This window comes from Dipodomys merriami, unplaced genomic scaffold, assembly GCF_024711535.1.
Source record: "Dipodomys merriami isolate MVZ:Mamm:240054 unplaced genomic scaffold, mDipMer1.0.p SCAF_3, whole genome shotgun sequence".
In the NCBI taxonomy this organism is placed as follows: Eukaryota; Metazoa; Chordata; class Mammalia; order Rodentia; family Heteromyidae; genus Dipodomys; species Dipodomys merriami.
The window spans coordinates 71338237-71482415 of NW_027204492.1; the positions used below are offsets into that span (position 1 = coordinate 71338237).

At 41.9% G+C, this 144179-nt stretch overlaps 1 protein-coding gene across 1 annotated transcript; it reads left to right on the top strand.

The window, feature by feature from the left end:
* Positions 1-72205: 72205 nt before the first annotated feature.
* Nalf2 (NALCN channel auxiliary factor 2) lies at positions 72206-98585 on the top strand. The gene is made up of 3 exons (XM_070040246.1): positions 72206-73213; positions 95228-95399; positions 95787-98585. The coding sequence occupies exons 1-3, from the start codon at positions 72356-72358 to the stop codon at positions 96170-96172; spliced, it is 1416 nt and encodes a 471-aa protein (XP_069896347.1). The 5' UTR covers positions 72206-72355; the 3' UTR covers positions 96173-98585.
* The last annotated feature ends 45594 nt before the right edge of the window (positions 98586-144179 follow it).

Consider the following 144179-nt stretch of genomic DNA (forward strand, 5'->3'; position numbering starts at 1 on the left):
CAAGAAAGTTTTTTAAAATAGGTTTTTCTTTATTGTGAAAATACTGTACAGAGGAGTTACAATCACAAGAGCAAGGTAATGAGTACATTTCTTATCAAGCATTGTTGCCTCCTCCTTTGTTTTTCCCCTACCATCCCTTTACTCCCATCTCTAAAACTGCATCTACATTCCCCCACACACACACCTAAATTGTAATGTTCATTTTTCAACATAGTGTCTTGTACATCTCATTGTTGCAATAGGTCAACCTGCATCCCTATTTAAACAATCTGTTTTTTCCCTTCTGCTCCCGAAATTATACCAACATCAAATACAGTGAAAAAAGAGGTTATACCATGGGGGAGGGACATCCAAAGCAACCAAAAAATCTCGTAGTACCTTATAAATACGTTAGAAACAATATCAAGAAAGAAAAAAAAACACTTGTGTCCTTATCTTGGGGTTCATTTCGCTTAACATCATCTTATTTGACCTTTTCTGCTTGGCTCAGATATATACTAGTTATTGCAAATAAGGGAAACCATGGACCTATGTTTCTTTGGGCCAAGCTTACTTCACTTAATATATTTTTTCCCAAGTCTTTCCATTTCCTAACAAATGGGGCAATGCCATTCTTTCTGATGGAGGCATAGAATTCCATTGTGTATATATACCACATTTTTTATCCATTCATCTAGTGAGGGGCATCTGGGTTGGTTCCATATCTTAGCTACAGCAAATAATGTTGCAATAAACATAGTAGTGCTGGTAGCTTTAGTATGCCCTTGCTTGTGATTATTTGGGTAAATGCCCAAAAGTGGGATTGCTGGGTCATAGGGGAGCTCTATGTGGAGTCTTTTGAAGAACCTCCACACTATTTTCCAAAGCGGTTAAACAAGTTTACACTCCTACCAACAATGCAGTAGGGTTCCCTTCTGTCCACATCCCCTCTAGCATAGAGTTCGTGATTATAGCCATTCTAACTGGGGTGAGGTGACATCTCAATGTTGTGATTTGCATTTCTTTTATGGCTAGAGAGGTTGAGCATGTGTCTATTGGCCATTCTTATTTCATCTTCAGAGAAGTTTCTCTTTAATCTTTAGTCCACTTATTTATTGGGCAGTTGTTCCCTTGAGGATTTGTTGTTGGGGGATTTAATTTTTTAAGTTCCAGGTATATTTTAGATATGAGACCTTTGTCTGTTGTATAGCTAGTGAAGTTCTTCTCAATCCGTGGGCTTTCTATTGATCTTGCTAGCTGTGTCCTCTGCCATGCAGAAGCTCTGTAGTTTCATGCAATCCCATTTGTCCAACCTTTCTTTGATTTCTTGTGTTTCTGGGTCTCTATTAAGAAAATTTCAGCCTGTGCCAAGGAGACCTAGGGTTTCTCCTATTCCTTCCAGTAATGTTTGCAGTGTGTCTGCTTTGACTCTGAGGTCTTTGATCCATTTGGAGTTGATTCTGGTGCAGGGTGATATATAAGGATCTAACTTTAGTTTTCTACAAGTGATTAACCAATTTTGCCAGCACCGTTTACTGAAGAGGCTTTCTTCCATTCTATTTTTTTAGGTTCCTTATAGAAGATTAGGTGGCTATAGGTCTGCGGGCTCATTTCTGGGTTTTCAATTCTATCCCATTGGTCCTGAGGTCTCTTCTTGTGCCAGTACCAACCTGGTTTGATTACTATGGCTTTGTAGTCGAGTTTGAAATTTGGTATTGATATTCCTCCAGCACTGGTCTTTCTGTTAAGGATCCTTTTTTCTATTCAGGATCTTTCATTGTTCCATATGAGTTTTTGGATTGCCTCTTCTATTTCCTTGAAGAATGAGGTTGGAATATTGATAGGCATCGCAATGAATTTGTAGATAGCCTTGGGAAGTATTGCCATTTTCAAGATGTTGTTCCTTCCAATATAGGAGCATGGGAGGTTTTTCCACTTTCTAAGTTCTGTTTTGATTTCCTTTTTCAAGTTTTTAAAGTTTTCATCATAGAAGTCCTTCACTTATTTGGTTAATTCCTAGGCATTTTATTTTCTGTGGGGCTATTACAAATGGAGTTGCTTTCCTGATTTCAGCCACGTTTTTCTCATTGTTGTCATACATAAAGGCCATTGACTTTTGAAGGTTAATTTTATACCCTGCTACATTACCAAAGTTTTGAATCACCTTGAGTAATTTGGGATTCTTTAAATACAAAATCATGTCATCTGCAAAGAGGGAGAGTTTTACTTCATCTTTCCCTATTTGGATCCCCTTTATGTTTGCATCTTGTCTTATTGCTGTAGCTAGGCATTCTAATGCTGAATTGAAGAGAAGTGGAGAAGTGGACATCCTTGTCTTGTCCCTGAGTTTAGCAGAAATGGCTTTAGTTTTTCACCGTTAAGTATAATGCTGGCTGTCAATTTGTCATCTACAGCCTTTATTGTATTGAGGAATGTTCCATGGATTCCTAATTTTTCCAGAACCTTCATCATAAAGGAGTGTTGGATCTTGTCAAATGCTTTTTCTGAATCTATTGAGATAACCATGTGGCTATTATCCTTGCTCTTGTTGATGTGATGAATTATATTAATTGATTTGCATATATTGAACCAGCTTTGCATCCCTGAAATGAATCCTGTTTGATGGTGGTGTATGATTTTTTGGATGAATTGTTGAAGTCGATTGGGCAAAATTTTGTTGAGAAGTTTTGCATCGATGTTCATCAAAGAAATGGGTCTATAGTTCTCTTTCTTTGATGAGTCCTTGCCTGGTTTTGGGATGAGGGTTATGATGGCTTCATAGAAAGAGTTCGGTAGTGAACTTTCTTTCAATTTCATTGAAGAGTTGAAGGAGGTATTGGTGTGAGTACTGCTTTGAAGGCCTTGTAGAATTCCACTGTAAATCCATCCCGTCTTGGGCTTTTCTAAGATAGGAGGTCTCTTATTGCTGTTTCTATTTCAATGCTTGATATAGGCCTGTTGTTAAGTTGGTTTAACTCATCTTGGTTTAGTTTTGGCATGTCGATATTTGCTAAGAAATTGTTCATTTCTTCCAGGTTCTCAAACTTATTAGCATAAAGGTTTGAGAAGTATTCCCTTATAATGTTCTGAATCTTGGTTGTTTCTGTGGTGATGTTTCCATTCTCATCTCTGAATTTGTTATTTGGGTGTGTTCTCTTCTTTTTCTGATAAGATTTGCTAAGGGTCTGTCAATTTTGTTAATTTTTTGAAGAACCAACTATTTGTTTTGTTGATTCTTTCTATGATTTTTTTGGATTCTAATTTGTCTAATTATGATTTAATTTTAATTATTTGTTTCTGTCTACTGGATTGGGATTTAGTTTGCTGCTCTTTTTCAAGGAGGTTCAGGTTGTTGGTTTCAGATTTTTCCAATTTGTTGATGTAGGAACTCAGAACTATAAACTTGCCTCTGAGTACTGCCTTTGCTGTGTCCCAGAGGAGCTGGTAATTTGTGTGTTCATTTTTCTTGAATATCATAAACATTTGAATTTCCTTTCTAGTCTCTTCCATGACCCACTGGTGATTCAACATGTGTTATTCAATCTCCATGTGTTACAGTGCTTTCTTTGGTGGCTTTTGGTGTTGAGTTCTAATTTTATTCCCTTGTGGTCTGAGAGAATGCAGGGCATAACTTCAATGTTTCTAAATTTGGACAAGTTTGCTTTGTGACCTAAAATGCGGTCTATTTTGGAAAATGTTCCTTGTGTTGCTGAGAAAAATTTGTATTCTGATGCTGCTGGGTGAAATATTCAGTAGATGTCTGTTAAATCTAGATGATTTATGCAGTTGTTTAGATCTGTGGTTTCTCTGTTGAGTTTTTGCCTGGTTGATCTATCTAGTGGGGATAGTGGTGTGTTAAAGTCCCCAATAATTAATGTCTTTGAATCTATGTGAGATTTAAGGAAAAGTAGTGTTTCCTGGATGAATTTGGGTGCTCTGTTGTTTGGTGAATAGATATTTAGAATTATAATATCTTATTGAAGGAGAGATCCCTTAATTAGTATGTAGTGACCTTCTTTATCTCTTTTACTAATTTTAATTTGAAGCCTATTTTATCTGATATTAGGATTGCAACACCTGCCTGTTTACGGGGGCCATTTGTTTGGTAGATTTTATTCCAGCCTTTCTCTTTCAGAATGTTTGTTTTTATCAACAAGGTGTAATTCTTGAAGGCAGCAGATAGAAGGATCTTGCTTTTTAATCCAACTAGACAGTCTATGTAGCTTAATTGGAGAGTTTATTCTATTAATGTTGAGAGTTAAGACTGAGAGGTGTTTGGTAGTTCCTGCCATGTTACCCACCTTCTTGGGGGCTGCGACAGCTGGGTTCTTCCTATGGTTATTGGATTCTCAGCTTGGGTGTGGTTTCTTGGCCTTTATTGTAGTCTTGTTGGTTTTCTATGTGTAGGACATCTTTAAGTATCTTTTGTAGGGCTGGTTTGGTGGAGATATATTGTTTCAGTTTTTCTTTGCTGTGGAAGGTTTCTATTTGACCTTTGTTTATGAAGGAGAGTTTACTGGGTACAGTATTCTTAGTTGATAGTTCTTTGTCTTTAGGGCATGGCATACATCATTCCAGGCTCTTCTTGCTTTGTCTCTGCTGAGAAATCTGAGGTGATTCTAACTGGTTTTCCTTTATAGGTAATTGATTTTTTTTCCTCCTAGACAGCTTTAAGGATCCTCTCCTTGGCCTGAATTGATCCTGTATGGATTATAATGTGATGGTGGGATGTCTTGTTCTGGTCTGAGCTATTTGGGGTTCTAAAAGCTTCTTGTATCTGAATAGGCTTATCTTTTAGAATGTTTGGAAAGTTCTCTGCTATGATCCTGTTAAATAAATTTCCTAGACCATTAACTTCTTTCTCTAGGTGCTCTTCTACACACATTATCCTCAGATTAGGCCTTCTGATGGTGTCTTCCAAATATTTCTTGGATTTCTCTTGGATAATTATATGTTATTTCTCTATAATATCTATGCTGTCTTCAATCCCCGAGTTTTGATCTTCTGCATGGTCTAACTCACTGCCAAGACTTTCTACTTTGTTTTTTATTTCCTTTCCTTCTAATTGGTCGGCTTTGATGGCTTCAAATGCTTTGTTGGAGCTTTGTTTTAGATTTCATATGAACTTCTTTACTTCCTTAATTTGGTATTCAGTGTTTACTCTCAAATCACTTGGTTGATTAGTTATGGTTTCCTTGGACTCCCTTTCCTTCTGACGGGCTCCATTCAGCATTCCCTTTGTGGTGTCCTTGGATTCCTTCAGCTGTCTGTTTATAGATTCCATGAATGCCTCTATTGATCTTTTTCTATTCTCATCCCACTCATGCAATTCCTGTATTACTCTTTGATTAGCTTCCTCATGCTCCTGCAATTCCTGTATTTCTCTTGACTGTTCTCAGCCTGCTCACACAATTCCTGTATTCATCTTTGAGTAGCTTCCTCATGCTCACAAGATTCCTGTAGTAATTTTTAGTTACCCTCAACATGCTCATGAAGTTCCTGTATTAATCTTTGGTTTGCCTCATCTTGCTCCCTATCACGCTCGCACTGAGTCCTTTGCAGGTTTTCAATCTTTTCATTCACCATGTTTACCAGTAGTGTTTTTAGAGCTTTCTGGAAACTCTCCTCTGGATTTTTCATTAACTGTTCTGTCACCTGATTATCCTGAGTGGGAGCTAGATACCCAGACTTGTCATTTTTCTTGTGTTTCTCCAGCTTGTTCTGCCCATTTAGTATGAAAGTAACACCAATTATGTGCTAGAACACTATATTAAGGCAAGCATCAACCAGAGTCCTGTAGCTGTACAGTCAAAATGACTGCAGATACAATCTAGTTCAACAGGTACTATCTATTCAACATCAAACAGCTATAGATTAATGGGCTAAGAACATCCAAGAGGGATTCAGAAAACCAGAAATTATTAGGTTTAGGGAGAATTGTGGGGGAAAATAGGATTAGAGGGATGTGGAGAGGTAAAAGGAGAGTGAATTTAACCAAGGCCTAATCTCACAGAGGGATAGGAGAGAATTATAGGAGAGAGATTAAAAAAAACAAGAAAAAATGGAAAAACAAAATTTAAATTTAAAAAATAAAACACTTAAAAATTTTTATGTAAGTATAAAGAAATGGTATTGAGAGAAAAAAAGGATAGGATGAGAGGAGGGGAGAGATAAAAAGGAAAAATGAAAAAAAATCTTAAAATTGGAATACTTGAAATTTATATAGGTATAAAGAAATAATACTACAATTAAAGAATTAAGCCTAAAAGGTTGTGAATTGAGTAATAAGTTTCTGGATTAAGTATGTACACAATGAGGGATAAGCTCTAATAATCAATAACAGGTATATAATGGGGATGAGCAGAACAGCAATTAAGTCAGGCAAAACAGAAAGAGAAAAGAAAAAAAAGAAAAAGAAAAAGGACCAAAAAGTCAAAAGATATTTTTAAAAAAGCACACACACACATACATTCCTAAAAGAAAAATTATGAAAGAAAAAAAGAAAAAATAGAAAACAATTTTAAAAAATAATAAACAGGTAGAAAAGAGAGTTCTTTGATTTTTTTTAGTGGGGGGGGGAGGAAGATCTTGTATCTCTCCTGTTTCTGTAACCAGTCTCTTGGTGGAATCTCTGGTCTGCTTGTGGTGTTTGGTTTTCCCGTGGCTTGATTGGTTTCTTAAGTCAGTTTGTTTGAGCAGGCAGACAGCTCTGCCTTACCCAGGACTTTGTAATCCTCCTCCCAGGCTAGTTCAGTGGAAGGGAGATCTGCTTTGAGTATCACAAAAGAGGGAGATGGCTGTTTCCTCTAGTTTGGAGATGCTGTGATGAGGCTAGGTTCTGGGTAGGGTTGAGGCCTTTCAGCAAACAGTAGCTTTTCCCTGAGGGGCTAGCTCCTGAGACACTCACAGAACCCATCCTGGAGCTATTCTCAGGGTTTATGTTTACTGAGTTTCAATAGTTTGTCTAGGCTGCCGTAGGGAGGGGTAGCCTCTGGCTCTGTTTACCCAGTGAAGAAAGGCACTGCTCCAGGGTCGGAGCTTGCTCTGCCTGGCTGGGGTGACTTTCTCCTCAGTGGAGCTGAGCATGGCATGTCAGGTCAGGTTTCTGTGACCTGCTAATGGCTCTAATTGTATAGTTCCAAGGCCTGGGTTGGAGCTAGCTGCTCGGCCCAGCCTTTGTCAGTATCAAAGATGCAGATCTTCTCAGGTGGTGTGGGAAGAGCTGCCTTCCCACTGCGGCTCTGTGAGAAGGAGTGAGGATGTTAGGGTTCTACTCACATCAGACTCTTGGTTCCTGGGCCATCCCTGGTCTGTGATCAGCAGGATGAAGATTTCTGCTCCTTGTCAGTTCTTGCTGGTAGTGAGTAGAATCTGCTAGCATGCCACTTCTGGTGCCTTTGTCCCAGACTTGCTCTGTTGTTATGCCAGCTGTGGCTGCCACTGCAGCCATGGCTACTGGCAAGTGCTCAGATCTGTCTCTTTGACTAAGCTTCCTGGATTTTTCCTCTCTGGCCAAACTCTCTGTACTATGATGGCACACTTGGTATGATTCTCTAGCCTAGGACTGTTCACTGGAACACTAAAACTGCTTTCTATGTGAGAGCTTGTTTAGCCTCCATCTTCTCCTACACCATCTTCCTCCAGTCTCCCTCAAGAAAGTTTTATCCCAGGAATGGAAGACTACTTCAATATATCAATCAATGTAGTCCACCCTATCAACAGTTTAGAATAAACTATTCAAAGAAGCCGGAAGTGGCACTGTGGCTCAAAGAGTCTCAGGGACAATGACCAGGCCCTGAGTTCAACTAAAAATAACAACAACATCAAAAAATCCCCACAGAAATTATTTCCTCTAAAAGTAAAGGAGAAATATTTTCTAAGATAATAAAAAAGCTGCTTTAAACAAAATGTTAAAAGAAGTTCTTTAGAGAGACATTAAATACATAGATCAGAAACTAATATCCACAATAGAATAAATGTTGGAGAAGGAATGAGTGAAAATGAAATATATTTCACGTTTCTTATTAGTTGATCATAGATAACTATTTCTTCAAGATAACAGAAACCAGTGTGTTAAATAACCATGGTTTTTAGATCATTTAGATGAATGAATTCTTTATAAGGGATGGGAATGATCAATGAGGAACCTTTACTGCTTATGAAGTGGTATAATGGTATTTGAAAGTGACTTAGATTAGTCATAAATGTATATTTCAACCTCTAGAGTAAATACAATTTTTAAAAAGGATGATTTATTTGCTGAAAGTAGAGAAAATGGATTCTCATAAATTAATCAATTAAAAATCTGAGAAAAGAAGCTGGGTGCTGGTGGCTCATTCTGGAATCTTAGCTACTCAGGAGAGTAAGATCTGAGGATCATGGTTGGAAGCCAGCCCAGTACCAAAATAATAATAATACTAATTCTAAAAAAAAAAGGCCAGGAATGATGTCCCATACCTGTAATCCTAGGGAGGATCATGGTTCAAAGACACTCCAGTTAAAAATTTATCAAGACATTATCTCAACAAACAAACTTGGTATGGTGGTTCACATCTGTAATTCCAGCTACACAGGAATCATATATAGGAGGACCTTGGTCCAAGGTCAGCTGTAGGAGAGAAAAGTGTGAGACTCTCTATGAAAAATAACCTAAAGTTAAAAGAGATGGAGATGGGGCTTAAGTGGTAGAGTAATTGACACTCAAGCACAAGGTTCTGAATTCAAATCTCAATAGCACACAAAAAGAAAACGAACAAAGATGATGAAAAATAAAGAAAAAGTGAACAAGTAAAAGCTACATAAGCCAGGTTCAGAGGACAAACGTCATGTGTTTTCTCTCATATATGGAATCTAGACTTAAAGCATGTTTCTATGTATATAATATATCAAAATAAATTGGGTCTATGTATACAGATAGCATAAAGAACCCTAATTAGAGAGACAGGGAAAGGGAAACACAAGGGTTTAATGTACTCCAAGTACAATATTTGCATGTGTGAAATACCATAATGAAATTCCATTGTACTGTTAATATACACTAATAAAAAAGATACAGTTACAAACATGGTATGTATTAATTCAATTATATCACTAATAGCTTTAAATGTAAATAGTTTAAATACATTAACAAAAAGAATTGGTGCTAAAATGGCAGATGGGTGACACTGGCACACAACTGTAATCCTAGCTATTCAGGAGTCTGAAATCTAGAGAGTAGAGAGAAAAGTTCAAGAGATTCCATCTTCATGTACAAGACACTATGTTGAAAACAAACTTTACAACTTTGCTGGGGGAGGGTGGAGGGAGGAATTGGGGAGGTGGGGAGGGAAGGGATGGTAGGGGAAAAACAAAGGCGGGGGTAACAATGCTCAATAGGAAAAGAACTCATTACCTTGCTCATGTAACTGTGACCCCTCTGTATAGTATCTTTACAACAAAAAATATATATATTTTAAAAAAAGAGATCCCATCTCTAAATTAACCAGCAAAAAGCAAGGCTGGAAGCACAGATTTCTAGAATGCTAGTTATGAGCAAGCAAGCCGAACAAGTGAAAAGCCTGTTCAAGCTTCTGTACTAACATACACACCACACACACACACACACACACACACACACACACACACACACACACACACACACACACACAAACTATATTTTTTCCACAAAATTCTATTTAAATATAAAGATATAGATAGTTGAAATATATATAGATATAGAAATTTGAAAAGAAAAAGACACAGCATATTAACTAAATGCAAGAAAACTGGAGTAGCTTATTTACTTCAGTCAAAGCAGTCTTTAGATCAAGAAGTCATCAGAGATAAATAAAGAAGTAACAATAATGCACATCAAACATACGTTAGAAAAGAGAAAAGAGCTAAGAAAAGAGGAAAGAAAGATCTGAAGTCCATAATCCAAACTTCTGCTTTGCCAGTTGATGTTAGTTAAGCAAAGATGTTAGTCGATACTATGAATAAAGTATCCTTTTAACAAATAGTGCTGGCATACTTTTATATTAACATGCAAAAAACAAAACAGTGAAAACCCTTAACCTGAGTCTTATATCTTATGGAAAAATTAATCCAAAATGGATTATAGATCTAAACGTAAATTTTTTAAATCAGTTGTGGGGCTTGAAATCTGAGCCTGGGTGCTGTTCCTGAGCTCTTTAGCTCAAGGCCAGTTCTTTACCACTTGAACCACGGTGCCACTTCCAGTTTTCTGGTGGTTTATTAGAGATAAGTATCACGGACTTTCCTGCCCAAGATGGCTTTCAACTACAATCCTCAGATCTCAGCCTCCTGAATAGCTAGGATTACAGGGTGAGCCACCAGCGCCTGGCTCCTAAACGTAATTTTTAAATATATATATATATTTTTTTATTGTAAAGATACTATACAGAGGGGTTACAGTTACATAAGTAAGGTAATGAGTACATTTCCTATCAAGCATTTTTACCTTGTTTTTTCTTTACCATCCCTTTCCTCCTCACCTCTCCAACTCCTCCCTCCCCCCACCAAGCTGTAAAGTTCGTAAACATAAATTTTAAGCCATAAAACTGTTGGAAGAAAACATAAGGGCAAAATGTTTACAAACTGAGGTTAAGCAGAGAACTCTTTAGATATTTGACTAAATTATAAACTTTTATGGAAAATAAACTGGTAAAACCTATGAAAATTAAAAACGGTTGCTCTGCAAAATAATGAAAAATTAGCTGGAGGCCTGTAATCTTAGATACTCAAGAGGCTGAGACATGAAGATCTTGGTTTGAAGCCAGTCTAGGCAAGAAAGTCTGTGAGACTCTTAACAACAAAAAGCCAGAAATGTAACTGTGACTCAAGTGGTAGAACACAAGCCTTGAACACAAAAGCTCTGAGACAACACCCAGATCCAGAGTTCAAGCCCCAGGACAGGCAAAAACAAAAGGTAAAGTACAAGCTAGAAAGATACCCATAAGCAGCACAGCTAATAAGGTCATTATATTTAGAATATATAGGTACAAAATGAAAAATTAACCGAATCAAAAGCAAAGTGAGGGGCATTAGTTAAGTGTTAGGCCCTGAATTTAAACTCCCACACTACCAAAAATATAAAAATAAAAAACTTAAGTCTTCTCCAAATAGATTATATGAAAGGCAAATAAATGTATAATAGCATCTTTAGTGAATCAGAAATTAAGATTACAGTGAGAAACTACTGTTTGAGTGGCTAAGATTTTTTAAAATATGATAATATTAAGTACAGACAAGTATGCAGTTTGTATAAAAGTATTTTTAAATCCTTTTGGTGCAAGACTTTTTCTTCATCTTTGATTTTCTGAAGTTTGAACATATATACCTACATGTAGGCTTTTGACATTTACCTTGCTTGATGTTGGCTGAAATTCTTGAATCAATAGTTTTATGTCTGACATCAATTTATAGAAATTCGAAGTCATTTTTGCTGCATGCTTTTCTTTTGTCCTTTTTGTTTTGATTTTCCTTCTGGTATTCTCATTTTGAATATATTGCTGTTTTTGTACTCTCACAGTTTTTTGCTTACATTCATTTTTTGCTAACATTGGTTTCCCCCCCATCTTTGTTCTTCAGTTTGGGAAATTTCTGTTGTCTTATCTTCAAGTTCAAAGATTCTTCAGCCATGTCATTTCCATTCTACTAATGAGTCCATCCAAACCATTCATTTTACCAGGTGCTGGTGGCTCATACCTGTAATTCTAGCTACTCATGATGCTGAGCTCTGAGGATTGTTGTTCAAAGTTAGTCTGGCCAATAAAGTCCTCCTGAGACTTTTATCTCTAATTAGCCACAAAAAATCTGGAAATGATGCTGTGTCTCAAAGTGGTAGAGAGCTAGCCTTGAGCAAAAGAGATCAGGGACAGTACCCAGGCCCTCAGTTCAAACCCCACAGCTAACAAAACACACCCCCCCCAAAAAAAACCATTAACTTCTTTTCTGGTGTATCATTTTTATCTCCATTTTTTAAAATTATCACTTGGAGTTCTAATCTGTCTGTGTGTATTAGCCTTCAGGTCTTACATATGATCTGCTTTGTCTATTGGATCCTTTGATTCATGGATTTTTAAAATTCTTGGTCTCATCATCCAACATTTCAACCATATTGACTAATTTTTTAAATTTAATTTTATTTTATTTGAGAACATACTGTTGACTAATTTTGAAGCTTTTTCAGTCTTTTCAAACTGTTTTGCCTTTTAAGTATGTCTTGAAGTTTTTTGGTTTGTTTGTTTTGTCATCATGGGGCTTGAACTCTGGGCCTGGGTGTTCTACCACTTGAGCCACAGTACCACTTCAGTTTTCTAGTGGTTAATTGGAGACAAGAGTCTCGCAGACTTTCCTGCCCTGGCTGGCTTCAAACCTAGATCCTCAGATCTCAGTCTCCTGAATAACTAGGATTACAGGCGTGAGTCACTGGCACCCAACGAAACAAAAAAAACTGCCTGGGCACTGTCCCTGAAGCTCTTTGTACTCAAGGTTAGTGCTCTACCACTTGAGCCACAGTGCCACTTTTTAAAAAATGGACATGTTGTGCTACTGCAAGTCACTTTTGTGAACAAGCCTTCAGCAAAATAGTGGTAAAGAGGGGTGGGGGCACCTTATACAGACCCATGATTAATATTCAGTATTTTTTTGTTTATATGTTACCAAGGAATTGAACCCTGGGACTCATGCATGCTAGATAATTACTCTACCACTAAGCCACATTCCCAGCCTCCAGTCTTTTTGCAAGCCGGTGCCCCTTGTCACCTGCATTAATGTGTCTTGTTTCTCCTGGCCTGAAGTAGATCAGGATAGCCAGAGTGGAGTAGAGTTGAGTATTACCTTTTCCCATGATTGGTAAGGCTTTGGTAAAATCTCAGCAAGCCAGACTCTGGTAAAATAGCTCTTCCTCAGGGCAGGCCTTGTTATGAACAGGGTGCTCTGCTATATTACAAAATGATAAATTTTCCCCACCCCCTGCTGGGAGCATGAGGGGACTTTTCTCTGAGAATCTGGTAGAGCTCCTGGAGCTGAAATTCCCTGGAGTTTTTAATTCTTACTTTTCCATTCTTACTCTCTAGCAATTCAACAATTACAATGCCTGTTTTCCTATCTTGGCACTGGTTTCTGTAGAGGTTTTAGATGGTGGGTTTCTTTTCTGCCATTGTGATTCTCTGTATATGACTGTCTGGCTGTCTGTTTGTTGAGGCAGTGGTTTGTCCTATGACCTCACTTTATGAATCTAAGACTAGTTGTTGATTTTTCCTTTGTTCACCTTTTGCTTTGTGAAGATACACTGACAATTTCTGAATTCTATACATACTAGGTTAGAACATCAATTTGTTCATTTAAAAGATTAAAAAATTTGAAATGTTTGAAGGCATGGCTAGGTTGATAGAGACCTGGCCAATGAACAAAAGCATCAGGTACCAAGTTCAAGTTCCCCCTAAAAAATAAAAGAAAGAAAGGGACAAGGAAAGAATTAAAGAAAACTCAGATGCAAACATAGCCCAGAAAATGTCTCACTGCTTCTTGAAAATGCTAGTGAGCATTCACTTGGGCTTAATATTTAGGTTATATACTTGCTGTGAAAGTACAAGTCTTAACCTCATTTGTATGTCCTTGAACTCTTAGGGGATTCTCTTTCATGTACTCAGAACACATGGGTTCAATCAATGTTTGCCAAAAGTCAAGGTATCAGAACCATTTTGAAAAAAAAATAATTCAAACCTCATCTGCAGAATTTCTGATTTACAAGATCTCAGTGAAGAACGATGATTTGTTGATTTTTAAAATAGTTTATTTTATTTGAAACTATATGTGTGTATGCATACACACGCATGTGTTATCTTAGGTGTGCTGGTCCTTGGCCTTGAACTCAGAGCCTGGGTTCTTTCCCTGAGGTCCTTTTGCTTAAAGCTAGCTCTCTACCACTTGAGCTATAGCTTTACTTCTGTTTTTTTGCTGGTTAATTGAAGGTAAGAGTCTCAAGGACTTTTCCTTCCTGGGCTGGTTTTGAATTGGGATTCTCAGAACTCAGCCTCCTGAGTAGCTAGAATTACAGGCTTGAGCCACTTGCACTGGCTTTTCTGGAGGAGGTTATTTGTTCTTTTATTCTGAGCCGTTCTGATGTCTAGGAAGGTTTAGAAACGACTGGTCTAGATCTCTGAATCAGAAAATTCAAATTTCAAGCTGTCAATATGCATTTATTTGGTTTGACCTGCAGGTGGTGGTGTTGTAGTATTTCAATACAACTCAGGAAAACTAGGGTAAGGAAAAAGGCTTTGGGTTCGACCAGAATAAAATGTCTCATACATGACATAACAGAAAAATAAAGATAAATTCATACACAAAAAGAGTCATTTGCTCCTTACTCCAAAATGGATCTGAATGAAATGCCATGTCCTTTCCTTCTAACTCAAAAACTCTCTCAAAACCATTGCCATTAACTATTGGAGATCTGCCATTACTAGAAACTCTCTCATTCCTTTTACAAAAAGAGTGAGATCCCAAGTAGAAGAACTGAAGACTTCACGAACCTCTGCCTTGGACTTCATATTTGTGCTAGGTACTAGAGCTTGAACTCTGGGCCTCACACTCTCACTCAGCTTTTTTGCTCAAGACTCATGCTGTATCACTTGATCCACACTTCCATTTCCAATAGGCTTCATATTTCAAGTCCTAGATACTGAACAGTGCATGTACTTCTTTCAAGAGTGAGTATCCTAAGTATATGATCCAAGTATCAACTGCAAGTCTGAAACAGGACTAGAATTTTTATCTTCTGTTCTGAAAACACCTTTGGACTAAATGACAATTTACTTGGCAAAGTGGATAACTTGGCCACAAGTCTGGCTTAAAGATTATGTTGGAAGCATTTATCATAGGTGAAATTCAGGGTCTCAGTTGCTCCAGGAAGATACTTTTCTAGGTCTTAAGATATATATGTCTAAGTTCAAACAGGCACATAACCAAGTTGATTTACTTAGTATTGATCCCCAAGGCACCCTCAGAAGCAAATACCCTTCAGTAAAGCAGAGCTTTTCAACCTCTCTGGATCAGTTTCAGGTGTCTGGGATTTCTTTTTTTCTTTTTAAGGTGATGGGGGTGGGAATCTAGGGTCTTGCACATGATAGGCATTGAAGTACAGCCCTAACCACCACATTGTTTTCATCCCTGGAGATTGAACTGATGGTTTGTTCATAAGCCAATAAGTTCAACAAATTCTTCCAGGACTAGGACAAGCCTAGGCCATGGAGCTTTATTCCTCAATACTCTTAAAGAGCAGGAATATATTTGTTTGGGGTTCCACACCTCCTCTTTAGATTTTCTGATAGTCAGGATACCATGTAACTCACTATGAGTGAGGCTTTAGGAAAATGAGGGTCATGGCTGAACCTGACTCCTTTTCTTGTCAGTAGTAGCTAAAATGTGATCTAGTTACAGACTCAGGCCATGCTGCATAATCTCTTTCAGAAATCTCATCCGTTGGCTTCTCCTTAATCTGTGTGGTCTACACTGGTCCCCATATCAGTGTGGCTGAGAGACAAAGAAAAATGACCAATCTATTCTTGAGTCCAAGATATCTGACTTTGGCTGGTTCAATGGTCTAGGCTCTTTTGTCTCAGAATAAAGACTTCATCTTGGATATATTACTCAGAGTACAAATGTTCCTCTGTAGACATGGGTTAGTAGTATGTGATCAAATGAGGACTCACTGACCTTTACCAATACCACAGGCAGGAAGGGTGATATTGGTCTCTTCTATCAGGATGGATTAAAATGAGGCTAGAAATCTCATTGAGTCTTTTCTGAAGGGGCCTATCAGGACACATATAAGAAATAAGAAACAAACTGTCTTTCTGCTACCTATTTGGCCCCCATTTAAGATAGAAGATACAGAGAAATGCCACCAGACTAAAACAAAATGCATCCAAAACAAAATCAACATAGAAAACAACCTGGTATTAGAAGCCCCCTCAAATATTAGCCTGAGCCTACTCTCTCTCTCTCTCTCTCTCTCTCTCTCTCTCTCTCTCTCTCTCTCTCTCTCTCTCTCTCTCTCTCTCTCTCTCTCTCTCTCTCTTCTATTCAGCAACTATTATAGATCTATAGTATCTACTTATCACCTATGTATCATCTATCATCACCTATCATCTATAATATCTATATAATATCTCTCATGTAGTAATATATACATATAATATAATATATATATAACTTTATATGAATAATTTTTACAGGGATTTTTGGAACTGTGAGCATAAGATGAGCAGCTCTGCCTTGGACTCTGCCAGTTGGTTCTTGAAACAAATATAACTTCCCTTCATCATTCTGAATCTTCAATATAGTCTGAAATGCTCATCCTGCATTGTATTAAATACAGGAACAAGATGTCAAAGGAAATATATCCCATCCCTCTTCTCTTACTTGCTGAGGCTTGGACAGAGGCAGCTGTAGCAGAACAGAAGATTAAAGTTCAGGGCTTATAAGTGGTTACCAGTGGGAAGCCAGGGGGTATAGCAAGGATGAATATGGGGAACAGAAGAGCAGTGCTTAGCACACAAATGTTACCATTATCAATTTGTCATCACTCCCAGAAAAAAAAAACCCATGCCCATTAGCAATAAGTCCTCATTCCTCCCCTGCCTCAGCTTCTGGCTACCATTAATCAATTTTCTGTTTTATCTTTATGGACTTACTGCATAGGACACTTTACATAAATGGAAGCATACACTGTATGCCCCCTTGTGTCTGGCTTCTTTCACTTAACATACTTTCAGGGTTCACCCCATTACAGCACACATCATACTTCATTACTTTTGAATAATACTCTGTTGTCTGCATAGACCAGTTTTGGTTTACCCTTTCATCTGTTGATGGACCTTTGTGTTGCTTCCACTTTTTAGCTGATATACATTATGTTGTTGTAAATATTAATGTGCAAATCTTTGTGTGGACAAGATTTTATTTCTCTTGAATAGATAACTAAGAGTGGAATCATTATATTATATAACATTTCTATTGAACTTTTAAAGAAACCACCAGACTATTACATTCTTATTTCCCACACTTTCTGTTATGAATAGCTACTGTTTTATAAGAACAAAAAGAAATAATTTGCAATAGACAAAAGAAACCACAAAAGTTTTTGTAGCCTACCATGTACTAGGTGACTCAGAGACTCACTCCAGGCTCAGCCTGCCAACTTGTTATTTCCATATTTCCCTTTGTCTGCTCCCTTAGTTTCTGCTCCACTGGTATTGCAACTAAATGAAGGCCATGATGGCTGGAGCAAGATGGTGGCAGAGGCTCCCAGGAGAAAGTGTGTCAACTGAACTCAGAAACAAAAACAAGTTAGCCAGTGTGTCTGAAGAAGACCAATCAAGAGAAAAAAAGAGTGGTAGATACAGTCTAATAGGAAATGGTTTTAGGGAAGATTTTTGTTCTGATGAGGCAGTATTTGAAGAGATATCTGGACCAAAGCATTACAGATAAATGGAAGAACCAGTTCAAAGGCCCTGTGGTGAGGGCATGCTTGGTTTATATGAAAAATAACCAAGGCAACTAGCATGGTTGAAACAGAGTAACAAGAGCAAGAGTGATCACAAGAGGGCAGAGATATCAGGAAGGCAGATATGTAGCACCTTTACTATGGCTTTAATGTGTCCCTCCAAATTCATGTGATGAAAACTTATACTCCCATGTAACAATGTTAAGAGATGGACCTTTGAGAAATAATTAGGTCATAAGGACTCTGCCTCCCTAAATGGGTTATCTCAGTACTTTTGTAGAGGGTCACTTATCACAGAAGTAAATTCCTGACTAAAGGATGAGTTTGTGTTCTCCCCACCTTGCTCTCTATATTCATGTATTGTCTTCTGCAATGTAATGAAACAATAAGGAATCCCTGATTGCAAATAGCTTCACAATATTCAATTTCCCACCTCCAGAATTATCAGCCAAATAACCTATTGTTTATGAATTACACAGTCTGCTGTGTTCTGTTCTAGCAGAAGAAAATGGATAAAAGCCCCTTGAATGCCATTGAGAGGGTATTTATGGGGAAAGGAAGGCCCATGGGGTTTGTTGGGGGGGACATGATTGAACTCCAGTTTTAGAAGAATCCCACTGACTGTTGGGTGAAGTCCAGCTGCAGAAGTGAACATCGGCCCTCTAACTGTCCTTGACCTTTCATCGGAGATAACATCAAATATTCCTGATTTTCACACCTTAAATGCAAGTTATGTGCAGTTGCATCAGCCAAAGGGATTTTCATACTAATTTAGGATCCCCTGATTAATACCATCCAGTGGTTTTCCATCATGTTTGGTAAACTCCAATGTCTTATCTGTAAGATCAGTGCCTAGCTGTCTTACCATCACATCCCACTGTCCCCCCTTCCTTACTGTGCTCCAGCCACAGGATTCTGGCTTTCTGGTTGCCTTCTCATCCACATGCACCAGACTTGTTCTGGTCTCATGTCCTTTGCATGTTTCTCCTCCTAAAACAGTCTTCTCCATATTCTTCACATATTCTGTGTATGTGTGTGTGTGTGTGTGTGTGTGTGTATGTGTGTGTTTGTGTGTGTGTGTGTGTGTGTGTGTGTGTGTGTGTGTGTTCTCACTCCAGGACTTGAACTCAGGGCTTGCGCTCTTACTTGGCTTTTTCACTCAGGTTGGTAGCCTGCAATTTGAGCCACTCCATGCTCTGCAGCTCATCATTCAGCTCCCAACAAAAATGTCACCTCCATAGATAGGCCTTACCTCATCAGTCATCACAGACTACTCTTGGAATCCTTACTCCCACAGCACCCATGTCTCCCTTCTCACACTTACCTCTCCAGGTAGTTATCTTCACTACTAATTATGTATAAGTTTCTCCCTAGGTGGTAAACTGCAGAGAACAAAGGCTTTACTTAATCTACTGTTGAATCCCTAAAAGAGGGTTGACACATGGCAGGCACATCATCAATGCTTGCTGAAAAGATGAAAGAAAACCCAGCCGTTCCTCCTCCCTTGCTTTCGCTAGCACTGTAAACAGGCTAGATTTTTGGAAAGAAAATGTGCAAAAGTAAGTGAGACTAAAAGTAAAACAAAGAATGGAAATGAAAAAAGTATATATGCAGAGCTTTCCAACAAAGCAGGGGTCACTGAAAGAGTCAGTGAGCCTGAATCCACACTAAAGCCACAGCTAACCTCATACTTAATGGGGGAAAGCCAGAACACTTTGCAGAGATCAAGCCCAGGATTCAGATGTTCACTCAAACCCTCTCCCTCTAGGCAACAGGCAAGAAAATAGAACAAAAGGCTTCCAGATTAGCAAGAATGATGAAAAATGACCTCTCCTTGCAGAGGACATGATCTGTTATATAGAAAATCTTTAAGAATCCACTTAGAAACATCCCAACCAACAAAGGAGTTTTTCAGTGTTGTGGAGTACTTTCAGGACATCAGAGGCTGGTACATAGGTTTTCCTGCCTGCTCAGAGCATAAGTCCTTGGGTACCATTTCCATGGAATGAAAGAGTCCAGACATACAAAGACTCTTTTTGCCTTTTCTAAGCACTTTCCCCGCCTCATCCTGGTCACCCCTTTGTGAAAAGGTTGAAGGATTATATTCTCATATCCTGTGTGCACTGTGAGCTGTGCCAGCCAAGCCAGTCTGCAGCCAGAATGTAGTTATCTCAGGATAAGGAATCGAGGCTCTGTAATGTATCTTTCCTTAAGCTTTTTGTATTCTGTCTCCCTCTCTCTTTCCCTGTCTCTGGTTTTGTTTTTCACTTGGTATCCTAGCAAATTTCCTTTTGAGAAATTCCAGTATTGTCTCATCTGAACCAAGGGGAATAGGATTTGTCTACATCTCCACCTCGACATTGCAAGCTTGGAGGTCAAGGGTCCCTTGAGGTTAGGTGTGGGGGTGACTGACTGTAGCCAGCACAGCTGGAGATGCAAAGAAGGGTTGAAGCTGTGCAGATTTGTTTTTTGGACGATGGCTTAAGATACTGGAATGATAGGCTTTTGGCTAAGACTCTAGTGCATCTCACTAGGGAAGAATGTGGTTGCCTGGAGACTTGCCGATCTGATCAAGATGACTTTAACTGGGGAAGGAGGGGGAACGAACCATGCCCATATCCAACTGTAATGTTAGATACTATAGAAAGCAGCAAGCATGTCTGCGACAGAAGAATAATAGTGAGAGAGACACCCAGTGATTTGTAGGAGAAAATGACTGAGAAGGAAATTAAGCATGGTGCTTCCGGCCTCAACTGTCAATATGCCAGTGTGAAAGAGTAAGAACAGAAAACAAAGCAAATTGGGATTTAAAAAAATACAAAGAAGTTTAAAAGAATACCACTAAGATGTAGAGGAAAGGGATGCACAATTGAAATACATCCACAGGCACTTCATAACATATGAATCTGCAAGAATGATTTGAGTTACCCACTCCTAAGAAGGTGTCCTTATTTTCTAGCCTATACCAACTGTGTGGCGTTCTGGGGGTCCAATTAGGAAGACAGAATAAGAGTAAAAAAGACAAGGGGAAACGAACACGAACTCTAACAATCATAGAAAGTCTTCATGTGGTGACAGAGAGCTTGACACTCCTGACAGAGCATTGGATAAGTCACGCAAAGTTCCTACTCTCACTGAGTTGAGAGTGAGAACAGACAGACAATAAACATTTGAACAAACTAATGAACAAAAGAACTTCCCATCATGAGATGGGTCACAGAGGAAAGAAAACAAAGAGGAATGAAAGGGAAGAAGGAAGTATTATAGCTTGGGTGGTCTTGGATGACTTATATGCAGAGGTGACTTCTGAGCTGAGCTAAGAACAAAGGGAAGGAGGGAGCCCTGGGACATCTGAGGGAAAAGCATGTAAACATAGGAAATAGAAAAGAAGACATTTATCTGTCTCAGTTTGGGTCTCCTTGATACAAGCTCCAAGACAAGAATATGATTATGGGTAGTTTATCGGAAGGTGAGGAATGTCAGTAAGCAAGTAGGAAAGTCACAAAGGAGAAGAACAGTTTTGTTTTGTTTTGCTTTGTTTTAAACAGGGCTTTGCTATGTAGCCAAGTCTGGCCTGAAACTTATAATTTTCCTACTTCTGCTTCGTTGGTGGTGGGATTACAGGTATCCATCACCACGCTTGGCTAAGGGTATGGTAATGAGTAAGCTATGCTTCGTGTGACAGCCTTAATACCTCAGGGAACCCCTCAGAAATTGGGTAAGATATATGTTTCTGAATTACCCTCTTCTCCCAGAATCATTGACTGATATCTCTGCCTCATGAGCATAGGGATCTTCCAAGTTTCCAGAAAAAGCAGCCAAAGACAGTGAGATAGTCCTGTAATGACAAATCTAAGGGATCTGGGAATGAATTGATATTGTCTTTTGTCATTATAAAGTGAGAAAAGGAATGAGCTGGAAGGTCAAGCAGGAACCAGATTACCTCGGGCTAAGACTACTTGTAAACTACTGGTCAACAGAGATGTCTCATTTATAGGCTGGCTAATGTTTTCTCTTGTTTCTGTTTATTTTGTTTCTGTTTTTAATTAATCATTAGAAATCAGCAGACTTCACCTATTAGTCTAAATTTCTAATTCTCTTGAAAAAAATTGAAATATCTGATAATAGTGGGTCATGATTTGGCAGTGACAATGTAGCAAATGCCTCCATTTAGAAGGGTCACAGGCATCTCAGTTAACTAGTATTCTGTGAGTTTTGGATCAGTGATCTAGGACATTGCAGACAGTGAGAAGGAATGTTGAAGTTAATTAAAATGGAGACCAGGCCTGAAGAATCCTTGAGCAGCCACATCCAGTTAGGCCTCCTCCTAAGTGATCTAAACCTTGCTTGATTTGTACACAGAAGCAAAACTTAACTTGAATTATGTCCTGTAAAGGCCTATATTAGAGAAAACCCAGAACTTTAGCTTAAGCAATCAGAAATAGCCAACAAAAATTTTAAATACATACAAAGAGACTTTCCAATTGGCTAAACCAAATAAGGCAACTATCTATGCATCCGTTGTCAATGAAATTGACTTTGCTTTATCCTGTGTCCTACAAAAGCGTGGGTCTTGCATTCTTAATGGAGCTCCTGAGCCACTTCTGGTTTGGAACTGCTCCATGCTGGCACTCTACCACTTGAGCCACAGCTCCAGTTTGGCTTTTTTTCTGGTTAATTGGAAATAAGAGACTGGTGGACTTTCCCACCTGGGTTGGTTTTGTGCAGTGATCCCAGCCTCTTGAGTAGCAAGGACCTCAACTTACTTTCTAAAAGGTGTTAGGGGCTGGGAGCCAGGGACTCATGCCTGTAATCTTAATCTATGGGACTCTTATCTCCACTTAACCATCAAAAAGCCAGAAGTGGGGCTGTGACTTAGGTGGTAGAGCCTTGAGTGAAAAAGCGAACAGACAATATCCAGCCCTGAGTTCAAGCCCCAGAACTGGCACACAAAAAGTTAGGTTTCTATTGCAGGGATTAATGTGGTCTGTTAATTTTGTGTGCAGAAAATAGAATAGAATAGAAGCAGGTAGACAAGTCATCTGGGAAAGAAATGATGAGAGGGGAGGTAGTCTAATGTGAAGGAATAAAGTACTTGATTTCCACCGAATAGGACAAAGTGTACTGATACAGGAGGTAATGCAAAATGAAGATTACAGTCAAATTCAGGTCTTTAATAGATGTGTAGATAATTCTCTAATTCCTTGGGATAGGGAAGATTGGAGAAGAACTGGTTTGAGGGAAAAATCAAAAGCTCTGTTTTAAACATAATACCTTGGAGATACATGGGATATTTCTTAGATTTCTGCCAGGAACTTAAGGGGTGAGGTCAGCAGGGTAGAGGAAGAGACAGGAATAGAAGAATTATCAGAATATAGAAATGGTACTAAGAACACCTTACATTTCTAGCAATGGTGAATCTGAGCTATCTAGACAATAACTCCTTCCTATAAAACACCTAGAAATACTGGATAAAAAGGTAACAAATAGTCTTTCAAATATTTAACTGAACTCAAAAGGAAGCAAACAAAATCCCCAAGAGCCAAAACAAAGAACTCAGCTTAGAAGAAGAGCCCTAGGCTGATGCTGGTTTATGAATGCCCTGAAGACAACTGCAGATTACTAACCAAGGTGAGTTTATTTTGGACCTTTCAGTTTGCTTTTTGTTTGGCAGGGAAGAATGAAGAAGAGATAAACCACCAAATATCACCTTGATCATAAAAATACACTATTCAGTTTTGACCATCTATAAATTAAGTTAGGACATGATTAGCCATTCAACTTTTCATTATTGAGGTTTAATACCATATACATAATTAATGTACACAATTTGGTGAGTTCGAACATTTGCATAAACTCTTAAAACCATCACCATATTCATCACCTGCAAAACTTTTCTTGTGTCCTACTTTTCTTTGGGTGAAAACAAGATGAGGGCTACTCTCCTGACAAGTGTTTAAGGGCACAAAACAGTATTGTTGACTATAGGCATTATGCTTTATATCAGATCTCTAGAATTAATTTGTCTTTCACGACTGAAACTTTATGGCAGTTAGGCAACTCCCCATTTCTTCTTGCCTCTCAACCCCCAGTTGCTGATAGCCATAGTTCTAGCCTCTGCATCTATTTGATACTTCCTCTAAACAGAATTATGAAACATTCATCCATCTATAACTGGACTATTTCATGCAGTATAATGTTCTCCTGGCTTATTCATGTTGTTGCAAATGACAGGAGTTCTTTTAAAAGGTTGAATTATACTGCATTGTGTATATATGCTACGTTTGCTTTAATCCATTCTTCTATCAGTGGAAACATACATTTTTCTATAACCTGGTTATTATGAATATTGTCTATTCTAAGTACAGAAATTCAGGTGCCTCTTTCAGATCCAGATCCTGATTCATATATATATGGTAGTTCTATTTTTAATTTTTGGAGAAACTTCTATATTTTATTCAATAGCAACTGCACCATTTTACATTTTTACCAACTATGTCAAAGAGTTCCAATTTCTCCGCATCCTTGCCAACACTTATTATCCTTATCCTTTTTGATAATGGACAGTCTAAGTGGTGTGAGGTAATACTTCATTGTGATTTCAATTTACATTTGAGATTAGTGACTTTGAGCATATTTTCAAATATATGGGGGCTGTGTTCAAAGAAATATCTATTCAAATTCTTTGGCCATTTTAAAATTGGATTTTCTTTTCCTTTTTAGCTGTTGAGCTCTTGGAATTCATTATATATTTTGAATATTAACCATCTGTCAGTACTGGCATAAAAACAGAAATAGAAAACAGTAGACATAGCAGAGAGCTCAAAATTAGTTGCACATATATAATTAATTACATTTAACAAGAGTAGCAACAACAAATGGTATGGAAAAAACTAGATATCCACATGCAAAATAATGAAACTGGATCCTTACTATAAACATAATGATAAATTCAAAATGGGTTAAACACAGCCATAAGACCTGAAACTAGAAAGAATGAGGGTTCTGTTTTTTTTTAACTTAGGTCTCATGAAATTTAAAAAAATAACAATGGTGAGACAAAGAACTGATGCAATAGTGATATACACAAGACAATATGTTGGAAATGATCTATACACCTTGGGGGTGGAGAGGGTGGGAGGAGGCAAAGTAACAGAAAAATGAGGTAAGAGGTAACAAGTTTAACAAGAAATGTACTTATTACCTTACTCATGTAACTATAACCACTCTGTACTTATTGCCTTACTCATGTATCTATAACCTCTCTGTACATCACTTTGACAATTTAAAAAAATGTAAAAGAAAAGAAAAATAAACCTAACATAAATTGTAAAAAAAAAAAAAAAACCACACAAACAAATAATTTGTGCTAAAATACCAACGGCCTCTTAGTACTTATTTTTCCATACTGCAACCTGGGCTACAATCCCGTTTTTAAGTAAATTTATTTATATGTGTGTTGCTTAATTTTCATGAGTTTAGAGCTTTGACTATTGTTTTTGTGCTATTTATTTCTAGTTTGATTCCGTTATTGGTTGAGGAATGTTCTATAAGATTTTAATTCTTCAAAAAATTTCAGATTTGTTTTATGGTCCAGAGTATTATCTCTGTTGGTGAATAATCCATGGGAATTAGAGAAAAAATAGGCATTTTACTGTTGTTAGATGGATTGTCAATCTGATCCTGTTGTGTTGTGCTATTGTTCAGTTCTTCTATATGCTTGTTAATTTGGTATTTATTGCCAGTCCTGGGGCTTGAACTCAGGGCCTGGGCACTGTCTCTGAGCCTCTTTTGCTCAAGGCTACCACTTGAGCCACAGCGCCACTTCTGGCTTTTTTTCTTTTTGCTTATGTGGTACTGAGGAATCGAACCCAGGGCTTCATGCATGCTAGGCAAGCACTCTACCACTAAGCCACCTTCCCAGCCCCAAGCCACCTTTCCAGCCCCTAATTTGCTATTCTTAGGTCCTGAGTTTTATCACTTGCTAAGAGTAATGTTAATTTTCCCAATTATGATTGTGGATTTTCTTATTTCTTTCTATCAGCTTGTGTGTGTGTGTGTGTGTGTGTGTGTGTGTGTGTGTGTGTGTGTGTGTGTGTGTGTGTGTGTGTGTGTGTGTGTGTGTGTGTGTGTGTGTGTGTTCTGGAACTTGAGCTGAGGGTCTCATGCTCTTATTTGGCTTTTTCCACTCAAGGCCTGAGCGTCATCATTTGCACCACTACTGACTTGTTGCTAGTTAATTGGAGATATGAACCTTGTGGACTTTCTGCTCAGGCTGGCTTCAAACCTCAACCTTCAGTTCTCAGCCTTCTAAGTAGGGAGAATTACAGATATGAGCCATTTGTGCAATTCTCATTTTACTAGTTTCATATATATGGAATTTCTGGTGGTATGATCTCCCTTGCTGGTGACACTCAGCCACTTCTCTTTTTCTTGGTAGGGAATAGAAGTAACAGGCCTGATGGAAAAGGAGACACTTCTCGTTCTCTTAATGTGAGTGGGTTTTTCCATTTACTTCCTCTTCTGATGCTGCCAGTTTTGCTAGGTGTTGTCATCAGGGTTCCTATATAATCTAGCGGAAGAGTAAGACTACATGGGATGCCTTTTTTTGCTAGTAGGAGGATCAGTGGACAGTAGCTCTCTCTTTCATATATATATATATATATATATATATATATATATATATATATCCTTCTTTTCTTGAGTTGGGTTCATAAAATGTCCTACAAGATTTTCCTCCAATCCTAGAGTTCCTAACTAACTATGTACCTTTTTTCTACATTTCAGAGCTCTCTTTCAATTGAATCTTGTATTATCTCCTAGGTTTATCTTATTTAGACTAAACCATCTAGCCCAAGTCTAACATGTGGCTTATGTCAGGTTGGATTATATTGATGGTTGTTTCTCTTGACATTGAGTCATATTTTTTCTTCATGTCTGTCCCTTCATATATCTTCTAGTTTTTTATCTTTAACTTTGTAGATTTTTCAGTGCAGAAATTAATTTTTTATTCTACTGGGCAAATAAAAAACTGATAACTTTGAATTTACAAGGGCTTGGTTTAATACTTTTTTAAAGGATGCATCTGTTTCAGTAATGTTCCCTTAGTCTTAGAGTAAGTCCTTTCTTCCTTGGACATAATATGATTTGCTCAAAACTACAGGTTTTCTGGGTTTCAGTGGGAAGCCTGCAATATTTACTGAAACGTATTATTTATTTAGCAGTACTCAAACTCTAAATTCTGTCTTCTGTAAAGTTGTCAGCAGCTGAAATCTCTGCTCAGGAAGTTCAACTATCTACCTAATGCTTTGTTTCAGATCCTTGGAGTCTCTCCATACACATGAAATACAAGAGTCAAGTCAGGCATGGGTGGCTCGTGCCTGTAATCCTAGCTACTTAGGAGGTTGAGATATGAGGATCACGGTTCAAAGCCAGCCCAGGTAGGAGAGCCAGTGAAACTGTTAGGTCCACTTAAGCACCAGGAAATCCAGAAGTGGAGCTGTGGCTCAAGTGGTAGAGCATTAGTCTTTAGTACAAAAGAATTCCAGGGACAGCACCCAGTCCCTGAGTTCAAGACCCAGGATTGGCACACATACAAAAATAGAGTCAGCCAAAGAATCTAGGGGCTCTTTTCCTGGTTCTCCTTCTTGTCAACCTCCTTTCCTCAGTTGTTAGCTTCTGTGACACATTCTCAACTCTATTTTCTGGCAATTCAAACAAAAAAAAACCAATATGACTTTTTGATTAAGTTCAAGCCATCCTCTATCACAAGAACTAGGGATTACTTTCAGGAAAAATGGTAACTGTGGATCTCCATCAGCAAGATTGCCTTCTTTGAGGATCAAATATCTTCTGATTTGTACCTGCTTCTGCTCAATCTCGTGTGATAAAAAAATAAGAGAGTTTCTGATAGTATTTAAAAATATTTATCTAGAATTTATAAGTATTATCAGTGAGAAAGACTAATACAATCTATTCTGCCCTTATTGGAACCAGAAATCCTCCTCCATTCCTCATTATCTCCTAGCTAAGCTATTGTAATAGACTTCCTATAATTGTTCCAGTGAGTCACTATCAGAGTGAGGTTTTTTGGAAGATATAAATCTGATCCAGGTATCTTGATTGTAATTTTTCACTGCCTTTCTCTCTTAACATATACAAATGTATTCGTCCAACCCTGTTACTGTTATTGTTACCTGAGGAGGGGGGGAACAACTTAAGGAAGGATCTATTTTGGCTCATGAGCTTCAGCACATAGTTCTTTCTGTTGATTCTGGGCCCATGGTGAGAACTCCATGATGGCAGCAGCATTTAACAGAAGCTACACACCTTGTGGTAGATAAGATGCCTGGGGAGGATGGCTGGGACAAGACATGCCTTAGTAATCTAATTCCTTCAACTAGGACTTACCATCTAAAGTTTCCAGAAGTTTCCAAAATTGTGCCACCAGCACAGGACAAAAACTTCACCAATGAGTCAGCAGGGACACTTCATATTCAAACCAAGAGCAGAGGATAAAGTCAAAGCTTAGTAGCAGGATCAAACTCACCTATACCCCTGCATCTTTGTACTTGGACAGGTGGTAATCCCCATAGACAATTATCCACGTAGCATACTGAATTATTTTCAGGGTATAACAGGCTCTAACTTGTTTGAGGAGCTTTTGCACTCTTTCGTTTGGATACTAAAACAAATATATAAGTGAAGGAAAAGCATTGTGATGATATTGATAATAGGTAATAATTATTGATTATTTGTTTGGAAACCTTTGTGCTTGTTTTTTCTCTGATAAAACAAAAGATCATTGAAAACATTATGCTGTGATTATAATGATAACAGATAACATTTATTGAGTGCATTCGATGATTCAGGGGCTGTAGTAGAAGCTTTCAAATTATTTTCTCATTTTGTCCTCACAACAACTTTGGCACAGTAAGTGCCTTTATAATCCTCACATTACAGATGACAAAATTGTGGCTCAGAGATGTTAAGTGGCAGAGCAGGGCTATTCTAGAACTAGGTTATTCTCTATTGTCTCCCGCTGCAGCAAAATATAGCATATAAGACTTAGAAATGGAAAAAAAGACTAAGATTTTCCTTGAGGATTAAATTGTTGAATTAATGTAAGATGAAGATGAACAAAGACAGAATGGGTCACTTGCCAGCAAGACTTGGCTATAACCTGATGGAAGTCATTGGCATATCTAAAGAAGCGATATATCAAACAGAAGGGAGCTGGTCAGTTATGGACATATACACAGGAAGAAACAGAGACAAATATGAGCAACAGTCTCCAAATACTTTCCAAAGAATATAGAAGCCAGATGTGAGGACTTAACCTTGAAAACCAGTGTATTTATTGTGGAAATGGAGAGGTTTCCTGCCTTATTGGCCCAATATTTTTACATATTTAAACCAACCAACTAGATCCTTTTATTTTTATTTCATACCAATTAAACAAGCTTCTCATTATAATTTTGACTTCTATTACATAGATGGGTTTACCTGTATGTCTTATAACCAGGAAGGAAATCAGCCTTAGAGAGAATTCTGGAGATGGTTTCAGGGGATGGCAAAGAAAAAGATGAGCACATTGTGGGACCAACATGATATTACAGAGGTACTGAATGAAACCATCTAGCTCATTGGTGGCTCACAACTATAATCCTACATACTCAAGAGTCTAAGATCTGAAGATCACAGGGCAGGAAAGTCCATGTGCCTTATTATTTAAGTCAGTTGATTTGGGGTTTCTGTCATAAGCTATCAAAGGCAAACTAGCAGAGTGAAGCAAATTCCAAATTCTTTTGTGATTTATGTGAGGGAGTGTGAATAGGATATTATATTTGTAATACTTATAGACAATAACAGTGATGATATTGTTGATGGCATGACCCTTCTGAGCAAGCTCTTTACACAAAGATTGGAAGTAATAGCCTATGAGGGAAATTAAAGAGCAAAAAGGATACCTATGTCATATCCTTTATATACTTATCGCATGCATGGCATACGCTAAGGAACCATCTAAGGACTAGATGAGTACTTCTTAGTCATCTATGGGAAGAGGTTTCTGGAATGTTTGAAGACGCTGAATGGATTTTGCTGATCATAGAGTCTGAGTTCCAGAGGGCACAGTGGAAAGGTGATCTGGATTCAAAAGGGGAGTTGAAGGTCTAGTCAAGTAGGATGAAATGCAAAGTATTGTAAGGCAAATATCCTGGCAATAATGAATGGTGTGTTGGGCATTGCCTATTTGCTCCATGCTCTTCTTTGGTAAATAATAGTACTCTCAAGTGTCCTTGCCAGATGGCTTTAGCTAATGGAAACACTGGTAAGTGGTAGAGCAGGAAAGGAAGTCTACACTATGGCATTTATTCCCCTCCCTCCAGGGAACAGTTTCTGGTAGCAGCTATACCTTCCTTCATAATCTCATGCCGTCTCCCCACAGTGGACATCTCTGTCGCATCCTCACATTCCACTAGATGGCTTTGGCTTTCTTCTTTCCCTGTGTTCTTCAAGCGCCTGAGATGAGACTAATTTCTGTGTCCCTTTTCCATCTCTGATTTGGCTCCTTAGTTCTTCTATAATCTGTATTACCAATTTTCTATGTTAAATACCCTGTCTTTTAAATATTGAGAGTGGTTTGTCTCCTCTTCTCCCCAACCCTTCCCTGGTTGATAGCAGTGCCTACAGTGAGTGGCTTGACTGTGATAGATGTCTTATCTTTCCAAAATTCATATTTGACTTTGAGTATAGTGTTTAGGCTAAAAACTCATCTCACATGGATTAGTCATGGTCTCAGTTTCACTTTCATGAGGAATATATCATACAGATCAGAATATATTCCTGGGACAAGTTAGTACACAAGGTATTATTTAAAGTATCAGATTTAGAAACCTATTGAAAACCAGGCCTTGGTGGCTCATACCTGAAATGATATTGAGAATGCAAAGATGTCAGTCTGAGATGTCATCTTGGGAAGAAAAGTTCAAGACCCCTTCCCAACCCATAGCTGGTCATGTTAATGTGTATTTGTTATCCTAAGCTATGTGGGAGGAGGAGATTGGTAGTATCATATTTCTAGAGCAGCCTAGGCAGTAAGTCTAGGAAACTTCATTTTAATGGAAGAATGCTAGGCATAGTGGTGTATACTTCTTAGACTAGCTATGACAAGATCACTGTCCAGGTGCACCTAGATAGGAAGCAAGGTCCTATATCAAAAATAACCATCTCAAAAAAGGGCCGGATGCATGGGTCAGTGTTAGATTATCTGCCTAGCAAGCACAAGGCTCTGAGTTCAAAATCCAGGGACTATTCCCTCTTCCAAGTGAAGAAAAGGAAAAAGAAATTTATTGAAAATGATGGCCTCTATGGCAGAAAACTATAGAAGATGCAGTCATTGTCTGAGAATTGTTAAGGGGGGCATCATGGGATTAAAAAGCTGAGAATACTTGATACAAAAAAGAATCAATAGCTCTCTGAAATTCAAATGGGTATTTTGAAATTTATCATATTATACTCTTCAATAAATTTAGTCACATCTGCCTCCATGTCCCACAAAAGTAGGCCTTGTCCCCTCTCCAAACCTTTCACTTTGTTTATCCTGTATTTCTTGATTTCTTTTCCCTAACCACTGATTTCCTTTGTTTGGCCATACCCTTGGCTTCCCTGACTTTTAACTTTCTTTCTTTCTTTCTTTCTTTCTTTCTTTCTTTCTTTCTTTCTTTCTTTCTTTCTTTCTTTCTTTCTTTCTTTCTTTCTTTCTTTCTTTCTTTCTTTCTTTCTTCCTTCCTTCCTTCCTTATTTATTTATTTTTGGTCATGGGGCTTGAACTGTGGGCCTGGGCACTGGCTCTGCGCTCTTGCACTCAAAGTGAGTCCTCCAGTGCTTGAGCCACAGTGCCACTTCTGGTTTTCTGGTGGTTAGTTGGAGATAAGAGTCTCATAGACTTTTCTGCCTGGGCTGGCTTTGAATCTCGATACTCAGATCTCAGCCTCCTGAGTAGCTAGGATTACAGGCATGAGCCACCAACGCCCGGCAACTTTTAACATTTTTATATCTTCATTGGTCCTCTCACTCTGGTGTCCTTTTGTATATGTGCTGGCCTGCTGGGGCTTGAACTCGGCCTGGCTCTGGCTCTGGCTCTGAGCTTTTTTGTTCAAGGCTGGAGCTCTACCACTTGAGAAATAGTTCCACTTCTGGATTTTTGGTGGCTAATTGGCAACAAGAGTATCACAGACCTTCCTGCCTGGGCCGGCTTTGAATCTCGATACTCAGATCTCTCCCTCCTGAATAGCTAAGATTATAGGCATCAGCGATTGATGCCTGGCTTACTCTATGGTGTCCTTTGATGTTTTGGGTAACTTTTAAGTATATACTTTGGCTCCAGCCTTTTTTCAGGTTACTTGGCTATCTTGCCACTAGGTTTTTTTTTCCAAGTTCTAAGAGTGAGATAACAAGTGGTAGGAGAGATGCATCAAGGATACCTGGGGAAAGAGAGTAGTCAACCCTGGCTATAATAATCATATTCTTTTTTAAAAACTAGTATCTCTTTAGAGTATCATCCTTCCCAAGTTCATTAATGAGATTCAAAGAGAAACTATCCCATTTGCTACACTCACAGAATGCTAAAAAAAAAAAAACCCACTATGTTTCCCTAATTAGAATCTTTCTGTTAGACTTTTGTGGTAAATTGTATTGAATACAAGGATAAGACTTCAACAAGGAATGTCCTATACCTTCTCCTACTCACTGAGGCCTGGGCTGAAGCAGTCACAGCCAATCAGGAAACTATAATTCAGAACTTATAGGTGGTATCAATGACAACCCAAGGGAGATAATAGTAAGGGAGAATATTAATTTATTCAAGATGGGTTAAGAAAGTCTGTCCAATGAACTTTCTCCTTGGTATTTGTGCTGGTACTCATAAACTATGTAAGCCTGGAAATGAGAGAGGCCACCTTTATTACCACAAACCAAGCAAAGAAAGAAGTGGAGACAAGAGATGGATACAAGCCACATACTGGTGGCTCATGCCTATAATCCTAGCCACTCCAGAGGCTGAGATATGAGGATTGTGGTTCAAAGGCAGCCTGGGCAGGAAAGGCCATGCGACCCTTATCTCCAATTAACCACCAGAAAACCAGAAGTGGCTCTGTGGCTCAAAGAAATAGAGCACTAGCCTTGAGCAAAAGAGCTCAGGGAGAGCAGCATGCAGGCCTTTAGTTTAAGCACCAAAACTGACCAAAAAAAAAAAAAAGAGAGAGATGGATACACATAGGCGCTTGGTGATTCTGTTTGTGCTATGGTCCCACTGTAACTGAAGCCAGTTTTATTCTTGTTTATGTCCAGCTGGTTTTTGTTGCTTTAAATGTCCTGGATGTAACCCTCAAAGTTGTTCTTTTCATATTTCCCCTTATGAAGATACTGATGCAAACAGGCCATTTATACATATTCATATTAAAATCATGGAATTTATAAAAATATAATTGTGGCAAGTTAAAACGTTATGATGGAGCTGGGAATGTGGCTCAGTAGTAAAGTGCTCACCTAGCATGCATGAAGCCCTGGATTCAATTCCTCAGTACCCCATACACAGAAAAAGCTGGAAGTGGCTCTGTGGCTCAAGTGGTAAGAATGCTAGCCTTGAGCAAAAGAAGCTCAGGGGCAGTGCCTAGGCCCTGAGTTCAAGCCCCAGGACTGGCAAAATAACCCTCAAATATTTATGCCTCTTCTCTGGCCTTCTCCCACAATTCATGCATTTCTGGAAGCCCACATGGAAAACTATAAAGATTAGATATGTTTGTTGCTTTGATATAATCTGGAAAATACTCTTGCTCTCTTTTTCTTTCTCCTGAGTCCTCTAGAGATTTCCTTTGATGAAGATTTGGGCTCCTTGAAAATAGTTAAGGGATCAGGAGTCACACAGTGTGCTTTATCTAAAATTTACCCAAGATATAAAGAGAGCATAGCAACTGCATGAGAAAACAGCCTCATCCATACTATGGTGTCTAAGGTAATCTGGTCCAGTCTTTAGGCCCACTTTCTTTCTCTTTTTTGGTTGTATTTGGGTCTGAACTCAGGGCAGTGTAGTTGCTATTCAGGGACTCTGCCACTTGAACCATATTCCTAGCCCTAATATGCTTTAGTTTATTTTTGTAGCTTTTTTCCCCCAGGGCTGAGGACCAAACCCAGAGCCTTGCGCGAGCTGGGCGGGCGCCCTTCCGCTGGGCTAAACCCCCAGCCCCTGCTTTAGTTTATTTTTGAGATAGGTTCTCACACTTTTGCTTTATGGTTGACAGCCACACTCACAATCCTCCGTGTCCTAGTTAAATGGGATAACAGATGTAAACCTCCATGTCCTGCTTGTTTTTGAGACAGGATCTCACTAATTTCCTCCCCACCCCGCCCCTGCCACCTGGCTGGCCTGAACCTGCTTTCCTCCCATCTCTGCCTCTTGTGTACATGAGATTGTAGGCCTGTGTCACCCTGTATGGTAAGCCCACTTTGGGATCTGAGGGCATTATGAAGTGTAAAAACTCTGAATTTTGTAATCACACAAACTTGTTTTCTAGTTCTACTGTTGTCACTTTCTAGAGTGAGAATATTCTGAAAAAGTTGCTTTATTTCTCTGGATCTTCATTTCTCTCACTATAAAATGAAGAATGTGTCCTTTGAAGTTGTGAGGAGCAAAGAAGATCTCAATGCCTACAAAATAATTGCAATAGCTTTTAATGAACAGATCTACCATATTTGCCTTCTAACATCCATTCCTGACAGAGCAGCCCAGAAAGTAAAAGAAACCCATATACAGCCAGCAAATCAATTCAGTAGTATGATTTGATGACTTTATGGTATAACTTAACAGTGCAGCTTGATAAATATTGAAAGATGAATGAACCTATGAAAACACCACTGTAGGTAATACACGTTGTGCCCGTCGCAGGACCCCCACCAAGAACACCACCAAGAGTCAGACTCTACAGCTCTTTTAAGGTTTTATTTAAATGGGCTGCAACTAAGGCCTCGTCCTATACTCCAACACAGCAGAGCCTAGGAGGAAAGCCCCGAGCTAAAGATTTGCAGGGCTATAAAGTCACACAACCAACCAGGTGTTTGGATTACCACACATGTTGCTCTGCTAGACAGAATTTGCTGATCTTTAGTTTAAAGAAGCAACAAGTGGTCACTGCCTCAAAACTTCAATCCTTCATCTCCCCCCCCCCCTTGACTTATGGTCCTGAGACACAATCTTGTCTCTCTGGCCCAAAACTAAACTCCAACAGCTCTCGATCTTGAATGGGTATAGTCCCTCTCTGACCTTAGCCATACTATTAAACAATAATACCAATAACAATCAGTCCATTTTTCTTTTCTTGAGGCGTATGCGGAGTGGTTGGGTAGGATGCTTGGAAACTTCCCATGTTTCCCCATGGTCATCCAGGGCAAAGAGGTCAGCTGGTCTGGCATGGGAGCAGTGGATCCAAGCAGCAATGCCATCCACCTTAAGGGCAGTAGGTGTAACCAGTAGCACCATGTAAGGTCCCTTCCACCATGGTTCCAGAGATCTCAAGTTGTGCCTTCGAACAAACACCCAGTCCCTGTTTAAATGAATGGGGGGTAGGAATAGAAGCAGAATTATATAATGCTCTAAGCTGGGGCCACATACTCTTATGCACCAGAAATTCAGTATCATCCAAATCAGCAAGCAATTCAGTCTGAAGGCTAGGGATAATGGGTGGAGGGTGTCCATACATTATTTCAAAAGGAGTAAAGGCAAGCTGATAGGGTGAATTTCTTACTCTAAACAGGGCAAAAGGAAGGAGCGATACCCAATCTGCGCCAGTCTCCAAGGCCAATTTAGTTAAGGTCTCTTTTAGAGTCTGATTAATTCTTTCTACCAGCCCTGAACTCTGGGTCAATAAGCACAGTTCAATTTCCAATCCATCCCCAGTGCCATGGCTATTCCCTGACTTACTTTTGAGACAAAGGCCGGTCCATTGTCTGACCCTATGGTGGATGGGAAGCCATACCTGGGTAGGATTTCTTCCAGAATCTTCTTAGCCACGATGCACGCGGTCTCATGCTTTGTTAGGTAGGCTTCAACCCATCCTGAAAAGGTGTCTACAAAAACTAGCAAATATTTACATCCATATTTTCCAGATTTAATTTCTGTGAAGTCTACTTCCCAATACACACCTGGCCTATCTCCACAGAGGCGAGCTCCTTTTGTAACCGGTTGATTGGGGGCATTGGTGAGCTGACAGGCTTTACAATTTTTGACAATGTCCTCAATGAGTTGATTTCCTTGCCTAAATTTTACTTCTGAGTGTCGGAGCAAGTCCTGCATTCTTTGGGTTCCCATGTGAGATACCCGATGGATTCTCTTAAGAATCCCCTTGCCCAATCTTTGTGGCAAGATAAGTTTCCCCTCACCAATTTTCCACCAGTCTTTATTTTCTTCTCTGCCCAGGGGCTTATAGGCCATGGGAATTTTTTTAATCCACTCCAAGTCTTCTTGGGAGTACTGAGGCTCAGGGGGCAGAGCTCGTGGCCTTGAGTCTACTAGAGTCAGTACTTCTGCTCTGGGCTGGAGGGCCGCCTCCTTAGCTGCCTGATCAGTCAAGTTATTTCCTTTGGTTATTGAATCAGTTCCCTTTTGATGGCCAGGGCAGTGCATAACGGCAATATTTGCTGGTTCCCATAAGGCCCGGATGAGGCTTAAAATTTCTTGTTTGTTTTTAATAGCCTCAGCTGTCAGCAGCCTCCTCTCTTGGTAAATGGCTCCATGGACATGCACGGTGGCAAAAGCATATCGACTGTCTGTGTGAATGTTTAGTTTCTTCCCTTTTCCCATTTGTAGGGCTTTTGTTAGTGCCACTAGTTCTGCTCTTTGTGCAGACGTTCCCTGGGGGAGTGCTTCTGCCCACACTATCTCAGTGTCCGTGGTGACTGCTGCACCCACGAAACTTTTTCCCTCTCGAATGAAACTGCTGCCGTCAGTGAACCAGGTATGCTCGACATGTGACAGTGGCAAGTCTAACAATTCTGGCCTCTTTTCCTTGGCCCGGTCTCTCTTTTCATGCTCAATTTCATGTTCTCTGTCCTTCCTTTCCTGTCTTTGCTCCTCTGCTCTCTCTTATTGTAAACCTTTCCCGCTGCAGCCACTAGATCCCTAATAGACTTTTCACCAAGTCTGTCTAGAGCCTGCAACTTTCGCTTTATGTCTGGTGCAGCTTGATTTATATAGGCAAACATAATCATTTGAGCTGACTCCTGGGTCTCAAGATCATATGGGGTATATTGATTAAAAGTTTCCAGGAGCCGCTCAAGATATGCTACCGGACTTTCATTTCCTCCCTGTCTAACATCATAAACTTTGGCCATATTAGTAGGTCGGCAAGCCGCCGCCTTGAGACCTGCCAACAGAGTCTGGTGGTAGACGAGGAGTCGTTCCCTACCTTCAATTGTATTGTAGTCCCATGTTGGTCAGATCTCAGGAAAATAGGCAGCGATCAGGGCAAGATCTGTGATGGGCGCTCTTGTGGGGCCAGGGATATGTTTCCCGGCTGACTCTCGGATACGGTCTCTCTCGTCGGTGGTAAAAAGGACCTGTAAAAGCTGACTACAATCATCCCAAGTGGGCTGGTGAGTAAAGAGAATAGTTTCAAGCAAACGAATTAAATCCTGAGGTTTCTCAGAAAAGGGGGCATTTTGGGTGTGCCAATTATATAGAAAATGGCCAATATTGGAGTTGCTGTTGACCATAGGCATCCACAGGACCTACGGTGCATAAGAGAAAAACAGCTGCATTAGAAGGGGGGCTGATCCCACAGCGTCGTCGAGTGACTGGCCCCTCAGAAACTTTAAGGGCAGGTGCCGAGGGTTCGGCTTCTGGTTCTATAGCTCCCTCCTCCTCTTGATCATTCTCAGGTTCTGCAAAAGGAACCTGGGAAAGGGAGTATGGGGGAGGAAACATTTCTTCTTCCAAGTTATCTCCCTGAAAAACCGGGGGGTACCTTTGCTTTTCCTCTTTCTCAGTTTCTTTTTGTAAGTCTAGGGGGCTAGATGGAGTGGTGTCCATGGTTTCCAGTCCCGTCAGTCGTACAGTCCAAAAAACAATAAGCAGTACAAACAAAACACACACAGGCCTGACAGTTACGAAAAAAAAGCTTACGAATTGGAGATCTCCCGAATTGGTCCACTGACTCCTGTCACAGCGGGGTTCCACACCCACGCCCCACAGCAGAAGGACCCACAGTGGGCGAGTTGGGCCTTGGTTAGGAGGCCCTCTTGGTCAGTTCCGGCCCAACACTGAACCAACCCCCGCCCCACAATTCACATGGCGGGGTTCCAAGGACCCCCACTCCACATGAGGATCTGGGACGTCTTCGGGTTCCTCCAAGGTTGTCGTGCAAGCGCATCCACTTCGACAACCCTTTACACAATACAAATCGGAGCAGCTGTCCTTACAAAGGAAAATGAAAGTACAGACAGACAAACGACTGGACAAGACAAATTAACAAAAATAGCGCTGTTTTACCTTTGGAGTCTGAAGTCTCGGGGGTCTTTGGGGGGATCCCGGACAAGCCCCACTAATATGTTGTGCCCAGGTAGCAGGACCCCCACCAAGAAGACCACCAAGAGTCAGACTCTACAGCTCTTTTAAGGTTTTATTTAAATGGGCTGCAGCTCAGGCCTCGTCCTACACTCCAACACAGTGGAGCCTACGAGGAGAGCCCTGAGCTAAAGATTTGCAGGGCTATAAAGTCACACAACCAACCAGGTATTTGGATTATCACCACGTGTTGCTCTGCTAGACAGAATTTGCTGATCTTAGGTTTAGTTTAAAGAAGCAACAAGTGGTCACTGCCTCAAAACTTCAACCCTTCAATGGAACATTCTATCATTCCCCCAAATATTCCTCACAGCTCCTCCATGTCCAGCCTCACATTTTACAACTGGAGTAACTTTGAACATGTAGCTCTGACCATGGTAGTTCTCTGTTTCATGACCTTCAATTACTTTCTACCCTTCAGGAAATTAAGTTTCCATTTATTCTGTGCCTTTCAGTGACCTTTGTGTCCTAAATCTTGCCACCTTGCATCAAGACTCTCAAGGCTCTGTTGTAGACACACAGGCCTCCTCTGTGTTGACAAAACGTGACTGGCCATTTCTTACTTAGACCTTTGTTGTAATTTCCTCTTCTTGGCATCTTTTTTTCCATTTATAATCATATGACTTATCATCTTTCAAATCTCAGCTTAAATGACACTCTTTCAGAGAATTCTTCCTAAGAATCATAAAAATAGACTTCTCTGATGACTCTCTGTTGGGTCTTCGTCCGTCTTTGGACTGACGGGTCCGAGGAGGGGTAACTGTGGCCGCTCGCCCGTTCCCCAGCCTCCCAGGAGACAATCAGACGCAGCGGGGAGTCAAGTCAAGCAGGAACTCGTTTATTAACAGGGAGCATCCCCTTTTTAAAGCAAAAGACTGCGTGGGAGGGGAGGAAATGGAACCAACCAATCACTGAAAGGCCATACCTTATCATGCACCTAAGCTTCCATGAGTTGTTTACACACTGAACCTAAACAAATCCAGCTCTGCCCACTCAACTTCCTCTCAGGGCCATCTTTGCTACTTGTGTTCCCCACAGATTTCCCCACAACTCTCTTTCAGGGTATCCCTAAACACCTTGCTTCATTCCTTCACAGCTCTTATCCTATTAGCTCACATGGAGTGTCTGTTTGTTCTCCAAGCTAGAAAGATCATAGATCTTTTCCCTCCCTTGTTGTATTACAATGTTTAGCATGTATCAGTCACTCAATAAGTATTTATCACAAGGCTTCATGATGCATTAATATACTTAGAAGAGTGCCTGGCATAGAAAAACATGTGCAATAAATATTACTTTCCTTTGCTAACCAATATTCACCTTTCTCCACATGATAAAGTCTGTATATGAAACACTCACATTTAACATCATTTCCATTTCTGAGAGCTTTCTCCTAAAGATCAGGAACAAGACCAAGATGCTTGCTTTCTCCATTTCTAGTCAGCATAATATTGGAAATTCTAGCCAGATCAATTGATAAGTAAAAGAAATAAAAAGGTTGGCTGAGCATCAGTGGCTTATGCCAGTAATCCTAGCTATTCAGGATGCTGAGATCTGAGGATTATGGTTTGAAGCCAGCCTGAGCAGGAAAGTCTCTGAAACTCATAACCACCAAAAAGGTGAAATAGAGCTGTGATTCAAGTGGTAAAGTGCTAGTCTTGAACACAAAAGCTTAGGGATAGCATCTAGGCCCCGAGTTCAAGCCCCAGGACCAGCACACATACAGAGAGAGAGAGAGAGAGAGAGAGAGAGAGAGAGAGAGAGAGAGAGAGAGAGAGAGAGAGAGAGAGAGAGAGAGAGAGAGAGAGAGAGAGAGATCCAAGCTGGTAAGGAAAGAGTAAAAGTATCTCTGGTCACAAATGACATGATTTTATAAGTAGAAAACACTAGAGATTCCAGGAAAAAAAACTTGTTAGTGTTACTAAATACATTCAGCAAATTTTCAGGATGCCAAATCGACATATAAAAATCAATTGCATTTTTTTCAATTGCATTTTTAAACTGATGAACAATTCAGGTGAAAGGTAATGAAGAGACAATTCTATTTGTCATATCATCAGAAGGAATAAAATTATTAAGAAGATTTTAAATGAGGAAGCAAAAGACATGTATGTTGAAACTACAAAACATTTCTGCCAGGTGCCAGTGGCTCATGCCTGTAAACCACCAGAAAACCAGAAGTAGCACTGTGGTTCAAGTGGTAGAGCGCTTGTCTTCAGCTGAAGAGCTGAGGGACAGCACCGAGGCCCAGAGTTCAAGCCCTGCGACTGACTAAAAAACATTTCTAAAAGAAATAAAATTTAAATAAATGGAAAGATGTCCTGTGTTTGTGGACTGCAAGATTGAACTTTAAGATGACAACAATACTCAAAGCTATTTGTAGATTCAATGCAATCCCTATAAAAGCCCCAATCATTTTAATAGAAAAATTTCATTTTAAAATTCATATGAAATCTCAAGGGACTCAGACAATCAAAACCCTTCTGAAAAGAAAGAATCAAGACAAAGAACTCAGCAGGCACTTGTAGCTCATGCCTGTAATCCTAGCTACTCAGGAGGCTGAGATCTGAGGATAATGATTCAATGCCAACCTGGGCTGGACACTCCATGGGACTCATCTCCAATTAACTACCAAAAGGCTGGAAGTGGAGTTGTGGCTCAAGTAATAGAGCTCTGGTCTTGAGCACAAAAGTTTGGGAATAGCCAGCTCCCAGGCCCTTGAGTTCAAGCCCCAGGACTGGCATAAAAAAGATGGAGAACTTCACACTTCTTGATCTCAAAACTTGGTACAAATGTGTGATAGTAAAATTAGTTTAGTGTTAGAATAAGAATAGACAGATTGACCAATATAATAGAAACCCCAGAAATAAAGATTCCCAAATACAATCAACACCTTTTTTTAAAAAAAATAGAGCTAAGCTTTCAGTTATTTACTATTGAATATGAAGTTAGCTATGCCATTTTTCATATATGGCTTTCATCTTGTTGAAAAGGTAGGTAAGGACTAGCAGTAGAAATCAATACTTAGTACATATGTGTTATATGCCAGATACATGTTAAGCACAATGAAAATCATTCAACCAATATTTATTGTATGCCTGCTGTATACTCTAGACACTGTTATATAATAGAGAGCAAAAACTTCACCTTTATTATAACAATAAAAAATTTAAAAATTATAAAATAAAAAAATAAGAAGTAAAAGGTTTATTTAATGAGGAAAAGATAGTCTTTCACTAAATGATGTTGTGAAAGTTGTTTATCCACATTCAAAGAAATGAAGTTTTAACTTTTTGCATAAAATTAACTAAAAATGGACCAAACCTAAGATTTAAAACTATAAATCTTTTAGAAGACATGCAGAGAAATCTTCATCTCACTGGATATAGCAATGATCTCCTAAATATCACAACAAAGGCACAGGTAAGAAATGAACAAACAAATAAGACTTCATCAAACTTAAAAATATTTTGTGGGGGGGTCTGGTCATGGGGCCTGAACTCTGGGCCTGGGCACTGTCCCTCAGCTCTTCAGCTCAAAGCTAGCACTCTACCACTTGAGCCACAGCGCCACTTCCGGCTTTTTTCTTTTTGCTTACGTGGTGCTGAGGAATCGAACCCAGGGCCTCATGCATGCAAGGCAAACACTCTACCACTGAGCCACCTTCCCAGCCCAAATTTAAAAATATTTTTTATAAAGGTGATATTCAGAGGGGTTATGCCAATATAAGTCAGGTAAGGAGTACATTTCTTTTTTAAATATCTTGTTTCATTTTTATGATCTATCTAATGTTTTTGTATTTATGTGGTACTGAGGAACTGAACCTAGGGCCTCATGCATGCTAGGTAAGCACTCTACAACAAAACCACAATCCCAGTCCCACAAATCAAAATATTTTGAGACAAGGTTTCACTATACAATCCAGGCTGGCCTCAAATTATAGCCCTCCTGCCTTTTCCTCTCAAATGCTGGGACTACATGCATGCATCGTCATACCTGCTTAAATTTTTAAACTTTTGTGCATGAAAGAATATGAGCAACAGAAAAAAGGGCTGGAATTGTAGCTCAATAGCAGAGCACTTGCCCATAATGCACAAGGCCCTAAGTTCAATCCTCAGTACAACAAGTAAACAACAGAATGGAAAGACAATGCACAGAATGAGCAAAATTGTTTACAAATCATATATCTTATAAATAAATAATATCCAATATGTAAGAACAAAAGAAACAATCCAATTTGAAAATGTACAAATGAATAAATATTTCCTCAAAGAAGATATATAAATAACCAAAAATCACATGAAAAGATATTAAATGTGTGTTACTAAATTTTAATAAAAATAGAAAATAGTTCCTGTCAATACTTCAGGGGTAAAATCATTCAATAATTTGAATTTTCTAAAAAGAAAATACCAAATGTCATTAGTCATTAAAGGAATGCAAATCAAACCCACAATAAGATACTACTTTTAGCTATTAGTATGACTATTTAATAAATTAAAAAATAAACATCAGGAATAGTTCATGCCTATAATCCTAGCTACTCAGAAGGCTGATACCTGAGGGTCATGTTGTAAAGCCAGCCCAAGCAGAAAAGTTATCTAGACTTTCTCTTCAATTAACCAGCAAAACACCATACTGGAAATGTGGTTCAAGTAGTAGAGTGCCAGCTACGAGTCAAAACAAGTCAAACATGATAGGGTATGAGTTCAAGTCCCGATGCTGTCAAAAACATGCAGAAAATAAGCATTGACAAAGATGTGGACAAATTGGAACCCTCATGCATTACCAAGGGAAATATAAAATTGTAGACACAATGGGAAACAATTTGATGATTTTTGCACATAGAATTTGTATATTATCCAGAAATTCCACTAATAAGTATATCCAAAACAATTGAAATGCCACAGCATGGATAAATGGTGAAATTCTAGTGTTAAGTGAATTAAGCCAGACACAAAAGGACAAATACCTTATGATTCCATTTCTAAGAGACTTATAATGAACAAATCCATAGAGACAGAAAAAAGATTAAAAGCCAGGAAGAGAGAGGAACTGGTGGTTATAGTTTAGTGAGCACGGAGTTTCTGTATGGCACAGTGAAATCATTCTGGGAATGGGTGAGGGTGATGCTTGCTCCATAGTATACTTAATGACACGGTTAAGCTGAGTGCTGGTAGTTCATGCCTGTAATCCTAGCTATTTAGGATACTAAGATCTGAGGATCACGGCTCAAAGCCAACCCAGGCAGGAAAGTCTAAGAGACTCTTATCTCCAAGTAAGCACCCAAAAAGGCTGAAGTGGAGCTGTGGCTCAAGTGATAGAGTGCCAGCCTTGAGTAAAAATGCTCAGGGACAGCGTCCAGGCCCTTAGTTCAAGCCCCATGACTGGTACAAAAAAAGTTGAAATGGCAAATTTTATTTTATGTGTATTGCTATATTAAAGTTCAAATAACAATGATAATATTTAAGATAGAATTGCTTTCTTGGAAAAATATAGGTTTGAAAAGAAGATATACCATGCTGATATTAACCAAAGAAAGCTGTAACATATACAAACATATCCATGTGTATCCATGCATATAGAAAATAAAATGACTTCAGGACAAGGAGTTATCAGATCATCCAAGATGATAAAGGGGTCAAATTTTCACATAACACTCCTTAATGAAAATACTTTAATAGAAGGTTAAAACACCAAGGCAAAAAAAAAGATTTCATAAAGAAATAGACAAATCCACAGTTGTATGTTGCAGGCTTTGACATACTTCTTTTAGGAACTGAGTGGAGAAATCAGTAAGGATATGATGGCACTGAAGAGCACCATCAATAAAATAGATATAATTGACATTTATAGACTACTTCATCCAATAAGAGCAGAATACACATTCTCCTCAAGTTCATATGGTTCATTCACCCATATATATCAAAAGCCATAAAACACCTATTTATTTATTTATTTATTTATTTTTGTAGGTCGTGGGGCCTGAACTCAGCCTGGGCTGTCCCTCAGCTCTTCAGCTCAAGGCTAGCGCTCTACCACTTGAGCCACAGCGCCACTTCTGGCTTTTTCTGCTTATGTGGTGCTGATGAATCAAAGCCAGGGCCTCAAGCATGCAAGGCAAGCGCTCTACCACTGAGCCACCTTCCCAACCCCAAGACACCTATTTTTAAAAATAGAAATCTAACCAAGAATGTTCTAGAGTAGAATTAGACTAAAAACTCTATAAACAGAAAGACACATGGAAAAATTCCAAAAACAATAGAGATTAAATCACATCTCTAAACACATGAGTCAATGAACTCACAGAGAATTTTTTTAAACACTTTGAGCTAAATGAAGACATAACTTGTCAAAGTTTGTGGGATGCAGAGAAATTTATAGCATTAAATGAATATATCAGAAAGGAAAATCTAAAAACAGTAATCTAAACTTCCACCTATGAAACTAGAGAAAACAGCATCTAAACTGAAAGCAAGCAGAAAAAGAGAAATAATAATGAGAGTAGGAAAAAAATCCATGAAATTCTAAAGAGGAAAATAATACATAAAAGTTAGCAAAAGTTGATTTTCTTAAAAGCAAAGTATGAGCTGGGCACAGGTAGCTCACGGCTGTAATCCTAGCTACCCATTAGGCTGAGATATGAGGATCACAGTTCAAAACCAGCAGGAAAAGTCTGTGAGACTATTATTTCCAATAAACCACCAGAAAACCGGAAGTGGTGCTGTGGCTCAAGTGGTAGAACACTGGCCTTGAGCTGAAGAGCTCAGAGACAGTGCCCAGGCCCAGAGTTCAAGCCCCACGACCGACAAAAAAAAAAAAAAAAGTTAAGTATGATGGAAACTCTAATTAGGATGACCAAGAAACAGAAGGAAACTGAAGGAAGCACAAATTCCCAATATGAGATATGAAAGAAGATTCGAAGGATAATAAAGGAATATGAACATCTTTAGGCATACAACTGTGAAACAGATCAATTTCTTGAAGGGCACAAAACTACCAAACTCACACAAGAAGAAAGAGCTAATCTAAATAGGCCTACATCCAATAGAGAAAGAAATTTAATTAGTAGTTAAGAGCATTATAAAAATGAAAATGCTAAGCTCAGATAGTTTCACTAATAAATTCTACCAAACACTTCAAGAAAACATGACAGCACTTCTATACAATATCTTCTAGGAGATAAAGGGACTATTTCCTAATTCATATGAAGCCAGCATTATCTTAATGATAAAGATATTACAAGAAAAGAGACCTACAAACTAATATCTCTCATGAACACAGATGCAAAATTATTCTACAAAATAGTACCAAATCAAACCCAATATTTAAAAAGAATTACACACATGACTAAATGGGATTCATTCCTAGTATGCAAAACTGATTTAGCATTTTAAAATCAATGTAATTCATCACAAGTTTAAAGAAGAAAAGCCATATTATCATATTGACAGACACATAAAAAGCTCTTAAGAAAATCTAATATCCTTTACAATAAATTCTCAGCAAGTTAGGAATTGAAACAATTGTTTCAATTCAATTGTTTCAATTCAATTGTTTGTGCAGGTCCTGGGCTTGAACTCAGGGTCTGGTGCTTTCCCTCAGCATTTTTCCCCCTAAAGGCCAGTACTCTACTACTTTAGCCACAGCTCTACTTCTAGCTTTTCAGTGATTAATTGGAGTTAAGAATTTCAAAGACTTTCCCGCTCAGTCTGGCTTTGAACTGTAATGCTCAGATCTCAGCATCTTGAGTAGATAGGATTACAGGAATGAGTCATCAGCTCCCAGCAAGACATGTATTCAATTTGATAAAGGACATCCACAAAAACCCTACTGTTAACATTACACTTCACTGGATGATTTTGCCATAAGGTCAGTAATAAGGCAATGTTATATCCTCTCACCACTCCTGCTCGACATTTTACTGAGTCCTAGGTAGTACAATAAGAAGAGCATTACATGGAGCTTGCTCTTGGTGGCATATAGACCTACAATGATGATGATGATGATGATGATGGTGATGGATAGAGGGGTGAAGAGAATCCAAGAACATTACAAATATATAAACATTATGTTGTATTCGTATATATATGAAAAATTACACATACATAAATATGAGAACATTATATGTATACATAAATATGTGGTATTCATATATATAATGAATATATAATGAAACTAACAAAATGCTGTTTGCAAAAGAAATGGGAGGAAAGAAAGGAATAAAAATATGGCAAAGAGTGAGTTTGTTCAAAGTTCATTGTGTATATGTATGGAGCTAACACAATGAAACCCGCTCATATTACAAACATATGCTAATTCAAAAAGAAAAGAAAATATACAATTTGGAAAGGAAAGAATAAAGCACCTTTTGATTACAGATGGCATAAAAGTCTCCAAAAATTAAAAAGTCAAGCCTCTTAGAACTAATAAAATGCTTCCTTATATACTAGAAATGAGCAATTGGAATTTGAAATTTAAAATACAGTAACATTTATAATAGCACTTAACCCACAGATAATTAGATGTAACTACCACAATGTGTGCAGGATCTCCATGCAGAAAGTTATAAAAAGATTAAAGAATACTTGAAAAGATCCAAATAAATAGGAAAATGTCCTGTGTTTGTGCATTGTAAGATCTGATGTTAAGGTCTATTCTTGATCTGTACATCCGATGTAATTCTTATTTTTAAAAATCCCAGCCAGTAATTTTGTGGATATTAAAAGGTTCTAAAATTTAGATGGAGAAGCAAAAATCTCAGAATAGGCAACGAATGGAATGACTAGCAGTGCCAAGCCTCAAGACTTGCTACAAAAGTAAAGCAATTGAGTTAGTGTGCTATTTGAAAAAGAATACACAAGTAGAGGATATCAATAAATCAGAATCCACAGTCCAGAAAAGAGATACATGCAAACCTGGTTAATTGATGTTTGATTAAGGAGCAAAAGCTTCTCAATAGAGAAAAAGGATAGTCTTTTCAACAACTTGTGCTGGAAGCAGTAGGTATCTATCTGAAAAAAAAATGTAGACAAAGACTTTGTATCTTTCATAAAAATTGTCTAAAGCTAGAACATAGATTCAAATATAAAGTATAATACTATAAACCTTCTAAATTATGTGCATATGATCATATAAAATGAAATGTACTCATTACCATATTTATGTAACTGTAACCCCTCTGTAAATCACCTTTACAATTTTAAAAGCTAAAAAAAAAACTTCTAGACAACAATGAAAGAAAAAAGTCTATGTGACCTTGGGTTTGGTAATTAATTTTTAGACACAACACCAAATTGCAAGCCATGAAAATGAAAGAATGATATTAGACTTTATTGAAACTCTACATTCCCAATGAAAGACACTGTTTAGAATATCAAAAGCCAAGCCATAGCTGGGTGCCAGTGGTTCACACCTGTAATACTAGCTACTCAGGAGAGAGAGATTGGGAAGATCATGGGTTGAGGCCAGACTTTAGTGATAAAGCCAAGGGAGAGAGTGAGGCCCTGGGTTCAAGCCCCAGTACCAGACAAAAAAAATCCGCCTGAAACACATTAGAACCTTACAGCATGAAGAGTGACTCTTTGAGTCCAGTATGCATTTGGTAAACATTATTTAGGAGGTCGAAGATCCCAGGAAACAATACAGATTGTGTCCTTGTTTCATTCACCGTTTGTTATTCCCCTTCCCCTCCCCAGATTAGACAAATGTATATACAAGACGCAAGGTACCAAAATCAAGCACAGTGCCAACAGGGGATATACCATGGGGAAGAGGGAAGGGATAGTGGGACAACAACAAGGGAAGGGGTAACAACTATCGACAAATAATGTACTCACTGCCTTACTCATGTCACTGTAACCCTTCTGTATAGCATCTTTACAAAAAAATTTAGAACATGAAATAAGTAAAATCAATCATATTAAAAAGAATGTAGATTGTGATAAGAAAATCTCACAGCATCACAAATATATGAAACAACACCACTGAAAGGAATGGGGTCATGGAGTCTGATCTAAATAACTTGGGAAAGGTATGGAGATTGTGACCACTAATAGAAAAAAAACTGTTCATAAGCACTGTAATCTAGTTGATAAAGTCCATTTCTCATGGGACTATATTTTAGCAATTCTGATAACAACTATGCTTGTATATTGAAACTGAACAATTAGTTAAATAGATACCAGATGGTGGGAACTACATTTCTTACTGTTGGCCTGGAAATTTATAGATAAAGAAAAGAAAGAGGCTAGAGCAATCCATGTGGCAACAGATTAGAATCAGAGACATCAGTATGAACTCATGTTTAACTTAATATAGATACAGATAGTTACATGCAGAAGTGTTTGTAGATATACATACTAGTTAATATATGCACCTATATTTTTTTAATCTCTCAGCTGGGAGTATCTAAAAGTAATGACACTGAAGGAGCCAAAAGCATGTCTAGCATCCAGATCTTGATTTTGAATGCCATTCTTCACTAAAATGAATGAGGACTCTAGAGGAATGGATGATTCTAGAATCAGGGCAGGAAAGAAACACATAGGATGAGTCATCTAGATTCCTAAAAGTAAGGAAGTGTTAACACACACACACACACACACACACACACACACAGATTGATGAGGGTATATAAAGAGACATAGGAGTCAACTGAAAGAGCTTCTGACAGTCAAAGCTAGAATAAATTTGAACAACACAAGAAAGTAGTATCAGATTATACTGAAAGTATGAGCCATTCATGCTGATAACTGAATATATTAATAAATGTGGAAAAGAAACAAATCCATGCACAAGATTTAAAATAATTTCTATAGATTAAGGACAGAGTGTAGGCTACCCATAGTTACTTACTTCTAAGGAAGAGTGGGACACTGAAGGGGAACGGTGAGTATAAGTTTACCATAGCAAAATCTAACCATACTAGCTCGGGACGGCCAATATCAATAGGCACAAATCATTTTGATAGTATCTCTCCTCAATATGATGTCATGAAAATGTCACTTCACCACTGTGCTCTTCCTCCCAATGGTCCATAACCCCAGGCCTATCTCTTGTCTGAGAAGAACATCACGCAAATTCCCAAGTAAGGAATTCTGCAAAATAAGTAAATATTATTCCCAAATTATAAAGGAAAGTCTGAGAAATTGTAACAGCCAAGAGGAGTCTAAAGAGACATGGTAACTACCTGTCATATTGTATCTTTCGTGGGATCTGAGAACCAAAGAGATATTAGATAAAAGCTAAGAAAATCTGAATAAAGTATGAGCTTTAGTAATAACAATGTTTCTATACTAGCTCATTAAAGTGGATCTTGCCTATGTAATACAGAGTGCAGAGGAACTTTTAAGAAACTAGGAGGACCTAGCCAGGCACCTGTAGCTCACACCTGTAATCCTTGCTACTCAGAAGGCTGAGATCTGAGGATTAGAGTGTAGAGCAAGGTCTGGCAGGAAAGTCCATGAGACTCTTACCTTCAATTAACCACCAAAGAGCTGGAAGTGGAGCTGTGGCTCAAGTGATAGAAGCTCTCCCCTAGAATGCAAAAACCAAGCAAGAGTTCAAGCCCCAATTATGGCACAAAAGAGAAACCAAGACTATCTTCAAATATTTGATATTTCATAAGCCAAAGACGGTAAAGTCTATCTTATGTGGCTCTTATTTGAATTTGTTTAATTAAAGGTGATATGGCACAAGATTTTTCTGGATTTATTGTGGATGCATATTTCTTTAGTGATTTTCCTATTTGTAACTTTTGTCCATTTTCCCATTTGTAGTATTTGTATTATTGTTAATGCTTTGTGATGAACAAAATTAACCATCATAATGCTCTTTCCACATTTGTGATTTGCCTTTCAGTCTTCCTTTATAAATTTTCTGATGCATAGGAATTTTTATTTTTATATATTCAAATCTGTCAATCTTCCCTTTATGGTTCATGAATTTCATATCATGCTCAAAAGGGCCTCTGTTACCCTCAGAATAGAAAAGTTCACTCATATTTCCTTCTACTGCTTTCATTGGACCCTTTTTTCACATTTTCATATTGTCATACCAAAATTTGTATGGTATAGTGAGACATTAATCCAGCCTTATTTACTTTTGAAGCAGATACCTAGGTCTATCAATAGCATTTATTGAATATTTCTTTTCCCAGCAAGTTGCAGTGATTCTTCTAACAATAAATTCCACCGATAGAGGCTTATTTTTGGGTTTTCTATTCTGATTCTACTGAGTTATCTCTCTATTCTTAGGATAACACTACAGCATTTTAATTATTTTAGCTTTGTAATAAATTCTAATATCCAGCAGGGTAAATCCTCTCTTATTAGTTTTTTCAAAATGTCCTTGCCATTCTTTAATATTTACTCCTCCACATAAACTTTAGAATAATTTAGTAAAGTTTCAAAAACTAAATACAAACACTAAACTCTTGGAATTTTTATTGATTATTTTTACTTATAAGCTAATTATGAGACAAATGGTAAATTTCACAATATTGAATCTTCCTATCTAAGAACAAGGTATATATCATTCCATGTATTAATATCTTATTGTAGGGTCAGGTCTGTAGCAGAATGGTGAGTGACTTACCTAACATGCACAAGGCATGGGTTTGAGCTCCAGCAGCAAAAATAAAAGGAGTCTTAATGTAGGTGCCTAAGTGGAATTTAATACTTTTCCTCACATGAGTTTTCCTCACTTTCCCTCATATACTTTTTTCTGTTAAGTTCATATATCTAGGTGGTATTACTATTGACAATGGAATCCATTTTCACCATTATATTTTTTTTTGTTTTTTTTTTGTTTTTTTTTTGTCAGTCGTGGGGCTTGAACTCTGGGCCTGAGCGCTGTCCCTCAGCTCTTCAGCTCAAGGCGAGCGCTCTACCACTTGAGCTACAGCGCCACTTCCGGTTTTCTGGTGGTTTATTGGAGATAGGAGTCTCACGGTCTCTCCTGCCCGGGCTGGCTTTGAACCGCGATCCTCAGATCTCAGCCTCCTGAGTAGCTAGGATTACAGGCGTGAGCCACCAGCGCCCGGCTTCACCATTATATTTTATAATCTCTTTTGTTAATAAGTTTTTTTATTGTGAAAATACCGTACAGAGGGGTTACAATTACATGAGCAAGGTAATGAGTACATTTTTTATCAAGCATTGTTGCCTCCTCCTTTGTTTCCCCTTATCATCCCTGCCCTCCGATACTGCCCCCCCAAAGTTGTAAAGTTCATTTTTTGACATAGCATCTTGTACATTTCATTGTTGCAATGGGTCCACCTGTATCCCTATTTAAACAATTTGTTTTTTTCCCTTCTCCTCCCCAAATTATACCAACATCAAATACAATGAAACAGGGGCTATACCATGGAGTGAGGGGACAGACAAAGCAACAAAAAAAAATCACCTTATAAATATGTTAGAAACAATAGCAAGAAAGAAAAACCACTTGTGTCCTTATCGAAGACCAAAGTAAGTAAGTTTTCTTAAATATGTATATATGCTCTAATACACAGACTCTATTGAAACTGAGACTTCCAAGAAGAGTTGGACCATTTTATCCTCAGAGGATCCAGATTTTCTTTCTCTCCCCTTAAGTATATTTCTCCAGCTGGGGGAAGTTATCGCAAGTAGGAAAGGGAACAATTAACAATGTAGATTAGGGCTGGGAAGGTGGCTCAGTGGTAGAGCGTTTGCCTTGCATGCTTGAAGCCCTGGGCTCGATTCCTCAGCACCACATAAGCAAAAAGAAAAAAACTCGGAAGTGGTGCTGTGGCTCAAGTGGTAGAGCGCTAGCCTTGAGCTGAAGAGCTGAGGCACAGCGCCCAGGCTCAGAGTTCGGGCCCACGACTGGACCCCCAAAAAAACAACAACAACAATAATGGAGATTACCAGTGCAGTAGTTGAAAGGGCTCCCAGGTTAGACTGCCTGGGATCACATTCAATATTTTCCAAATGTGTGACATTGGACAAATAATGTGTTGTCTCAATACAACAGATATATACAGTTCCCTCATATGAAAAATGGAGTGTTAATAAAAGCACACACTTCATGAAACTGTTGCAAATATTTTATAAGTTAATATCAGACAAAACATTCAGAACTGTGCCTTGGGGCCAAGTATTCATTCAGACCTGTAATCCTAACACTCAGGAGGCTGAGGCAGGGGGATCCTAAGTTCAAGGACATCCTGAATTACATAGTGAAATCTTTGTCTCAAAAAATAAAACCAGGGCTGGAAAGGTGGCTCAGTGGTAGAGCGCTTGCCTTGCATGCCTGAGGCCCTGGGTTCAATTCCTCAGCACCACATAAGCAAAAAGAAAAAAAGCCAGAAGTGGCGCTGTGGCTCAAGTGGTAGAGTGCTAGCCTTGAGCTGAAGAGCTGAGGGACAGCGCCCAGGCCCAGAGTTCAGGCGCCACGACTGGACCAAAAACAAAAAACAAAAACAAAAAAATAAAACCAGACAGTATCTTGTAATAGTAAAGATCATCTATTACTGGAATTAGTCTTCTCAATTCATTCACACTATATAACATATATTATATAACATCATTGTTTTTCCTTTTTGCTTAATTTGACATGCATAAAGTTTCTATATCCAGTCAGTGCATGTTGTAATAATCAATATTAAAAGTCAGTTTTTGTGTGTGTGTGTATGTGTCTTGGTATTGTGGTTTGAACTCAGGGACTCATGGTCTTATTCAACTTGCTTTCTCACAGCTGGAGCTCTACCACTTGAGCCACACATCTGTTCAGCATTTTTCTGGTTAATTGGAGAGGGTGTCTAGTGGAGTTTTGTGCTCAGATTGGCCTCAAACTTTGATCCTCCAGTTCTCAGCCTCTGAGAAGTTCCAGGCATGGGTTACTAGTGCCCAGCTTAAAGTCAGCTTCATATAAAATATTAGTCGGCTATGCAGCCATTATTTCTGACTTATGAATTGTCTTTGATTTTTGCAAAAAATATCAAGTGTGAGCAAATATATATTATTATTTCCTTCAAAGAGTATAAAAATAAATAAATTGAAAGATTTTTTTATTCTCTAGGAGATATGTCAGATTATATTTATCTGTTTATTGAATATTGATAGAAATCACTTGTAAAATCATTTGGGTTGTAGAATTTGGAGTGGAAGGGGTAGAGTTGTAACTATTTGCCTCAGCTTTTAAAGTTTATAGATCAATTCAGATTTTATACTCCTTTCTGAGCCATTTTAAGTTATATTAGTTCAGCTTGTTGTCCAGTTTGTTCAGATTTTCAGATTTACCAATATAACACAGTTCATAATAATAACCTATTGTTCTTAATCTATTCTACACTTCCTGTGCTTCTAGTTGTGATCACTCCATCATTCTAAAAATGTTTTTGTAGCCTCGTATTATTGGGTTTTGGAAAAAGTCAATGAGAAATTCAGCATTTTAATTGTTGAATTATATTCAAATACATTTATTTTGCTCATCATTTCTGCCTGGCATGTTTTAAAGGTTCTCTATCTTTTTACCACAATTTGTCCATATAAACTTTCTCTTATGTGGCCTGGGATATTGTTTGGAAGTTAATTGCTACTGAAAGGCCTAAGTGTTGAAGTTTTGATAACTAGTCTGAAGTGGTACTGGGATGTGGTAGAAACTTTAGAAAGTGAAAGGAAGATAGGTCATTGGAGTCATGACCTTGAAGGCAGCATTGAAATCTTAGCACCTTTCTGTCTATCTTGGCTTCCTGGCTACCATGAGTTGAACAATTTAGCTCCATCACTTGCTCCTTGCTTTGATGTTTTGCCTTACCACATTACTCCAAACAATGGATCTAACCTATCATGGACTGAAGCTTCTGAAAACAATAGCCAAAATTAACCGTTCTTCCTTTTAGTTGATTTTATCTGGTATTTTGTCAGAGTGACAGAAAGCTGACTGACACATCTTGCCTTAGATTTGTTATAACACCAACTGATGTCTTTTATCAGTTAAAAAATAATCAGCCATTAATTTTTTGAATATGGCTTCTCTCATTTTCTGCATTCTCTCCACCTATAAATATAATTAGATTTTCTCACTGTGGTATAAACTCATTCATCCCTTCTCTCCCTGCTGAATATACCCATAATCCTACAAATAACACAAGAGTCAATCAAAAGAGAACTCTGTGAGATAGAGAAAGGACAGAAGACTTGATGGGATGGAATAAAACTTGTACAACAAATATGTTTGAAAAGAGATTTTTATCCTGACTCTATAAAGAATCTCTATAAATTAGTGGTTCTGAACTGAGGGTGATTTTTGTCCTCTGGAAACAATGGACAGTGTTTGGAGACATTTTTGTCACAAGGTGTGTGTATGGGAATTTTAGAAACTTAGTGGCTTGAGGCAAGGATGCTGCTAAACATCCTTCAATGTACTAGCTGTCTCTCCTCCCACCACAAAGATTATCTGGCCCCCAAATGTCACCAGTATTATTATTGACAAACTCTGTTACATGAATCAATAGGAAAAGGATGACTATGTTTATTGCAGCCTTATTTACCATAACTAAGATATGGAACCAACCCAGATGCCCCTCAGTAGATGAATGGATCAAGAAAATGTGGTATATATACACAATGGAATTCTATGCCTCCATCAGAAAGAATGACATTGCCCCATTTGTTAGGAAATGGAAAGACTTGGAAAAATCTAGTTTTAATGGACAAAAGGCCCAAACAGAACTTTCACAATAAACAAATGAAAGGATTCAGAATCTCTAGTCTTTGGGGCAATACAAATTCAACCCATAGGCTACAACTACACAACAACCAGAACAATGAATAAAATAATTAATAATACTAAATGATAGGGAAAATGTAACACAACTGAAGTCCTCATACATAGTATGTATGTAAAAGTATTTGAAATATAGGTTGGAATAGTCCTGTAAAGTTATACATACTCATTCTTTCTATTCTTATATATTTACTCTCAAAGATATAACAATATGCTCTCAAAAGATTTATACACTAGGGCTGGGATGTAGCTCAGTGGCAAAGCGCTTGCCTAGCAAGTGCAACGTCCTGGGTTCGGTCCCCAGTACCAAAAAAGACAAAAAAAAATAGTAAAAAAAAAAAAAAAGATTTATATACTAATGCCTATAGCATCTTTATTACTAACAACCTTAAGTTACAAACATCCCAAATATTCATTAAACAAGAGGATAGATAAATTGTAGTATATCCATATAATGAAATACTCTTTACTAGTAAAAGAAAATAAAGTTCAAACAACCATGAGATACCTCATCACACCAAACAGGGAAGCTACAATCAAAAGTCATGACAGTGAGTATTGGTGAGGATGGGGAAAAATCATAATTTTATATGTTTTGGTGGGGGGAATTGGAGAATGGTGCAACCACTTGAAAAAGGGGGTGGCAAGCCATGTGTTGCTGGTGGTTCATGCATGTAATACTAGATACTCAGGTGGCTGAGATTTGAGGATCTCGGTTAAAACCCAGCCTGGACAGAAAAGTCCCCGTGAGACTCTTGTCTCCAAATGAATCACTCACAAAACAGAAGTGGTGCTGTGGTTCAAAGTGGTAGAGGGCTAGCCTTGAGTACAAAGAGGCTCAGGGACAGCACCCAGGCCCTGATTTCAAGTCCCACAACTGACAAAAAGAAAAAAGTAAAGAAAGAAAAGAAAGAAAAAGGAGGCGGCAGTTTGTTAATAAGTTAAACACATTTGACTTAGAAATTTTACTCTTAGGTGCTTAAGAGCAATAAAAACATATAACCATGGAAGAACTTGTACATGAATATGTATAGCAACATTATTCACATTAGCCAGAAGATAGAAAAAAAACTCGTATTCATCAACTGATAAGCAGATAAAATGTTGTATATCTATAAAATGGAATATCATAAAGCCATAAAAGGGGATGAAATGGGAGTGTTGCTCAGTGGTAGAGCATTTACCTAGCATATGCAAAGCTTTGGGTTAGATCTCTAGTGAAGGAAATGAAAAAGAAGGGAAGAGAAGGGAAGAGGAAAGGAAAGAGCAGAGGAAAGGAAAGGAAAAGAGAAGAAAAGAGAAAGCATTGCTACATGCTACAACATGGAAGAACCTTGAAAATATGCTATATTAAACAAGTCTATCATAAAAGACCGCATGGCATATATGATCCCATTTATATGGAATGTCCACAATAAGCAAACCTATAGAGCTAGAAAGTATTCCGCTAGGGACTTAGGGGTAAGAGTGGATGGGGGAGCTGGAGGGCGATAGTTAAGGGACACAGGTTTGCCTTTTGATATAATGAAACTTCTAACATAGATTGTGATGATGGTTGGACAGCTCTACGAACATACTAAAAATATTGACGAACATTTATATATATGAGGATCATATGCTATAGGCATTTTATCTCATTATAGCTGCTACAGAAAGAGAATGAAGTATCTGATTCACACACATGCACTATCTGATGAAAAGAATAAAACTCTTAAATATATACTAAAACAGTGTCAGAAAAAATATATCCATGGTTACCAACTGAAAGTGAAAATGAGAGAACTTTCAAGTGTAGTGGAAACATTTTACATCTTGATTTACAGTGAAAAAATAGGACATATGTATATGCATATATACAGGTATATACGTATATATGTTCACTAGAACTCATTGTTTTTTTGTACACCTAAGATATATGTGTTTCATTGTATTTGAAAGTGGAGACAGGAGAAAGGAAGAAAAGAGAAACAGAAAGGGGGAAGAGAGAAGCTGAGAGAAAGGTGGAGCAGGTTTAAGCAATATTCATAGAATAGAATCTGTAGATTTGGAATCTGGTTGGATAGAAAAGATAAGAGAGAGAAAGGAGTTGCAAGAATAAAAGGTAGAAGAATAATATTGTGAGAGAATCCCAACTTGAAAGTTAGATAAACAACTCCTCCAAGGCCCTGGGTAATCATCTCACTTCTTCAAGCTTTCTTGGGTTTATTCATATTATAGTATAAAAATAACAATGTCTCTTTCATGAGATTTTATGAGGATTATGATGCCCATATTTCTAAATTTGCCCCCCACATGTATGGCCCCAACTCTGAATGAGATCAGTCTTGAATATAGAAAGGAGTTGTACAGACGATAGCCAGAGAAAAGATGAGCAGACGTTTCATAGCATGATGAGAGCTGGACTTGAAGTGTAGGGACAAATTTACTAGTTCTACACTTGTGAGTCATCATCTCTTTGTCAGATTCTTTTCTCTTTCTTTGTTTTTGGTGTCAGTACTGGGGCTTGAACTTGAGGCCTCATGTTCTTGGTTAACTTTATCTGCTCAAGGCTGAATCCACACTTGAGCCACAGCTCCACTTCTGACTTTTTTGCTGATTAGTTGGAGATAGTCTCAGACTTTTCTGTTCAGGCTGACTGAATTGTGATCTGTTAATCAGCCCTCTGAGTAGCTAGGATTACAGGTATGTGTCAGGCTCTCCATAAGATTCTTAAGTAGACAGAGTGAGATCCTTTTAGCATCCTTACTCAGGGATAAACAGCCTTCAACTTCTTATCATTACCTGTACTATCAAGCTTGGCTTTGAATTTACTTCCTCTGACTGGACAGACAGAGTGGTACCCTCTGTGAGAACAATGGACATTTCATTAGGTATTAGAGGCCCCTACATCTTTCTATCTTATCAAGTTCTTGCTTCCCCTTCCATTCATGCACAAAGTTCTGCAGAACTCTGTGGATGGCTCTAGGGAATCTCTGCCTTGTCAGAGCCACCAGGTAAAGCACAGTAGAATCTGAGTCATAGTTTCTGGGTTAAATTGAGAGATGCTTGTGAAGGAACATGCTCTCTTTGAGATTTGTGTTTGGGTGTCTTAGAGGATTCTGGTTGGAGATTTGGAGCAGGAGCACTAAGAGAAATCATATAAGAGAAATTATCCTATTTCTAGTGTTTATTAAGCCATCCCCTTTGTTCACCTCCTACATTCCCAGAACACTGATCTGAGAAATGTGTATATAAAATCAAAGGGAAAATGGTTTCTCAGTTATGCCCCAAATTTCACCAACCTCAGATGTGACTCAGTTGTGTTCTGATCCTGTCCTGAACAGCCATGTTCCTGGAAGCCCAGAGGGGAGAGGATGCATTAAAAACCTTGGGAAAGCGGTAAAAAATTTGAGAATCTGACAGCCTTTCTTCAAGCCTCAGGTGAGAAAAAGTAATTTCAGTTGCCATAGGGGGGCAGCAGAGGCCAGGCTACAGATCCTTGAGCCTAGATTAGGAATTTGTGGGTTAAAATATTTGGAACTGGGTACTAAATTATAACCATGGTCAACTCAATCCCATGCCAGTCTCACTTCTCTGTAAGCCAGGACAGACTTGGCCCAGTGAGGGAAGGTGTGATCATACAGCAACCAGAGAAATCCAAAATAAAGGAAAGGTTCCAGGCCAGTAAGACAGTCTTGGGGACCCAAATTGTCACCACAGATAAGTCCCTAGTAAGAGAAGAGGCTATTATTTACATATAATTTACTCCAATCCTTACTGTCTATGCACAGAAATCTCTCTTGCCCCATTAACTCTCACATAAGTACACTCTTTACCATGTTTGATATTCCATACAGATGTCTCCCAGAATTGCTCAGAAAAGTGGCTACAACTCCTGCAGATCACCCAGCAATGAATTTTTCCCATGTCCTCCATGCTAGCTTCTGTGGCCTAGGGAAAAGCCACCTTTTTTCTTTTATCGTCCATGAATTTAGGGTTTTTAGATATTGTAAGGAGGCAATTCATGGATTCTGGGGAAAAGTTCATTCCCCCTACCTTAGGCTACCAATAATTTGTTGAGGAAGAGGATGAGACCAATAAGCTGGGTCTGCTTGATTAGTTACTAAACTCTCAAACCCGGACATCTGCATTTTGAAAGTGAGCTGAAAGTCAGAAAAATTCCTGAACTAAGGGAGTTCCAAAAGCGAGCTCATACTTCAGGACAGAAAGAAAACGCCTGCTGACATAACTAGGTGAGACACCATCCACTCCAGATAGCATACAGCTCATATAATTTGGCTCAGACATGAGTTCAGATCATCCAGTGCATGCACTGAGATTTCCCTGGAGAATGTCCTGTGGGACCCTCACTTGCTTTCCTCCTATTTTTCCAGATCATGTATCAGGTTTGGGTCCACTCCAAGGATCTGGCTTCCTTCCTGCAGACCTACGGATGAAGTCATTTCCTTTTCTCCTTAAAGCTGCTGTTAACACTCCATCACTTTGGGTGGGAGTATGCCTCTTCTTTGGGTGAGATATTGTCATTCCAACATTTCTCCCAAAATAAACCTAAAGACAATCCTCAGAGAAAGGGCTCTGTTGACCACATCAAGGTAAAACAGGACAGGTAAGAAAAGCTATGCATTGCACCTGCAAAGCTTTGTGATTTGTTAAGAGTTGAATAAACATAAAATGACAAAGGCTCCATCTTCTAATCTTCAGATAGCTCCTAAATTCCCTCCAATATGGCCATTGAAGTTTTTCCTTCCCCTTCCTTATCCTGAGGGATTATTTGTCCCTTCTCTCCATCTCTAACCCACCCTAATACAACACACATATTCCTCTGAACCACTCCTGGAGCAAAGACATTCAGGCCCTGTTTCTCTGCTTGAAGAAATCGCATCTCTGGGGATGTTCACCCTGGGTGGTGAGAAGTGTCCAACCCACAACCCTCTGCTATACTTAGAAATGGTTCCCTCTGGGATTTTTCTCCTAGCAGAGAATCAGACTTAATAATCTGCCCATGAATGTGTCTCTAGCAACAGAACAAAATAGATACCAGCAAAGAAACAAAGCGGAATGAACAAGGTAGACATGTAGAAGACATTGGAGAGCCATCGGGATATTTCATCTATACTAGAGTCTTATGAAGCAGTTGTGTGCCCCATTTGACTGAAAGGGAAATGGGCTCTGATCATGTGTACTTAGGGATACTAAGCTGGGATGTAAAGCCATACCTGTGTGACTCAAAATTGGATGGTGTCTCTAGTATCAATAGACAATTCCTGAAGGTGTAGGGGAGGTGTCTAGGGCTCCACACCCATTGGCTAGGCCCCATAAGGCCATTCATAAGATCAGTGGACCATGACCCAAACTGCAGGAGAACCATAACCTTCCAGGGGACAGGACAGCCTCAGGTTGGGATTGGAGGCATGGCGATAGCCAGTGAGAGAAAGCATCAGGTACTGAGTTTCAATCCCAGCCTTGGATGGGAAGAAAAGAAAGAAAAAGAAAGAAAGAAGGAAAGAAGGAAGGAAAGAAAGAAAGAAATGAAGGAAGAGAAAGAAATGAAGGAAGGAAGAAAGAAAGAAGAAAGAGAGAAAGGAAGGAAGGAGGGAGGGAGGGAAGGAAGCAAGGAAAAGGAAGGAAGGAAAAGAAAGAAAAGATGGAAGGAAGGAAGGATGGAAGGAACGAAGGAACGAAGGAACGAAGGAACAAAGGAAGGAAGGAAGGAAGAAATGACAACCTCAGAGCCAAAGTGAAGCACATACCACATATCTTCCCAATGGCATTGGAGATGCAGGTTCTTAGAGGCCCTGAATTGGCATTGGAGATGCAGGATCTTAAAGGCCCTGAAAGGGAAGCCTTTGAGTCTAAGCAAACCAAGCCTGGTTTTGTCTTGAACTCAAAGTCTAAGGGCACATACGAATCAGTATCCAAAATGGCATCAATGGTAGTGCCTAGTCAGGGTTTGCAGCCTTGAGACCTCCACTGGGCTTCTCTCTATGCTCACCTCTGCTTAACGCAGGAGGGTGAGGCCAACAGTGGTATCACTGCAAAGTGATAATAGAAGACGGAGTTCTTGCTCCTTGAGTCATCCTTTTACCATCTCCATGAGGCAACATACCTAGGCATGATAATGCAGGGAAGTGAGCAGGGGTTTGTCTTGCCTTCACAAACTATCTGCGCCAGGTCTCAGATGAGGAGCCTATTGGTCAAGGTTTTGCTCTGCCTCGGAACTGGCTCTGAAGATGATCAGAAGATCAGTGCTGGATCCCCAAGTTCTCACTACCAACTGTATCCAGTCCCATGAAGTGAAGAACAAAGCCATTTCCCTAGAGAAAAGAAACCCACTGCACTGAAGAAAGAATTGCCTTGGGGGAAGGGGCTGGGTTTTAACTTCCAGTTTGGACCCTTTGAATATCTTCTTCCCCCCTAAGGGCCCAAGGTCACATTCTAATCTTACCACTGCCTTTCCTTTGGTAAAACAGTCTTCCAGATTGGAGTACAAAAATCTTGGGGATGAGGACATACAGGAGGGAAGTTCTAGCTCCCAATATTCACAGAGTTGGCTCTATGATAGGGTTTTATGACTTGACAAGCTTCGTGTGTGTGTGTGAGTGTGTGTGTGTGTATGTGTGTGAGAAAGAGAGAGAGAGAGAGAGAGAGAGTCCTTGGACTTGAATTCAGGACCCAATTGCTGCAATTTTGCTCAAGACTGAAGCTCCAACACTTGAACCACAGCTCCACTTCTGTTTTTTTTGGTAGTTATTTGGAGATAAGAATCTCATGGAAGCTGAGTGCTGGTGGCTCACGCCTATAATGCTAGCTACTCAGGAGACTGAGATCTGAGAATCACGGTTTGAAGCCAGCCTGGGCAAGAAAGCCCATGAGACTTATCTCCAATTAACCACCGGAAAACATTATGTGGGGCCATGACTCAAAATTACTAGTAGAGTGCTAGCCTTGAGCAAAAGAAGCCCAGGCATAGTACCCAGGGAATGAGTTTAAGCCCCACGGCCGACCCCACCCCCCCACCCCCCACCCCCGCCTCCAAGAAAGGAATCTCACGGATTTTCCTGCCAAGACTGGATTCAAAGCACAATCCTCATATCTCACCCTCCTAATTAGCTAAGATTACAGCTCAAGCTACTGGTGCCTGCCTGACTGGCATCTTATGATCTCTATTGTAACATACACAGCCCTGAATATATGTGAAATCTGAGAGATACTTGAAGCTTATAGTTTCTCCCCTCCCGCCTCCCCCCCCCCTGGTGCAGGCAACGGGAAATATCTGTATACAATACCCCAAAATATGCAAATAAGGAAGACATTTCTGTGTGAGACAGACTGAGGCAACCTGACCTCACCAGGAAGAACAGTTTAGGGAAACTGGCCCTGAGGAAATGGCACTAGAACTGAGTATTGGAAGACACAGGCAAAGTGGATGGAGAATGAAGAGAATGTTCCATATAAGAGAAAGAGAATGCTCAAAGGTTCTGTGGCCAATGAAGAATGAATGAAGTGATCCATGGGGCTAGGATTCTAAAGTGATTCTTCCAAGACTTTTTTTCCCCTGAGACCGGGACTTGAACTTAGTATCTGACCCTTGCTTTTGCTCATTGGATGGTGCTTTACAAGCTGAGCCACACTTCCAACCTATCTTCTAAGGCTTTTTTACAAGAAATATTTGGAATTGAAAGATGGACACTGTGGCTAAAGGACAGTGCATAGGGAGAAAGAGTTTTATATGCTGAGGCTGGAGGAGCAAAATTTAGCCAAGATCTTATATGACATTGTAGTCCATGTTAATAATTTTTCGTTTCAAAGGTCATAGGAAATTAAGATGATATTATTAGATGTATTTAACTTTTGTTTTGTTTTGTTCATATTGGGGTTTGAACTCAAGACCTCACACTTGCTAGGCAAATGCTCTACCATTTGAGCCATTTCCAGCCCTCAGAATGAGCTTAGAAAAAATAATTTTGCAATGGAGAAAAGTAGAAAAGTCTGGAAGCAGTGTGGATGTGTAGAGAGACAGCTTATTTATTGTAGGAGATAAAATGAAAGATGATAATCATGTAGTCAAAGATGGTGGCTGGCAGTGTAACGCCAAAGATGAGGATGGACTAGAACACCTTTAAAAAAGTAAAATACTGCAAACTTACTGATAGATTGCATATAAGGACAAGGAGATGCCTAGGATGATTCCTAGTTTTCTGAATGGCATGACTGCATATTTAGGAGGCAGAAAGGCAGAAAATCAGATTGAAGAGAAAAGAACATTGGTTTAGTCTTCTTATTGAATTTGCATTGTTCTTCTGTCGTTTAAATAAAGATATAAACTCTAGATGCAAGTGATGGACTGAATGAGCTTTCCCAGGGAAAAGACAGCCTTGAGGACCTCCAACATTTAAAAGGCAGTCAGAGAAAAATAGACCCTTAAAGGAGACTGATAAAAAGTTCTCAGAGAGGCAGGAGAGAAACAAAGGAAACAAGCCACTAGATGTGTCTCAATAAACAGCAGGTAGTCAATAACGTCAAATGCCAATGAGGAGTCAAGTAATAAAAGAACTAAAACTGTCCTTTGGATTCAGTGACCTTAAGGTCATTGGTGGGCCTGGTGAAAGCACTTCCAGGGTGGTGATGAGGTGGAAATGACATTAAAGTAGGCTGTAAAGGGAAGGCAGACAACTCTTTCGAGAAGTTAATTTCAAGTCAGGTGGTGGAGTACATGTGGATGAATGTGTAGACATTTACTTCTCTACATGTTACTGACAAAGTATCAAGATATCTAGGACCAATCCCCTGGGTTTGTAGGTCTTAAAATGTCACCCCTTCTATCTCACAACCCCTTCTGTCCCATCTCACCCACATCCAAACAATCAAGAAGTGGAAAGGGTTATCAGGTCTTTGAATATAGGCAATTATCCAGAATCATGACTTTTCTTTGTTCCTGCTTATTTGGCAATACTTGGGGTTTGAACTCAGGACCTTCTACTTCCTAGGCAGTTACTTGCCTTTCTGCCTTCCTTCCTTCCTTCCTTCCTTCCTTCCTTCCTTCCTTCCTTCCTTCCTTCCTTCCTTCCTTCCTTCCTTGCTTCCTTGCTTCCTTCCTACCTATCCTCCCTCCCTCCACTCCCTCCCTCTCTCCTTCTCTCCTTTCCTTCCTCTTTTTCTTTTTCTTTCTCCCTTTCTCTCTCTCTTTCTTTCTTTCTTTCTTTCGTTCTTTCTTCTCTCTCTCTAATTCTCCTTTCCCTTTCTTTCTTCCTTTCTTCCTTCCTTCCTTTCTTTCCTTCTTTCTTTCCTTCTTTCTTTCGTCCTTCCTTCCTTCCTTCCTTCCTTCCTTCCTTCCTTTCTTTCTTTCTTTCTTTCTTTCTTTCTCTTTCTTTCTTTCTTTCTTTCTTTCTTTCTTTCTTTCTTTCTTTCTTTCTTTCTTTCTTTCTTTCTTTCTTTCTTTCTTTCTTTCTTTCTTTTCCTTGGCCTGGAGCTTGAACACAGAGCCTGGGCACTATCCCTGAGCCTTTTTTTCTCAAGGGTTAGAACTATCATTAAAGCCATAGCTACACTCCCAGCTTTTTGCTAGTTAATTGAAGAACATAGTCTCATGAAACTTCCTGCCCAGGGTGGCTTCAAACTGAGGTTCTCTGATCCCAGTCTCCTGAATATCTAGGATTATAGGCATGAACTACCAGTGCCTGACTTGATCTTTGCTTATTTAGATAGGGTCTTACTTCCTGCACTATCGCACACCTGGGCTCAATCTGCCTATTTTGATTTCTTGTCCAGCTAGGATGACAGGCACACTGTGTCTAGCTCTAAACTGAGAAAGGATCTCATTAACTTTTCTGTCTGGGTTTCTTTGAACCACCAATGCTCCCTGTCTCAGATTCCTAAGTAGCTAGATATGCATGTTTGAGCCACTTGTGCCCAGCTAAAACTCTTCTTCTCAGAGGAAGCAAGGTAAGGTGAACATGGACTCTGGAGCCAGACTACATGTATTCGAATTCTGTCACAGGTCCTTGCTAATTGTGTGATCTCTGACCAGTGACTTAAGCTGTTAATTTCTTCATCTGAAAAATGGAGACAATAATATTACTACCTTACAGAATTATTGTTATAGAGGTGGATGCAGGTGGCTCAAGCCTATAACCTAGCAACTCATGAAGCTGAGATCTGAGGATTGAGGTTCAAAGCCAGTCTGGGCAGGAAAGTCCACTCCAATTAACTGGCAAAAAGCCAGAAGTAGAGCTGTGGCTCTAGTGGCAGAGTGCTAGACTGGAGCAAAAAAAAAATCCCAGGGACAGTGCCAAGCCCTAAGTTCAAGCCCTAGGACTGGCACACCAAATAGAATATTGTCATAGAAAAGTAAATGACTTTATAGATACTTACCACAGTACCTGGTACATGTTGAGCCTATGTGTAAATACTCTATAAGTATTTATTTGGATTATAATTTATTCTCTTATCCTCCCACTTAATCACTTGATGTTACTCTACTTGCTGTAATCTCTCTGGCTTGGAACTTGATCTGAATAAGCACTTCTGAACCATCCCCTAACTGGGGTTTGTTTACCACTAGATCAAATCAGCCCAGGGCCTTCAACTATTTCTCATGTGATGTTGCTGCTGCTATACCAGCTGAGTAACTCACCTTTGGACACCTTGTACTTCATCAGTGTATCTTAGTTTAAATGGATTGTCCAGAATGGATCACAGGACTCCAGGTGGGATGTGACAAGTGTAGAGAAGCACAAAACCATCACTTCCCTTGCTCTGGTTTTATACTACTATTAATGCCGCCTCAAATCTAATTACTTCTTTTGGCAGCATCATCAGTTTGTTGGCTTTTATTGACTTTGCAATCAAATCAAGATCTTTTTTCACATATGCTGTTGTTAAACCAGACAGGTCTCTTCTACTCTGTGCTACAGGAACAAACCCAGCTGCAGTGGCATTCAAGTTCAGCAATCAAAGCACTGTATCTAAGGGGGTTTAAACACAAAAAGTATAGTCCAGACACCATTGGGGGATGGGGATCATAATAATTGCCACTAGTTTCCTGCCTCTACTTTACTTATAAAATGCCCAACATTGTTCAGAGAAATATTGTGCTCAGTCAAAAGTATTGTATCTCCCAGTTTCCTCTGCAGTTAGGAATGTCCATATGACAGTTCTAGTGAAGGAGACACAAATGTCATTGGAGAAAGTGTTCTCTAAACAGGTAAACCTTCTTTGCAATGTCTTATGTTCTCAGCCTTCTTGTCCCCTGGTTTATTTGTTTATTTCTTTCTTGCTGTCTATAACAGAGATATGAAACCCAGAGCTGCAACCATTCACTCAGTCAAAAAATGAGTGAATGGAAAACTACCTTAAGGATAGTGTAGATAAAAAGCCAGGTGCGCTCTCTCTCTCTCTCTCTCTCTCTCTCTCTCTCTCTCTCTCTCTCTCTCTCTCTCTCTCTCTCTCTCTCTCTCTCTCTCTCTCTCTCTCTCTCTCTCTCTTTCTCTCCTTTTTCTTTTTTTTTGAAACAGGGTCTCACTATGTAACCCAGGCTAGTCTTGAGCTTTTAATCCTCCTTCCTCAGCTTCCTAAATAAGTGGAATTATAGGTGAATACTGCCATGCCCAGCGAAAGCCAAATTCATGAATATATCACTGGATTGCTATATGAGCTCTGGACCAACCTATTAAGGGAATTTTTGTTGAATGAAACACATATATGTTTATCTGTTTGACAGATTTGTAAAGGTGTCTATTGTTTGTGGCCAAAAGCATTCCTAACAAGAAAATGTGGGATCCACATACAGGGCAAATGTGACTATAGCAATCAGGAGAGATGTTTAGAAATACAGGTGGGAGTAGAGATCAGAGGAATTTCTCAGTGATTCTCAGCCATTGGGTGGTGGTTCTGGTTCCATAGATGGTAAACTAAAAGAGAATAGCAAGTCCTGGGCCTTGACAGGGGATAGGTAGGCAGGGAGGGATTTAGATTCAGGATAGGGGACTGAAGGGTAAGTATAAGAAGTGAGGACTGAGGTAGATGCTCAATGGGAACCTGATATCAGTCTCAGACCAGCTGCAAAGGCACAACCTGATGATACTGAGTTCAGTGGGCAAGTCAGGGCAACTTCAGTCTTTTTTTGCTTAAGACAGGTGTAACTTGTAGACAAGAGGAAAGTTACTCCATCTCTGGAGGGAGGGTGGCACCCAGACAGCACCTGAAGAATTTCAGTTCAAGCTGCCCTTTAGCCATGACACTTCCAAGTTCTTAGATTCACCCTTTATTACATGCCCTTCTGTTAGTATTTTACCCATGACCTTTAAAGACCTGGGCTTAGTAGAAATCTCTTGTGTATCCACACTGGTCTCCAAACAGCTACCAATTTGTCTTCCTAATTGTCAGTATTTCACTGTGGAAAACTTTCCCCTCTTCCTTCTACTCTAAATTGTCTACCTCCTCACCTGTCTGGTTTGAAGGTGTACTTCCTGGGCTATGTAAGGTGTCTGAAGAGTGACTCACCTTTATCCTCTGCTGGGGTGGGGGACATGTGGAAAGGAAAGGGTGAGAACAAGGCTGGCCAGGGCCTACCATTTACAGGGAGCAATGGACCACTCCCCTCCCCTCCCTTGTCCATTCTTGTCCAGCCATGCATTAGAGGCCAATGTTCTCTTTGTCCTCATCCCACTTACTTGTGTCCCCAAGAGTGAGAGAATGAGAGCCTTCTCTGACCGCTGGTATATTACCAGTTCTCCTTTGTGTGCAGCAGGCACTGTGTGGGTAAGTTATTGTTACATTGTACTTCTATGATAAATGGTCTTTTGTGATACACTTTTTTCCTTGTGTGTATTGGGGGGAAGAAAGGGAGTCTTGCCTGAGTGACTTCTCACAGAAAACTTCAGAGGTGCTCAGAGCTCATAACCTTCCTTGGCCTAGCAGGCTGCTCTTTCATTGGCACTCAAGGGTGACAATCACAGATGCTCTGCCAATCATCTTTAAACTACATATCTGTAAGCTAGTAGACTTCTTTGTTAAACAGAACACTGAAATCTCTAAGGACTAAACAAAGAATGGCTCCGAAAAGACAATTCCTAAATGGGCAGGGACAGTTGTTCCAATGTTACTAACTAGAACTCTGACTTTTCCCTTCTACAGGCCCTGTCTTATGTTGCTTTCATCTAGGCCAGTCCTAAGTTCTAACTTTCATTTCCCTTCCATATGCATTTAGTCTCTCCATTCCCACTATGCTGCCTTTGTTCATCCCTCAACCCCTCTCACTTGGACTAATCAAACCTGTCTCCTAACCATTATCCATGGGGTGTGTGTGTGTGTGTGTGTGTGTGTGTGTGTGTGTGTGTGTGTGTGCTGGGGCTTGAACTCAGGGCCTGAGCACTGTCCCTGAGCTTTTTCACTAAAGGCGGGTGCTCTACATTTTAGCCACTTTATACTTCTGGATTTTTGCTAGTTAATTGGAGATAAGTGCCTCATAGACTTTCTTGCCCATGCTGGCTTGAAACTGAAATCCTCAAATCTAAGCCTCCTCAGCAGATAGGATTACAGGAGTGAGCCACTGGCATCACGCTCAAATCCAAGTCTTTAAGAGTCATGGGGAAGCAGATGCCAGAGGCTCATGCCTGCTGTCTTAGCTACCTAGGACACATTTGAAGATCATGGTTCAAAGCTAGCCTGGGAAGAAAAGTCCATAGGACTCTTATCTCTAATTTTTTTTAAGTCGGAAGTGGCTCTGTGACTCAAGTGGTAGAGCACTAGCCTTGAGTAAAAAGCTCAGGGACAGTGCCCAGGCCCTGCTACTATCCTCTCCTCAAAAAAGACATTAGCAAAAGATCAACAGAAGGGCATATAATAAAGTGATAACCTAAGAACTTGTAAGATAAGTATCAGGATGGTTAAAGGCAACTTAAACTTTAGCTCCTTGTACTCTGCCTAGATGCCATCCTCCATCCCTTCCTGTCCCCATAGTTGGAGGAACTTTCCTCTTGTCTGTAGGCTATATCTATCATAAGCAAGAAAAGATTATAGTCACACAACCTGCCTACTAACCTCAGCATTAGGTTGCTTCTCAGCTTCTAATCTGGCTGGGGAAGAACAGTCAAGGTGAGCAGAGGTGCTAGAGTTGCCTGCTGCTCCTTGCAATTGATAGGCTCTGACCAACCTTCTCAACTCTTCCTCTTCATGCTTCCATCAGCAGTTGTGAAAGCCAGGGAAGCTGGTGAGGAGATAGGTCAGACCCCATCCAATCTAGTCTTCCTGTAGCATCCATATCAATCTTTTAAAAATAAAAGCTCATCTTGTCATCTTGTCACCTCTTCCTGAGAACTTTACAGTCTCATCCATGACTCGTAGTACCCTTGAAATAAACTCCAACTACTTAGCATGGCACCCAGGGCTCTGCATGATTTGGCCCCTGCCAAATCCTCATGCTTATATTTGGCAGTGCTCCCACTTCACTTCTAGTCACGATGAACTACTTGGCAGGTTTCTGAAGATGCCTTTCCTGGCTTTGCTACTTTTTTTTTTTTTTTTACCCATGAGTTGCCTATGCCCACACTGCTAGTTTCCATTCATCCTTTAATTAAGACTTCAACTCATCTCCCTCAGTCTCAATATGTCTGTATTACTGATTTACCCATGTCTGTATTGCTGATGCCTACCTACCTAGTATACCATACGGAGTATAAAAGATCCTTGATAGATGTTTGTCAAATGAAAGAATGAACATCTCAACTCAGGTGATCATGGGCAAAATCACCTCTGAGGGAAGCTAAAAGAGTTGACTTGTTCCTCTTTTCATGGAAAGGAAATCTCATATCAATGTCCTAAAGACAAAACTATGTTTGGTCCACCTCAGTGTCCTTTGCCAACTCCATGAGAGTGCTTGAATAGGCTTCTAATGTCTGACAGTTTTGTTTCTGGTCTCCTTTCCCTCTAATTCCCCATTAATGACCTGCAGCAACTGTAACAGTTTCATGTCACATTCATGGCCTCACAAACATACAAAGTTGCTTTTCATGAATTTCTTCACTTATATCCCCTTTACCTGGAATACTCTAGGCACTCACCAGGAACCAGCTCCTGTTCTTCTAGAAACCTTTCATGCCCCCACCATAGTGAATAAGTTCTTAATAGGCCTATGTATTCCCACTAGTCTTGTTTATCTTTGGCATATTGTCATGTTCTTCAGGGAAAAAGCAAGGTTGAAAGGGAAATGATTTAAGTCAGAGACCATAGCAAAATCAGAGATGAAATCTGTATTTATGTTTTCAGTCCATGAATCGTTCCACTAGCCAGTAGATATGTATGTGTTAATTAGTCGTATAAACTGTGATTTCCTTTAAAGCAGGTCCATGTCACCTACCCTTCTATCTTTCCAGGATTTTGTTTGAATGTTAAGAGGGTTCTTATAGCCTGTGTTTCTATCTAGCTGTATCTGTTACCTTAGGCAATGTAACCCACTTTAAATCTCAGTTTCCTTCTCTGCAAATAAAGATAAGAGTAGCACCTGTGTCATAGGATTATTGTGAACATTAGTAGGTGAGTAATGCACACAAAGTACCTAGCACAGTACCCAGCATACACTGTCTGGTCAATAAAGGCTATTTTATTTATTGTTAGTATTCTTAATATTAATAAATCTTTGCCAGTAATAGTTGGTTAAAAAACTAGAATGCAAGAATTAATGGGAGTAGGAAGTAGATGAAAGGAACAATCTGAGATTTGGGGGAGTCCAAACAAGGTTAGTGGCGCGGCAGGACGTTTATCTATCCCAGTTCTTAGTGCCATGTGACTCTGGGAGGGCCCCAAGCACATGGTTCCATCCCGGCAGCACGGCGCAGCTTGCCTAACTCTTGCACAGCTATTCTAAGCAACCTGTAGGGGGAGCCAGAAAGCCAGTGCCGGGGTTGTGGGGGGGGGGGGAGGCTGCTGGAAATCTTCCTAAGGGCAAAAATGACACCCCATCACTACTACCCATCTTAACCCCACTGTCAGGCTTCCTTGAGGAAGCTCTCCAAGGGCAGCCCTCTACCTAAGCCGAACTAGATGGGAGCTGTCCTTCAGCACCTGGGGCCGCCTTGGCCTCGGGCAAGACAGTGAGGGCAAACGCAGAGTTAGGAACACGGGACTGGTCCGATTGGCGGCAGCCGGCTCCGGTGTCTCCTAGTCATGGGGACAGGGAAGCTACCCATGGAGGCAGTGAAACGCTAGGGAGACACCTCTTGCCACCCGGCTCCTAGAATTACCCTCAGAAGTCTCCTCGCCCTCGGGGGCGGGGGGTAGTGCGAGGGGGGGCGCCCTGGGGAGGGAGGCTGGAGCCGGGGTTGGTGGGGGAGGGGGAGCTCCTGGGCCTGGGACTCAGCGTGTGGCGTGTGCACGCGGGGAGCGGGCGGATGAACAGAGGCGCTGAAGTGAATGGAGTTGGGGGTGGACTGGAAACATCCCCAAACAGCACAGGCTGCGGCCGGCGGGGGCTGGGTTGGGGGGGTGAAGGGGGGGGTAGTCCTGAGGCGCAGGCGCAGTCGGGGCCCCAGACCCGCTCCCTCCTCCTCTTCGGTGCCTCTTTCTCCGCCCCGCTCCCCCCAAACACACTCGCACACGGGCTCTCAAGGTGTTCTCCGCACAGCGGAAGATGGCGACAGACTGAGGGGGCATGGCCAGCGGGAGCCACGGGGCCGTGCCTCTGGGCGGCCGCCACAGCGGTGTGAACGAGAGGCGGAAGCTAGAGGCGCACTAAGTAAAGCTGGGTGTCGGCGTCCGGCGCCTGTGGCGCTGCGGGGAGCCAGGTGGCCCGCCCGAGCCGGTACTCCGGGAGCAGAGGGTGCAGAGCCAGACCGGAGCCGGCCGGGGATCGACCCGGATCAACGGGCGGAGCACGAGAGAAGCCCAAAGGGCTGGCCAGTGGACTGGCTGGATGGCCTAGAAGGGCGCGGGCGAGGCAGGGAGCGGCACGGAGCGGACAGTGGGCGGCCGGACGCTCGGGCGCGGGGCGGCCGGGCGAGGGGAGCGGAGAGAAGCCGTGCGCGGCGGTGGGGCCCGCAGGGCGGCGCTGAGGGGCGCAGAGCTGCGCTAAGCCGAGACGGCTGGAACAGAGTGCCAGGCGGGCGGCCCGCCGAGGCGGAGTGAAGTGGTGCGGAGCTGAGGGCAGCGACACTATGAGGAGTGCGGCGCCGCCGCCGCAGCCGCCACCGCCCCAGTGCCCCGCACCGCCTCCCGCCGGGACTCTGGGCAGCGCCTAGCGGGGGCCGGGCGGCGGCGCCCCGGGCTTAGCGAGGGAGCGCGGGAGGGGCGCGGGGACGGCTCGAGAGCGCTCCGCCACTCCGGCCTCAGCGGAGGGGTGGGGAGCGCCCGGGGCCGGCCGGCCTGTGTCACCATGCGGCCCCCGAGGTAGTGCCTGGACGGCGCCGAGAAGCGCGGAGCGGTGCGCAGCCCGCTCGCTTCAGACGAGACGGCCGTCCGGCCTCGCGCCTGCCTCCTCCCTCCAGCCCGGACTCCCCTGAAATATGTTCTGGGGCGCTTGGATGTGGCCCGAGAAAGACGCCGCCGCGCTGACTATCTGCTGCTGCTGCTGCTGCTGGGCTCCCAGGCCGAGCGACAAACCTTGCGCCGACTCTGAGCGGGCGCAGCGATGGCGACTGTCCCTGGCGTCCCTGCTCTTCTTCACCGTGCTGCTCGCTGACCATCTGTGGCTGTGCGCGGGGGCCCGGCCCCGGGCCAGAGAGCTGAGCAGCGCCATGCGGCCGCCCTGGGGGGCCGGCCGGGAGCGGCCACCGGTGCCTCCTCGAGCGCTGCAGCCACCGCCGTCGTCGCTGGGTGAGCCCAGAGCACCCCCGGGCTCCTGCAGCCCCCGATACAGCAACCTGACCAAAGCCGCCCCCGCCGCCGGCCCCGGGCCGGTCTGCGGCGGCATCCCCGAGCCAACGGGGCTGGATGCAGCTTGCACCAAATTGGAATCTTTGCAGAGACTTTTCGAACCGACTACCCCAGCGCCCCCTCTTCGGCCCCCTGACTCCCCTTCCCGTGCCCCGGCCGAGTTCCCCTCCGCCAAGAAAAACTTGCTCAAAGGCCACTTTCGGAACTTCACTCTCTCCTTTTGCGACACCTACTCGGTCTGGGACTTGCTGCTGGGCATGGACCGCCCCGACAGCCTGGACTGCAGTCTGGATACCCTGCTGGGGGACCTGCTGGCTGTAGTGGCCAGCCCACGCTCCGGGACCTGGGAGGCATGTAGCAACTGTATCGAGGCTTACCAGAGACTGGACCGACATGCTCAGGAAAAATATGACGAGTTCGACCTCGTGCTGCATAAATATTTACAGGCAGAAGAGTACTCCATCCGGTCCTGCACAAAAGGCTGTAAGGTAGGAACAGGCGACCGCGGCCAGGAAGACTGGGCTCGGGCAAGGGATCAGGGAGCAAAAAGGTTCCCTTCTCTACTCACCATTCCCAGTGCAGCACTGTAAGTGCCGCCCGGAGCCCCTCCCGAGGGACGAAGCCAAGGGATTCAGGATAGGTAATCAATCAGCTGGCCAACTTCTATTGATTCAGGTGTGGGCTTTTTACAGCTGGGCCTTCCTGGAGCCCCACCCCTGCAGGAGGAAGGAGGGGGAGGGTTCCTGGGTCCTAGGCTGGCCAGCCCCAGAGACTTAATCCCCCCTCCCCCAATCCTCAGCCAGGTTGCCTACCTACTGAGCCAGGGTTGAACTTCCTGGGAATGGCCAGTGCAGGGGAAGGCCAAAAGTGGCAAAAGAACATTTTGGCAACCGAACCCATGCCCTTTGACTCCTGTCACTCCTGGTGGCAGGGCACACCATACTGTTGACCTTATATGACTTGAGGTAACTGACCACAGCCTAGGCAGGTAGAGCCCAGAGGTGCCTACCTTCTCCTTAGGACAGAACCTGCAGGCTCCTGTCCTTTAACAAAGGAATGAATGGGACACAGAACACTCCAGCTGTAAAAGGGCCACTAAAGGTTGGTGCAATACAAAATTCCCACTGCCTTCCATCCCAGATCCCAGGTTGGTGTTGGATGTGTGTGGGGGGGGGGGGAGTGGGGAGAGATACCTTTTCCTACTGCTAGCTACAAGCATCCAGAGGAAGCAAGAGGTGAGGCAGCTGCAGAACATGCCTGCCCAGGGAAGAGCTGAGTGCTGAGAAACTTCTTCACCCCCAGTAAGGTTGTTCTGAGTAGTATGTGGGTGGGGGCTGTAAATATCTGGGTTCTGATGCTATTTCCCTCTTCTCCTCACCTGGCCAGGTAGTCTGTTTTGGGAAAGAAACAGAAAAAGCAAGGTCAAAGGGTCAAGTGACAAGGAGACTAGGTGGGATGGTGGCCTCATACATTCTCCAGCTGGGGCCAAGAGCTGGAGGGGGAGATGGTTGCCTCCTAGCCTACCTCATCTCCCTCCAAGGCTTTGGGGAGGAACAGAAATTGTCTTCTTCCAGCTACCATGACCCTCACAGACTTCTGCAAGGTTCCAGATCTCTTGGTGGGTTCCATCTGGATTTGGGGCAGAGGATTGTGGAAGAAAGGGGTAGCTTCTTGATCCTGACTTCACTTTCTCCTCCCTTTTCCTGTTCTCGTAAGCTAGCAGTCTCCCTCCCGCCTCCCTCAGCCTCAGCTGACTCACTGCCTCACTCACACTACCAAATGAGATATTCCACTTCTTAAAGGTGTATAGACAGACACATACACACAGAGCCAGAACACAACCACCACCACCCCAGGCAAAGTCACATAGAGATCCAGAAAGGTCGTTATAGCCTCCAACAGTGCCACAGATGCAGACTCTCTGTCTCTGTCTCTGTCTCTCTCACTCTCACACACACACATGTTTCCCCATAGTGTCAGTGTCAGGGAGGCAGAAGTGCTGTAACATGAAGAAGGACACATTTTGTCATACAGAGACATACTCTCAATGTCCAACACAGACCCATTCACTCAGTGAGAGCAGAAGGACTTAGTCCTCTAGGAGATGGAGTAAAGCATTTCAGGTTCTTGTTCTTTTCTCCCCAAACACATAGCCCCAACTGTGTACCACCCTCTCCCCTCCCAATCATCAGGATGAATGAGAGCCACATCATAACTTTCCCATGGGGTTTTCTTTATGTTATACTTGGCTCCAAGTCCCATTTGATCCCATACTCAATAGTAACTTCTCGCACTGATTATTTTTACCAAGCAGTTTGATGTAGGAGAAGACAACTTATCTCTGATTCAGGAGGCTTCTATGACTTGTTAGCTGTGTGACCTTGGACAAGTCACTTTCCATCCCTAAGCTTTCATTTCCTCATTTGTTAAACTAGAATCACAATCCTTGTTCTACCACGTTCTGAGTCTTTTGTGATAATTAAGTGGAAAGAGGTAACTAATAGTATTTTGTAATAAGAATTTAACATCTAACATTAATGTAATGTGTAGGGATTTCAACCCCTTTCACATATGTTACGAAGTTAACTACCCAGGAAGGTTAGTGATACTAGCATCATTACTTCATTTGCAGATGAGGAAACTGAGGTGTAGAAGGACTAGGCATTTTGCCATGAGGTCACTCCACCAATGTGCAGAAGTTCCAGGATTCCACTTGTATATTTCAGTGCTAAGTGCATGACCTCCTGTCAAGTTCCCTAAAGTCCTCCCTCTTCTCTATTGTCTCCTTGTCTCTCTCCTGTGAGCAAGTAAACTCCTGCCTGCTGTGCAGACAGAAGGGCAGTGCCAGCTATTCAGCACTCTTCCTGTCTTTCTTACCTCTTCCAAAGCTCTCTTCCTCAACTGAGGCCTGGAACCACAGGGCGCTCAAATCCAGCTGTAGTATGAATACTAAGTGGATGGGAGAGACAGTCCTGCTTTTTTCTGCAGCTTCCTTTTCCCACAGTTCTTCATCCAACCTCCCTCACAGACTTCTTTGCCCTGAGCCTGCTCCCAAGCTCTGAGCCTGTCTGTCCAGCCCCTACCCTAAATGGAATTGCTGGCAGAAGATGCCCCAGCCTCACATTCATCTTGAGTGAAGAGCTTACAGACCAAGGCCAGGATGAAGAGGCTTCCTCTCATCTGAAAATCGAGCCTGGAACCTAGTTTTGAGCCACATGACCCAGGGCCCAGGGCCCAGAGCCTTTGTTTACAGCACCTCAGTCAAATCCTTCCTAGGTGGCCCCAGAAACCTTGTTCCCTCCCTCTGAGATATCTGCCCCTGTTTTGGGCCCCACAGGGCCCCGCAAATCATACCTGTCTTCACTGCTGTCTGTGACACCTCCCAATTTAGTACCAGCTGCAACATTTCCTTAATGTGCGACTGACTTCCTCTCGCTCAGCAGGGCAATGTTAGCTCAGGCAGTCTGATGCCCATCCCCATCCTGGTCTCTCCCAGCTCCTGGAACCATGCCTGACCTCTCCATTATTTTCTCGTGCACTCCAAAGTTCTAACTATCCCTTAGCTGTGCCTAGGAGTACTGGACAACCACCTAATTCTTCCAGCTCTCCATCTTCCCAATCCTGCCATGCCCCTGTCTCTTATTTCCTCCCCCCACCTCTGCCTCTTTCCTACTCTCAATTCAAAACACTCAGACTGGGAGGAGTGGTAAAAGTGGGAGCCAACTCATAGCCTCTTCTGTCATAGCTCTTCATCCAAGAGGGGCTAGTATTGATAATGGTTAGTGCAAGGGAAGATGTAACAGTTCTGCTCAATTCTGAACTGATCCACACCCATCTACCAGACTGTTTGATTCTGGGACTCAAACAGGCCAGGTCACATAGGAGCCTCGAACCAAAGTTCTTCTGGAGAAAGTGAGAGCAGTTTGACTTGGACAAGAAGAGATTCAGGAGGATACAATCTGGTCTCAGATCCTACACTTCAGAAGAGTTGTTCTGGTACAAATGAAGAAGCATGTCCTAATTGTACTCAGACAGACTTCATAGTTAGAAAGGCTTGCCTTCCATCCTAGCTTCCTCATTTCTTACTGGTGTGCCCTCAAGCTAAGTACTTCAATTCTCTGGGCCTTGCTTTTCTCATTTGTAAAATGGAGATAATTAATCAAAACAGTGGTCAATATTAATGAGAAGTCTGTATAGGATCTAGGTCTGGCACATTAGAGGCACATACTTCACAGTATTTTCCTTCGCAAGGAACAGGCTGCCTTAGGAGGAGGTTCATTCCTGATCTCAGGAAAGGTCTGGCCTGATTCCTGGCCAGACATGCTATGGAAGTGATTCCCACCAGATTATAGGAGTAGGATTATGTGGCCATTGGACCAAGTGGCCTCTGAGATCTCTCTCAGTACAGAGTTTAGGCCCATGAATAGAGCCAATTCCCTGAACAGTGGCATTGGATAGGGAGGTCTGACAAGGCGGTTGGGCCTCAACACCCACACACAGAGAGTGGGGGGCTGCCAGAGCCAACACCTCGCCTTCTGCCCATACCCGCTGGGGCCCTGCTCTTCCTCCACTCCAGCTAGCAGCTGTTTCTGCCTCACTGCCTTCTCTCCTCCCACCTGCCACAGCTATCCTGCCAAGCAGGACTCTGATCTAATGGTGGGAATGAGAGGTGTTGAGAACAGAGAGTTCAGGGTAGTGGGCAAAGGGAAAGAGCCTCAGGTTGACCAGTGGTCCCTGTTGTCACTGAAAGCATTGCGCTACAAGTGTACTTTCTGATCCAGAGCTCTTGAAGCTGAAGTGGTGCCCTGATTTCTGTTTAGGGGTGGAGGAAGATGGAGGCAGTCAATAAGCAGCCAGCCGCCTAGGAACCCTGGCAAATCCAGCCCTGTGAGAGAGGCCTCCAGATCCATAGGCACTCATCCTTTCATTACTGAGGATCATGAGCATGGGGCTCTGGGAAGGACCAGGAGCCAGGAATTATAGAGCAGACACAGAGAAAAGGCAATGCTCATGGCTAGTATAGAACATATGCTGGGGATGGCAAAGCAGTCTCATGCTGAAATACACTTCTCCAGATTCCCATTCTGAACTACTCCTACCACAACCTTCTTCCACAGTGCTCCTCCCCCATTTTAGCTCATACCCAACACTCCCATCCATATACCAATGACCCACAACCTGCCTAATTTCCTATTTGTCACCCTTTCCAAACAATACTCATGCCTTATTTTCTGATCCTTATCCACTGCACTCATAGTCTTTTGCTCCTCCTCTATCCTCGCACCATGCTCCCCTCTAAGTGTATGTCCCTCCCATGCCACTGCTCCACCTTCTACTCCCATTCCTCCTACCCTTTCTCCCAAATTCCACACCATCTTCTGGCTTCCCTACCTCACCTCCTTAGCACACCTCCTGCACTCACACCTCCAAGCCCCTACAGTCCTCACATCCCTCACTTTCTACTCTCACTTCACTTCTCCTTTACTCATCCCCATCTCTCTTCTTACCCCTCTCATCTCATGCTCTCTTTTCCTGCCCTTCTCCTTCCTCCTCCTCTAACCTTCTCCCTCTCTGTTCTTGTCTCCTTTCCTCCCTTCTTCCTTTTCACTCAGGCACATAGATACTCATACACACAGAGACACAGAGACACAGACACAGACACACAGACACACACACTTATCACCCAGTCCTCATGGTTACTTCCCATCCTTCCCGCAGACTGGTGCCTGACTACTATAGTCACCATAGCAACGGGAACTTCCAGAAGGATATACTGGTATCTCCTGAAGATGGGGATAGGGGGACTTAAGGGGAAGAAGGAAGCCTTGCTTCCTCCAACCCAGTATCCTGGTCTGACTAGAAGAGTCTGCTGGACATGGAGGAGGTGGAGTAAGGAAAAGGCAGATAAAGGGTGGGGCTGTAATCAAAAGAGGGCCAATGATCTCTGAACACATCACAAACAAGAGAGGTTGCTTCTAAGCCATGAGGGGTATATACAAGTGCCCTCTGCAGACATCTACCTCAGGGAAAGGTACACCCACTATTGTAGGGTGGGGTGAGGTGGGGATGCAGACTGACACTTCAGACTCGTGAGTGGGAGTTTGCCCTAGAAAAACTTCTCCCTCAGGGCAGTTCTTTTGTGTTTCCCATCCTCCGAGGCTATTTACTTGTGGTGTGCTTGTACATACTGGGCATCAAACAACATCCAGCCCTCCTCTCAGTCACATGTGGACTCCAGTTGCTGAAATCTAGGGGTAGCTTCAGCTTCTGAGGACAAGTCTGAGCTCAGAAACACTATTCTTCTATGTTGACCTGGTAGATTTGGGAAATGGGTATGTCTGGTTTCTTATGGTTACAAGGTGCATAGACCACAATCTGGGCAGGTGGCAAGAGATGCTGGGATAGCCTTTTGTTTCTGGGCATAAGAGAGGGCTCAGAGTAGCCTGAAGTCCTGAGACTTTGAGGTGAGTAGGTGCTTAGAGGGGAGAGCAAGGGTACCAGGTAAACTGTCCTTGTGGAGTGACAGGGATTGCCAGGACCAATTTTCCTGCTTGAATGGATTCTGGACAGAGAAACTGGAGCCTGAACTATAAGTCTTTGGGCCAGAAGATGAAGCCAACTGGCTCCAAAGAAAGAAAGGTTAAGAAAAGGGAAGAGAAAAAGAATATATAGTTGGATGCTTGTGGCTCATGCCTGTAATCCTAGATACCCAAGAGGCTGAGATCTGGGTGTCATAGTTCAAAGCCAGTTAGGGCAGGAAAGTTCACGAGATTCTTATCTCCAATTAACCACCAAAAAGCCAGAAGTAGAGCTGTGGCTCAAGTGGTAGAATGCTAGCCTTGAGTGAATAAGCTATGGGATAAGGCCTAGGCCCTGAGTACAAGCCCTCAGTACACACACACACACACTCTCTCTCTCTCTCTCTCTCTCTCTCTCACACACACACACACACACACTCGAAGAATATACATATATGTGTATATATATGTAATTTAATCTTGACAATTATCTTAGCAGACAAGTACTATCATTATCCTCATTTTACAAATGAGACAACTGAAGCTCAGTGAGAGGAAATGACCTACCCCAGGCTACGTAACTAAAAGGAAGGATAGCAAGGATACAAACCCAGGTCTTTCTGTACTTTCCCTGATGCATGGATTTGTAAAGTAGATATTAATAATCCCCTCCAGCTGTCAGATGCAATTCCCAGGTGGCTAGATTGAGAAGCTGGACTGACTGGAGGGCGGTTCAGCAGAGCTTATTGGCAGCTTGACGTGGCTTAGATCCAGAGTGAGGATCTACCAGCATCCTTTTTGTTATGGATCTCAGACTTTTTTCCTTGAGACCCTGTGATAATTACTGATATCTTGGGAAAGTGATGGAAATATAGTCATGAGTATGGGAGATATTTACTCTGTCCTTGTACTATAGGCGCTGCAAGAAAGAAGGGAGGAGCCTCTTGGCTCCTCTTGCCTGGAGAGACAGTGTTTCTGTTATATTCTCAGCTCCAATCTGAAAAGATCAACTAGGGAAATAAGGGATAAGATGCCCTAGGCAGATCTAATGCAAGCCTGACCCCTATCTTGTCCTCAGCATGTGCTGGTGGAGCTGGAAGGCAAAACAAAAGCACTGAGACCTTATCACCTCAGCCTGCTGAGGCCTATCCTGGGATTTGAATGCCCAATTCCCATACCATGTTTTTAAGCTTAGACTGCTAAGCTTCTCCTGAGGTTCAAAATAAGGGCCAACCCATCAAGTTCTGCCTGGAGAAGGATATTTGGTAGTATGAGTTTTACTGTTTCCTGTCCTACTTGGTTTGAAGCAGATAGAATGGCTACCTGACTGATTTGTGAAAGGTGAGCACATCTGTTTAGTGTTGAATTCAACTAAATCTTCCAACTATGTTAATATTTCAGAATTATTATAGACTTTGAATTTTTTCAAGTATCTTTTTTTCCTAATTACAAAAAATGATCTTTGAGAAATTTTGGAAGACTTAAAACATGACAGGAAAAGAGGTCTATGAGATACAGGGTTTGTTTTATTGTGTTAAATTATATGCAACATCTATTTAGACATTTTCACTGTTCAGTGGCATGGAGTTCATTTCCAGGGTTGTAAGAAATCATCACTATCCATTTCTAAAACATGCTTTATCCTTTCAAATAGGAATTCTGTGCTCATTAAACAATAACTCTCCATTCCTCCCTTTATTCCATCCCTGGTAATCACTAATCTACTCTCCAACTCTGAATTTGGTTATTCTAGGTAGTGCATAAAAATGGAGTCATATATTATCTATCTTTTTTTTCCCGACTGGCTTATTTCATGTACCATGATTTCAAGGTTTATTAATGTTGTTGCATCTGTCAGAACTTCATTCTTTTTTTGTAGTTGAATAATATTCCACATTTTGTTTGTTCATTTCTTGTTGGACATTAGGGTTATTTCATCCTTTTGGCTATTGTGAATAATGTTGTCATAAATGAAAATATCTGTTTAAGTCCCTGCTTTGAATGCTTTTGTTGGTATACTCAGGAGTGGAACCACTGGATCATATAATTCTATGCTTTAATTTTTTTTTTTTTGGGTCCGGTCGTGGGGCCTGAACTCTGGGTCTGGGCGCTGTCCCTCAACTCTTCAGCTGAAGGCTAGCACACTACCACTTGAGCCATAGCACCTCTTCCGGCTTTTTTTTTTTTCTGCTTATGTGGTGCTGAGGAATCGAACCCAGGGCCTCATGCATGCAAGGCAAGCGCTCTACCACTGAGCCACCTTCTCAGCCCCTATGCTTTAATTTTTTGTTTTTTGAGACAAGGGCTTATTTGGTAGCCCAAGCTGGCCCTGAACTCATGATCCTCTTGCTTCGGCCTCCCAAGTGCTAGGCTTACAGGTGTGTGACACAATGCTCAGTTTATGATTAACTTTTTGAGGAACTGCAGTCCTGTTTTCCATAGTGATTGCGCCAATTTAAATTATATTACACTTTACATTCTATACCATTTTACATATATATCAGCAATGTAAAAGTGTTCCAATCTTCATGTGTTTAGCAATACTTGTTATTTTCTGGGTTCATTTTACCATAGCCATCCTGGTGTGGCTACATGTTGTTACGTAGTTGAGACAGTTTTGCATCTGGCTTATACATTAAGTACCTTTCCATATAATTAGATATTCGCAAACATCATTTTTGATGAGTATACAATATTGTGTCACATATTACATAATTTATTTAACTGGTCCCCTTACTGTTAGATATTTACATTAATTCTAACTTTTTGGACTGGTTTTGGTTTTGAGACAGGGTCTCACTAGGTAGCTCAAGCTGGCCTGGAACTCACTATGGACCCTAGGCTGACTTCCAACTCATGATTCTCCTGCTTCATCCTCCCAAATGCTTAGATTACAGGCTTGTGCCCAGCTTTACCTCCAAGTTTTTTTTTATTATTATGAATAATGATATAAGGCATATCTTTGTTCATAAATTTGTATCAAATCTATGAAGTTTTTTGTACTAAATGCTATCTTGATCATTTTTTCTTATTTTTCTATGCTGAGTTTTTCAAATCACAAAATAATGCATGTTCATTGTATCAATCTGACAATATAGAGGCTATAAAGAAAACATTAATAATCCTCCTATTCATTCATTCCTAGTCTCACTGCCATGAGGTCACTGATGTTAACAATTTTATGTGCATTCTTCCACCCCTCTCTCTAGGCTTACATAAACATCTACACACAAAATGACTTTGTCTTCCTTTGTTTTGCATACAAATAGCATAGACATTAATTCTGCAGAATGAAGTTTTAAAACTAGAGTTACAGATTCAAAGAGTATTAACCTTTTTAATGCTCTTGACATACATTTATAAATTTCTTTCAAATTACTAGATTATTGTAGTTTATGCCCTTGCCAAAAATGTGAGACTAATTTACTTGGGAAACGATATCGCTTTGGTTTTTCATTTGCATTCCTTTGGTCAGACATTTGTTTTTCTTGTTTATAGACTATTTGTATTGCCTGTTTGTGAAATTGTCTGTTTCTTTTTCGTAGTTATTTCTATGTATTCTTTTCTATGTATGAAAATTGACCTTTTCCAGATCACATTTGTTATTTGTGTTTTAGAGCTGAAAGGAGAGAATGAAAAGAAAGGAATCTATCCCAGGCATTTCATACCCTTTTCTTATTTAATTCTTACATCTGCCCTGTGAAATGCATACATATTTTTCTCATTATCTGATAGAGTAGATAGACTCATAGAGATCAAATGACTATCTCAAGGTCATCCAGCTAATAAGAGTTGGAGCTTAGATTTGAATGGAGGTCAAATCCAGGGATTTGAATGCTAGAATGATAGTGGTTGTACCCAATATATACTGGTGGAGTTACACTACAGGTAAAGCTTTGTGCTATTGGCTTACACACATCATTTACAAAAAAGGAAGGGTAGTTTCTCCTATTACCTTTATTTGGCAGATATGGAAAGTATGGTTCAAAGAAGGAAACTGTCTGAGGTATTACTAATGAGAGCTCAATTGGGGATTTTGACTGCAAGGCTGTCTGAGTTTAAAGATGTGTGACCCTGTTTTCCCACTATCTATACTGCCTACCTGTTAGATTATTTGGACTTCCCAGAGAACCATGTAGACATCCAGGTACAGAGAACAAAGAAAGGTTTATTGCTGGGAAAGGGGCAGCAAGACCCCTTCTCACAAGGGAGAAGTGAAAAGAAGCACTGGCTATTGTCTGAGGTGATCTATATAACCTAGGAGGTTTAGGAGGGGCTAGAAGGGGCTAGGAGGCAGAGACCCTGCTGTGGACATGTGGGCCAGGGACTTCATCATGGTAGACTAGGATTTATGGCTGCTGTCCAAATAGTAGATAAGGGGTCCTGCAGCTGCGCAGACCTGAAGGTCACTCTAAGGGGCTCTTGATGCTTTATAAGGTGGTTGCTGCACCAGAGAGTGTCATCCCAATGTAAGGGGGGTTGGCAGCTGATTATTTACTGGTTGATTATTTACTGCCTTTACTACTTGGGGCTAGCATTTGCCTAAGAAGGGAGCATGCTAAGCTGTGGAGAGGAGAAGGAGCATACTAAGCTATGGGAAGGGAGCGCTTTGGGCTAACACTACCTATAGACAATCTCATTGGATCAAGACTGAGGTACAGAGAAGGAAAGTAATTGGCTCTTCAGAGATTTAGTGACTGAGTCCTTGTCTTCTTGTTGATGACATGTCCAAGTTCACACAGCCAGTTAGTGGAAGAGGCAGAATCAAAATCCTGTTCTATCTGTCCGTATGGCTGGAGCAAAGGATTCTTGAAGACCATCTATGGAGTAAGCTGTGGAGAAGGGACAATTATGTGAGGTGTGTAGCTGCTCTGAGATGTTTCCAAAGGGAAAGTCTGTGACATTGGGAGTCTTTCAGGGTAAGGTTATTCTAGAAACACGCAAATAGTATTTGTGACAGGAGAACTCGTCTTAGCTAAGTCTTAAGTGTCTTACAACACTTCAATTGAGACATCATCTCTTCCTATACCAATTGTGGATTGTCATAGATTTCACATAAATTATAGCCTCAGGGTAGGAAGCTAATGGGTGTGGGAGAAGCAAAGCACTCTCTCTCTCTCTCTGTCTCTCTCTCTCTGTCTCTCTGTCTCTCTGTCTCTCTGTCTCTCTCTCTCTCTCTCTCTCTCTCTCTCTCTCTCTCTCTCTCTCTCTCTCTCTCTGTATGTGTTTAGAAGGAATAGAAGAAGGAGTGCTTTGATAGGAGAAAGGAAATGATTGTTTGTAGTTCTGAGTATGCAAGTGTCCCTAGCTACCCCTCCCCACACAAATTTTATGAATAGACTAAGAAAATCACCCTCTCTAACCAAGTCTAGAGTTCTCTTCACAACTTGGCTTGAACTTCTATCAAAAACAAAATTTTTTTAATGATAGCCTTCCATAGTGGTGCCAGGTTGAAGGAACTATTCCAAGGGCAGTGTGGGATGTAAGAATTTGAACACTGAAGTATAGCTAAACTTGAACTCAAAATCTACTTTGAAATCTGTCTTTTCTGTAGTTATTGAGGACTTGAATGTGTTCCTTAAACTGTCTTGGTACCCCACTTTCTTCACATTCAAAGCTAAGAAATAGGGTCATTATGAGGCTTACATGACAAATCATGCCAATCTTAAGGAGTACAGTGCCTGTGAGATGAGAAGTGCTCCCGTAATGTTAACTGCGATATTATTACTGGCTGTGCGCCTTGGGCAAGTTATTTAAACTCTTTGGTCTTCCCTGTCCTTATCTGTAAAGATCTGCCTGTACCTCAGGGGGTGATTGTGGGGATTAAATGAATTAATAAATGTCAGGATCAAGTGCTTAAAACAGAGTCTGGCATATAGTAAGCACTTAATAAATGGTAGCTATTATTCTCATCATAATTAGGTGTGTTTAATCCAACTGATTGCTTAACACCCTATTGAAATTCACAACACTGAGTTGGGCTGCTTAGGAGAAGGGAAAGATATCTTGGGAACAGAAGGCAAAGTGTCTGGGGAGAGGGGAATTGGGGAGGGAGAGGAGAATTGGAGGTTAGAAGGCAACTAGGGAGATTCGAGTGACAGTATTTGAGCTAACAATGCTTAGCTGGCTTAGGAAAGAAGAACAAGCACAGCTGTCAGTCACCTTTGATCAAGTCTCTTCTTTTTAGCCTCTCATCTACCTAGTAAGGCATGGTAATGGGGAAAGGAAGAGAAGCAGGGGCAAGGAGCTGGTTTTATGGTGAACTTGCTGAAATCGGAAGATGGCTTTCTGGGTAAACAGGTGTGCCTGGCAGGTGAGGAGTATATATGCAACTCTAAAGAAGCTAAAGTTGCCACTGTCTCACTAACACTGTGCCATTGTACAGAGAAGCCCCAGAAGCTTCCCTCTTTTCATTTTAGTTCATTTCTCTGTCTCTGGGACGTCTCATTAGCCCTGTTACCCTGCTAAGCTCATATAGCCCAAGTTCATAGTTCACACACTTGTGCTAGTGTAGATGTTTCAGGGTAGGACCATATGGGCTGAATCTGGCCAAGTTAAGGTCAACTGTTGGAGATTTTGAGTTGTTTCTATTTTATCAAGTAATATATGTTCCTAATTTTCAAAATAAGTTGAAATTCTGTATTCTGATACATACCTCCACACTTTAAATGTTCTGCCAGTATTGCAATTTCTTTTTTTTCTGTCTTAAAAATCTTTATGTGCTTGTGTATGTGCATATGTCCAGCCATTTTGTTTTAGTTATGTTTTGACTAGAGTCTAGAGTTTATGTCCAGTCTGACTTGGACCTTGATCCTTCTACATATGCTTCCCTTGTAGCTGGGATGTCAGGTACTCCTCCAATGTCCAGCCTATCTGGTGATCTGATTAGAAGAGGATTTGGCTATTACTACCTGCAGCATCATATGGTGCTTCATACATGCAGAATTGGCATATCACAATTTCCGGTTTCAACAGTCTAATTTATTTACATTATTAGGTTTATAAATATTATTTATAGCTGAGTCATGCAGACTACTGTGATTACATTTGTTTCCTAGGTCAACTTGTTTTCTTAAAGTTAATAATTGCTTCTCTTGCTGGATGCCAGTGGCTCATGCCTGGAATCTTAGCTACTCAGGTTGCTGAGATCTGAGGATCACAGTTCAAAGCCTGCCTAGGCAGAAAAGTCCTGAGACTCTTATCTCCAATTAACTACCAATAATGGGAAATGGAACTGTGGTGCAAGTGGTATAGCACTACTGTTAAGCAAAAATTAAGCTAACGGACAGTGCTCAGGCCCTGAGTTCAAGCCCCAGTACTGGCACACATGCGCACGTGCACACACACACATACACTAATAATAATAATAACAGCCTTTCTTTTTTGCTATTTGCTTGGTTTTCTATGCCTTTTCTCCATCAGTTATAAAAGTTCATGAAAACACATCTATAACACATTTTTCTCATTTTTTTCCCTTGAGCTCTTTAGTCTGAGATAATTGCTGGAAGCTTAGTTTTAATATGCTTGTCAAGCACCTTCATGTGTGTATATCTTCTATTTGTATGTCAGCTCCCTTCCTTTGTAACCCTAAGAAAATGCACATATAAGCAGTATGTGGAGTAAAATCCCTGTCCTCTAAGAGCCTACAGTCTTATGGATATGTGATTATGCAGAGGTCTTGCCAGAAGAAGGCTTGGACTCTGTTCTGGGACTTGGAATTAGGCCATTTCTTTGGTCTCACACTCTAGGCAGGCCTCCCTCTCCCTATCTTTAATGAGTTATTACACAGTCCCCTGGAGAACAAATGGGATCTCAGTCTGCATTAACAGAAACTGTTTTTTTAGGACATGAGGGTTGGTACTTCAATTATACTTTGTATTGATAAACCCTATCTAAGGATTGTTTTCATAGGACATACATTCAAAATAACAAGAAAATGGGAATTTTTATGAATGTTAATAACCATATAAAAGTGAATACTGGAAACTACATGAAACTGTCAAAAAGCTGAGGATGTTTGGCTTCAAGGAAATGGAGTCTATACATAGCTATCTCCATTTTTCTTCTCTAACATTACCTTTTCAATTTATTGCAGTATGGGTTCTACCCCTGCTGCTCCATTGAAACTATTCTGACCATAATGATAGTGACTCAAACCAATGTTTTCTTATCTATGTAAATCTTTATCTGCTGACTACTCCCCATTTGAAATTCTTTCCCCTCTTAATTACAGAATGCCTTTCTCTTCTATTTCTCATCCAATCTGGGGTGGGGGGGGGGGGGAGTTGGTTGTTGTTTTGCTTGTGGTACAAAGGCTCCAATGCAGGGCATCATGCATGCTAGGCAAATACTTTACTACTGACCTACACCCTCAGCTCTTCTCCAGTCTCTTAAACTACTCTTCCAACTTAATCTGATTTCCTCTAGTGATGATCCTTATTTCTCTCTGCTCTTTATTCCCTTGGCTTCCACTGTTGCTGTTATCAGTCAGGGTAAGCTAGATTATACTATAGTAGCAAAGAACCACCAAACACCAGAGGACTGACAAAACAAATAGTTATTGCTTGTTCATGATACATGTCTAAAATTAGGTCAGCAGGAAGCACCTCTTTATGACAGTCAACAAAACACCTAGCATAGTAAAAAATAAGTCCATCTCAACTTTGCTGCCATAGTCAGAAACAGAGGAAAGAGAATGTGGGAAATCATATACTGTCCCATAAATCTTCTTCCCAGAAGTGATCAGTGCATCACTTCAAGTCACACTTAATTGGCTTGTATAAGTCATATGGCTACTCTTAACTTCAGACAGGAAAAGTAGAATCCTACTAAGTTCCTAACCCCTTAACTCCTGATAACTCCCAAACTTTTATCTAGAGCCTCCTTTTAGCAAGACTAATGCCTCCCCTTGATATTTCCATGTAGCTGACGTATGTGTGTGCGAGTGCGTGTATGCATGTGTGCACTTTAATGTCAATCTTACCAAAACCTGAACTCATCTTCACTCTCAAATCTACCATTTCTTCTATTCTGGTTTCCTTATAAAAAATGAAATTACTATTCATCCAGTCAACCAAACTAGAAATCTGGTACTTTTCCTAAGACCCTCTCAACTCCCTCATTTTCCACATTTGTAAGTAATCATTTTAGTTCCATCTCCTTAACATCTATGATCATATCTGCACTTTTCTTCCAATTTATTTCCTCTGCTGCTACTGCCTCAACTGAAGCCCTTTTCATCTCTCACTCACATGGTTGCAGTAGTTTCCTAACTGATCTCCCTGCCTCCAGTTTCAATGTCTATATTTTATCCTCCATACTTCCATTCAGATAGAAATCTAAAAAGTCAGTTACAAATGTAAGCCATTAAAATAAAATTTGTCAAGGAGCTGGTGGTTCATGCTTGTAATACTAGCTACTCAGGAGGCTAAGATCTGAAGATCACGATTTGAAGCCAGCCTGGGCAGCGGGGAAATTCTATCAGACTCTTATCTCTAATTAGCCACCAAAAAAAGGCCAGAAGTGGCGCTATGGCCATGAGCACAAAGACTCAGGGATAGCACCACGTCCTGAATTTAAGATCCCCCCCCTCTGTCTCTCTCTCTCTCTCACACACATACACACACACACACACACACACACACACACACACACACACACACACACACACACACACACACACACACAATCATTTATGTTTTGAGACGTTGTTTTGCTTTGTGTTCCAAGCTGGCTTCAAATTTGCAATCCTCCCGCCTCAGCCTACCAAGTAGTGAGATTACAGGCTTGTGCTACCACACTTAGCATAGACTATTGTTAATTATACATTTCTTAAAAGTTTATTAACATTCTCTGTTACCTTCCAGAAGAAGTGATTTCCTCCTCGGCATCACAGCATATTGATATGGTCATGGCGTTCTTGTGTAACCCCATGTTCCACTATGCCCCACTTTTGCACCCTGTAATTATACTGAATTATCTACAGTGTCTGAATCCAGAACTCTTTCATGCCTCCTTGACTTTACACGTGTTTATTCTTTTTTCTTGAAATGTACATTACTCTCTCCCTAACCCACCTAGTGAATGTTTCCTTTTTTTTCAAGTCCTAACTCAAGCCTTTCTCATATGTAGGTATTTTCCTGTCCTTCGGTCTTCAGCCTTCAAAACACAGTCTTATAACTCCTCTCATTATGATACCACTGTACCAGGCAATTTATAGCAATTTATAATGATTATTTTTCACATGGTTGTCTCCCCACTCCTTGAAGACAGGAATTTTATCTGACTCATCCTTATTATAACTCCCAGCACAATGCCAGGCACTCAGAAGATGTTCAGGATATGTTCATTGCATGGAAAAATGAATGAGGAGACCAGATTCATAAATGCCTTCAGTGCTGACCTGGGGCAGGAAAGAAGGTAACTGTTCTGAATGACCTCTGATAAGAAGCATGAGGTAGTAAGAACCATGAGTGAAGCCACAAGAAGCATTAACTCAGCTTAAAAGAAGCAAGAATGTCTTTAACTGCTAGGGTTGTCTGAAGATATGGGCTTCCCTAGGAGACAATGAGCTTTCTGTAACAAGGTTTACAGACAGAAGTTAAGTAGCACTTTTCAGTGATGTTGGAGTGGAAATTGCTACAGCAGTGGACTGATGGCTCTCATTCCTAGTCCTTTCCATTCTGAAGCAGTTAGGAACTTGTCTCCTCTGCTCACCTAATTGATATGGGTCGTTAATGCCCTTTTGGAAGCATATCTGCATTATTGCCCTAATACTACTTTTCAATCCCTAGCCAACCTGAGCCTAGCTTGCCTTCAGGCTGTTGCCCTAGAAGTCTTGACAGCACAAAGGGCCTCTGGAACTGGGCTGGTGTTACATTCTCACCCATCTCCCTACTCATCTCTCCCATCTTTCTCCTCCAGACTAGGCCACTTTGATTCAGGACTGCTCTTTCTAAGAAACAGTACTGCTATTGCTTATTTTTATAGCCACTTAAATAAAGCCCTACCATCGTCCTGGATTTGCCCTATAATGCTTCTAATCCTATTCTGATTCTGCCAAAGCCAATGGAACAATTGCTGTCCCCAGAATTATATCCATGACCTTCTTCCTCTGGTTGGAGAGACTGATACTGACCTTACTTTGAAAGCCCAGAGTCATGAATAGGGGTACTTGTTTTTTTCAGAACTTGCCAATTGTGTCCTTCACATCATTCTAGGCATGCTGGTCAATGCAGCATAAGGTGACATCGGGTTATCTTTCAAGGTGCCTCTTCTGTCAGCCCCTGGTAAGAAACAAGCTTGCGAGGGATTAATGTGGGCAAGACAACCCCTCTCTCTGGGCCTGAGTTTCCCAGGGGTAAAATTAGGGGTGAAATGGTTACTAAAGTAGACAATGGATTTCATCCTAGGCCCAGCCCCCATGTCTGCTATGCTTCCACAAGCATTACTGCTATAGCTCCTGGCCAAGGGTCCCAGGAGTACATTAAGAAGACAAGCAGCCATGAAGAGAAGGCCTATAGGGAGGATTTGGATGGGGAAACAGCCCAAGGGAGGGAAGCAAGGTAGAATTCAAGAAGGAAACTATATATTTCTTGTAGCTCTCCTCTCTGGAGGATTTACCAGCTCCAATACCAAGAAACTTAGAATGGCCTCTTCTTTCTAAATTCTCTGACCCAGAGTACCAGCTTTGGGATGTGAGTGTGCATTCATGCAACACTCAGTTAAGTCTGGCATTTCTGTGTGTTAGATTGTAGAAAGCATACCCTGGCTAAGGCTGCAAGCCTAGAAGCGGGGCTAGGCTGGCCAGGTCTTCCCACTTCTCCCTAAACTGGTAATAGCAGAGCCTAAGATGGGTGGGGGTACCCTTGATCTTGCCTCTCCTGTTTCAGGAGTGGCTCTGACACCCAGCTAGGAGGGAGAGTGGGACAGCCTTCCCAGCTTCCTTTTTGGGTTAATTGGTGTTTCCTCTAGTTACTCCCTACTTCCTCCCAGTTCCCATAGCAACTGGGCTGTAGCTGCCAGAACTTGATTGAGCCCAGCGGTGGCCTGACTAAGGTGGGGAAAGGAGGGCAGTGCTAGGTCAGGGCCTCCCATCCCACCCATGCCTCTCCCTACTACTTTAAGGGCTTAGGATGGTCCAGTTCAGACAAATAAGGCATGATAGAGAAACCTTACTGCCAGGCTTCTGAGAAGCCCAGAGCAGGCCTGGTTCTCCACAGCTTCTGTCCCCTCCCCCAGGCCTCTGTGTCCTGCCCTAGTTTAGACTTTAGTTGCTGGTAGGGTGGTTCATTAGGAAGATCCCTAGAGTCAGAGTGGCAAAACCAGGTTTTAGGTTCTTCCCTCTGCCACTATTTTATATACCTGTAGAGGAATGAGGCCTTCCCCCTTTCTGGATCTGTTTTGCCAGCTATAAATGGTTCTTCACCCTGACTGCATACTAAAATTGCCTGAGGTGTTTTGTGAACCTGTAGATGTGGGCCCCACCTGCAAGGACTCCGACTTTGTTGGTCCAAGGGTGAAATAAGCTTGGCATTTTAAAAGCTCTCTGAGTGATTCTAACATGCACACAGAGCTGAGAAAGTGAGAATAAAAGATCTTCACAGGTCTCCCAACTGACTGTTATCTAGTTCTAAGACATTTCCTCCTATTCCTTGTAATATGCCCCACAACCCTCCTAAGCCTGGCCTTTCTGGCCCTCTCCCTGTCCTCTCAGATGAGTGCCCAGGACCCTGTGACTATCCCAGCCAGCCAGTTCCCTGGTTCAGGTCTTATACTGATGAAACAGGGCAAGCTCAGGTTAAGACCATCTTGAGAGTTTGGAGATGTGGCTTAAGTGGTAGAGCCCCTACCTAGCAAGCTTGAAGTTTTGAGTTAAAACTCCAGTACAGCCAAAATTTTTTTAAAAGACTATCTAGAGAACAGAGACATAGAATCTAAGGTGGGGTTATTGCTCTGGATGGGAGTAGCGCTGAGAGCCAGACCTTTTACTTGAAAAGGACCCCAGGCCACCTTCAAGCATTTGGACCAGCAATGGCTCAAGTGGCCTATTGTGGGGCCAAGAAACTGGATTACCTCTGAGATCCATGTCATTATTCTTCCTCCATTCTCCTCATTAGCTCCTTGCCTGTTCCTGCCTCACCACCCACAGGCCTGGTGTCCTCCCCAGGCAATCTGCTCACCCACTTGTTGCCATGGTGACTCTGGCTGGGGGTGTGGAGACTGGGGGGTCGTCTAATTAAGGAGAAAGGCCGCACTCCCACTGTCAGGCCACCCCTCTTCCCTCCCCTGCCTTCTCTCTCTCCCTTCTTCCCTCCCTCTGGGAGCAGATAAGGGAGTGCCCAGCCACTATAGCTTGTTACTGGGCTAATTGCAGTTGCCTGTGAAGAGGCCAGGAATGCCACTAGGGCCTCTTTATCTAGAAGCAAGAATATTAACCTGAAAGAGCCCAAGCCATTCTCCAGTGGCCCTGTGAGCCCCCACTCCACTCATGGACATGGAGTGGAGGGTCGATCCTCCACAATTTGGGTTAAGAGTGAGGTAGACTCCAGGCCCAAGCTGGAAGAGATGCACAAGCAAATGTAGACAGAGACTCAATTTTTTGGCACTTGGGAGCTTAGAAGACAGAGGGCAGTCTTTGAAGTATTAGGGCCATTTACTTTTAGAAGACTTTACTCTCTTTCCTGCCTTATTTCTATTTTTCCAACCCTTCTGAACTCTTCTCCCTCTTTCTGTATACTTCCATCTTTTTCAGCTATCCTGATTCCTTCTCATCCACCCTTGATCTGTCTTCCTCCCTTTCTTACTCTTGCCTTAGCAATCCAACTTCACCTTACCCCTTCTTATGCCCTCACCTGCTCTTATCTCCCTACTTTTTACCTTTCTCTCATCTTCAACTCCCCTCTTATTTTTTTCACTCATAGTTCACCCCCTTACCGCCCTTATAACCCCCTCTTATTCTCCAGTCTTCTACCGGACAACCCTGCTTTTTCACTACCACCATAATTGCCAGCATTCATTAGCCCTCTACTCCCTATGCTTTAGTACCTTCTTACACATTTCTCTTTTATTCCCTTATCCCACCCACTTTCACTTCCTCTTGTCCTATAAGCTCCTTTTACTGCTTCCTTTACCCCTAGCTCTCTCTTGGACTGCCTCTGACCTTCACCCATTCTTTTTCACCCTTCCTCTGTTGTGTTCTCATTCCTTTTCAGGTATATTATATCCTAATAATATCATCTTTAGGAATTTATATAAGTAGAATTGGAGACAAGTGTGTAAGTGCTAAAAAAAGGTATTCAGTGGAGAATTGTTTAACCACAGCAACAACTTAAATATCCATGGACAGGCAAGTGGTAGCTTCTCATCCCATTCATACAAAACCATTCTCTGTTCTCTTGGTATACCATGTAATTGTTCTTCTCAATGTCTTTGCACAAGCTGTAACCTCACTATGGAATGCTCCTTTGTCTCATCTCTACCTTATATGTAAAATCCTCCTTTGAGTTCAAGCTCAACTATTAGTACCTCCCTGGACTCTTTCCCAGCTTTTCTATTTGCTTCCAGCCAATGATACACAGTTTGACATCTATAGTACAGGTCATATGCCAGCTATTCAAGTTAGATGTGGTCTACTTATGTGATGTGAGTTTCCATGGGGAAGAGACTGTTCTCATCTACTCATCCTCTTCATTCAGGTCACAGATACTGTATGAAGACATAATGACTAATAGACAATGGCAAATAGATAAACCCATGTCTGCCCAAATGCAGCTCACCTTTCAGTGGAATCAACAGAGGCAAAACAAAAGTGGAGACAAATTAATATTTGTTTTTTTGTAGTGAATAAGGATTAAAGAAAAAAGAATAGTGAGGATGGCATCCTCTGGTATAAGTGGTCAGGGAGACCCAGTCTGAGGAAGTGATATTTAAACTGACACCTGAAACATGAGAAAGATACTGTCATACAGGCAAAACATGATAGTATCCTACACAAAACCACTAAGAGTACATTTGGCAATGGTTGGAGGTATTTATTGTTGTTCACAATGGAGAAGAGAAAATGTTACTGGCATCTAGAGGACAGTGGTATTTTCAGTATCCCACAACACATAGGATAACCCCCACAACAAAGAATTGTCTGACTCAAAATGTCTATAGTATTGCTGCTGAGAAACCCTGGGCTTGATAGGACCTATGGTTTGGAGCAGGGGGGTTTCCTTACTAGGACCCAGTATCTGGTAGCAATGGGTTAGATGAAGAGCACATAGTAGATCCATGTAAGTGAAACTGCAAAAGAAAGATTGCAAAAGCAATGGAATTGTATCCATGATGCCTGCACTTACATCAGGGCTGAAGCCAACAGGAGAGAGCATGGATTAAGTGGAGCTCAAAAGCACATGTGGTGCCTGGTATGGCAGATTCTGGTTTTTATTAAAATAACCCCTCAAATTTGTATTGCCCTTTAGAGTTTACAAAACAGTTTCTTATGTACCATATTATTTGATCCACATAATACCCTAATGAGCAAGATTAGTCCCTCCATTTCTTTCTTGAATTTAGAAACAGTACAATCAGCAGCCAAGGAAATGTTTGCTAAACAGAATGCAACTGAAATTTGCCTTGTTATATATGGGTAACCTTAGATAAATCAAAACACCTCTTTGAACTGAACATAAGATGCTAGGGTAGGATGAAGTAGAGACTGGTAAAGCTTTAACATAGGACTAATTTTGTGATTTTTTGCCAAAAAGCAAATTCTGTCTTGGATGACTGTATGTGGGGAACTTGGGACTTCTGGCTATGAGATAAGAGATCTTAGGGGAAGATTAGGGGTCATGATGCAAACCTTTCTTCCTCTTCACCTCCTTGGGTCCTAGGGTTAGTTGGCCAGGGCTTTCTTGAGAGACCAAAAATACTCTCTCCTCAGCTCTGAAGGTAGGAAGGGGCAGACATGTGGACTGATGCTCTTTCCTCTCCCCACAGGCTGTCTACAAGGCCTGGCTGTGCTCAGAATACTTCAGTGTGACCCAGCAGGAATGCCAGCGCTGGGTGCCCTGCAAGCAATACTGCCTGGAGGTGCAGACCCGGTGCCCCTTTATCCTCCCCGACAATGAGGAAATGGTATACGGAGGGCTCCCTGGTTTTATCTGTACAGGTAAAGGCTGGGTACTGGGGAAGAGGGAGGAGGTGTGAACTCAGAGCAGGAACCAGGTCAGGGGAGTGGGAGTGAGGAGGACAGAAGGGGAGATAGGTTAGAAGGAGATCAGTAGTTGGATAAGTAAGCAGCAAAATCCATAGGTTGGGATGGGGGCCAAATGGAATAGGAAAAAAAGACCAGGGTAGCCATCTCTGCAAAATATGCTCAGCCAGGGAGTCAGTTGGGAGAGAAGGGCTCAGAAAGGAAAGGTACTGAGTGCCAAGGAGAAAGAAGTTGCATTCAGTTACCTGAACAGTCCCAGCTTTGCAAATGTCCTCTCCAGGTAAGGCAGAACCATTGCCCCCACCCCCAGCACCCCACCCCACCTTCCTTATTCATTGGCAGGGTTGCTGGATACTTCACCAAAGCGGCCGGAAACCAAGTGCTGTGACGTGCAGTGGGTCTCTTGCGAATCGGAGAAGAAGAAGTTCAAGGAGTCTGAGACCCCCAAAACCCACCACCAGCAATTCCACCACTCCTATTTCCACCACTACCACCAACAGTACCACCACTACTATCCCCGCCATGATCCCCCAGGCCGAGTCAGCCACAAGCCCTCCCTGCTGCCAGTCTCTGGGGGCTCCCGTCTCAGCCCCAGCAGGATCCGGCTCTGTGTCCTTGTCCTCATGCTCCTCCATACCATGGTGTCCTTCTCCAGCAACCAAGGTGGTGGGGGACTGGGGTTGGAGACATTGCCTGCCCTAGAGGAGGGCCTGACACAAGAAGAGTGACAGGGGTAAGGGAGGACAGACCTCCACCACACACTGACATCAGCTCCAGCCCCCCCCCAGGTGGGGGGGAGGGAGCTCCTCCCATGGGAGGTGCAGGACCAGGTGGGAAGGTGGGAGAAACAGGGGGTCAAATTAGCCCCCAACCTATCCCCACCCCCCAAAGCAGCTCCAACAGAATGGCCAGAGGGCCCCAGGGAGCTATAAATTCATCCCGGAGTAAAAGATAGGAGCAGCAGGTGCCCCCTCCCAAGCCCCACCTATGGGACTTAGCAAAAAAAAAAAAGGGGGAGTGGGGGCTGGAATTGCCCGCCCCTGCTGAGAGCCCTGACCCCAGGGAAGGAGGCTGCTCACCCAATCTCAGCCCTGCAGGGAATGTTGGGGGGCATAGAGGGGAGAAACTCTTTTCCCCCTCAGCATTCCTTTTGTTGCCAAGATCCTTAATTCCCTCCTGCCCATATCCCTACAGGCAACGGCAGACAGTGCAATTGCCCTCCTGCCACTTCAGCGCCCCTTGGCCCATGTGGGGCTATCAGAAGTGAAGCGTCAGACTGGAAGATGAGGTGCGCACAGTTGCAGCTGTATTGGGGCTCTGGTTAAGCTGTGCCCTTAACCCTCTAGGCAATGAGGGGTAGTGCTGGGGTATGGAATGAATGGTGAAAGAGAATGAAGATAGGGGAAGAAGAGGACAGGCAAGATTCAAACTGGGGGCCTGAAGAAATGGCCAAATTGGCTCCAGCCACCTGGCCCAAATCAGAGAGTTACATAAGGATCCCTCTGGGGAAAGAGCACAAGAGATGAGTTACTTGGTGGAAAACAGAAGGCTGAGGGCCAACAGTTGGACTGCCGCTGTCTGGAGGGCCATATCTTAAAGAAGGTGCACACACTCTCAAGGGCCACTCTTGCCCTGGAGATCTTGGCCTTGAGGCCAAGGACCTTTCATTTCCGATCTCCATGGGGAGGAGGGACTTGAGCCCAAGTGGGTCAGGCCTGGCCTGGGTCCTCATACTCCCTTATCTTGTCCTAGCCCAGGCCTCCATGAAGGAGAGCCTGGTGGTTTTGTCCCAGTGCTCTCCAGAGATGAGCCTCCCCCATCCCTACCTGTCCCTATCCCCAGCCTACCAAAGAGTATTTATCCCTTCCCATCCCTGACCCCATGGGTTACTAACCCAACTGTAGAACAACAAGACTCCTAGTGGGTCCCTTTCCCCAGACATCCCTGTCCTTGGTGGAGAAAATTCACAAGCTGGCACAAGCTGATGAAAGACATTGTGGTGTTGTCCCTTCATAGGCTCTTTAGTTAGGCTGGGGACTAGATGAGAGAAGAAGGCTATTAGCCTTGCACTGGTCTGCTGGGATTATATTATCTGAGATATCTAAAAGCCAAGAAAAGCTGATAAGAATAAGAGTCATAAGTGTGTGGGACAGGCCAGGGGTTTTCAATGCCAGAAGGGATAGAAGGACACATGGTGTCCTATGGTGGGGAAGGGTGGTCCTAGAGTTATGTTAGGGGATTGAGGCAGGGGAAGAAAGCTGAACTTGCTCAGCTCAGGGACAAATAGGAAGCCTACTTAGGAGAGAAGAACTTCCTTGACTGGGTCCCAAGTTAGCTTAATGAGCCTAGGGAGTATTTCCCTGCCAGTTTCTCATATCTCAAAGCCTTTCCCCCAGCCCTGTGCCCTGTCCATACACTCCCATTTGGCCCACAGCACTTCGGGCCTGACCACATACCCCATCCCTAGAGTGCTCTTTTCAGCTGGGAAGGGGAAGAGGTGCTGGCTCCTTTCCAGATGTGCTTATGTATAAGTGAAAGATAGGCACTCGGGCTCCAGAGAGACCTTAGTTACTGCCTTCTAACTCCTGCAGCCTCAGGAGGGGAAAAGGGACTGGGCAGCAAAGAGGGACCATACAGCCCCAGGGAATGGGCCCTTGGAGACTCCCATCCTCCCTTCTCCCTCACCAAGTGCCCAGGAGACCCCTGGCTCAGACCAGCCCAAGGCCTTGCCCAGTGGCAGGGGAAAGGGGCACCACACTCCACCTCAAAGTCATCTGACTGTCCCCATCTACCCCTACCACCTTGACCTTCCACCATCTCTCCAGCTGCCCCTGCCCTCCATCACAGGCAGCAGAGCCGGGCAGCTTTCTTATGCCATTTTCTACACTGTGCTTCATGAGTAGGACTTTCTTGCACTAGTTCCTATGATTGAGTCCATGCTGGTTTCCTAGTAGTCCCCATCCTTTCCTCCCTTACCTGGCTATAATTCAGTTGTCTCTGCCCTCCCTCTTACTTCTGCCTCTGTGTTCCAGTGAGAGTCTCTGTATGTGTACTGCTTTCTGTTTCGTTGCATTGTGGGGCAGAGGCCTCTCTGCTCTTGTTTAACCCCATAAAGAAATAAATGGTAAGACTTGATGATAACCTTCCCCTTGTGGCTTTGTTTTGTGGAGTCTAGCTTGCTGACCTTGTGCCCAGCCCATCAGCTCAGATCTCAGAAGAAAATGTAAACTATGTCATAGGCCATTCTACATATGAGTCACAAAGCCAACCACCACCAGAGAGCAGGCAGATAATTAAGGAGAGAAGTGTGCTGGGCTGGGAAAAAGTGCAGACTCAACCAGGAGTGATTGAGTCTGAAGGGTACATGTTAAAAAAGAAGCTTGGCCCTAAGAGTGGGAATGTGGGCCCATTATTGCCAAATTTTCATTCTTCAAGTGAAGCAGGACTCAGGATTTCCACATGAAGCTCCTTAAGTCCTAAGTGATGGCTCAAGTCTGAAAAGCAACTGACCAATCAATCTACCTCAGTGTGGGCTGAACAAGATCAGCAGGTCCCACCTGACCTGGAGACTCCCACTTCTCCACATTTGTCATGTCCTCTGGTTCTAGTCTTGTCCACCTCCACACTACTGCAACAAGCTCATCTCCCACCACAGAAGTAACGGATACTCAGGAAGAACTGGGGTAGGGGCTGCTAAAAGGGTCTTGTGCCACTATACTTACCACAAAATGGGAGAAAGGATAACTAAGGTATCTGTGGCTCAACTGGTAGAACACCTGACTAGCAAGCACAAGACACTGAGTCCAAACACCAGTAGAATAAAAATAAAGTTCAAAGGTGAGTGCTGGTGGACTCATGCCTATAATTCTAACTACTCAGGAGGCTGAGATATAAGGATCATGATTTCAAAGCAGCCCAGGCAGGGAAGTACATGAAACTCATATATAATTAGCCAGCAAAAGATCAGAAGCAGGAGCAAGGCACCAGTATCTCATGTCTGTAATCCTAGCTACTCAGGAGGCTGAGATCTGAGGATCCTGATTCAAAACCACTTGATTAGGAAAAGCCACGAGACTTTTGTCTCCAATTAACCAACAAAAGGGCAGAAGTGGAGCTGTGGCGCAAGTGGTAAAGCTGTAGGCCTAAGCAGAAAAGTTCTGGGACAGCACCCAGGCCCTGAGTTCAAGCCCCAAGAGTGTTACCAAAAAAGAACCAGAAGTGAAGCTGTGGATCAAGTAGTAGTGCACCAAACTTGAGCAAAAAAGCTAAGAGACAATGTCCAGACCTTGAGTTCAAGTCCTATTATCAGGTAAATAAACAAACAAACAAATAAATAAATGTTTTAAAAGGAGAGTGCTTGCTCTGAGCTGCTGACTTACTTTGCCCAAAACAAAAAACACCTAAGTTCCTCCCTCTTCCCTCCAAAAGCAGCAGAGCATGAAGGTTAGAATATGATTCCTATAGCTAGACTCTGATTCATATTCTAATACCACAAGCTCCTCCTTCTGTGACTGGCCAAGCCTGGGTGTGCTCATCTATCAAAGGGGTTATTGTGAGAAGTAGATGATGTCCATAAGCACTTAGCACGACAGCTGGCACAAAGGAACGGCTCAAATGCCAATAATGATCATCGTCATTAGTCATTCAGTCTTCTCCTTCCGTCACCCCCACCTTAAGCGGTCACCAAATTCTATCATTCTCCCTCTGTAATATGTATTAGATTCTTCCTGTTCCTCTCCACTCTGCCTCCCACTAAGCTGCTTCAGGCTTTCAATAGCTTTTGTCTGGACTACAACAATAGCCTAACTATGGTGCAACGTTAACCTCTTGACCAATTAATCTTGCTCCCAGCCATACTCCACCTAGCATTGTGCCAGGCACTTTGCAGGCAGTCAATAGGTACTTTGTAAAAGAACTGCTGCCATGGTTGAGTTTCCTAAAGAACATAGCTAATCTTCCTAAAGCAAATGTGTTACACTTCTCTCTCACTCTCTCTCTCTCTCTCTCTCTCTCTCTCTCTCTCTCTCTCTCTCTCTCTCTCTCTCTCACACACACACACACACACACACACACACACACACACACACACACACAAAATCAGATGGTTTCACACTGCCTGGAGAACCAAGTGGAATGTTCTAAGTATAACACTCAAGGCTCTTTGTTTCTGGTCTTATCTTACCAGTATCATCTTCCACCATAGCACTCCTGGACTCAGGTCTCAGCCCATCTCCCAGCTGCTTGTTCTCTGAAGACACCCTGTGCTTACTCCCCTCTCACCCTTGGCTCATGTTGTTTCTTCTGCATGGAATGTTTTCTCTCCATTGCTGCCTGTCCATGGCTTAGATAGGTTTCAAAAGGCCAGCTCAAATACCAACTCTACAATGAACACCTCTACATTCTCCCTCCTCACAAACTGTAAACAATCTTTTTTCCCTCTATACTTTGATCATAAGACTTCTTATATACTACTGTGTTCATTTATTCAAAAATGTAGCTATTGAGCAATTATGATATGTCAAACACTGGGATGAGTGCTGGCAGTGCAGCAGGACATAGATCACATAACCTTTAGCATTGGGCCACCATGATGTGTTCACTATAGCAGTACTATTTTGTTCTCTCTATTTCCAAGAGAAATAAGCCAGACTCTCCTGGACTTGGGTATAGTGGAGAGAGCTGAGGGATCTAAGGACTTTCTCTAAGTCTCACAAAAGTAGAAGGTATATATCTACAGTGTTGAGAGTACAATGGCTGTGGCAAGCAAATTGCTGCCTATGAGAGCCTGTGTCATGCTTTTGACCTCTGTACAAAGCTAGCATCATATTACCCTACAGCTACTTCTTTGAGCTCCTTGCTCTAGTGAGGCCCAAACCCCAACAGCCTTCCTTCATTCAAGTCATTTCAACTGCTGCTAGCCTCCATCTCTTCCAGCTCAGCATGAAAGAGAAGTGAGCACTTCAGTGGCTCACAGACCTGGCTATGTATCAGAGTCACCTGGAGAGTTTCAGCTGGATCCCCACCAGCAGAGTATGACTGAATTAAGTTTGAATGAGAGTCCCAGCCTCAGTACTGGTTAATGCCACAAGTGGCTCTAATGTGCAGTCAGGCTTGGCAATCGCCAGGTGAAGAGAAAGGCTTGCAGCTACACAAGGTCCTTGTGATTTCAGAATAAGTGGTACTAGAAATGGCCACTTACCATGAAGCCACTTGAAATGGGGCCTAATATTTCATAGGAGAATGGGGGAAACTAGGACTTTATTAGGACTTTACCTTGAAACATAAAACTGGAAATGTGAAAAAAAAATAGTGTCATTTAGACAATGTGTAAATAATTGCCAACGTGCACTAACTCTTAGAATGAATAAGGGATGAATCAAACAGGAGAAGATAATGTAATTTTCCTGACCAAAATGCACAAGAGCAGAATATTGACTTTTGCAACACAGTCATAACCAGAGTTTTTGTTTTATTTTTTCCAAAATTAGAGAGCTGCTTCAATTATCCCGAGGACCTCTTGTAAGCCTTTGAGAGTTGAATCATTCTCTTTGAAGCCTTGATCCTGTCATTACCCAGGTCAATTTTCTCTTCTGCCAGTGGTAACTGGTCCATCTCTGCCAAACTCTCATTTATCAAGGACTTTATATAACATTAAAATGGTCTTCAACATCACTTTCATTGACTTCATAACATCTTGAATCTTTTTCAAGACCTAAAGTTTCACTCTGAGATTTATTTGCAGTGTATAATACTACCAATTACACGAGACTAAAAATGACCTTAGTATAATGGATGTAGATAAGCAAAATTCAGGTGTTAAAGGGGAGGAGGGCGGAGCATATGTAGGACTAAAGAGGTAAATATTTGCGCTGGTAACAAAGCTCAGTGGCGAAGCACTTGCCTAGCATGTGTGAAGCCCTGGGTTACAACACAACAACAAAAAGTGAGGGTTTTTATGTTATGAAAACATTATCTTAAAAATTACATATACTATATATACTACATATATATAGAGAGAGAGAGACAGAGAAAGAAAGAGGGAGGGGGAGGGAGAACACCGTCCCTGAGATTTTTGGCTCAAAGCTAGTGCTCTACCACTTCAGTCATACCTCCATTTCTGACTTTCTTGGGATAGCTTACTGGAGATAAGAGTCTCATGGGTTTTCCTGCCTGGACTGGCTTTGAATCATAATCCTCAGATCTCAGCCTCCTAAGTAGCTAGTATTACAGTCTTAAGCCACTGTTGCCCAGCTCTAAAAATTCTATTTTCATGATCTTTAAGTAGTTGTACAAAGAGTTTATTGTTCAACAAATCAGTTTATAAGTACAATGCATCTTGATTGATATCACCCCTTTTATCATTCTCCTCATCCCTCCCAACCCAACCTTTCCCCTCAATTTTCCTAGTTTTATGGGATATACATCAAATATTATGAATTCAAAAAGAAACAACAAAAGTGAACATTTTTTTATGACAAGTTAACCTTTCTTGATGGTACTAGAATTTGAACTCTGAGCCTTATGCATGCTGGACACTTGAGCTATGTTCTAGACCACAACTTTGCCTTTTTGCCCAGCTTTGTGAAGTCCATTTTCTTTGGGGATTATCTCTAAAATGAATGGCTAGGATTATTGTTAGGAAGATTGAAGATGTTTACTCAAATGAAGTATGCAAAGGCATTGAGCTCAGTTGATAACTCAGAAAGCAACTACTAAACTCCTGATTTTTTTCCTTCCAAACATTTCAGGTTCTTTTAAAAGACAATGGGGGATAAAAAAGGGAAAAGGGTAAAAGGAAAAGGGAAAATCCCGTGAGAACAACTAGAAGGAAGTCCAAGAACTGATCTAGGCTCAGGTTTCTACTCTGCTGCCATTATGGTCTATCACATTCACCATGGCAGGTCGTACAATGTACTCATTGAACAATGAATGCCTATGGGATTGTCTACGGGTTTAAGATGCAAATCCAGATCACTCAGACGTGGCACCTACCCTCAAGAAACTCGAGGTTGGACTGGGAGAAAACACTGAAACAAGATCACTCAAAATACTTGGAGAATCGAGAATCTGAGAATTTTTTTAAATTTTTTATTGTGAAAATACTGTACAGAGGGGTTACAATTGCATGGGCAAGATAATGAGTACATTTCTTGTCAAGCATTGTAGCCTCCTCCTTTGTTTCCCCTTCCCATCCCTTCCCAGCCTCCCCCCATCCCCCACCCAATCCTCCCCCCCAAATCTGAGAATTTGTACATTATGGCCACATAGTCCAGACAGTCATCAACTCCTGGGCCCAGCAATAGCATCCCAAGTGGTCTCCTCACTTCCAGCCTTATACTGTACTTACAGAAATATGTATGTATGTATGTATGTATGTATGTATGTATGTATGTATGTATGTACTTGTGTGCTGGTATGTTAGCACCAAGCAGATGAAACTTTGTCAAGTTCATTTTCTCTCCAATGTCTTAGTGAATGTCCACTGAGCAACTGGCTATAGAAGTGGTTGGTTCATCTGGGCAGGAGACAGTGTCATAGGATGTGTAGAGTGGGTATCAAGAGATGAACTGGGCCAGGCACCGGTGACTCACACCTGTAATCCTAGCTACTCAGGAGGTTGAGATCTGAGGATCATGGTTCAAAGCCATTCCAGACAAGGAAGTCGGTGAGACTCTTATCTCCAATTAACTGCCAGAAAACCAGAAGTGGCACTGTGGCTCAAGTGGTAGAGCACTTGTCTTCAGGTGAAGAGCTCAGGGACAGCACCCAGACCCAGAGTTCAAGCCCCACTACAGGTGGGGGGGGGGTGGACTTGGAAGATGGAGATCAATGGCTGGAACTCAAGTCCTGGGCCTTGTTGCTTAGCTTTTCCAAAAACTCAAGGCTCGTACTCTATCACTTGGGACACAGCTCCACTTCTGGTTTTTCTGATTAATTGGTGATGAGCATGTAATACACGTTCCTTACTGAGCCTGGCTTTGAACCACAATTTTCAGATCTCAGCCTCATTTGTAGCTAGGGTTATAGTCATGAGTCACTCGTGACTGGTTTAGAGCAATCTTTTAAAACTGCAAAACCAGACCATAAAGTCTTTCCCCTACCAACACCCTCTCATATAGTATTGTACCTGAATCAGAATGAAATCTAAATTCCTATGGCCCACAAGGCCCATGTGCACAGCCTGTAAATTTCTTTCCTTGCCCCTCTCACCCAGTACACTACTTCCTTTATTTTCCTCAGCTACTCTGCCTGATTTCTTTTCCTCTTCCTAAAAGAAGGAAGAGTACTCAGGTACTCTAGTGCACCACCTGCTTTTTATACTGTCTAGCAGTTGTACTCACAATGATCTTGCTTTTTTTTTTTTTGTCAGTCATGAGGCTTGAACTCTGGGCCTGGGCATTGTCCCTCAGCTCTTCAGCTCAAGGCTAGTGCTCTACCACTTGAGCTACAGCGATACTTCTGGTTTTCTGGTGTTTTATTGGAGATAAGAGTCTTACAGACTTTCCTGCCCGGGCTGGCTTTGAACCAAGATCCTCAGATCTCAGCCTCCTGATTAGCTAGGATTATAGGCGTGAGCCACTGGAGCCCGGCAATCATCTTGCTTTTGCATTGATTTTCTTGTTTGTTGCATGCATCTCTCCCTTTTAATGTTAGCTCCAATCTGATGAAGACCTTATGTGTCAAGTTCACTGTCTCTCCAGTGTCTTAGTCAGTGTTCAGTGAGGGAATGGCTATAGAAGTGGTTGGTTCATTTGGACAGGAGTCAGTGGTACAGGATGTGTAGAATGGATATGAAGAGATGAACCAAGATTGAGATGAAAACATAGAATGTTAGCCCAAGGAATCTGAGCTTTTATGTCATGACTCACTGGGAGCCATGAAGATTGTTGAGTTCTAGAGGAATATTATGAGCTGATATATTTATTACATATTAAGATTCGTGTAGTAGCACGTGCCACACAAATTAGTGGGTGAAGTCAATAGGAGGCCTGGCCTCAGAGACCACCAACCAGTTGAAGGTCTCCTTCATATTCACTTTCTCTCAGGAGTTCACTTTCCACCCAGCTCCCCTGTCCTTTTGGGGTCACAGAAGAGACTTGACTGCCAGTCCTCGACACCGGCCGCTGGGTGGCGCTGTGGGCCCTCCTACCCGTGTTGGAGGCGCCAGTGAGGCGGAGGAGCCGCAGACTAACCCGGCCTGACACAAGGGTCTGTGGGCGCCTGCGGAGCGGACTCTTCCCCAGGGACGCCTTCTGGCACTTCGCGCGCTTCCCCGACGTCTAGGCCCATTCTCGCCCGCAGTGTACCAGCAGCTCGGCCGCCCTGGCCTGCTCCCCTTCGCCTCTCTCAAGCCAAAGGCTGGCCAGTAGCAGGGTGCATGGGGAGCAGCAATGCCCTCTCTTTCTAGCCCCTCTCTCCTCAGCCTCTCTGGGTACGCAACTGGGCTCCCGCTGCACTAGGACCACAGGTTGTAGGCCTCCCCGCCCCGTCCAGCCAGGCTCTAACGAAGGGGCTTAGGATGCACTGGTAGCCTTTTGGTGCCAAGGAAACAGAGCCATTAAGGGACCAATTCACCGTTTGGGTTAACAGCTTGGCTTTCCTCCGGGGCTGTAGAGCCGGAAGCCATCACCTGGGATGCCCTCTGGCCCCTTCCAGTCTCCCAGCTTATGGCCCAGATATCCCCCTCCCCCCTCCTTGTTTATATGTCTTACATCCTAAATTGATGCCTCCACCACTGCTGCTGTTGTGGCCCTTGCCTCCTGCCCTTGCAGCCCAGACAGCCTGGCACAAGGCCAGGAGCTCCCAGAGCAGGAACAGGAGCACTTATCTGGCTTTCTGCCTGGGCAATGCCTCCTGGTGCTTGGGGAGTGGGAGGGGGGAGGGAAGCAAATTTTAGCGTTCAAGGCTCTCCCACACTCTTACCTCACCATTTTGGCTAGCACCCTTTGACTCACATCCAGAGTCAAAGGCCTACCTCCTGGTGGGTTGTCCTGAGCAGAAGAGGCATCTATTTGTTCAGTCATCACTACAGAGCACCTAATCCTCACATTTGAGAGATGTGGGGAATATATGAGTGTCTTTTCTAAACCACAGGAGCCCACCACTGCTTATCCTATCCCTTACTCTCCTATTCCCTGTCCCTGAATCTGTCCTCCTGCCACCTTCCTGTCCAGTCTTCCCCTCTGCCTTGTCCTTTCTGACCTTCTTGATAGTACAGGAGGCTTAGTCTTAACAAGCACACACCATTTTGTCACAAAGCAGTTGATGACATGCATGACCAGGTTTCACCAGTTGGTTCCTTTGTTTTTCTTAAAGCTTAATATTTACAGATTCTAAAACCATAGGTAGTTTTTCATGAGGAAAAGTTTTATAAAGACTATATATTACACATACAGGTTTTTTGCACGCACGCACACACACACACACACACACACACACACACACACACACACACACACACACACACACATATACACTGCATTGTTGAGGCCAGCATGCAAACCTCCAAATTAGCAGGAAAGCATAAAAGTGAACAAGAAACTTGGCAGATTTATCCAGAAACAAAGCATTTGTAGTGAATTTCAAGATGGCAAGGCCTTTTGGATCACAGGACTCAATGCCCAGGGTCAGATATAGTCCATTCATGGCCCTGTAAGTGACCTGGTGAATGAAACCGATTGGAATCAAACATACAGCTTTGAGGAAGGTGTGATGACAGCTCATCTTGGCTCCACCTCAAGGTAGCTTTGCCTGGGAAATGACAGCTTCCTGTCCCCAAATGAGCCTTACTGCTAAGAATATCCTCTTCAATGTGTGCTGCACAGATATACACAGGGTCCTGCTGAGCCTCACAATACACCTGTGCAATAGAGATCACTAGTTTGGGTTTGCAAGTGAAAAAACTTGAGAGACGCCAAAAGATCCACCCACCTCAAACAGACCACAGAGAAGGCAGCCAGAATTAGCTAGGTATGGTGGCATGTGCCTATCATCCTAGGACTCTGTAGGCCAAGACAGGAGTATTGAGTGTTCAAGGCCAGTCTGGGATACATAGCTAGACCTTATCACACAAAAAGCAATGGCAGGGGATGTAGCTGGAGATGGTAACTGAGGGCAATCCTGGGGACAGTAAATAAGAAACTAGGTAAAGGAGTAAGCAGGAATGTACTCCCTTGCTCTAGAGAAGGCATAAAGTGTATTTCTTCAGCTTGGGGACAAAGTGCTCATGAGTAAAAATTGTTTAAATAAACATCTCTAGGCTGCTTACCTAGCAAATGCCAGGCTTAGGTTCAATGTCCAGCACAATGGGAAAAAAGCCAGAATTTCAAACTAAGAATTCTGTTCCAAGACCAGCACCCAGATTTGTGAACTCCAGTTTTGTAATCTCCAGTTTTATGAGCTCCAGTATCCTGACTTCTTGAAGACCAAAGCTTAAGCCAACTGTAGCCTCACCTTGTTCTCAAGAGCAGTTGAAAATCAGACAATAAACTGAAGCAAAGTGAAGAGCTTTTCCTAGTTTCTGAGCCAGACTTGGTCTGGGTGAAATGATGGAAAAGGAACTCGAGTCAGTGTTGAGGTCTGTAGGATGCTTACAGTGATAGCCAGCCTCATGTGTGACCTCTTCTATGGCAAAAGTCTCCAACTGGTTTGGCTTGGTTGCATTGATCTATTCAGTGTTTAAATCTGAGCTATATTTCATTAATAAATGGTTGCATAGTGTAGTTACTAAGAGTAAAATCCAGGCTTGGTGCTGGCAGCTCACGCCTGTAATCCTAGCTAGTATGGAGGCTGAGATCTGGAGATCACGATTCTAAGCCAGCCCAGGCAGGAAAGTCCGTGAGAGTCTTATCTCCAATAAACAACTCAGAAAAAGCCAGAAGTGGCACTGTGGCTCAAGCAGCAGAGCGCTAGCCTTGAGCACAAAGAAGCTCAGGGCTAGCGCCTAGACCATGAGTTCAAGCCCCAGGACCAACAAAAAAAAATGCAGAACTCAAGATTGCATCCTTACTCTATCCCTTGATCTGTGTGCCTGGGAAAGTTACATAAACTCTCTGTGCTCATCTGTAAAATGAACATTAAAAACAACAGCTTTCAGGCTGGGATGTAGCTGAGTGGAAATTGCTTGCCTAGCAAGTGCAATATCCTGGGTCTGTTACCCAGCACCCAAACAGAAAAGACAAAAAAAAAATACAGGCTTAAAAAAAAAAAAACACTTTCTATGTCATTGGGTTACCATGAATGTTAAGTTATATCTTTAGTTCTTAAAACAGTGCCTGACACACAGTGATGAATGCTTTGTGGGTGTTTATTTACTCTTATTATTGTTGTATATGAGTCAAGAGCTCATATAATGCCCAAATTTCTTCATAAAATAATCTGCACAAAGATCTGACAACAGTGGCCATCATGGCCAGCTAGAAGTATACTCATGCTCTTGGATGGGATATGCAGACTCCTGGTCAGCCCTGTTCCTTAAATTCCCATTTGCTCCCTGACACTGAAGCCAGGTGTCAGCTGCCATTTATCATTGTACATGTAAGTAGCTTCAGAGGTTTCATTACCTGCTGGCCTTCTAAAACTAGTCTGTCATCTCTGGCTTCTTGAGTGTCTCAAGGGGCATGATATGTCACCAAGAAGAAGTTGTTAGCCAGTGGGTCCATCTCAGGGGACCCCCACCAGGCCAGTCACAAACTTCTGCTTGCCTTCTTACTGTCTCAACAATGGCACTTAGCCGTAGTGGCTTGAAGGTCAAGAAAACCAACAAAAACGTTTGTAAAGGAAGGCAAAATGAGACCTTCCAGAGCATTGTCTCCTGAAGCCTCATAGTGGGGTTTATAATCTGACTTATAGATTCAATAGTAAGATATACATATCCACATGTATGTACAATAACAGTTATTGCAATATTATTAATAATTGAAAGTCTCTGAAGTACCTCAAGTATCATCAAATGAAGATAACTTATATGAATTTTCATGGAATACTATACAACTACTAAAAAGAATGTGAACAGCAGTGTATACAACATACTTTCATTTCTATGGAAAGGGGGATAAGAACTATAAACATAGAGATAACATTTACTCATCTATATGTAATGTTTCTGGAAGGATCTATGAATATTTTACAGGTTTAGCATATCCAGGATTAGATATATGAAGAAAGCAGTAGAACTTGCTGACTATGAGAAGAAATGATTGTGCAGCTGGAGAAGGAAGGACACATACTTCTTCTTGACTATATGACTTCATATTCCTTACATGACAGCCAAGGAGAGCTACATGAAGAGCACCTGGGTGTCCTACCCAAACTCTTGATTTGTAAGGTCATAGTCTTTGTCAGCCTTCCACATGCAAGTGCACTTCAGTCAGGTTTGCTTTTCTGCTTCCTGTCCAGGCCACCTCTGCTGCTGTGGTCAGATTGCTTTCATTCAACCTCCAGAAATTCCTGTCATAGACCATGTACTTGACTAGCAACAGTAACTACCAGTCCCCCTTCTGGAGACTTCAGAGGAAGGGAAAGGAGCTTTGGCCAAGACAGAATGCCCAAACACCAGATCTTAAGCCCTTTTTCTCTGAAACTGCTTCTCCCAGTAATGTGGGGAGTGAAATATGAAGCAGGCAGAAGCCATGCACCTGGGTAGGGCACTCTTCTAACCAAGGCACAGATCCTTCTCCTGAACAAAGTTCCTCATTTCTATTCAACAAACTTGAAGACAAACCTACTCTGAAAACTCCCAGGACTGGTATAAAAGGCCCCAGGGCCCAGTGGACACAAGCTAAAATGATACAGTGACTATCCTTCAGGTACACCCATACTAGATTCTGGAAAAAAATCTAAATTGGAGAAATTGAGACAAAGTAGCTTCTGCCCGGAGTTCTATGGTGCCTCAGACTTCATGGAAGACTTTGGGAACTCAGCAGTTGTGGCACATGCTAGCCGAGCTCACCGAGCAAGAACTACAGCTCTAGCTTTCAACCACTGTTTGGCCAAAATTGTCCTTTGATTCTGTTGATTCAATTTGCTTATTATGCTAGTACAGGGGGCTTGGACTAAGGACTTGGACACTGTCCCGTTGCTTTTTCACTCAACGTTGGTGTGTTCTACCACTTGAGGTACAGTTCTGCTTACTGCCTGCTTTATGGTGGTTAATTGGAGATAAGAATCTCTTGGATTTTTCTATCCAGGTTGGCATTGAACTGAGCTCCTTAGATCTCAGCCTCCTGAGTAGCTAGGATTACAGGCAAGAGCCATTGGCACCCAGCTGATTTGCCTTATAAGGTAAGTGGTGTTAATTGCAACTCAGCAAATATTTCCATTAATAAAGCATGGGTTTTAAAAATTCTGTTTTGTGTAGTAAAATCTTATGTAAAGAGGGACAAGTTCAAATGGTCCAAAACATTCCCTGGTCTCACACCTGCAATCCTATCTACTCAGGAGGCTGAGATCTGAGGATTGTGATTCAAAGACAGCCAGACTAGCAGAGCAAGAAAGTCCATGAGACTCTTATAAGACTCCTTTCTCCAATTCACCATCAACAAGCCAGAAGTGGAGTTGTTGCTCAAGTGGTAGAGTGCTTGCCCTGAGTGAAAAAGCACAAAGACAATGCCCAGATCTTGAGTTCAAGTCCAGGGACCAGTGTACCCATGCACATGCATGTGTACATGTGTGATTGCATGTGTGTCTGTGTGTGTGCACACATGTGCGCGCGCACACACACACACACACACACACCAAAACACCCAACATCCCCTTGTTTGATGAATGAGAAAACAGATCCACAGAAAAGAACTCTTACTCAAAGTCACTCAAGCTGACAGAAGTAGAGCCTGGCCTTTAATCAGGGACTTTTCCCAACCTGTAGACACCCAAAGTATTAACACCAAGTTTCAAGGAAGAGCTAAGTTGGGTGAAGGACTTCTTCCCAGCAGGGTCTTTGCAGAACTGGAGTGACTGTCCCAGTGTACTCTGAAGTGCCAGTGAAGACACCATTTTTCATCAGCACATAAATATGTCATGGAGCCTAAACTTTCACTCGGCCCCACATCCAGGCTTCCTTCTATCAGAGGCACCACCTGGTTGGCATCTTCTCTCTGAGGCTTCCTGGGACTCCCTCAAGCCAGGGCCTGGGCCAGGAAAACTGAAATTTCCTACTTGCTCAACATGGCTTGACTCCCAGAGGCTGTGTGCCTCCTGTGAGCACTTCCTGGGGGTAGACATCTCAGGCCTTGTTTCTGCTCGCTCACTCCTTCCCTTGAAGGTGTTTGCCCCATTGACACTCCCTTGCTGGCAGACATCCTCCTCAACAGGCTCTCCCCCTTGGTCCCCACTCCCTGCTGAAACCACTACTGCTGTTGGAGACCTGCCTTTTATCTTGCCCCAGAAGCCAAGCCCTCTGGTCCCTTAATTGTTCAGGTTGCTCGTTTCTGAACTCACTCCAACTGAGCTCCATAAATTGTAGATAATTGGACTGTCTCGCTCAGATTATGAGCCCCTGGGGCAGTGTCTTCTTGGTCTGGTACAGCCTTGCCCTCAAAAGGGGGTAGGTGAGGAAGAGTCTAGAAGAGGCCAGCCCAGTAGACCCGTGGAGAGAAGGCAGAGGGTCTTGGAATGGGACATTCAGGGTCGCAACCACCTGCTTCACCCTCATAGGCTAGCAGCTGTGTGAGGGGACAGCCTTCTTCCAGCAACTGTGTGTGTTGGCAGCAATTGTCTGGCATGTAAAGTGTTTTTTGTTTCAAATACTGTCAAAGTTGTAGGATTCTGGATAAAAGAGACTCCTTTGGGAACACTGGAGTGAGTTACAAAAAGAGCTAGGGATGTGTGTGTGTGTGTGTGTGTGTGTGTGTGTGTGTGTGTGTGTGTGTGTGTGTGTGTGTGTTAAGGGGAATCAGAATGAAGGGCATCCTGGACAATTTCCACATAAAATCATTTTCCCAAAGAAATTTATGCTGTCAGCCATCTTGGGAAGAGCCAGAAAAGTGGGATTGGCCACCTACTAGATCTTCAGAGAGGTAGGTTAATTAGTTCCCAAAGGCAGGGCTAGAGCAAGGAGCAAGGGACTATGGGAGTAATGCTTTGGCAGGCTCAGAATTCCCTCTCTGTTCACCATCACCTTGACTTCAGTGGCCCAACACATGTCCTGGTATAGCTCCTTGCCATTGTCACTGCATATGGAAACCACTGGCCCATCTCCACACAGGTCCTGCTCCACAGGCCCATCTTCTTCTACTTCATAACATGCCAGAAGTATCTGTCACTGCCCATCAATGCAAGGGTGTGGAGCCACCATCATACCCTCAAGGTGTGACACCAAGAAAATGCCTGCTGAGTAAATGAATAAATTAGCAAACGTAGCTATAGTATGAATCTTCCTGTACAGTCAGCCTCCACAGAATCCAGCTCCTTCCATCTGTCATGGGTCTAACATTATGGGATTCTGTCATGGGAAAAGAGAAAAGGAGGTCATATGATCTCTCCTAAGTCTGGTTGGGACTATGTGAAAATGTTCCAAAGCAGAAATTTGTTCTCCTTCTCTCTCTTTCTCTTTTTTTCCTTCTTTCCATTTCTTCCTTCTTCCCCTCCTTTCCTTCCTTTCTTCCTTCATCATCCTGCCCTCAACATCCCTCCCCCTTCCTCTTTCGCTGCTTCCTTCCTTTCTCCCTCTCTCCTCTCCCCTCTCCACTCCTCCTCTCTGTATTGGAGTTTGTACTCGAGGCCTTGTGCCTGCTAGGCAGAAAGTGTATCACCTGAGACATGCCCCCAGTCCATTTTGTTTACATTATTTTTCAACTACATTCTTGCATTTAAGCTGAGGTGGACCTGCACTGTGATCCTCCTACTTATACTTCCCACTAAGATGGTATGCATGCACCATTGCATCGAGACTTTTATTTCTTGAGATAGCGTCTCCATGAACTTTTTTCCTCAGCTGACTTTGAACTGTAATTCTCTAGCTCTTAGCCATCCAAGTAGCCAGGATTACAGATGTGAGCTATCACACCCAGTTCAAAGTTTCTTTTTAAGACTTTCATAAAATGAAGGTGAAGGGAACCATGTGGTCTGTAAAGAAACACACAACCTGGAAGCAGAAGACCTCCTTCAAGATCTTCTCTTGTACTCAGGGGTTAGGATCTAAATTGCAAGAGAAGGGAGAAATGAGATCAGAAACAGGAACAGGCTTTGTATGTCACTCTTGAGAGCATTTGAACAAAACTTCACAGAATATCTACTATATACACTCTGGACACTGGCTGTGAGGAATCATGAAGAAAGAGAACTGAAGACTAGGTATGAGAGAAAAAAGCAGGAACAATGGAGAGAAGGAGACACATTAGGAGTAGGAAAATAACTGATTGGACTTGACTAATTGGATGTGAAGGTTCAGGGAAGGAGGGCAGGCTAGGATAACTCAGTATTAGTTTCTATTGTGAGAGACAGAGTAGAAAATGATGCTACTAATAAAGACAACAAACACAGAAGATTCTGAAAGAAAAGGACATTGGTTTGAAACATGTAGCTGGACTGAGAGTTTGAGGAATTCTTACTTTTGAGGCCATCTAGGGGGAAGGTAGAGACGAAAGGAGAGGACTGTCATATTTGCCTGCCTCTTTTCAGCAATGAAGTCTTTGAAGCAACCAGTCAAGGAGGTAGAAAGTGAGGTATGATAGAGGAAAATCATGGAAACCAGGGCTGGTTTTGAAAGGGCAGTGATGGTTTGCAAAGGAAGTGTAGCATTCTATCAAAGAAAGATATGGAAATATCCGTACAGACTGCCCTGAACAGTGTTGGTATGGTTAGAGGAATAATGGAATATCCTGGGAGCTGTTGATTGGTTGATTGATAATGAGAAGCTGAGGAGATAGAGAAAGTTGCTTGCATAGCTGAAGGGAAATGCAAGCTCAATGGAGAAACTTTAGATGGGAGACATGTGCATATGTTCTCTGTGTGCAAGCATGTGTGTGTGTGTGTGTGTGTGTGTGTGTGTGTGTGTGTGTGTGTGTGTTTTCAGGGGAAAGAAGCTGGCAGAAGTTGAAGATTTAATAAAGAAAGAGAAGTTGGTAGGACTCAGACCATAGAAAGAATAATTACTCTTGTTCAGAAGAAGAGCAAAAGGACAATAGGAGATGCAAACAAGCCTGTCATTGTGAGAAGGGAGTTCACATCCTATGGCCTCTATTTTTTAAGAAGAGGCAAAGGTTTAGTCTAGCTGCTAAGGGACCTGGGAGAGAGTTAAATAGAAGTCAAAGGGTCACCAGTATTTAGAAAATAACTAAAATTAGAAACAACAGATTTGTAGCAGCACCCATCTGAATGGCATTCAATTTTTCTCTAGAAAGTCGTGGCAGAAGAGCTGGGAAGGTAAGTTTCCTTATGGATTATTCAAAGTTGACAATTTGGTTTAAACCAGTTTTATATAGTGTGAAAGAGGTCTACAAATGCTTTTTAGAGTTGCTAGTATCCAGGATCTATGAATCTGTGAAACCACAACAGTAGACCCCAACCTTAGCTTTTGATGAGGTAGCAGTGAAAATCTTATAATTCTTTATGATACTCTTGGCACATAAGAATTATGTGGGGACTTTAAAAACCTGCAATCAGATCATTACCACAGAGAAAAGGATTCAGTCAGTTTGAGCTGGTCCTAAGCATTGGTAATTTAAAAAAACTTTTCTGAGTGATTGGAGATGGAAAAACAATGAACAAAAAATCTGGGTAGAATCATCCACTTATGTATAGAAATTACACTATGCCATGTGCTGTTGGCTCATGCATGTAATCCTAGTTACTTAGGAGGCTGTGATCTGAGGATCATGATTCAAACCCAGATCAGTCAGAAAAGTCTGTGAGACACATGTCCATTTAGTCAACAAAAAGCTGGAAGTGGAGGTGTGGCTCAAGTGGTAGAAAACCCAGCATGTAAGTCCCAGTGCCAGCACAAAATAAAAATAAAAACAAACAAAAAGAAAACAAAAACAATGAAAGAAAGTAATCATTTACTGTGGCTATAGGAATTGGAATGGAGAAATCTCGTGAACATGAAGACAAAGTGGAGAACAGTGATGGACAGAGGAGGATAGACAATGCTCATCTCAGCTGGAAGAAGAGATTATACACAGTCCCAGATAGAATTCGTATGGAAACAGTCACAATGGTGCTAGGGGTACAGCCAACATTTCCAAGTAATGTGCTGCCAGAGGTAGGGGAGGGACTAGGTTATACAGAAAGTCTGTGTCCAAGAAGAGCCTGATTGTAGCAGATTCTGAGAAGCTGTTAGAGCCACTGGCTGCAATGCTCTGCTTGGGCATTCTCTTCCACAAGAAGGATCCTTTCAGGCAGAAAAGATGTTTTAGAATCTCAGAGAGGAGTTCAGGACAGGAGGAATGTCAGGGCTCAAAGAAGTCACAACTAAGAGACATCTCATCTTTACTAGCTGACAGAACACTGACTTTGATAAAGTATAGAGAATAGATTTGCAAGGCAGGTGCACTGATGGCTCACGCCTATAATTCTAGCTGAAAACAGGAGGATTATGGTTCAAGGCCACATCTAGCAGAAAAGTCTTCAAGGCTTCACCTCCACAGATAGTTACAGTGGCTCATGGTTGTGAATCTACTGACAACAAGAAGCCTAAAATATAAGGAACATGGCTCAGGCTCTCACCCTGACAGGAAATGAGCCTTATCCTATAAATAACCAATAAAAATAGAGATGAACTAGGTGCCAGTGGCTCATGCCAGTATTCCTAGCTACTAAAGAGGCTGAGATCTGAGGTTCATGGTTCAAAGCCAGCCTAGGCAAGAAAGTCTCTAGGACCCTTTTCAAATTAACTACCAAAAATCCATAAGTGGAACTGTGGCTCCTGGTAGACCGCTAACATTGAGCAAAACATATCCAGCGATAGTGCCCAGGCCCTGAATTCAAGCCCCAGGATAAGCATGTGCACCGCGCACACACACACACACGCACACACCATCTAAAAGGGTGAAAAAATAGTTACAACACCAAATGCTGGTGAGGATGTGATGGACATCATGCTTCTTGGGAATAGACACAGAACAGCTACTCTGGAGACGACCAAAGGTGTTACCTTAACACCCAGCAAACACATTCTTAAACATTTATGTCACAGAAATGGAAACCTATGCTGGCATCCAAATCGGCACATGATTGTTCATAGCAATTACATTTGTAATAGCCATAATTAAAAACAACCAAAATGTCTCTCACTAGATGAATAGTTAAGTCAACTGCCATATTCCTTCTATGGAACATGACATAGCACAGAAAAGGAATGAACTATTGATATACAAAAAAGCTTGGAGGAGTCTAAATCCTCAAAGAAACAACTGCCCAATAAATAAGTAGGCTAAAGATTTAAAGAGAAACTTCTCTGAAGAGGAAAGAAGGATGGCCAATAGACACATGAAGAAATGCTCAACCTCCCTGGCCATAAAAGAAATGCAAATCAAATCAAAATTGAGATACAGCCTCACCCCTGTTAGAATGGGTATAATCAAGAAATCTAATAACAACAGATGCTGGAGGGGATGTGGACAAAAGGGGACCTTACTGCATTGTTGGTGGGAGTGTAAACTTGTTCAACCACTTTGGAAAGTAGTATGGAGGTTCCTCAAAAGACTCCATATAGAGCTCCCCTATGACCCAGCAATCCCACTTTTGGGCATTTACCCAAATGTTCACAAACAGGCCACACTAAGGCTACCAGCACGACTATGTTTATTGCAGCATTATTTACCATAGCTAAGATATGGAACCAACCCAGATGACCCTCAGTAGATGAATGGATCAAGAAAATGTGGTATATATACACAATGGAATTCTATGCCTCCATCAGAAAGAATGACATTGCCCCATTTGTTAGGAAATGGAAAGACTTGGAAAAAATTATATTAAGTGAAGTAAGCCAGGCCCAAAGAAACATAGGCCTCATGGTTTCCCTTATTTGCAGTAACTAGTATATGTCTGAGACAAGCAGAAAAGGTCAGATAAGTTGATGTTAGGTGAAATAACCCCAAGATAAGTATTCAAATGTTTTTTTCTTTCTTGTGATTGTTTCTAAATATTTATAAAATGATTTCTTTGTTGCTTTGTATGTCCCTCCCCCATGGTATAACCCCTGTTTTCACTGTATTTGATGTTTTCACTGTATTTGATGTTGGTATAATTTCGGGAGCATAAGGGAAAAAATCGTTTGAATAGGGTGGATGCATTGCAACAAAGAGATAAGCAAGTCATTATGTCGAAAAACAAACTATACAACTTTGGCGGGGTGGGGGGGGAGTGGGAGGGAAGGGAGGGGATGAGGGGGGGAGATGGGAAGGGACGGTAAGGGAAAACAAAGGAGGAGGCATCAATGCTTGATAAGAAATGTACTCATTACCTTGCCCATGTAATTGTAACCCCTCTGCATGGTATTTTCACAAAAATAATATTTTAAAAAATGAAAAAGCCAATCTCAAAAGGTTACATAGTACATGTTATAGAACATTCTCAAAATGACACAATGATGAAGTAGGTGAGTAGTGGGCAGAAGTTAGGGAAGGTAGGGTGGCAGAGGTAGTTGTGAGCACAACAAAATAGTACCAGGGAAATTTCCAAAGCCAGAAAACAGCACCATCTTCAAAATTTGATATAGGAGTCAGGTGCTGGTGACTCACACCTGGAAACCTAGCTACTCAGGGCACTGAGATCTGTGGATCACAGTTGAAAGCCAGCCCTGGCAGAAAAGTCTGTGAGATTCTTATCTCCAATTAAGTACCAGAAAACTGGAAGTGGAACTGTGACTCAGAGTGTTAGCCTTGAGCAAAAGAGCTCAAGGTCAGTGCCCAGGCCCGCAACTGACAAAAAAATGTTATAGATATACAAGGTGCAGCTACTGGGGAACCTGAAATGAAGAATTCATAGGATCTTAGTACTACTTTTACAATTACCTGTGATTCTAATTATTTTAAAATTCCTTCCTTCCTTCCTTCCTTCCTTCCTTCCTTCCTTCCTTCCTTCCTTCCTTCCTTCCTTCCTTTCTTCCTTCTCTCTTCAATATTGGAAATGGAACCCAGGGTCTAGTCTAGAATATGCTAGACAACCACTTGAAGATCACAACCCCAGCCCTTTTGTTTTGTATTTTGTCTTTTATTTTAATTTAAATTTTAATTTTTTGTGAACATACTGTACAGAGGGGTTTGTCTTTTAAAAAGAAGATCTACATTACTTTTGCCTTGACTGGCTTCAAATTCCAGTCCTTCTTGCCTCCACTTCTAGAATAGCTAGGATTACAGGTATGCAACACTGCATCCAACTGATGCTCTCCTTTTGACTTTGCAGAAACAATCATTCTGTAACTGTTTAAGGATGGGATAGTGTGGTAATGATCTCAGGTTGGCCTTGAACAGTGGAGAGTAATCCCTGGCCAATACCCAGGAAAAATATGGGGGCTTAGATTCTAAAACCACAGGCAAATGAATTCTGCCAACAACCAATGAGCTTGGGGGGAAAATCTCAAGCCAGATGACTTGAAGCCCAGGGAAATGACTCTGAGCAGAGGACTCAGCTAAACTGTGCTGTGACTCCTGATGTATGAAAACCATGAGCTAATAAATTTGCATTGTTTTGAGCCATTACATTTATGGCAATTTACTACCTTAGCAATAGACAACTAATGCATAACCCTAAAGGCTATGCAACTCATTTAGCAACTGAGAACTTTGCTTCTGGGGGCCATATTTGGGACAAAAGAAAGCAGCCACATTAGGAGAGAGGAGCCAGTCTCAGAGTTGAAACAGATGCTCATGGTTTCCCTCCACACCAAAAAACTGACTTTTCAGTTTCAGAGTTTTGAACTGCCTCCAAACTAACCCAGCTCTATTGGCTGCTTGACCCTGCAGTCTGCTGTCACATCCCAAATATGCTGTTCACAATCTCAAATGAATTGCACATTGATGGCACTATGCACTTGCCCTGCTTCTTGCTGCAGAGTTTCAGCTGGAGCTAATTCCTTTTGCAACTTTCTTGGCCTCAGTTGGGGAGGTGGCCTTGCATCCAGAGTCCCAGCTGCTCCAGCAGCTCTACCCAGTTCACAGGCAGTTGTATTGAGCCAGCCCGAGCCTCAGACCCTGGCACTTTCTCCTTTTCTTGTAGGCACCATGATCTGGGCCAGCAGGACACCCAGCCTGGCTCTTAGTGAATGCCAGAAAGGGAAAAGACAGAGTAGAATTGCATAAGTGGGCTGGAAGCTTTCTTTCCATCTCAGTTTTGGCTGCTGTGTGTCATGGTGGCTGTAATAGTCAGCTAGGACTGCCACAACAAAATACCACAGATTGCATAGCTTTAAACAAGAGTGATTTCTTTTCTCACACTTCTGGGGGAATGTGAAAGTCCGTGATGTATGTGTTGGCTGATTCTGTTCCTGGCTTGCAGGCTATCCTCTCAATACATCCTGACATGGTAGTAAGAAAGATTGCTCTGGTATGCAACAATCCTATCCAATCAGGGCCCCACCTCTATAAACGCACTTACTTTTATCATCACCTCCTCACAATCTCTGTCTTTGAATAGAGTCACGTTAGGGTTAGAGCTTTAACATATGAATTTGGGTGGGACACAATATTTCATTCATCCTATTCACCATCAACTGTGCTGCAAGCAGTTGCAAATTCTGTTCTAGTACAGGTGGGTGAGGTTAGTGAGAGGCATGAACAGGAGCCATCTCAAGAGCAATCTCATTTGTAATGATTCCATCTATAGCACAGACTTTGGTGTCAAATAAATGTTTACTCTTACTGATTGTGAGATCTTGGCTAAGTTTCCACACCTTGGTTGGATCATCTGTCAGATGCATATGTTTCAGAATATGAAATACTGCATTGGAAACTCACCGTCAGCATCTGGGTCAAGGTAAATACATGGTACAGTTTAGTAGCCTTTCCCTCTTGGACTACTCAGGCTATTTCCCATACCCATTCCCCACACCTGTCCAATGCATCGTCTGACTATGACCCACTCTGAAATTCTTTGCTCAGCCCAGACCAGAATCCCTACATTGGAGGCTACTGTAGGCAGAGAATTTCCAAGAATCACCCCAGGATTCCATGTCCTAATTTCTGGAACCTGTAAATGTAATAAGCTATCTCTCTCACAGCTGTTATGTTTTATAGTCCAGCTGACCTTATAAAAAGGAGATACAGTGGAATATCATTCAACCTTAAACAGAAGGAAATTCTGACACATGCTACATACAACATGAATAAGCTTTTAAAATATTATACTAGGTAAAAGAAGCCAGTCATAAAACCAATAGTTATGATATGATTCCACCTATATGAGCTATATAGAATAGTGTAATTGACAAGGCTTAAAAGTAGAACAGTAGTTGCCAGGCACACTAGGGAATGGGGAATAGGAATTCTTGTTTAAAGACTACTGAGTTTCACATTGGGGGAAGGAAGATGAGAAAGTTCTGGAAACAAAAGTTCTGGAAACAAATGGTGATGATGGTTACCTAACAATATAGAAAAAGCCTATACCATTGAACTATACACTTCAAAACGATTTAATGGTGCTAGTGACTCAAGCCTGTAGTCCTAGCTACTCAGAAGGCTGAGGCTTGAGGATCATGGTTCAAAGCCAGCCTGGGCAGTGGGATACTTATCTTCAATAAACCACCAAAAAGCTAGAAGTAGATGTGTGGCTCAAGTAAAAAGCATCAGTTTTGAGCAAAAAAAGCTAAGTGAGAGCATGTTGTCTTGAATTCAAGAGCTAGTACCAACACACATGTATACACGTGCATGTACACCCATACACATACACACACATAGGTATTTAATGATATAGTTTCAGTATTTTGTCACAAAAAATAGGAGATTATCTGGGTGGATCTAATGTAATCAGAGGATCCCTTAAAAGCAGTAAACTTTCCTCTAGCTGGTAGCAGAAGAGAAGGGCAGAAGGGAAAGCCAGAGAGACATGAACTGCCCGAGGCATGGTTGTTGCTCTGAAGATAAAGAAGGACGTCTGAGAAGAAATGCAGGTGACCTCTGTCAAAGCAGTCAGTGCCCCCCCCACCACAGCCCACAAGGAAATGGAGCCTTAGCCAAAGGGAAGAGGATTCTGCTAACCACTTAAATAAACTTGCAAGACGATTCTCATTCAGCTTCCAGCTGAAACCTTAGTATTAACAAGTCTGAGCAGAGAAACCAGCTAAGCTCACCCAGACCCCTGCTCTATAGAACTTCAATCAGTAAGTGTTTTAAGTTGTGAACGTTATGATAATGTATTACAGCAGGCCTACAAAGCAAACACATAGACCTAGGATTTTAGAACCATGGCAGATTCCTAAAAATATGTTCCCATGAGATTTATTTCTGTACCAACAAATTCAGCGTATTTGTTGAGGGCTCCTATGTTATAGGTGGATCTATGGAATATCCAGCCTAGCCCGAGGACTGGGCCAGTGTTTTCTCTGTTTACCCAAGGGCAGCCTGATTTCCAGTAGAGTGCTCTGACCTGTTCTAAGGACCCCCTTGGTCTCTCTAAGTCTCTGAATGCTTGATTCTACCCTCTAATGTCTATACTAGGGGTGGCAGGAAGATAAAGACAAGAAGGCACAAGGCACTAGTGGCTCACACCTGTAATCCTAGCTACTCAGGAGGCTGAGATCTGAGGATTGCAGTTCAAAGCCAGACCAGACAGCAAAGCCTATGAGACTCTTATCTCAAATTAACCACCAGAATACTGGAAGTGGCACTGTGGCTCAAAGAGGTAGAGCACTAGACTTGAGCTGAAGAGCTCAGGGACAGCGCCCAGACCCAGAGTTCAGGCCCCATGGCTGACAAAAGAGAGAGGAGGGAGGGGGGAAAGAGAGAGAGAGAGAAAGAGAGAGAGAGAGAAAGAGAGAGAGAGAGAAAGAGAGAGACAGAGACAGAGACAGAGACAGAGAGAGACAGAGAGAAGAAAGCCAAAAGTCTACATGTTGTAGATACTCCCCAGAAGCATTGTGGTGGGGATTGAGCAGTGTTCTCAACATCTTGGGACAGGCTGAAGTACGAACAAGTTAAATCGAAAGATCTGCTTGGGCTTCTGAAAGAGGAGTAGAAGAGGGAGTTGAGGGCCAAGGGTTGGGTAGGGTTGAAGTCAGTATCACTTGGAGCTATTTTCAAGTTTTGAAGTGGGCATTTGAAAAGGAAGCCAAGACAGGGGAGGCTTATGGTAACGAATGTGCTTGGCAAGAATGAGAGAGGTATTCAAGGGGATTAAGAGCCCAGGTCTGCAAAGCAGAAAGAGCTAGAGTGTGTTTTGCGTGGAGAGGCCAGGGAGAAAGGGAAAAGGCAAAAGGAGAAGCCCCAACTCTGCTCAGCTCAGCAGAGATGCTGGGGTGGGGCCTAGTCTGTGGAAATCCAGTCCCTCTTTCAGGCCCTCCTGGGTAACTCTGGGGCCTGAGCTTTGAGGAAAATGTCAGGGGTGGGGCCAGGTACAGTTCAGCTCTCCAGCTCCATAGCAGACTTTCTTGACTCACTGGTAATCAGTTTATGTGTTTATTTGTAAGATTGGTTTCTGCTTCAGTGAGGGGGAGCTTGGCTCCTTGCCATTGAGGCCCCAGGTCTGAGTTCAACACCCCACATGAGAGATACACTGCCCCATTTGGCTGACTTTCCTCTGCCCTCTGTTCCTTAGGCCCCTGACAGAAAGACAAGGAAGGGGCTTTATTTAGAGGGGGGGGAGTCTGGTCCTGAAGAACTAGCCAGGGAAGCAAGAGGCTCTGGTTCCTTGCAGGCCTGGACATCTGGGGTGGGGGCAGGGTTGGTCTGGGCAAGAACTCAGGCTCTGTAGGAACCCTGAGGAAATCAAACTGAAATCCTGCCCAGGGAAATCCACAGTTGTCCAACAAGCGCTTCACTTTAATACATGTGGTAATTTTTTTGGTGCTTATTAGACTGCAGCAGCTGCAGAGGGAGAGGCCCACAAGAGGGGATGATGAGTAGGGAGCTGGGTGGCAGGGTGGGGAGATGATAATGGCTGGGTTGCTACAGAGGATGGAAGACCAGAGCCTAGTGAGGACAGGGTATGAGAGGTAAGCAGTTAGGGCCTCCTAGAGTAAAATTATGGGGAAGGATAGGGACAGCTGAGGGGTGGGGAGAGAGGCCTAGTTGGAATCACACATTGTGTAGGGCAGAGGGGAGAAGGTAGAAGAGAACAAAGCTTTTTCTGTTGATGGATATTGTGTCTGTTATAACAACTCAGCAAGTGACGTATGTTTTTGAATTGCAAAACTGGGGAGAAACTTCTGGAAGGTCATTCTCAAGGATAGGAGAGGTACACCTGAATGAATCATCAGAAAAACCCTGCAGAAACAGGTGGAGTTTATAATCTGAACTGGGAAGGGTCTAGAAATTCATTGGGCTCAAGATCTGTCTATCTTCTCCACTCTGCCAATGGACTTAGAACTGAACATATCCCTGAGACACTGGGACTCAGTGAGTGCTGCCATAGGGGGAGGGAGTTTTGAAATAATAAGAGACAGGAAGTCTGCACTTTGAAGGGGGCTAAACTGAGTCTCAAAACTAGAAAGGATCTTGGGATCATCTGATCCAACTTCTGTTTTACACTCAAAGAACTGTACTGCAGAGGAGGGAAGTCATTTTTCCAAGGTCACAGAGTTAATGAATGAAGCAGATAAACAGGCTTCAGAAAGAGGCCATTAAGGCTACAAGAGACAATAGGGCTCAGGTAAGAGCTTATATAGGGTCTGGAAATTCTTGGCAAACAGAGGGGACATTGCACGCTAATTTCTGAGCTAAGTCTACTTCAAAGTCCTTCTTAACAGATTACACAGGCAACCACTCTCAGTGGGCCAGCCCTGCCCTGAAAAATGGAAACTATCTGTATTTTCAAGCCTAAGATATCAGGTCACAGGAAGGTAGACTTAAGCGGGGATTGCACAAATTATGATGGGATTCCATCTTGATTGAACCCATCTTAACTTAAAAATAGTGCCAGTTGAAAATATATTTAATATATCTAACCAACGAAAAGATAGCCAGCCATGTATGCCACAGTACACTTTGGAATATTATGGGTTGTCTCCCCATTGTAATAGCCTGGCTGACTGAAAACCATAGCATTACCCAGCACCACTAGAGAGTAACATACCACGTGTCATCAGCTCCAGAGAGGGTCAAAATTCAAAATCCAGTTTCCACTGGATGCATATTACTTCTGCCCCATTGCAAAGCTGAGAAGTCATGGAAAACTGAACCATGGGAAGCTGAATCATCCCAAGTCAAGGACCATTTATAGTTCTCACATCTAATTGGTTTTAAGTTCATTTGGATACAAACAACAGAAAGAAGACTTGCTTTCAGGAAGAGTAAGAACCAGAATTGAACTGTAGACATGACACAAATTAGTGTCCTTCCTTCTCATGAGAGTCAGCTGCAGTGCCTGGTTGCCTCACTTTATCTCCTAGTACCAGTTTCAAGTTATCTGGAAAGTCTATTGAGCTAACCTGGAATGGACTTTAAAATACTAGAACAATAAATTATGGAGACAAGACAAGATCACATAACAGGTCTCTGCAGGCTGGGTCTATGAATGGGGATATTTCCATTGAGTAGAAATCAAGATGCTTTCAGCCAAGAGCATTTGAACATACACCATGATGCAATGCACACTACAAGGAAAATCCATTGGTCTGATCAATAACACACCCTGGGGTTAGGGAGACATGGGATTGGGAAATTCATCAAGGCCTTAACGTATTTCCACTAGTTTTACTTGTCCAATGGGCAATGGCTGTTGAAAATATAATCAACAGGGACAGCCCCCTGGGGTGTTGTTGTAGGCCACTACTGAAAGAGACATGTGGCAACCCCAAGTGTGACAAGAGAAATAGATTGGAGGAAGATAGCCACTAAGACCATTGAGGAGTGGCAGAAACACCTGCTAAGCAGCCTGAAGTGCAAGAAAGGCTTCATAAAGTAGTGCCTTCCATACTCATGGGACTAGGATCCAGGGTAATTTCCCTCAGGGTCCAGTAAAGTTTCTCAGGAAAAGTGTAGTTTCCCAGACTCAGTGCTCCCATCTCCCCTTGCAAAGATAAATAAAGCACAGTCTGAAAAGAACAAAGAATCCCACCAGCTCTAATGTGGCACCAACCCAAACATTCCAGGCAGAGTCTGAGTAACGTGGTAGATCATCCAACTAAGACAGGACTGAGGCCAAGAACAGGAACAGGGATTGAGTGCCCTATCGTCTGTGCCAACCAAGGCCATCAGTGGAAAGATCTGAGATCCATTAGGAAAAAAGAGTCAGTGCTTTGTAAATGCATTTACTTCTAGGGTTTAATTTTTTTTAAGTTGTTGTGTTCCCCTCAGCTTTGGAGAAAAGTTCTTTTTTTTTTTAAATTGTCGTCTCATTTTAGATCAATTCCAGTGCAAAGCATTCATCCCTAGGAGAATCAAGATAACTAAGATTATCAAACACCCAGAGAGGAGGAATGAAAAAGGATAGGATGAGCTCAGATGAAAGTTCAGATTAAACGGATGGAGCCATGTCAGATCCATAGATGATAGCTGGGAACCAGTGACTCAAACCTTTAATCCTAGCTACTCAGGAGGCTGAGATTGGAGGACAATGGTTCAAAGACAATTCAGGCAGGAAAATCTGGGAGTTGTTTATCTCTAACTACCAAAAAGCCAGAAGTGGAGCTATGGCGCAAGTTGAGGGTGTGAGCCTTAAGCCAAAAAACTGAGCTTGAGTGTGAGGCCCTGATTTCAAACCCCAGTACCGATAATATATGTGGTGACATTTCTATCAGATAACAAAGTTTCTTCCAGGATTTTTGTCTCTTAGACAAGGAATGGAGATGGCTGTGGTCTCTGTTCCAGGGCTTTAGCCTGGATGCAAGGTGGAACTGGTGAAGATTTAGGTTAGGGTTCACCTCTAAGAAAACATTGACTCCACAGGGGCTGACATTGTGAAAATTCCCTAAAGTTCATAGCCCCTATCATCCTAATTTCAAGACAATGTCAAGTAGAAGATTAAGAGGATTAAATGAGATAATAAGCAAAGTATTTAACATCTTTGGTCCAGAGTAGGTGGTCAAAGTCAAAAACGTCATAAAGCTTGTCTTTGAGTATCCTCTATACATACCTTTGTACAATATATTCAGAGCTGCCTTCAAGAATCTTATAGTCTAGAAAAGAAGCTACGTATGGGAGCATCATTTATAGGGAAGCCTGTAGTAAGGGTGTGTGTGTGTGTGTGTGTGTGTGTGTGTGTGTGTGTGTGTGTGTGTGTGTGTGTGTGTGTGTGTAGACTCAATGAGCATATGGGAGAAGAGTGACCAAGTCTAAGTCTGGGAAGGCTTCAGTGAGGAAGTAGCTTTTGATCTGGGCTCTGAAGGAGGAGAAAGGGTTTGTTTACTCAGTGGAAAAGTTCTGGGAAGGATTTAGGGCTGAGGAAATAGCATGTACAAGCCCTAGAGGGATGAGAGGCCTATCTACTTCAATACTCTGCCATAATATTATGTGTATTCTTTTAATCAAAGAAGACATATTTCTTCTGGATCATATTGTGGAAGGATTTTTTTTGTGTGTATATGCCAGAACTTGAACTCAGGGCCTTGTGCTCTTCCTTGGCTTTTATTCACTCAAGGCTGGAGCTCTACCATTTGAGTCACATCTCTAATTCCAGTTTTTTGCTGGTTAATTAGAGATAAGTCTCATGAGCTTTTCCGCTTGAGATGGCTTTGAATCATGGTCCTCAGATTTCAACCTCCAGAGTAGCTAGTATTGCAGGCGTGAGCTACCAGTACACAGCTTTGGAAGGATTTGATGAAGAAAGTAATTTATTTGTGATAGCAGACGTATTTAAGCTGATATGAAGGGTCCTGAAGATGAGAGAGGTTAGATGAAAATCTAACAATCTTAATTGGAAATGGAGCTAAAGAGGAGACAGATTAGACAGTTATAGCGAAGACAGAACCTTTAGATCTGAGAATCGAATTGGATATGGAAGGCAAGTAAGAGGGAAGAGGCTAGTATTGCTCTGGTATTTGGAGGATAGGAAATGTGTGAAGGGGAGGGAACAGTGTGGGGCAGGGAGAAGATAGGGAGTTGTACTTTGAAATGTTAGATTGAAGTGTTTGTGGGGTATTCATGTGGAGATGTTCATAGGCAACTAAGAAGGGAATCTGAACATGAAATGGGAATTTAGAAAATAGCAGTGGTAAAGAGGGAAAGAAGAATGACAGTATTGAAAATGTGGATAGAGGCATTTTGGAAAACAGCCCAGCTATTTTTTTTCAAAAGGCTAAACATAGTGTTACCATTTGACCCAATAGTTCTGAGTATATATACTCAAGTAAAAACACATGTTCACACAAAAACTCATATGCAAGTGCTCATAGCAGCACTCTTCATAATAGCCCATATGTCTGTCAATGAATAAATGGGCAAACTGATATGTCCACATCATGGAATATTATTCAGCCATAAAAAGGAATAGTGTATTATATGTACTCAAATATGGGTGAACTTTGAGAAAACGTGTTAAGTGAAATATATCAGATGCAAAAGTCACATATTCTATAATGCTGTTTGTGTGAAATTTGTAGAATAGACCAATCTTGAGAGATATAAACTAGAATTGTGACTGCTTAGGGAAGGTAAGGAATGAGGAACTGGGGAAGGATCACTAAGGGACATAGGTTTTTTTTTTATGATATCAACTGCTCTCGAATTAGTGATGAAGTTTGCACAATTTTATACATACACTAAAAACCCACTGAAGTGTACCTTTTAGGTAGGTGACTTGTTTGGTATGCAAATTATCTCTCTATAAAGATGCTACTAAAATTTAAGGAAAAAGATGGATAGATAAAAAGAAAGGCCCTCAGAAGAAATGGAAGAAATAAGTCTTAAAACTAGGATAACCAAGAGTAAGTAACTGGGGCAGATGCAAAGAAGTAGAAACAAATCAAGAGAGGGTTCTAGAACAGGGATCAGGGAACAAAGGACAAGTCATGCAAAGTCTAGAATTCCTGTCTACTTTCTTCTCTTTTTCTTCCTGTCTATATAAAAATACCTTAGCTGTGATCTTCTTGGAAGGCAAGAGAGTGTGGAACCTCTCACACTCAGGCCTGACATCCTGTACTACTGGACTTTGAATCTTGACTATCCCCAAAGACTCTCATGTTGAAGGCTTAGCCCCCAGTGGTAGAACCTTTAAGAGGTGGAGCCTAGTGGAAGGATGGTAGATCATTCAGATCTGCCTTAAAGTCGTTATTGAGACTCTAGTCTCTTCCTATTACTCTCTATGCTTCCTGAGGTGAACAGGCCTCTTCCACCTCTGTTACCACAGGCCCAGAACAACAGAGCCAGGCAGCCATGAACTGAAACCTCTGAAACTTTCAAACCATATGCACAAATAACCTGTTTCCCTATTTATTTATGGCAGTATTGGAGTTTGAACTCAGGTTTTTGTACTTGCTAGGCAAGTGTGCTATGATTTCAGCCACAATCTCAGCCCTATCTTAGGTTTCTTGTCACAGTAATAGAAAACTGACTGACATGTTCTATACAAAAGCTTGGGAATGAGTGAATTGAAGAAATGCTTGTTTAGATTAGGGGCAGATGAGAAATCTTAGAATAATCATTCTGTTTCTTCCAGATGGCCAATTTGGCTCATAACTATCATGAATTTTGGTCTTATAAAGCTCAACAAAGAGTGAGGCATTGGATGGTGAAGTAAAATGGCTCTCGAATAAAATTTTCTTTTGCTGTGGCAAAGACATCACCATCATCAAAGAATACCAAATAAGGATTTTTCTATGCAGGACCCTAAGTAAAGTGCTTCAACCAATTGGATCTTTCTGTTCAATTCTTCCTTGAAAGCACTCACTTGACCTATAGACTAAGTGATGAGTTCCACTAGGGAGAGGGCCACATATCTGTGGACATATTTCTGTGTATCTAGCACCCAGTAGGGCATCTGATACAATACAACAAGGTTCCCTCCTCTGACCAATCACTAACTGAATAAGTGCATGAGCCAACTGTACATGTACAAGCAGCATGCATACATAGAAGAAATGAAATTCCAATCAGAAAGGCCAGGAATGTGAAGAAAGATAAGGCAAGTTCAGGTTCATTGGAAGAGTTTGAGTTTCAGTTCAGATAGGCCAGGAAATCACCTGGATAGAGCTGACCTAGTTGAACAGGGTAGCAGTGAGAGGTGTGATGGAAGCAAAAAGTGGGACTCAATACACAGACATTCGAATCCAGGCATTTAATAACACTTGGACCATGCAATGGAACGTCAGGCCTACTATGGTCTGCAGGCCATGCCTTGTAACCTTTAAGGCTTCTTAAGTAGAGATGGCGATCAGAGATACTGGAGTTACAGAAGAAAGCAAACTTAGGAGCAAGGAAGGAAACTGGGAGACTGAGAGGAAGCCAAGGGAGAAAGCAGATGGCAAATGAGATTAGCTGGAGCTAGCAGGTAGAAGACAAAGTCCTTAGAAGAGAACAATGAAAAACCACGCTAGCAGAAAGAGACAGGATTTGTCAGCTCCCCCACTGGACACTGCTAACACTGTGGATAATAAAATCATTTGCTGTGGTGCTTGTCACAATGCTAGGCTGAGCCCAGGACTGTGTTTTATTCTTCTGCGCATGTGCTCAGGTGCCTTGATACTGTTGATACTGTTAGGAGACTGAATCAATGGTTGGGTGATTAGAGAACTGAATGAGAAGAGATGTATTTAACTTGAGAGACACTTCTGGAAACCATTCAATTGAAGAAAAACGCTCTCTGTGTGTAAGAATGTTTATTGCAGCATTATCTATAATAGTGAAGAATTAGAAATACTTACGTAAATGACAGTGAATCCACTCAATGGAATATTATGTGCCCATTAAAATGGTAATTATGAAGATACTGTAGCAATATAGCAAGTGATTATGATATAATGCTAAGTGACACAAGCAAAATACAAAAATCATGTCTATTCTATGATCATAAGTATGTAAAAATGATCTATGTATATGGCCAAGCCTAGGAGAAGGGGAATATAAAAAATGAAAATAGATAACTCTTTGTGATGACAGCATTGCCAGTGAATTATTTTATTATTTTCTTTATGTTTATGTTGATGTTATTTGTGGCACTACAAAGGAAAAACTAAATTTGATAGAAGAAAAACTGAACCATGACCTTGATAGTTGGCCAGACTATCAGTACCAGAAATAAGGATCCCACAGAGCCATTTTTCCCTAGATAAAAGAAGGCCAGGGCTACGGCTGATGGCCTGGAAATGAAGGGGTGAGTTTGGGAAGTTATGTAGCCTTTGTGTGTCTGTGCTTACTTCTGACATCTGTGAAGTGGCAGGCCTGTCTTTGCTGTGAGAGTAGGGAATTTCACATTTCCAAATTGAAATGAGAATACTGATGTTCTGCTTTTATCTAATGGTTTCATCTGTCAGGCAAATTCATGAATCGCCCTGTGCCATGGCTGGGAATGTATAAAGCAGAGTTAATGATCGTTACCTCACAGAGTTGGTATATGCATTAAGCAAAAGACAATGCATATGAATGCCTTTTGTAAATGGAGAATCCTGAACAGCTATCAAGAGATATTGGTGTCATTATGATTATAATTACAGTTATTATATTTGCCAATTTGATGTGAAATTCCATCCATAAGAAATTTATTTTAATAACAAGGAAACATTTGTTTTCTTGAAAAAAACTTCAAAGGAGTAACCATTCAAGAGTTAGTACAGTGTACTCTAGGCACAGTGGCTTATACCTATAATTCAAAGTACTTCAGAGGCAGACGTATAGAGGATAATATTTCAAGGCCGGCCCAGCTGAAATGTTAAGATTCCATCTCAACAATCGAGGCAGGTGTGGTATTACGTACTATAATCCCAGCTTCTTGAGAGGTGTAGATCAGAGAATCTCAATCCAAGGCCTGGCCCCCAGGCAAATGTGTGACTTGGGGAAAAAATCCTAAAATTTAAAAAGGCCGAGGCATAGCTTAAGTGACAGAGCACTTGACAAGACTTTGAGTTCAAAGTCCAGTAACACAAAAAACCCACAAAATCTCTTTAGGGGTAGCCTAGGCAGAGGTAATTTTCAAAACTCCTAATTTTTAGCTAGGGTTGAGATTCTTCAGTAAAATGGGCTCTGATTCTGGCTAAATAGCCCTGGCTTCAAATACAAGATTAAAATGTGTCTCCTTTCCAGTGCTGGTGGCTCAGGCCTACTTAGGAAGCTGAGATCTGAGTATCATGGTTCGAAGCCAGCCCTTGCAGGAAAGTCCATGAGACTCTTATCTCTAATTAACTACCAGAAAATTGTAAGTGGCACTATGGCCCAAAGTGGTACAGTGCTAGCCTTGAGATAAAAAGCTCAAGGACAGAACCTAGGCCCTGAGTTCAAGTCCCATGACAAAAAATGGTCTCCTCCACTTCCCAACTGTGTGGCCTTGGAGTTGATATGTAATCACCCTTGCATAGACTCTCTAACACCAGGTTCCCCATGACTGGCTTCTTTACTCAGATGTTCCCATACCTTGGACTTGGGTCCTTTACACACATTTGTGTAGCTTTGGTGGTGATGAGAATTAAACTGAGAGCCTTATGCTTGTTGGGCGGGTACTCCGCCACCTGAGACATGCCTCCAGCCCTTTTGATATTCACTTATCTTGCACATAGGGTCTTACTTTAACTTTGCTCAGACCAGCTTCAGACTGATCCTCCGGTCTCCACCTCCTGATGATGTATAATTTTCACAGCTGGCAATTATCAGTCGAAACTGGTTTTCTCTTGGAACCTCATATGTCCCTTTCCCACTTGATCACCATCGAGGCCTACTGTTTGTTTGTTTGTTTGTTTTGTCAGTCGTGGGGCTTGAACTCTGGGCTTGGGCGCTGTCCCTGTGCTCTTCAGCTCAAGGCGAGCGCTCTACCGCTTGAGCCACAGCGCCACTTCCGGTTTTCTAGTGGTTAAATGGAGATAAGAGTATCACGGACTTTCCTGCCTGGCTGGCTTTGAACCGGGATTCTCAGATCTCAGCCTCCTGAGTAGCTAAGATTATAGGCGTGAGCCACGGGTGCCTGGTGAGGCTTACTGTTTTCTGTGTCCCACTTTTTGCGTATGTGGTGGTCCTGGGGCTTGAACTCAGGGCCTGGGCACTGTCCCAGAGCCTTTTTGCCCAAGTCTAGCACTCTCACTTGAGCCACAACTAAACACTTGACTTTTTTGCATAGTTAATTGGTGGTGAGAATCTCATGAACTTTCCTGCCCACAGTAGCTTTGACCTACAGTCCTCAGATCTCAGCCTCCTAAGTAGCTAGGACTATAGGCATGAGCCACTTTTGATAGCTGTTTAAACTTTATCCCCCAGATTCCATCAGTTAGGCCAAATACCATCTGCCTACTTCCACTTCCACCTTGCCCATTGGGTTTCATCCACCCCAAAGCTTGTTTCTGAGACATCTTTGAAAAGTAAAGCTTCCAGATTAGTACACGCTGTCTTTCTGGAACATTGGACCATAAATAAGTCAAGACAAATCACTTCCTTCCCAGATTTATTAGACTAATGAGAAGATGGGAAAGTTGCAGAAAGAGCCTGGACATCTGTCTTCCCTGTGTATTAAACCTACATTTGTAACATTGTATCTACAAAACTGAAAAATGTTTTATACTCTGTATAGACCATCCTTTATTTACACTGGATCAACTTGAATTTTTGACTTTGTAGTGGTGTGAAAGCAATATTCTGAAGAATATGTAGAAACCATATTTTAAATTTTGAATTCTAATCTGTTCCTGGGCTGGCAATATACAACTCAATCCTATCTGGATGTTGGGCAGGGATAGTGAGCCACAGCTTCCAATGGGCCACACAATACTCATCAGTGTGCCACATTGCTAAACCGTAATGTTTGATAGGGCAGGTGTAGTAAATACATATGCAATTTGACAATTTTTTTTTTCATTTGTGGGGCTTGAACTCTGGGGCTGGGCGCTGTTCCTGATCTCTTCAGCTGAAAGTGAGCCCTCTACCACTTGAGCCACAGCGCCACTTTTGGTTTTCTGGTAGTTAATTGGAGATAAGAGTGTCATGGACGTTCCTGCGTGGGCTGGCTTTGAATTGCAACCATCAGATCTCAACCTCCTAAGTAGCTAGGATTACAGACATGAGAATATTTTTAACATAGAGATTTATTGAGCTATCATGTCATCATAAGTCAAAGAGCATCTGTATTCATTTATTATGGCTGCAATCACAAATTACCCCAAATTTGTTGAGTAAAACCAGCATTTATTAATTTTCTCAACAATTCAGAAGGCCAGAAATCCAAAATCAGTTCTACTGGGCTAAAATGAAGGCAGTGACAGGACTGTGCTCCCTCTGGGTGACTCTAGGGGGCAATCTGCTTTCAGGTGGCTGCTGCCAGGTCTTGGCTTGTGACCACATCACTCGTAGAGAAAGATCTCCATAATTGCATTGCCTGTTTCTATTCTCTACATGTGAAAGTTTTCTCTGACTCTCTTTTATAAGGAAATATAATTGCATTTAGGGCTTACCCAGATGATTCAGGATAATCTCATGGTGAGATCCTTAACTCAAATCACATTTGCAAGCTCTCTTTCTCTCTCTCTCTCTCTCTCTCTCTCTCTCTCTCTCTCTCTCATTTTTTAAGGTTCAAGGGATTGGGATGTAGCTATATTTTGAAGGACCTTTTTCAGCGTACATCAGACTCCAAGGTGTTTTCTCCTTTAATTCCCTCCCTCTTAGAGGCCCTCTGCCTTGTCCTCTGCTGCCTAAGAAATGAGGCCATTCCAGCTTTATGGCTTTTGTTTGTCTCCTCTGCCTATGTTTATGGTCTGTTTGCTGTCTGTTATTCGTTTGAATGGCCACTGCAGGGCCCTGAGCACCCAGTGGCCTGGGAATTCTAGGTTTCTTAGAAGAGATTCCCTCTGTTTGGCTATGTGGATCTGGGCTTCACAGGGGAAGACTTTGAAGGAACTGAATGGATTTTTCTTTCTCTGGAGAGATTGAACAATTGCTGGCTTGAAGCTGCCTGCCCCTGCCTGTCTGCCTGCTCTACCTTTTGCATATAGCAATTTCCTGTTAGTCCTCACTCCTTAGGCACAGCCACTAAGGCTGCTGTGCTACGAGTTTTTTTTTTAAGCCAGGATCCATATAGCAAGGGAGAGAGAGAGAAAAATGACCCTGCTTTAATCCTAGGACTCTTAAGGACCCCTAACCTACACAGGAGCAGAAACTGCCATAACTCATATGTGATGCTGCTGTTCTCCCTGCTGGCGGGGAGGGGGATGTTCAAAGGGCAACAAGTACAAGTACAGCAATGATGCACTTGAGGTCCTGGCTCTGTCACTAGATTGTTGTAAGACTTTGCCAGCTCACTTTAACCTCTGAGCTTCTCTTCCGTCTGTGCTAAAACGGAAGAGTGGGGGAGGCTTGATCATATTAGTTATCTGACTGGATTTGTTGTGAGGGCTCAGTGAGCAGTAAATATGAAGGGGTTTGGAAGGCAGAAAGTACCATAACTCCCTTTAGCTGTTCTTAGCCTGCCCAACCGCCCTTCACTTTGTCTTTTTCTTACTTGTCCACTCTCCGGCTTCCTGCAGGCCATTTCATGCTAGTCTTTTGTTTTAGCTAATTCAATCCTGATTTTTTCATTGTTTCCTGACTCATTCTGTGCTCTGCACACACCAGGGAACAATTTGCTTCTCACCTATTGTTCTCCTTCCAGTCAACCTCTTGCCAGTCATACATTAACATTTTCAAATAACCACATGTATAAAGAAGCTTTACTTCAAAGGCTAGTTGTTTATCAACTTTCCAAAGCCCTTGCCCAGTCTAGAAGAAACATGATGATGGAGTTGCAGTTACTCATGTGGCCAACAGATACTTACTGAGCATTTACTAGGTACCAGGTAATGTGAGAATAGATGGCCAACTGCAGGCTGTAGCTTCAGGATGCTCCCAGACTCTTGAGGCCAAGGTGAGGCCACCATTTGAAGGAAGCATAAGCTAGGTGCTGGTGGCTCATGCCTGTAATCCTACCTACCCAGGAAGCTGAGATCTGAGGATTACGGTTCGAAGCCAGCTCAGATAAGAAAGTCCCTGAAACTCCAATTAAGTACTGAAAAGCTGAAATTGGATCTGTGGCTCAGGTAGTAGAGTGTTAATCTTGAGCACAAAAGCTCAGTGACAGTGCCCAGGCCTCAGGTTCAAGCCCTAGTACTCACACACACATACACACACACACACACACACACACACACACACACACATACACACACACACACACCACAGATAAAGCATAAATTTCTGTGGTAAAGGAAGCCTCTTGCAAGGGATGATGGGCCAGGATATCAGAGGTGCTGAGTACAGGCCAAGGGGATGACTAGGAATCAGATGAGATGGGGGGAGACTTTTTCAAGCAGAGAAATGGCATTTATTCTTCAGAGATGGCATGAAACATAGAGTTTGAGGGGAGAGGTTGTTGATAGCTCATAGAGCATGAGGCAGATGAGAAAGGAAGCATCCTGATTCTACCAGCCATTTTCCAAGACATGTTTTTGGTTTCTTCCCAGGGAAATAGGAAACCACTGAAGACTTCAATTGTAACATATCATTAAAAAATCTTCCTAAAGCCAGGTGCTTATGAAATATGTGTGTTAATTCTCACTACTTGGGATGCTGAGATCTGGAGGATCACAGTTCAAAGCCAGTTCAGGCCAAAACAAAACAAAACAAAAACATTTGCAAGATTCCATCCCAAAATAACAAAAATAAATGCTGAACACTGTAAGCTCATGCCTGTAATCCCAACTACTAAGAAGGCTGAGATATGAGGATTATGCTTCAAAGCTAACTCATGAAAGAAAGTCTATGAGAGTCATCTCTAATAAAGTACCAAAAAAGTCGGAAGTGGAGCTGTGGCTCAAGTGGTAAGGTACTAGCCTTGAGCAAAATATCTCAGCAACAGTACACAGGCTCTGAGTTCAAGTCTCAGAACTGGCACGTGTACACGTGTACACACACACACACACACACACACTCACACACACACACACAAAGCCAGCAAAAAGCCAGGCTAGAGCCATGGCTTAAGTCAGAGAATGCTAGCTAAGCAAGCTCAGCTAGTGTGAGGCCCTGAGTTCAACTCCTAGTGCTACAGAAAAATAAAATTTCTCAGTGCCAGGCGCCAGTAGCTCACGACTGCAATCTTAGCTACTCAGGAATTTGAGATCTGAGGATTGAGATTCAAAGCCACCCAGGGCAGTTAAGTCCGTGAGACTCTTATCTCCAATTAACTACAACAAAAGCTGGAAGTAGAGCTGTGATTCAAGCGATAGAATGCCATTCTTCAGCACAAAACTCGGGGACAGCGCCCAAGCCCTGAGCTCAAGCCCCAGCACCAGAAAAAACAACCCAAATCTTCTCATGGTTCTATAGGAAACAGATTGAAGGAGTGGGGCAGCAAGGATTGCATACAAGTAAAACAACTGAAAGGCCCACAAAGGGAATTGAATGAGAGATAGTAGTGGGCTGGCTGGAGTGATCAATGTAGGGTAGAACAGGGTAGATCTACAAAAGAGAGGTTTAAGTAGCAGGACTGACAAGGCTAGGTTGATGTCAGCAATGTGGGGCTAAGGAGAAGGAAAGGGTGTAAGTTCCCAGATTTGTTAGCCACCTACACTAGGATAGGAACGTTGGAGGAGGGGCAGGTACAGGAAGGAAGAAGAGAATTCATTTAGATTTGAGCAAGTTCATTTTGGGGGGAGGGGAGCAGTACTGGGGATTGATTTCAGGGCCTCAAGGCCTTGTGCTTGCTAAAAACAATGTAAAACTAATGAACCACTTATTACTGCTTATTATTGCTTATTACTGTTATTTTTTTGAGATGGGGGGGTCTCACCAAAGCACATCTGAGCCTACTTTTAGGCACTCTATCATTGCTGGGATCACTGACTTGGGCCACCCTGACCAGTTTTCCTCCATGGAACTGAAGTCTCATAGACTTTTCTCTCCAGGCTAGCCTGGAACGTCAGTCTTTATACATAGCTTGGGATGACAGGCACATAACCTGCTCCCAGCTAAAGGTTGAGAAGGTCTCACCAAGCTTTCTGCCTAGGATGGCCTTGAACCATTATCCTTCCTTTTTCAGCCTCCCAAGTAGTTAGGATTAGAGACGTGAGCTGCTGGTGCCCAGCTTAGTCATCTTGATCTTTAAATGTGTCTTAAAGCAAATAGATATATGAATATTCAAAATTGAACATCAGACAAACGATAACTGGATGTTAACTAACTAGGGCTAGTTATTGAAACCATGAAGGAGGATGGGATGGTCTAGCAAAGGTATATAGACAGAGGATGAGGGAAGTCACTGAAGAAAGAGCCTTGAGGAATCCTGTTTATCAAAGGATAAGGTAAAAAATAAGAACACAATCTACCTTGCAGTAAATGCACAAAAATGTTGCTGAATGAGGGCTGGCAATGTGTCTTAGTGGTAGAGTACTTTGCCTAGCATGCATGAAGCCCTGGGTTCAATTCCTCAGTACCACATAAAAAGAAAAAGCTAGAAGTGGTGCTGTGGCTCAAGTGGTAGAGTGCTAGCCTTGAGCAAAAGAAGCTCAGGGACAGTGCCAAGGCCCTGAATTCAAGCCCCAGGACTTACGAAAATAAATATTGCTGAATGAATGAAAGGAAACAGAAAGAATTCAACTAGAGATAATTAACACTCCTTGGAATAGGGAAAGAAGAGTGCCAAGGCTTCATAGAGGAGGACAAACTTGGGGTAGATTCTGAAAGATAGCTAGAAATCATCAGAAAGCCTGGGGAAGAAAAGTTCATTTCAAGAATAAGGAGCTGAAGTCTTTAATTCCTATTTCCTTCACGGAGAACAGGAAATGTTTTTCTCTTTTTTTAAAATTTCTTCCTGTTTTACCCTATTATACTAAATAAATCTTTGCTAAAACTTAAAAAAGAATAAAGAGCATATCCAAAGGCTCAAAAATACAAAAAGCTATGGTTTGTGTACGTGAATTTCTCAACTCTATCCTTTTTCTTATGATTCTGCTTTGTCTTCAGTAAAACTTAATATTCTTAGTAAATTTTAGATTCGAGTTTTAGACTTCAAGCTCAAACTCCAGAACTTTTACATGCCAGGTCTTGTTACTTTTCCCTGTATGCCAAATAAAGAGACATGGAGAAAGGCAGAAAAAGATTTATTCTGTAGCTCAGGCAGCCATGACAATTTAGCAGTTCAGCTCATCTTCAGCCATCTTCCTGGTACAGACATGAGTTATGGGTTTAAACAGAGAAAGAACTGGGAGCAGAGGAACGGAAATATACATAAATGGACCAGTCATGGGTATGTCCTGGTGGTCATTGGCTTAGTCCGTGTATTAAGAAGGGTTCCAAAGAAATCATTGTCATTTTATTACCTGAGGGGAGCAGCCTAGTTAGGATAAACAAGTCACTGATGCCTGGCAGGTGATTTGCTCCTTATTTCAAGATGGCTATAGAGTGATTACAGAAAAGAATGACTCAGAACAAAGGACACATACACAAAGTGGACCACCTCTCTGCAGTCTTGTTGCTTCTTGGTATTATACCAGCTTAGAAAGCCCCAGTACTGCTTTAAAAAAAATCAAGATGCCCAAATTTAAAAGAACTACATTCTTCCCTGTACTGCCACTCCTCCAATGTATGTTCCTTATTCTAGTGCATAGCTGTGAGTATGGATGTATATGTGTGTATGTATGTATAAATATTAATATATGTGCGTATATAGAATGATATACACCTATATAAGATTTTGTATATATACATACACCCATATTCAGATGTACATATCATATCAAGGTGTATTCAGAGCTTTCCTTATATGCTATACAGGAAATATATAAATATATATGTATATATACACACATATATATTACATTACATATAATATATATACATTACATTATACCAGTACATTATATTTGCCTTTTGGAATAGTATTCATGCCTCTTTCTGCAACCAAGAGAGCCTCATTATCAGATGGCAAATATATTTCAGGCTGAGTCCATATATGTACCACCATGCCCAGCACTCAGCTTATGTTTACTGGCCCAGTGAACACATTTTTTAAAAAAAGACCTGTTTGCTTTTCAAAGAGTTGTAAATCACACAAGCATTATCACCAGTCCAGAATACTTTTTCCCTACATAGTAACTGCTTAAAACTTGTTCTGTGTCTCTCATGGATAGGATTCCTCATTTTTCTATTCTTTTTTATTTGTTTTTTTTTTCCTGATCCTAGAGCTTGAACTCAGGGACTGAGTGCTGTTCCTGAGCTTCTGTACTCAAGTCTAGTGTCTACCACTCAGGCCACAGCTCCACTTCTGGCTTTTTGAGGTTACTTTTTGAGGTTACTCAGGGACTTTCCACCCTGAGCTGGCTTCAAGCCACAATCGTCAAAGCTCAGCCTCCTGACTAGCTAGGATTATAGGCATGTGCCACAGGCATCCAGCTTTTATCTTGAGACTCATCTTAACTCTGCTAGAAGGCTCCAGGGCCAGTTGTGGGCACTAAAGAATGGCAATCAATCCTTTCTAGCAATCAGGCTAGGAGCTAGGTGTTGAGGGTAAGCCAAACACTAGAATTCTAGGTGTGAATCCTTTGAAGGCTTAAGAAATTGGAAGCCACAGAGTGAGGTTTATAGCTGCTGTTAGGTGGAAATGGAAAGGCCCAGGTGGGAAACTTTGGGACCAGAGCCATCTAGAGGGTCTTATGACTAAGCAACAGACAAGGTGCAAAGAAAGCTGGGGAGGGGAAAGAAGATCACATGGACCTGTCAAGTTCCATCAGCTGTCATTGTGTCTCTCTTTTCTGTCTGCAGAGAGTTTCTATGCATTGTGTTATGTATCACTCTGTCCTGGTGAATGGGAATGCATATGGCCGGCAGGAAGGCAGGGGACCCTGAGAACCTAAAGGGTGGATCTCTTTCAAGGCAGAGGGTTCCAAAACTTCATAAAGAAAGCTTCTTATTGTGGGATTGTGGAATTTTGACTCTGTAAAGTAGAAACCTGACTCCACATTGTAATCATTTTCTATAATTATTTTTCTGGTTCATAGAACTTTGTAAAATTCCTTTAGACAATGTTAACTGTGTTAAGGAAAATCAGAAAATGGGATTACACACACACACAAACACACACACACACACACACACACACACACATACACACACACAATATGGATATGGGTTTTATTTTTTCTACGGTTTTTATTGTAAAAATACTGTACAGAGGGGTTACAGTTACATGAGCAAGGTAATGAGTACATTTCTTATCGAGCATTGATGCCTCCTCCTTTGTTTTTCCTCTACCATCCCTTCCCTCACCACCTCCCCAACTCTTCCTTCCCACCCCCAACGAAGTTGTAAAGTTTGTTTTCAACATAGTGTCTTGTATATCTCATTGTTACAATGGGTCAACTGTATTCCTATTTAAGCGTATTGTTTTTTTTCCCTCCCCGCCCCCCCCCACCAAGCTAGAGAAGTATATATACAAGATGCATGGCACCGACATCAAATACAGTGAAAACAGGGGTTATACCGTAGAGGGAACATACAAAGAAACAAAAAACTCACATAGTGCATTATAAATACGTTAGAAAAAATAGCAAGCAAGAAAAAAAGTTGTGTCCCTATGTTGGGGTTCATTTCACTTATCATCATCTTATATGGTCATATGTACATAGCTTTTGACCTTTTCTGCTTGTCCCAGACATATACTAGTTATGGCAAATAAAGGAAACCATAGGACCTAAGTTTCCTTGGGCCTGACTTACTTCACTTAATATAATTTTTTCCAAGTCTTTCCATTTCCTAACAAATGGGGCAATAGCATTCTTTCTGATGGAGGCATAGAATTCCATTTTATATATACCACATTTTCTTGATTCATTCATCTACTGAGGGGCATCTGGGTTGGTTCCATATCTTAGCTATGGTAAATAATGCTGCAATAAACATAGTTGTGCTGGTAGCCTTAGTGTGGCCTTGTTTGTGACTGAGTAAATGCTCAAAAGTGGGATTGCTGGGTCATAGGGGAGCTCTATGTGGAGTCTTTTGAGAAACCTCCATACTACTTTCAAAAGTGGTTGAACAAGTTTACACTCCTACCAACAATGCAGTAGGGTTCCTTCTGGCCACATCGCCTCCAGCATCTGTTGTTATTAGATTTCTTGATGATACCCATTCTAACTGGAGTGAGGTGGAATCTCAATTTTGTTTGATTTGCATTTCTTTTATGGCCAGGGAGGTTGAGCATTTCTTCATGTGTCTACTGGCCATTCTTATTTCCTCTTCAGAGAAGTTTCTCTTTAAGTCTTTAGCCCACTTATTTATCGGGCAGTTGTTTCTTTGAGAATTTGTTGTTGGGAGATTTTTTTTTTGAATTCTAAGTATATTTTAGATATGAGACCCTTGGCTGTTGTATGGCTAGTGAAGATCTTCTCCCAATCTGTGGGCTTTCTATTGATCTTGCTAGCTATGTCCTTTGCCATGCAGAAGCTCTGCAGTTTAATGCAATCCCATTTGTCCAACCTTTCTTTGAAAATGGCAATACTTCCAAAGGCTATCTACAAATTCAATGCTATACCTATCAATGTTCCAAACTCATTCTTCAATGAAATAGAATAAGCAATCCAAAAATTCAAATTGAACAATAAAAGACTCCAAATAGCAACAACGATCCTTAACAGAAAGAACAGTGCTGGAGGAATGGTAATCAAAACAACTTGGTACTGACACAAGAACAGATCTGAGGACCAATGGAATAGAACTGAAGACCCAGAAATGAACCCATGGACCTATAGCCACCTAATCTTTGATAAGGGAGCTAAAAAAATAGAATGGAAGAAAGACAGCCTCTTCAGTAAATGGTGCTGGCAAAATTGATTAATCACCTGTAGAAAACTAAAGCTAGATCCTTGTATATCACCCTGCACCAGAATCAACTCCAAATGGATCAAAGACCTCGGAATCAATGCAGACACACTGCAAACATTACTGGAAGGAATAGGAGAAACCCTAGGTCTCCTTGGCAAAGGCTGAAATTTTCTTTTTTTTGGGGGGGGGGTCCGGTCGTGGGGCCTGAACTCTGGGCCTGGACACTGTCCCTCAGCTCTTCAGCTCAAGACTAGTGCTCTACCACTTGAGCCACAGCGCCACTTCCGGCTTTTTTCTTTTTGCTTATATGGTGCTGAGGAATCGAACCCAGAGCCTCATGCATGCAAGGCAAGTGCTCTACCACTGAGCCACCTTCCCAGCCCCTGAAATTTTCTTAATAGAGACCCAGAAACACAACAAATCAAAGAATGGATACGGGTTTTTTTTTTAAATTTAGTTTTATTTTATTTGTGAACATACTGTACAGAGGAGTTACAATTACATGGGCAGGATAATGCGTACATTTCTTACCAAGCATTGCAGCCTCCTCCTTTGTTTACCCTTCATGTCCCTTCCCAGCCTCCCCCCTCCCCCACAATGGATACGGGTTTTAAAAGAGAGAAGAGGAAAGCCCAGAAAATTGTCGTGATGCATTCATTTATTCATTATTTCAACAAAAATAAGTATTTATATGTGTTGAGTACCGTGCTAGGTGATGAAGATTCAGAAAGGAATAAGATACATCAGGGAACTTAGATTCTAAGAAAGAGAGCCATTCGTCTAAACAAGTCAGTGAACTACATAATTAAAAAGAGTGCCAAGATATAAATATAATCAGGGTAGAAGTTGGGTATAGGTCACTTGTTGACAGGATTTGTCTCTAACTTAGATGCCAGAAAGCTACCATCCTTCATGAAACAGTTTCCAAATCTGTGGGGAGGAGGGGGGGTAGTACAAGTGCATGTGAATTGGATGTTAGCGTGCTGGGCTGAGTATATGAGGGATGAACTTGTTAGGGCAATGTTCAGAATCTGGAAGAAAGGAAAAGATACCTGCATCTCTTGGAATATTGAGGAAAGAAAGGTTTGTAGCCTAGAGCTGCGAGAGGAGTGCCTTCCAGGAGGATTTTTTTCGTGCCTGTGCTGGTGCTTGAACTCAAGGCCTGGGTGGGGTGTTATTCCTGAGCTTTTGTGTTCGTGTGACTTTGTTTATTTGACTTCTTTGGGCCTTAGCATCCCTTCCCATAAAAGAATTATACAAGCCTGGCATTGGTGGCTCAGGCTTGTAATCCTAGCTACTGAGGAGGCTGAGATCTGAGAATCACAGCCAGCCTGGGCAGGAAAGACTGTGAGACCCTTATCTTCAATTAACCACCAGAAAATGGTGCTGTGGCTCAAAGTGTTAGAGCATTAGCCTTGAGCAAAAAAGCTCAGGGACAGTGCCCAGGCCCTGAGTTCAAGCCCCATGGATGACAAAAAATATTATATATTCTATCTGATAGGAGTTGTTGCAAGAATTAAATGAAAAGGAGTCCCTGGGGCTTGAATATTTATCTCAGGCTGCTTCCTTGTCCTCAACTAGGTATGGTTTTATTTTTTAATCTCCTGCTCAGGACTTGGCACATGGTGGGCCACCAATGTTTGCCAAGTTGAATTGTTGGAGAAGGATGGCCACTTTCAGGAGCTGTGTCAGACAAAGGATCAGGTCCAATGTTACATGGTATAAAATG

Bases quoted from the DNA above. Each gene is read 5' to 3' on its own strand.
- Nalf2 (XM_070040246.1), top strand. From the start codon at position 72,356: ATGTTCTGGGGCGCTTGGATGTGGCCCGAGAAAGACGCCGCCGCGCTG. The intron at 73,214-95,227 runs GTAGGAACAGGC...CTCTCCCCACAG, and splicing joins CCTGCACAAAAGGCTGTAAG to GCTGTCTACAAGGCCTGGCT. The intron at 95,400-95,786 runs GTAAAGGCTGGG...ATTCATTGGCAG, and splicing joins CCCTGGTTTTATCTGTACAG to GGTTGCTGGATACTTCACCA.